Source organism: Amaranthus tricolor, chromosome 12, assembly GCF_026212465.1.
Source record: "Amaranthus tricolor cultivar Red isolate AtriRed21 chromosome 12, ASM2621246v1, whole genome shotgun sequence".
Taxonomy (NCBI): Eukaryota; Viridiplantae; Streptophyta; class Magnoliopsida; order Caryophyllales; family Amaranthaceae; genus Amaranthus; species Amaranthus tricolor.
Window position 1 is genome coordinate 5,757,631 of NC_080058.1, and position 105,509 is coordinate 5,863,139.

At 33.2% G+C, this 105,509-nt stretch overlaps 10 protein-coding genes and 1 long non-coding RNA gene across 22 annotated transcripts; 4 read left to right on the forward strand and 7 right to left on the reverse strand.

The window, feature by feature from the left end:
* Nucleotides 1-1,736: 1,736 nt before the first annotated feature.
* Nucleotides 1,737-27,785, reverse strand: LOC130828317 (uncharacterized aarF domain-containing protein kinase At1g71810, chloroplastic). Of its 3 annotated transcripts, none has more exons than XM_057694235.1 (21): nucleotides 27,325-27,785; nucleotides 26,329-26,373; nucleotides 21,480-21,518; nucleotides 18,621-18,791; nucleotides 15,615-15,767; nucleotides 14,206-14,241; nucleotides 13,520-13,563; nucleotides 12,877-12,967; nucleotides 11,692-11,733; nucleotides 11,486-11,594; nucleotides 7,474-7,588; nucleotides 7,335-7,384; nucleotides 7,154-7,232; nucleotides 6,883-6,933; nucleotides 5,581-5,722; nucleotides 5,411-5,455; nucleotides 4,657-4,755; nucleotides 3,937-3,978; nucleotides 3,708-3,851; nucleotides 3,357-3,476; nucleotides 1,737-2,146 (listed from the first exon to the last, which is right to left on the reverse strand). In XM_057694235.1, the coding sequence occupies exons 1-21, from the start codon at nucleotides 27,523-27,525 to the stop codon at nucleotides 2,042-2,044; spliced, it is 1,923 nt and encodes a 640-aa protein (XP_057550218.1). In that variant the 5' UTR covers nucleotides 27,526-27,785; the 3' UTR covers nucleotides 1,737-2,041. The 3 variants fall into 3 exon arrangements, with proteins under 3 accessions (XP_057550218.1, XP_057550217.1, XP_057550219.1); XM_057694234.1 differs by having other exon boundaries at nucleotides 27,263-27,779; XM_057694236.1 differs by lacking the exon at nucleotides 5,581-5,722 and having other exon boundaries at nucleotides 5,411-5,441; nucleotides 27,263-27,766.
* A 4,152-nt stretch (nucleotides 27,786-31,937) lies between these two features.
* LOC130828318 (eukaryotic translation initiation factor 3 subunit B-like) lies at nucleotides 31,938-38,026 on the forward strand. Of its 3 annotated transcripts, none has more exons than XM_057694239.1 (12): nucleotides 31,938-32,179; nucleotides 32,354-32,489; nucleotides 32,583-32,820; nucleotides 32,922-33,068; nucleotides 33,771-33,899; nucleotides 34,079-34,207; nucleotides 34,292-34,375; nucleotides 34,487-34,611; nucleotides 34,699-34,891; nucleotides 35,020-35,552; nucleotides 35,693-35,801; nucleotides 37,579-38,026. In XM_057694239.1, exons 2-12 carry the CDS (start codon nucleotides 32,383-32,385, stop codon nucleotides 37,912-37,914), a joined length of 2,130 nt encoding a protein of 709 aa, XP_057550222.1. In that variant the 5' UTR covers nucleotides 31,938-32,179; nucleotides 32,354-32,382; the 3' UTR covers nucleotides 37,915-38,026. The 3 variants fall into 3 exon arrangements, with proteins under 3 accessions (XP_057550222.1, XP_057550220.1, XP_057550221.1); XM_057694237.1 differs by having other exon boundaries at nucleotides 31,938-32,124; XM_057694238.1 differs by having other exon boundaries at nucleotides 31,956-32,124; nucleotides 32,348-32,489.
* Nucleotides 38,027-38,604: 578 nt separating this feature from the next.
* LOC130828319 (uncharacterized) lies at nucleotides 38,605-43,888 on the reverse strand. Its single transcript, XM_057694240.1, has 8 exons — nucleotides 43,801-43,888; nucleotides 43,111-43,519; nucleotides 42,428-42,513; nucleotides 41,609-41,687; nucleotides 41,459-41,518; nucleotides 39,969-40,090; nucleotides 39,820-39,891; nucleotides 38,605-39,127 (listed from the first exon to the last, which is right to left on the reverse strand). Exons 2-8 carry the CDS (start codon nucleotides 43,498-43,500, stop codon nucleotides 39,025-39,027), a joined length of 912 nt encoding a protein of 303 aa, XP_057550223.1. The 5' UTR covers nucleotides 43,501-43,519; nucleotides 43,801-43,888; the 3' UTR covers nucleotides 38,605-39,024.
* Nucleotides 43,889-45,449: 1,561 nt separating this feature from the next.
* Nucleotides 45,450-51,473, reverse strand: LOC130828320 (ycf3-interacting protein 1, chloroplastic). Its single transcript, XM_057694242.1, has 6 exons — nucleotides 51,113-51,473; nucleotides 50,981-51,025; nucleotides 49,623-49,736; nucleotides 47,083-47,163; nucleotides 45,796-45,963; nucleotides 45,450-45,663 (listed from the first exon to the last, which is right to left on the reverse strand). Exons 1-6 carry the CDS (start codon nucleotides 51,425-51,427, stop codon nucleotides 45,574-45,576), a joined length of 813 nt encoding a protein of 270 aa, XP_057550225.1. The 5' UTR covers nucleotides 51,428-51,473; the 3' UTR covers nucleotides 45,450-45,573.
* A 5,274-nt stretch (nucleotides 51,474-56,747) lies between these two features.
* On the reverse strand, nucleotides 56,748-61,933 carry LOC130828321 (galactan beta-1,4-galactosyltransferase GALS3-like). Its single transcript, XM_057694243.1, has 2 exons — nucleotides 60,690-61,933; nucleotides 56,748-57,618 (listed from the first exon to the last, which is right to left on the reverse strand). Exons 1-2 carry the CDS (start codon nucleotides 61,820-61,822, stop codon nucleotides 57,276-57,278), a joined length of 1,476 nt encoding a protein of 491 aa, XP_057550226.1. The 5' UTR covers nucleotides 61,823-61,933; the 3' UTR covers nucleotides 56,748-57,275.
* A 660-nt stretch (nucleotides 61,934-62,593) lies between these two features.
* Nucleotides 62,594-69,028, reverse strand: LOC130828322 (expansin-A13). Its single transcript, XM_057694244.1, has 2 exons — nucleotides 68,389-69,028; nucleotides 62,594-63,082 (listed from the first exon to the last, which is right to left on the reverse strand). Exons 1-2 carry the CDS (start codon nucleotides 68,898-68,900, stop codon nucleotides 62,776-62,778), a joined length of 819 nt encoding a protein of 272 aa, XP_057550227.1. The 5' UTR covers nucleotides 68,901-69,028; the 3' UTR covers nucleotides 62,594-62,775.
* Nucleotides 69,029-75,327: 6,299 nt separating this feature from the next.
* On the forward strand, nucleotides 75,328-78,980 carry LOC130828323 (protein REVEILLE 2-like). Its single transcript, XM_057694245.1, has 6 exons — nucleotides 75,328-75,657; nucleotides 76,865-76,957; nucleotides 77,051-77,162; nucleotides 77,243-77,304; nucleotides 77,433-77,819; nucleotides 77,905-78,980. Exons 1-6 carry the CDS (start codon nucleotides 75,631-75,633, stop codon nucleotides 78,553-78,555), a joined length of 1,332 nt encoding a protein of 443 aa, XP_057550228.1. The 5' UTR covers nucleotides 75,328-75,630; the 3' UTR covers nucleotides 78,556-78,980.
* Nucleotides 78,981-82,473: 3,493 nt separating this feature from the next.
* Nucleotides 82,474-87,932, forward strand: LOC130828325 (protein ROOT PRIMORDIUM DEFECTIVE 1). Of its 6 annotated transcripts, none has more exons than XM_057694250.1 (4): nucleotides 82,474-83,982; nucleotides 84,506-84,583; nucleotides 86,679-86,759; nucleotides 87,794-87,920. In XM_057694250.1, exon 1 carries the CDS (start codon nucleotides 82,679-82,681, stop codon nucleotides 83,933-83,935), a length of 1,257 nt encoding a protein of 418 aa, XP_057550233.1. In that variant the 5' UTR covers nucleotides 82,474-82,678; the 3' UTR covers nucleotides 83,936-83,982; nucleotides 84,506-84,583; nucleotides 86,679-86,759; nucleotides 87,794-87,920. The 6 variants fall into 6 exon arrangements, with proteins under 6 accessions (XP_057550233.1, XP_057550232.1, XP_057550236.1 ...); XM_057694253.1 differs by having other exon boundaries at nucleotides 82,502-83,982; nucleotides 84,510-84,583; XM_057694249.1 differs by lacking the exon at nucleotides 86,679-86,759 and having other exon boundaries at nucleotides 87,794-87,932.
* LOC130828324 (sucrose synthase 6-like) lies at nucleotides 85,945-90,323 on the reverse strand. Of its 3 annotated transcripts, none has more exons than XM_057694246.1 (15): nucleotides 90,090-90,323; nucleotides 89,826-89,980; nucleotides 89,537-89,729; nucleotides 89,339-89,457; nucleotides 89,042-89,258; nucleotides 88,852-88,947; nucleotides 88,593-88,766; nucleotides 88,378-88,494; nucleotides 88,133-88,299; nucleotides 87,762-87,986; nucleotides 87,103-87,669; nucleotides 86,844-86,982; nucleotides 86,688-86,744; nucleotides 86,217-86,246; nucleotides 85,945-86,129 (listed from the first exon to the last, which is right to left on the reverse strand). In XM_057694246.1, the coding sequence occupies exons 1-15, from the start codon at nucleotides 90,321-90,323 to the stop codon at nucleotides 85,947-85,949; spliced, it is 2,673 nt and encodes an 890-aa protein (XP_057550229.1). In that variant the 3' UTR covers nucleotides 85,945-85,946. The 3 variants fall into 3 exon arrangements, with proteins under 3 accessions (XP_057550229.1, XP_057550231.1, XP_057550230.1); XM_057694248.1 differs by having other exon boundaries at nucleotides 86,217-86,240; nucleotides 86,665-86,744; XM_057694247.1 differs by having other exon boundaries at nucleotides 86,665-86,744.
* LOC130828327 (uncharacterized) lies at nucleotides 88,083-90,001 on the forward strand. The gene is made up of 4 exons (XR_009047365.1): nucleotides 88,083-88,221; nucleotides 88,360-88,546; nucleotides 89,017-89,219; nucleotides 89,861-90,001. It is a non-coding gene; the product is annotated as an uncharacterized LOC130828327 (long non-coding RNA).
* A 1,066-nt stretch (nucleotides 90,324-91,389) lies between the features above and the next one.
* LOC130828328 (protein SET DOMAIN GROUP 40) lies at nucleotides 91,390-97,616 on the reverse strand. Its single transcript, XM_057694256.1, has 6 exons — nucleotides 97,371-97,616; nucleotides 97,148-97,298; nucleotides 94,348-94,479; nucleotides 94,028-94,168; nucleotides 93,351-93,608; nucleotides 91,390-92,395 (listed from the first exon to the last, which is right to left on the reverse strand). The coding sequence occupies exons 1-6, from the start codon at nucleotides 97,520-97,522 to the stop codon at nucleotides 91,724-91,726; spliced, it is 1,506 nt and encodes a 501-aa protein (XP_057550239.1). The 5' UTR covers nucleotides 97,523-97,616; the 3' UTR covers nucleotides 91,390-91,723.
* Nucleotides 97,617-105,509: the final 7,893 nt, after the last annotated feature.

Genomic DNA, 105,509 nt, shown 5'->3' on the forward strand with positions numbered 1-105,509 from the left:
TGTTAGCTCGGTCGAGCAAGGTGTCCAGAACAAGTCAATAGCTTTACTGGAAGCTCGCTCGACTGAGCGAGATAGTGGCTCGGTCGAGCGGAAGTCCAGCAGACTACATTGAATCCTGTTTTTGGTCAGAATTTGTAGTGACTATGCAATAATATGGTGCATTACTTTATTGTTTATTGTAATATTTATTGTCATGGTTAATTAGAGTGTTAATTGGGATGTTACATGTGAGTTTATGGTGATTTATGAGGGAATACTAAGAGTGATGAAAATCTTGCTTATAAATAGGATTCATCACTCATAGTAACATTCACCACAAAACACACATATTGTTGAGAGGGCTATTGCATTGTTAGAAATTTGAGAGTGTTCTTACTTTGCTTTAGTATTTATGGTCTTGAGAGATTGTTCTCAAGATAAGGAAGGTTTATTATACTTGTAATTGTTGAATTCATTATAATAAACTATATTTGAGGGGGAGGTATTCAAGATACCTCATAAACACTTGTGTTCATCTTTTGTATTATATTTTTTCATTTGTTTTTCATTGTTGAACCTCTTTGAGACTTTCGTTTTCAAAAATAATTTTGACATCTTTGCATTTTGTGCAGTAAAATTAATTTGTTGTCTTTATTCTAACAATGAGCATCGACAATTATTTTTTTCCTATAATAGACATTTGTTGGCCATAACCATTTTTCTTGTAGAGAGGGAGAATAGAACGAAATAGAAAGGAGAGAGGGAGAAGGAGGGAAGGTGAGGAGAGAAAGAACGGAGAGGGAGCGAGATAAAGAGGAGAAAGGGCAAGAGAGAGGGAGACGAAGAGAACATAGATAGGAAGAGAGGGAGAAAGAGGGAGCAAAGAGTGAGAGAGAAAGAGTGGGGAAGGAGAGAGAAAGAGTGATAATTAGGCATGATTATAGATCGAATTTGAACATACCTTGATTCAGGTGTAAATTCGGATTCAGAACCATTTAATTCTGGTGGAATCATATTTGAATCTAAACTCCAATACGTTAAAATATCAATTTTAATAAGTTAAAATACTAACTTTAATATGTTAAAACGGATTAAAAAACGCGTGTTTGTTTTTTAAAAAAAAATTCTAATAAAATATTGGGTCAGCTCAAAGGAACGCTTCTCTCAAAGAAATCGTCTCTTTGAAGAATTTGTGTTATCAATATAGTTATATTTTTCCAACACTCATGGAGTCGAGCAAAGCTAGCTCGTGCCGAAACAAGTTCAGATGAAGCAAGCATTGTAAAACTCATTTGCGTTATATCAGGTGAAAACTTGAAGTATGAAGAAATTATACCACACGACACAGTAGCCATGTCATGTGTCAGGCATCGCATGCTGTGTTGGTAGGCTCACCAACAAAATTTATGAATTTTTAGAATTCTTCCTTCAAGGAAATTGTCTATCGTGTTGAGTCGCCCATCAGGCTAAAGTCATGCTTGTGTCCAGTTGAGTATGGCGGTCGAGTTCAACTCGAGCCATGGACTTGAGTGACCCTTACTTTTGGCTATACACATAGATATACCACTCTTTTACACAAGTATTTTGATGCACTTATATCCGAGGAAGTATTTTCTTTTGAGATTTGAGACATGGGTCTTTTCAACTGCATTCAATTCATCAACATTTTAAACGTACAAGGATCATCAGGGCTAGGGCATATCAAGGTCAAAACATGAATTCAAGATACTTTTTACAAGTATCTTTCATAGTAATCATCAGCTAAGATGTTTCAAGTTACCTGCCTCGGCCGAAGTTTTTCATATTCGTTTAAGTGGAGGAATCTTCCACGACTAAGAATCTCATCCAAGTCTACAATCACCCTCACAAGTAGCTTCACAACGTGGTGAAAGAAAAGAATGGACCTTCATATGTGAACTCCGTTTAATAATCTCTATTCAAATTAATAGCAAATAATTGCAATTTACAAATACGAGTTTTCATACAAGTATTCAACACTATCGTATGGTGTTAGAATCTCATTGCAAAGTAATTGCACTGAGAAGTAGACCTTTACCAAAACTCAAAGGAAATATCTACGGACCGTTCTTGCAGCAACACGTGACAAGAGTCTTGCAAGAACCTCAACTGGCAATCTGTATAACTGCTGCTGTTGTTCTGACGGAAGCTGTTACAAAAATTTAGCATGCATTATTCATATGAAAACCATAAAGATGAAAATGAAAGGCTGTTGAAAGCCTTTATTAGTTCTGACAGTGTTCTTGGGAGAAAAAAAGGTCACACATTCGCAAATGAAAATGAAAATCTATGTATTTGTAAGGATGCACACCAAGGAGTACATAATTCAAACTATGATATTTACTGCTTCACTATTGTTTCGGGGAATGAAGGTGTTAAGGGATGAGATCCATAGTGCAACAAGAAGGCAGCAATGTATCATATGGATCGAGTTGTAAAGTGTCAAAGGAAAAAACTCAACCAAAAACTTAAGTTGATTGTTAAAGCACAATATATGTTCTATACTCTTAACTCGCCTCCTCACCCGAGAGCCCTTTGGGCTAAAATTCAAGAAGTTTGGATGCAACACAACTTCTCTTCATACCCAGCGCAAAACATTTCACTTAAAGTGAGGAGTGGATGAGATTCAAACCCGTGACCTCATTGTCACATTAACTTCTGACATCATGCCAAAGCACCAACTCAACCAAAAGCCCCAACTGATGCTTAAAACCTCGAGATATGATATATACTCTAACATAAAGGTGTTCCAAATCATCAAACCAATATTACATGCATCACAAATGTAGCAAAAGAGCATTTTAGGCTAAGTTAGAAGGAAATCTGATGGTCTCAATTCTCAATCAATATTTAGTGGTAGCCACATCCCCCAACTACCACTTCAACATGGCTGCTCACCGCATTTGCAGCTGAAACCGCAATTTTACACTCATAGGATCAACAGTGGTGAGATTTTATGAAGTAGAAGTGGGCAACTGTAGCTTGGTTCACGTATTAAATGCTCCCACAATAGCCATAGACTATGTTAGGTGTATTGCTTTTATGTTCTTACTATGGATTTGGTTCACACGTGGAAAATCCTTCCATGTCATACGAGTTATGTAAGACAAACTAAAGGACACTACTCTTTCACCTTAAAAAGGACAACTCATCAAAATTCAGAATTTTCAATGCTCCTATTCTAGTTTTCATGTTTTGGGAAGCAGGATGAATGTTGTCTTTGCATATTCACCAAGTTCTTGGTTCCTGTACTAGATGTAATTCTATAACCTATTAGTGAAGTCAAAGAAGTGATCCAGGCATCTTCCACTCCCAATGTTCATCAATCTTACAAAGACAGGTAGCCAATGGTTACTGACCTCATTAACATAAGCAAAAATGGGCTGGATTTCCTGAGTATCTAAAAGCCAATTAAGAAGCTGATTCACGTCCATCGCTGGTGATGTCCGATTCCTGACGTCGTTGATACTTTCAGTTTTCTACAAGATTAACAGCATGAGCATACATTATTTACTGCTTGATATCATAGAATACACGGTTTAGACTTACAGGTGCGTTCCAAACATCAACAGAGATGACATATGCTAGATTTCATAAATAATCATTTCAATTGTTAATTACAGACGATGATTTGGAATCAAAACGCATTTTCTCTAAGTATAAGTAACTGCATTATCATTCACACTAATATAAGCAACAGAACTACTTACAGCATCAGAACCCTGTATTCCGGAAACCAATAGCACAAGACGATGGAAGTTTCTCAAGTTGACAACATCCTCGTCAGACATGGGGATTGACAGAAATGGAATAGAAATTGAGTTGATAGTAGCCAGCCCCAATGCATCTAAACCCTGTACTTCAGGAAGCAAGAAATCAGACAAAATACCTTCCACAGCACGCTCCCCTCAGCAGTTCTTCACACTTATGATTACTTACCTTGGCCGTTTCTTCAAGAAAAATATTCCGTATAAAAGAACCCTGAAAAATAAATTGAGATAAAATAGAAGAAATGCCCCTTTTGTTTCGATAATAGATTTATATATCAAAACCAGATATCCATGTCCCATGCCCTTGCCAGAGAATGACGAAGTATGGGTCATTCTAAAACCTGGAAAACTGGTCTCTTGAATCCAAATCTTCAATACAAAAGATGTTGTCTAAACTATAAGGCTGCAAATGAACCGATACAATCCATTTTCCACATATCCACAAAGAATAAAAAGCAAAGTGAATTCAGAAAAGATGATTTGTTCCTTTTCTCCTACTTGGCAAAATAATTCACATACTCCCTTTGTTCTTTTCACATCAATGACCCAGATTTAGGCATTAACTTACTGAGAAAAGTGCATTGATAGTCATTTTTCACCATTTCTTGTTTCTCCATATCATGTTTATGATCTCAAGCACATACAAGGATAAAAAAAGGTGAAAAAAATAATCGTTGGTGTACTTTACGATTATACGTGGAAAATTGGGGCCAAAAAGCCAATTCAATTGACCAAAACTGCCTCAAGATTATGTCTTACAGAAATAAAACGCAGGCTTTCACAACTTTTGACTGAAAAAGGTGGTTACTCACAAAAAATCTAAACCTAGTCATCTTTAATCTATCAAGTGCACATATACTGACATACAGTTTACTAAAGACCACAATACCTGATCTGCTAGCGTAAAAGACAATATATCCTTGGCAGCATCTTTTTTGTCAAATTCATCTTTCTTTGCCAAGGCCCTATCCAGTCTAGCACGACGCATCTGTCATATTTGAAATCAAGAATATTATTAAGATGGATATGGGCACAAAGATATGATAAAAGATGTATATTATTCACTGCTTGTTACTTAAAGCCTTGAATAGCATAAGATGCCTTATATTTGAATCAATACATTAGTCATCAAAAAATTGAACCACTATTTACATGAAGCTTATGGTAGCATCAAATTCATACAAATTCTTGAGAAGAACTACAAAATTCAACCCAATTGCACGCCGTATTACTTGTTAGCCTTTATTGTGGTACCAATAAGACACACGATGGATTTATAATGATCAGATTGAATTTTTGCCCTTATTTGTTCCATATTCTTTTCAGAGATAGTGGTATTAAAAATGACTTGATGGACTACCTACCTTAATGTGAAGATTTGACCGACTTTTATGAAAACTAGGCAATTTCCTAGAGCACTTACGGGACTCAAGGTGTGCACATGGCCTTAACAGTGTTTGGCATGCATTGTGGAGATGCACACTGTTAAAGATAGGTATGTCATGTGGGGGTATCAAAGAATTCTAGTGAGTTCAAGGGTAATTCATTAACTGGTAGTTATCGTCTTATTTCACATGTCAATTCAAATTGAAAGATATTGAAAGAGATAAGCAAAGCCAGAGTTGTGCAGAGCAGGTTCTCACCTCATTAAGTAGCGACTCCAAACGGTCAATCCTGAACACACCATCCTAAGAAGTAAGAAGACAGTATAACTATAAGAATCATTTAACATACACAGAATGAACTAAGCAGTCATAGATGCAACCACATCCAAAATAAACATATAAAGGGAAATAAAAGGAACTTATAGCACCTTGTAAAGAAGTGACAGCAAAGATGACTTTAACTTTGGTGAATTCCCCATTAGGACCTTTTTAGCAATCCACGGATATGTACTACCCAAAACCTTGTAATCAGGATTAAAGCTAATAGCAATACCCTCGAGAACAGCCAGGCTGATACGTGAACAACCACACAAAATTAGGATTGATTCATTTTGAAAGATTAAATGTTTACAGGTAGTCTATACATCAAACATCGTTGTAGCATCCCTATATCAGTATTCAAAGATGTTTTATTTTCTTGGAGGGAGGGATAGCAAAAGTTGAGAAGATCCAGCTAATGAAGTCAAAACTGTTGTTAGACGTTTGATTTTCCATGGCTCAAAGTTCCTACTAAAAGCCAGAATCAAGTTCTAGCAATGACATTTGGATGATTGCATGTGATATTATTGATAATTCAGTTCACAGATAAAAACAAAGATGGGTGATCTATCCAAGCAATGTCTCGAGAAAACTCAGCTAAAAGTTTATCATCTTTGTGTACAGAAATTTCGATCTAATCTAGAAACCACCAAAATCTAATCTTAGTGTGACAAAGCATAGTAAATGTCCTTTTTTCATTCATCTGCTCATATTGACATTCCAAAAGTTCGGTATTTACAATAGAGCACCCACAATGTGATATCTTTTTCGTCAGAGCAAGAAGTATGTCATACCTATTTTCTCTTAAAATGGTGACTTTTATAAGGGGCAAGACATGCCCTTTGGTGACAAGAAGGCACTACAGTGCCTAGGTACTAAACTTGGGGCATGGTTGAGCATTCAATGCGATGTTGACACATGTATGAAGAGAAAGAAATTAGTGTTGAGTACAAGATAAAATAGGAGACAATATATGACGACCTGGGGTCACTATTGTAGAAAAAAACAAGTCTACACTTAATTAAAAACTTAACTGATCGGATTCCAGTCACGTGGTAGTGTCTAAATAAAAGTGATCATGAATCAAGTTGGATAAAAGTTAGTTTTTTGAAAAATGTTCTAATAGAATGTAGTATCTTGCTAAATTTGCTTTACATTATTACCTTCCACTGTTGTAGGCTTTCCAATACACAATTTGAAAGATAAATTGACATAATTTCCTATCCTAATGGCAGGCATATCTGAATTACCACCAATAAGGCTATTCTTAAAACTTTTACCAGACCAATAAACACAGCAAAGGTAAGTTCAGTACAGCTTAGAGGAACTTGATCAAACTTTATATAAAAACTAATAGCTTTTCATATTAGCACAAGAAAAGATGCACAGAAAATTTCTATTTGTTTAAATACCTCCGTATGACAAGTGAAAAGTATGATGGTATCCGAAATTTGAATTTATACCTGCAAATAAACCATAAATGTATATCTTAGAACACTGTCTAGCAGAAACAACTGAAGTAGGCAGAGCAGACTCGTGATGTTAAATCTCATCCTTGCATTAACATCCAAAAAATCTATAGGGAACTTATCCATACAATTCTATTCATATAAGTGTTCTCACACTGAACAGAGGCTTATCTTTGATATAGCATAAGCCAGCAAAAGATGAAAAGAGCATTACATGGTTATTCCCAAATCACCCAAGAGATCTCCAAAACTTATATTACGAATTCCTTTCGCAACAGCATTTTGAAAGACTCCTGGAGTACGAATAAGATCGCAGTTAGCCATAAGCAGGAAAAAATGATGAGTGATAATTTATTTTTACTTAAGTACTATCACTACATCCAGGGACACAGAACCTGTCAACGCCTTCGTAACAGCATCTCTGTCAGCAGTTGGAGGAAGAAGCCTGCCAAGGCCAGCTACATATCATCAATGAAATTTCCTTTGAAAGTATATTCCACAAAACATGCACAAAAAAATAAATTTATATCATACCCAAGAGTGACAAAATCTTTAGCCAGTGCATCATAGTCACGGTTAACAAGATGAAGGCAAGCTTCAATGAATCCATCACGCAGTTCTTCCTTGAATTCGCCCATCATGCCAAAGTCTGAAAGTGACAAGATATCAGGATATATTCGACAATTTACTGCTTGTACTCCCTCGGTTCATCTCATAAGGAATAGAGCCTCATTTCTATAAATATTAGGAAACACAATCACTTAGAACTGCATCAAAGTAGCTTAGTAGCACACAAGACCATAGTAAAATCGTGCTGATAGCATTGAGACTGTTAATCATACAGAAGATTGTCCAGAATTCCAAAACCATGCCTTATTCAACCTTTCTGAATTCTCCACAAATATGTCAAGGAGAATATTGACGTTGGAAAAGCCACGTCATAAAGATCACTCCATAGATACAGTCATTTATTTTTTCATGTATACCATACAAACAAACTATACCAAAACAAACTACTTCCACATGCCAAGACGGATCCATTTCACTCAGAGTTTGACAATTTTCAGGATTTTGAGGACATAAGGATTTAGCTACCTTAGCTCTAAGGCAATGTTTATGCTTTATAATAACTTCCTAAAGGAAAAATTAAAACTAAAAAGTCCACCTTTGGGTGATGAGATATTAAAAGTCACATCTTTGCATTCTTATTCATAAAATTCAACCTTTTTAGTCACTTATTCTGTACCTAGATGAGAGGCTACCTACTGAAGTAAGTTACTTCCATGTGTCATGCTCCTTTTAGTCCATTTCTTATTATATAAATTTTTTTTAAGAAATTCAGAACATAAAAATATTTCTTCACTACTCTCTTTTTCCTTCTCTTTCCATTGCTTCTCTGTCTCTTTCCAGTCCTCCTTTTCTCTCGTTTACTTCTTTCTCTGCAAATTATTATTTTTTCAAGGTTTGGCTCTCAATATACCCCAGTGTGTATATTTCCAACCAGCTTGGTTCTTAGTAAGCCGTATATAATATACATGAACTGACTGTAAGTCTTTCTGTACTTCCTCCATCATTTATATTTTGTGGAGATACTAAAGTCCTTTTCTTGCTTGGTATACATTGCTGGTTGAACTGACTGTGGAAGAACTGATACAAAGTAGTTTCAGTTTCCAGATCACATATGCCCAAGTTCGTTAAAATTGAGATTTTACAACGGATTAAAAATAGCTCTCATAATCGGACGTAAAATCAAATCGTAGAATCGATCAATTCTATAAATTTTGCAGCTTTAAGACGTAATATATGTATAATTATTGTTGAGAAATTTTCAAGGGCGCTAAAAAGAACTTAGATTTAATTACTATCAAATATTTTTGCAATAATTCACAAAACACCTATTTCTTACTCATAATCCAATGTCATTTGGCAAGAAACACCCATTCACTTAAGAGTCTACACAAACCTAGACAAATAGAGTGCACACATTAATTTTCATCACCAAGAAACATTTTTTCGTTTTACATTTGCACTTTAAGTGCATTACAACAACAATGAGGCCTCAATAACAATATCAAGCAAACAACTTTATGGAGAAGATTAGCTCAAAAGCTTGAGTAGAAATGGAAAAGAAGAAAATGGCAGAAAAGAATTGCAAAAGTGATGAAGAAAGGTGAAATAGAAGCTGAGAAAAGGCATTTTTTCCAATTTGAAAATATCAATTATGTCAAGAATTGTCACGGGACTATAGTGTTTAAAAAAAGTCGAGTTACCTGGCCCAGTTCCTACAATTCCTCGTCTGAAAAGCTCATTTAGTAGAATCGTTAAAATTGTAAGATTCTAAGATTATACCGATTTTATACGATTCTAGCGATTTTGCTAACGATTTTACCCGGAAACGATTTTCACTCCGATTCAACTCGGTGGGTGTACTTGGGATCGTAGAATAGTACGATTCTACAATCCGGATCGCATTTTTAACAATCTTGCATATGCCACACCTGTTGGTATTGCAGCCATATATCTGCCTCAAATTTTCCCCTTGTTTTAAGCTTGTCATGCATCATTATCGAAGCAATAAAAAGCATGCTCACAAGTCACTATATTTCCTCGGTTCCAATCTTTGCACACAAGGTAATTTTGGCAGTACTTGCTGGTGAATTACTTGAAATGCTTTTAGCCACCCTTCACATAACACAATTGCTTCCATCCCCAACTTGCATTCTTTGACGGACCATAATCCCACAAGTTTGTTATTCACCAAATAAACAATTTTTAATTACTAAACTTGGGACCGTATATAAAGTTTTTTCATGGAGAAAAAAGAGCCCTCTGCGGTCTTGGCATAATAACCTCAGTGCCAAAATTTCACATTGACTGCCCTATTTTTCTCTTTTGGTTGTGCAAATGAACTGTCAGTCTTCTCAGAATTGTTACTATCAGATCAATAAGTTTGAATATATGAAGCATTTTTAAGCGAAAATGAATTCAGGTGAAGAACATACAACAGTACGAAACCCACCATATCCTAGCAAGCAGCACTCACGAACATTGCCCGTGGTTTGTGCAAGCTCACTATAGCTGAAGAGCAGGAATAAAACATTTCAAGGATAAATCTATTCTCTCATTTAATCATGTTGCTCAAATTTATCTTGATTTTTTCGTGTTTAAAGTCAAGATCTGTTGAGCCTGCCAAATTGTTTTTAGTTCTATGATTTCCCTAGTGAAATTTGAACCATGAATAAGTTCAATAGATTTTCAAGAAGGACAAAGCATAAACAACACCAGCAATTCAAGCTTCATATTGCCTTCTTCCAATCTATGATGGTGGTGAAGAACAAACAACACCAGAAAATCATGATGTATTATATCATGCCAAATTGCCATTATACAACAGATAGAGAGAAAGAAAGGATGATGTATAATAGCAATTTCAGTTTTTCTGAGTATTTCCGTGTAAAACATCAGAGTGACAGACAGAGACAAACATACCAAATTAATTTTATGGATTATGACTTCTGTAATGCTGATATACATCTGAGACAATATTGTATACTTCAGTGAAGTTTTACACGAAGAACCAAAATCCCACTGCTTTCTTTATCTCCAAATTCATTTGGTATGAAGAATGCTTTTAATAAAGAAAGGGTTTCGGGGTGAAGAATGCTTTGCATACCCTTACGTTTATACTTAAGATCAAGACTCTTGTCCTAAAATATTCCAGTCAAACTCAGACTACATTCCACAATGTTCCCTGTTTCTATTTTCCTTGTAGTAGGTGAAGGTCCCAATGAAGGATAAGATTTTGATGTTAGTTGCATTGTTCAGTTAAAGCTTCATCCCTTGCAAAGATCTAGAGTAAAGTCCACGCTCTCCCTTCACTTTGAAGTGACTCGTGCTTGGGCATTTGCTTATTAGGTCACAAACCAGACTCTACATGTTCTCTGTTTCTTAGTGGGTCAAATGCAGGTGACATTGATGGCTACGGATCATCGGCTTAAGATACTCCAATGCAGTGGTTTTATGGCATTGGTTTAGTACTATGGTTGGTGGTAATGAAAGAATTACCTTTAGTAAAAAAATTCTAAAAAATAGTATTTGAGTTTCATTACACCATTAAGGTGGATGACGTGATATTTGAGCTACGTATTTGCTTTCGCATGGTTAGCATATTTTTGCAGTTGTTAAGTTCACTTTGTTCTATGGTTGTACCTTTTTGTTTTAGTACATTGACTACGTTCTCATTGAAGTTGGGCCCAATACTGAAAACTTTTGACAATTAACAAGCCAGATCAGAATTGTACATCAATTGGATTCTATGATTTGCAAATTGCATCAAGCAAAGTAGCAAACACCAAAAAGCCGCAACCCTTCTTTTACAATCGACTCCAAGATTAGAAACACATGGTAATTTAGATAAAAGATGAAATATAAAACCGAAAACCTTGTTACTGCAGGAAAAGGAAGGCAACCACTGAATATTAGAACAGAAGACTTAGACCTCCACTTAATGAATAAGAAATAATATAGTAAAAGAAAAAAAAACTACCCAAATAAGCTAGTTTCCCATCATATGTACGAAGAAGATTTCCTGGATGTGGATCAGCGTGATAAAATCCAAACTCCAGCAGTTGATTAAATGAGCAATAAACCCCTACCTGATCATAAATCAATCTTTAAAGCTATTAAATCTGGTAACAGAATAAAAATAAAGAACTTTTCATGATCGCATAGATCATAGAAATTAAATTTTACCTCAACCAAGTAAAGATCTTTAACTTCAGCCAACTTTTGCCCCTACAAACCCATCAACATCCAGAATAATGAGACAAATCCAAACAGGATAAATGAGATACTATAGTAGTTAAGTCGGCCCAATAAGATTAGAAGAGCAAAATAAGACTGATGTATTGTTGAGATGTACAGAGGCTGGCGGGGTCCTGGACATATTCTGAACTTCCAAACAAATTGAAAGCAAAGGTAAACCACCCAAATGAAGGCATTTTGTCTGTTTTTATTGTAAGATAAAATAAATTATAAAAAAAAAAAGAAAAAAAAAAGTTATCTAAGAAGTACTCAACGATCTTATGGGTAGACAAGAAACTCCAGAAACATAGCATCACAGCCCAATTTAAGGCCACTAAGTTATTAAAATGGGCTGATGAAAATGGCTAGAAAAACAATAAGAACATAAGGACAACTGTGAACTAAATTCTGGTAGCTCAGAAATTCAAGTCTAGATAACTTGATTTTTTAATCATGTGCACTTATATATGTGAAGTTGTAGATCATATTTGATATCAAGGTCAATCGAAAATTATCACAAGAACAAAGTTTTGTACATCCAATAACTTGAAACCCCGCGTCGGCGAGAGTCACTTACACTATGTTGGGATAACATTTTTGGAAGGAAAGGAAAGCAAGGGAAAGGAAGGGGAGGGGGGGAAGGGAAAGGGAGATGGGTGTGTCTTCCTTCCAAATCTTTCCAATGTTGAAAGGATTTGTTTTACTTAAAATGTGAAGGAGTATTTCCCATTAATTCCTGTCCCTTCATTCCCTCCCTTCTCCTATTGGTATTTAACTAAAGAAAATGCAATCCCTTCATTTCCCTCCCCTTCCTTCCCATCAAGTTCCTCTTATCCAAACATAGTGTTAGTGGCTTTGGAGTAATTAATGTTGTTGTGTGATATCTTACATAGATGGCAGTTATTATGCTCCTCACAATTCCCTCTAGATTAATATTCATTTTTTTATCATATTTACTAAGTGATCAAAGTTTCTTCATCAAAACCTGAAAGGTCATGTCCCCACATTGCTCATCTACTACGCCCATTCCAAAACCAAGCACAAATGGTTAAAGTGAAGCAAGGAGTACAGGAACTAAATCAATCAACAAGGAAAACATGTAAAAGGAACCTGAGGCAACATAAAGAGATTTACCTCCACCCAATCCATAATTAATACTTTTTGTGTTGTTTTGTCAATGTACATCTGAGGAACCACAACATCTGGAAGACCACCATACAAATTTCTGCATTTATTGAATGAGATGAGAATACCTACTAGAATCAAATAGATTTTACTTACTAGGTATGCATAAAACAAAAAGGAAAGACAAAAGGTATCTATGTACTGAAAATATTATTAGTTGGGTGAGGTCTGATTTTGTTAAGAAGGTTAATCTGTAGATAAACTTTGGCTCTCTTCTTTGTAATTAGTTGCTTTCAATTTGTAGGTTTTTGGTCTCTTTGGCTTAATTTTAGCCACTTTTGGGTCCTCTTGGTTGGGTATTGGCTGTGCTCTTCCACTTCCTTGCTTTTTGGTTGAGTTGTAAATGTTGGTATTTTGAGCTCTTGGTAGTAAATTATTCACCAAAAATAATAGAGGTCCATACTAGTAGATCCTCGAAATGCAACCATGAAAACAAGACAATGAAACAGAAAAGTTCATTTTGCTGAATTGAGAAGCATTACCCAAAAAATTAGTTAGTGTTTATCAGTATCATATCAGCTATCAAGAATATTGCTTGATAGTCAACTTTCAAAGTTTGCGACAAGACATTTGAACACGGAAAGTAACTTACCTAAATTTCAATCCATTTTTAGCTTCTTTCCTGTAATCCATCTCCTGCATTAAATTTGATTTACCTGTATTCATTATAAAGCTCTAAGGCTACTATTATCAAAATCAAAAATAAGAAATTAAAAGTTAACAATATTTCTGACACAATAGCAACGGCCAGTCAAACCATATCATCAAATGAACCTCCCTCAACTCCTTCAAACTTCCACCTCCTCCCTCCATTCACTCTCACCCCTTTCTCTGTAACCAAATTAATGGTGTGATTGATGTATCTTTTCTTTTTCCTTGTTGGATTTGGACTTTGTTTTCTTCTCATCATAATTTTAGTCATGCTGGTGAAGTTTGTAAGTTATGAGGTTTGTGAAAGTAACAAGAGTCCACGAATTCAGAAGAATATTGGGAGGCACGAAGGGAAAGGGGAATAATTAATGTGGTGTATCTTAAGAAACAGTATTGATATTCGTCGGAATAAAGACAGGATATTGAAAAACAACATTCATAGTAGTCACAGCATAATGTTGGAGAAATGCAGCATTAGTAGTGGAAATGAAAGCTTTTCTGATGTAGGAGTTTTCTCTTTTCCAAATGTTCTTAACCAAAAAAATAAAAGGATCACTTCATTAAAAAATTTAGACATGGATGATCAAAAGCATTAAAAAGTCATAATAATCAAAGGAGACAGCCTACCCGAAAAAGACTGGATGCCCATTCATCAACAACTCCCTGCAAATAATTACCCCACTTCTTTACAATACAATTCTCATGAGATAACTTCAAAAAAAATTTCATGGGATATCAAATGAAATAGACAGAAATAAATTAAACTAGGTTCCAAACCACAAACAAAATTTGCGAGCTCTTTATCCAAATAAACTTTTTTAAAAAATTCAAAAAATAAAAGAACGAGTGACGAATTGTTAACAAAGAATTTTCTTATGCACATGTTTACATAAGAAATGGAAAAGAGATGCAATAATGAGCCCCCATACTCAAATTTGAGAGCATTGGCTGAAAGCCTGCAAGTGCATCACCCAGAAATAGTATCAAGAACCATTGGTCTATTGTACTTTTTTTATTACGGGATAGGCTGAGGAAATGGGGAGGGCTAGGTGTAAATCGAACCCGACCTTTTCAAGAAAGTGGTACTTACTCTTCAACTAAGACAAGACCCGATTCTCGGTCTACTGTACTTAAATAAACTCACTCAACTTCAATGACAATCATTCATTTTATTACTTAACAGCAAGATCTATATGTACATAGAAACTGTCCTCAACATAACAAAAAAGTGACGATTTTTGATAAGCGAACCTGTTTTCTATATATTTTTTTTCTTCTATTGTACGGTATCATTGCACATAGGGTATATCCTTCACTAGGATTGACTAGGATACCACAGAATGTTTGCGTGGAAAGTTGATAAGGAAAAAAAAATAGAAAGTAGACTAACAAGATCGTCCGATGATGCTTTGTTAACTTCTGGTACATATAATAAACATTTTTAGGGTTTAAGAGATGAAAAATTTTATGTCCATCACTCCATTGTCTTACCTATGTTATCAAGGAACCTGGGTGATTGAGGAGCTAAAATTTTGAAAGAAGAGTTAATGAAAAGTACAGAAGCAAGGTCTTGACTTGAAAGTGCATTTACATTCTAAAAGACCTTTAAGCCTATAAAAGGAGAGGAGGATAGCAGATTCCACCCAATTATGAACAGGACTACAGCTCATAGGTAAACTAAAGTGCTATGAAGACTAAAATTATGTCAAAATTAATTAGAAAGGGGGAGGGAAACAACAGGGTAAAGGCTTGCTTGACCTCTCAAAATTCAAAATAAGAACAAGGAACATTCATCACTGATAAGGTGGTAAAGTCCACATGTCCAAGAGAGCAGAGAGAATCAGATTATTTTTCAATGTGAATTACATTTGCAGTAGTAATGGTCACACAGTGAAATAATACATTTTGAGTATTAGAGAAAAGGATACTGCTTGATGTGGTTCATAGAGAACCACACAGACTCTAATAAATCCCTCTATCAATCATTGTGCATGTGTAAGTCTATGACTGTAGAAAACAGCAATCAGCAGCATTACCTGAAGATCCGTATTAAACTTTCCTGCTCTCCGAATTATGCCTGCAACAAAGCGCAAGATGAAAATGTCCAACGCAATAGCAGCTTTAACGCCTGGTCTCTGGACTTTGACAGCAACCACTTGTCTAGTTTCCCAAAGTCTAGCTTGATAAACCTAATAGAATGATTTTTCATTTAGGTACGAAAAAAAAATAAATAAATCAGGAAAAATTGAACTTTATCAGTTTCTGTGACTTTATCTAGGAACTTGATTCCTGAGTATCTTAATTAAAAAACCAAGAATGAAAGCCCATGATGAACTTTATCGGTCTCTATCAAGAAACTTGGCATCATCTCTCAAACAATACCCAAGAAAATGGCCAAAAACTTGATATTTTGCTCCTTGTTTCACCTAATCCAAAACCTGAATTATCTAGTCTCGAACTCAACCAAAATAGTATATCAGCAGTCCACTGTAACACCCATCAAAACGAATTATTCAATATCACAGAACAAAAGAAGTATCCATATCAACCCAATTAGCTACTTCTGAAGCACAACACAAAAATATTCAAACTTGCTATGTATGGTAAATATCCACTGCGATTTTACAAATTAAATTGTTCTCGGACCTAGGAGTCTAGGACTGAGCCCAACCCATCCACTTTGGTGAATTAAGATTGTACACGAAATCAGGGATAATACTGGTTCATGACTGGAAAATTAGTAGCAGAAGTATTCTAGAAGTAATTTGTTATAGAGCTGAGCTTAGAGAGTAACCAATGCGGAACGCAGGTACTCATAATACATGGCATGAGAGAGTTCATAAATTACTTTTTGTAAGACTTGCAACTTGCAAGTATGTTTTCCTTTGTAATTGGGGGAATTTTCGCTGCTAGGCCACTAAATCATTCCTAAGTTTGCAAAAAACAATTTGAGAAGTTATGAAATATTCTTTGATGGTGCTAATTTTTAAGCTTCCATCCTTCATCAATATTAAGAAAATTTGAGGAGAAACCAAAGGGATAACAAACAAATAACTAAGAATGATCTTTCTCGTTCCTAAAGATTCTTCTCAAATTAAACCCACCCACCACTTACTGCAGTGAAATTGAAGTAGTGATTTGGAATGTTCATTCTCTTTCCTAAATTACAATGACAAAATTTGGAGGGGGTGAAGTAGGATGCCCTGCATCATACAAAAGAGCTGGAATTTCCCTTTGAACACTCGGGCTCAAAACTTTTGTTGAACACTCTAAAGTCTAAAGAGAAACAGAGCTTTCAAGAAAAGGTCAAAACCATTTCTTCACTTTTGCTGTTAACCTAATTATTGTTATTTAAAGATTAGTAATTGATAGGACAGAATAAAGCATAATCTTGGTCACCATCAATGTCTCACGTTATATAGTTGTGCCTCATAAAGATAGTTCCATATGTTAGGATTAAAGCTTTGGCATTGTTTTTATAATGTTTTACTTAATGAATGCTATACTCCAAAAACCCCTTCTTCATTCTAGAAGATGAGAGTCTTCATCTTTTTCTCTAACTAACAAAAACAGAACCATATAAGAATTTCCCCCACTTCCAGACCACTCAAAGACATTTTTTGCCTCCCATACTCCATAAACAAATCTAGAGAAAACAAATCCGCATTTATTGTATTGGTCAACTCAAAAAGGTTTGCAAATCCACTAAACACCCATACAATAACCATATCACCCTGATAATGCATCAAGGTGACCCTTATTTCAATTGCAACAAAAACCACATTATTGCACTGGTTACAGTGCTGCGTAGAGGATCCTTAACCTCGCCAAGCCCTTAAAATAGCAAAAAGTATCAAGTATAACTCCATATTGATCCTGATGTCATGTCGTTCTGCAGACTGCAGAGGGCCTTCGACCCTGTATGAAGTTTTTTCAACACTTTTCTCCTTCATGAAATAAGTGAGTCCTTAAACTTTGAATGTTCACTCTGTCCAAACTATAGAATTTAGCTTTGATGAGAGGGAGAAAACTTGGGAAGATAAAGGGAGCAAGTATCACGCTCAATCCCTCAAGACATATACAGATTTTTTGATATGAAAATATTGAAGGAAAATTCTACATGATCACCTTTAACTTTGTAAAATTCCACGTATGGGAAAAAGAAATTCAATGTCCACTGGATGTCCCTTACATCATCTCAATTTTACTATCACGTGCATTTCTCGTTAATATGAAGTTGCAAATGATGTTTACAATCTAGGGTGATCGGAAACAACCTCTTTACTACAAGGGTAAGGTTGTGTACCTGGACTACGGCCTTACGCACAAACAGTTTAGTGGCCATTGGGTGATGGAACATTGGAACATTGTTTGACTTTTATTTTATTTTTAAACCCCATCCCAACCCCCAACATATGACAACAGCAACAAGCCAAAAACAAACCAAAACCCTTGAAAACCACTCCCAACTCCAACAACCACCACTCATCTTCAAAAAGTACCACACAACTCTTTAAACTATTACCACCAGCAGAGTGTATCATTGCAGAATCTGCATTTATAGATAACTATATCAATTCAAAGCATTTCATATGGCTCTTGTTTCAAGAATTAAGGTTTTTTTACTCGTGAGTTGTCATTTAGAATTTACTAATACAAATATTGAGGTAGCAAAGCACGGGAAATGTGGTACAGAAACTAGAGATGTCAGTGTAGATAAACAGAGAGAAGTAATTATGTAAAACAATGATCAATCAACCCAATGAGCATTACCACCTGGGCGTCCAAAAAACTATTTCCTACTTCGATCAACTGCTTCAAAAAGACGATGAAGCCGTTTTCAAGACTAAAGTCCTACTGCAGTTCAAGACAAGACTTCATGTAGTGTCACTAGGACATGTGTTCAGAAGATGGCCCAAGGTACACTGTAAACCCCTATATAAACTATATGAATATCAAATTATCAACTATCTTGATCCTTAAGGAGCACAAAATATAAGGATTCACACAAAATGCAAATAAGGAACTAATGATGCAAATACCTGACCAAGTGAAGCAGCAGCAACTGGCTCAGGTGAAATTTCCGAAAACATATCATTAATTGCCATCCCAAGTTCCTGCTCTATTGTATTGAAAGCCATGTCATTTGAGAATGGAGTTATTCGGTCTTGCAACAGGGAGAGTTCTTCCAAATACAATGGTGGAATCAGGTCCTAAGAGCAGATTTAATCCACAAAACAGTCAAAATGATAGTCGTGACTCATGACCCAGTTAAACAATGTCAAGGGATCCTTTTATATTCCAGTTTTTAAACTATAACAGAATTGAAAAGAATTACAAGACAGACTATAACTCATAATCCAGACGTAAAATCAGCCACTAAGAATAAATAGAAGAAAGTATAAACTTAAGCAATTGCTTCTACTTACCTTTGTCAAGAGCACAGTAAGTAGAACTTATGTCTTGTATTCTAAGCATGTTTGTCCCAGAAAAACTATACTAAATTAATCTAAGAGATTCCTCACAAAGTTCAAAATCTTAGATGTGGTCGTTGTTGCAGTAACGGTCGCAAAACGCTTTTGCGATAAGAATGGTTTTGCAGTAATCACCACTGTAACCTCAAAAACCTTTACAGTATGGCTGATATTTTTGCATTTATCTCCTCATAGGCAGACATCCACATGTAAGAGTGCGCAAAGTTTTTTGACAACAAACCGCAATGAAACAAACGGCAATTTAGCAGCTTGGTCTAGTAAACTATTGTTTGGTCCGATTTGCTATCAAAATAGTGCAGTCTGGTTTTTCAAAATTTTGCATTTTGGTTAGTGATTTGATCTGACTTTTGAAACTTTTAGGTTGCACCAAACTGTAAACAGTGATTTTATAATAATTTGGTTTTGATCCGCATTATAAATGTTTGTAGCCTCATCCTCCCAATCATAATTATATTATAACTTATGCCAAAGTATCTAAGACAAGCTTTTAATCCAAGACCTTTTTTATTGTAATTTTGAATTAAGGTATTATCTCTTTTAATGTTTACATATATCTAAAGTCTAAAATCATTAATAGAAATTGCAAACCGGAATAAATGAAACTGTATATAAAGTGCTTGGTCTGATCAGTTTGAGGTGTTAAACGTTTTAATTCGATTTGGGAAAAAATTTAAATTTGATTCGGGTATAAAACTTAACCAAACTCGCACTGTGTTCACCCTTATTAACAGGCCTAAGAAACTAATAATTAATACTACTGTTAGTGTGGTTGATAGGAAATAATATGCATGGTTTGGTGATCTCATCAATTTTTATACAAGCACAATAAAAGTGTTCCTGTAATGTTGGTTTCAACTAGAACAGTGTTGATGGCAAAAGGAGCATATAATTCACATTAATGTCTATAAGATCAGCATGGGAACCACCACACATAGTGAAAAAAATAAGGTCACATCATATCATATTGGCTGAATCGAAAAGATTTTCAAATATAACGAACCGATGCTACCCGCATCATTAAGATGTAAAAAAATACCAAGCTTTAGGACAGTGACACTTCATGGTCTTTTGCTGATATTTTGGTGATGACAACTGCATCACTCTGTCATATCATCATTGTGACCACAACCATAATCTTGACTGAAGTCACATGTTTACACTATGCCACTACGGTTTCATGATTCTAATCATAGTTAAGATGATAAAATAGTAATGGTCATTATTGACCCGGCAACACCTCTAAAAGGAATCAATTTCATAAAGAGAAAAGGGGGAGGATTTCACTCATCCTTACACAATTGATGACGGAGAAATTCATCAAAAATGCAATGAACATAAAATAAACATAAATCAATTTCGATGATTAATGATCCATTGAAATTAAGGCATCCAATTAACATAATGATAGTGTCCAAGTGTTAATTCTAAGAGGATGAGAGCCACTACATCAACACATAAAACATCTCCATGGATCCCTCACATGGATTGTCCCTTCAACTCAGGTGTGTGACCTATCCAATCTATTATGATTATTGAAACTAAAGTATTTCATGTTCCTTTTTATAACTTCCAACAAAGTTAACATTGGTTTCCCTTGATTTCTTATAATAATTTGTTACGCGTCTAATATATTCAACTCTGACAATCTTAACTACAACCCTACCACATATCTTGTCATTATTGATTCTATCTCCTGTCAACTATCCACATCCATCTCAATATACACAACTCTCACCTAACATATTCATCTTCCCAACACATAACTTGACAATTTTACTTCTTTGCCATTTTACACTCCAAATATTCTATTAAACTCAGTCCCAGTTAATTTAGAACTCTAGTAATAAATTTTATTACTTTTCTTATCTCCTACCCTAAACTCATCAATTAAATTAACTAATCAATAAACAACATACACTATGGCACCTCATAAAATGTAAGCCTTGACAGCTTGTGACTTAATCCTTAACAATGCAAAGAGGATATGACTTAATGCAAATCCTTAATGTAACCCTACCATAATAGAGAAATATGTTGACAACCCTATACATGTTCCAGTAGTTGTTCTCACATTACACCCTTTTTGTTAATAATGTCCAACAAAGTAAAATCCAACTACCATGTCTCAAAACTCATTGACACCAATATAAATCATGATCAAATTCTTTTTTCTTACACGCTAAAGCTCCATTCCTAAGTTGGCACAACATAATTTTTTATGTAGGATTCTTCCATTGGGCCTCTAGCTGCAAAGGAAGGCAAGAAAAAGGAAAGGCTGAAGAATGAAACATAACATGTAATAAAGAATGCAATGCAAAATTCTATTACTTTACACGTACTCAAAGTCACAAACTCATTTCCTGGACAAAGACTTAAAAGAAACACAATTTTGAAGGAATAACTTACAGATCTAGAAGATATAGCTTGTGCGATTTTGACATACGCCTACAAAACGACAAAATGCTCAAATTAAAATGAGTTATTCAGCAAAAAGAAATAAATTAAATAAGAGGTAATGAGCCAGCATAAAAAGATATAAGCGGTAGGTATTGGAAGTTCCTTTCAATTCCTTTACATCTATTTAATGTCTTAACCCATAAGAAACTATACTAGCTTGTAAATGTTATATTCATGTCCAAATAATCCCAAACAGCAGAGCAATTTTAGCGTAAAACATAATCAAAATATTTTCATGTATCATACACAATACATCATGATTACGAAATTGAAGGAACAAAAAGAATACTCTTTAAGTGTTAACAACGGGGTGTTTAGTTTCTTTTCTCTAATAACTCCAACTTAAGAATCTAAGGCTTATTTAATTGAAGTGAAACCTCCTAACCCTCAAATTAGGTGTTGTAAATCCAAAAGAATAACTCTGATTCCTTACAACTGAAATTTGTGTGTTTAACTATCAAACACTCAAAAGAGAACCAAACAATGTTGCTTTAAATAATTCTTCTACATTATTAATCAGTCGTGACTTTTATACAGCCCCCAACCTATATTTATAACAACCTAAAATAATATTCTAGAGTAATAACAAACCTCTAACATTCAAAATTCTAACCTAACTAAAAGGTATGAACTATCCAGCTCATATGTCTTTAATAAGATGGATCCAAGGGTTGGGTATCATCACCCAGAGTCACGAATCTGTGTTTACAAAATCCATTTAACTCATAATGGTCATTATGAATTCTTGGCTATGCCATTCGGGCTAATTAGCGCTCATACTTCCTTCTTAAAGCATAGATGAATCATATCATCAAGACACTTCGAGGAAATTTGGGTTTTCTTTTCTAACATGTTGGTTTATGGCTTAAACTCAACAAATAATATTTTAAAGAAGCCTTTCAAGTCATGCAACAATACGCAATATTGGCAGAGAATAGTAATATAAATTTGCCATTAATAAAGTAGAGTACAAATGGCATTTTATTTTGGAAAGGAAGTTATAAAACATCATCAAACGGTAATTGCAATTTTCAATTGACCCATATTTGAAATATTCTACTGAACCAAAACTTGGAATGAGAAAGAACTAGGGAGTTATCTCGAGATGGAAGATCATTAAATGAAGTTTGTAAGGTTGTCTTGTATGACATCGTCAACAAACCATTAACCCAACTCCTTATAAAGGGAGATTTTAGATAGTCGGAAGATGCTACAAGAGTTTTTGAAGAATTAAAGTAAGCTCTTACTACTCGAGGGCGCGAGATTTTTCTAAAAATATTGTTAAAGAAATGAATATGAAATTACCAACAACAAAGAATATACAAGGAGTATACATTATTAGGGCCCTTATCTTTTATATTAATATACCACTAAGATCATTAATTCAAATGATTTTCAACATATATTCTCCTACTCCACTCATTTCAATATATTGTTATTTGTTCCTAGGAATCTCAACTATTCATTTCAAGCCTCACTCTAGCTACCAACGTCATCTTCGGCATACTTCTGCTTCCAAGCTCATCAAAGTCCAGCCTTTAACTCTTCAAAAAGGTGCATTTTTTCAACTTCTTTGGATGTGACCAAAACAACGTAATTGATTTTCTCTCATATATCTAGACTTTTTTGTGATTTCATTTGGAATTTTATCCTTTAGAATGTCTACTCATCCATTTTATCATATGCACCCCATTTATTTCCAGCTGGCTACAATGGTCTCTTCCAAAAACCCAACATGCTAAAATCTAACTCATATAGTAGATCGGTTGAGCAATAGAAGTTCTCTTTAATCTTAGTGGCACACTGTGTTCGCGTGATATTTGGTCGCAGCTTTTCATTTGAGACATGGTACTTAAAACACTCATTCGGAATGAGCTCCTTCAAATTTAACTGCATCACACTTTTGTTACGATCCTTCATGCCAAAACGACATCATATTTACATTGTCTTGGTTGTGTTGATTTGTACCCTTTGATTCTAATATTTTCCACCAAATATCTAACTTGACATTCACCTAATCTCTAGTTTATCCATAAATACGATGCCATAGTAAACAACATGCACGATGGACCTTCTTCGTAAATAGATCTTGTTACCTCATCCAAGACCGTTTTAAAAAGAACAAAACATTAATGTGAACTAATCATGATTTGATCATCTTTTGTCGCTTCTAAATATATCCAAACATTGATTTGTGCTTCCTCATACATATCTTGAAGTATATTGACATACTTGTGTGGCATACATTTCTTTGTTTAAACCCACCAAACTCCAAAGTACTTATGTTGCTACTTATTAATAAATCTTTTCCAAATCAATCCAAATCAAGTATAAATCACTTTTCATTGCAACATTTGTTACCACATTAGATGATAGCTTCAATGGTGGATTGGCTTGGCATAAAACCAGATTGGTTTTCAATAATATTTTATATCTTTTTAGTTGTCTGATCACCCACTCCCATAACTTCATAGTATGGCACATAAGCCTAATTGTCCAATGCATATCCCCTTATTTTTGTAGATAGATTCCATTAGTGCTTATCATTCGATCTTTTAGCATCTTGTTTGTTTCCCTTATTTGCTAAAGAGGCTAGTTAACCTATTCTGGTTCTAAACATTCCAAGAACTCACTACTTTCTTTGCTTCATTTTCTTCAAAGTTTTTTCAAGCTTTACTTTGTTTTTGTTTTCAAAATTCACTATTCTCTTCTACTAGTTCCATTAAAATATCTCCTATAACTTTCTTTGGAAAATTAAACATAATGACTCATATCACTTCTCATGAGGTTGTTTTCAACGGTTTATTTCCCATATTTAAATGATGAATCATTTATGTCGAAGTAGTCAAGTAGATGGTAGGATGCAGAAAAAAGAATAGAATACACTAAAATTTCACTTGAGGAATAAGGAATGATCAACAAAGAATGAAAGTTCAAGATGCTTTAAACAAAAGTGATAGAACTTTTAGTGTGCAAGACTGGGTTTGGTTAAAATTATGGGGCAATAGTCTCTACTCCCTAGATTGTTTGGAGTTCGGACTTGAACTAGTACCTTGAGCCTTGTTCAAAGATGGTTCAAAAAACGTCAATAGACAATTAATTCGAAAAAAAAAAAAAAAAAAAAAAAACACCCAAAAAGTGGAAAGTTGGAAGCCATAGCATTTGAAACTGAAATATTCACCAATAAAAATTATGCATGTTCATCATCTATAACAATACCAACAAGTAACCACTTGTCCTCATCAGTTCTCAAGACAATTCCTTTATATCACAAATCTATGGACTCCAAAGTAGATAAATACTATACACTATGCAGGCTTAACCAATCATTGGAAAAACGGTTCATGACATGACATAAGCAGCTCTAGAAGATAGTTGAGCATGGTAATTAGATGATAGAATCAATTTTGACCACAAAAAACATAGTTTCAAATCATTGTGTGTTTAAGTCCAATCCTCTAGGCTCTAAGGACATAGAACGTTACTTTACTAAACTTCAAAAATCTATCATCTGACATTTAGCTAGTTTCAGTCTGAATCATAGTTTCAAATCATTGTGTTTTAGTCTAAGGACGTAGCATGTTACTACTCTACAAAACTTCAAAAATCTATCATTCAAAATTCAATGGGTTTGAACCATAGTTTCAAACATTTGTGTTTTAGTCTAAGGACATAGCACATTACTCTACAAAACTTCAAAATTCTAACATCGGAAATTCATCTAGTCTAAACTGGAATCAACAGCCAAGAAATCTTTTAGAACCAATTGAGTTACATTGATTAAAAAGTACTTTATCATTCTTCTGTTAAATCTTTATGGAAAAAGATTTGGCTTAATAATAAAATAAGTTTTGAACTGTTGAGCATAATGTATAATCTGAAAACAATATGAAGAATTGTCATTCATTAAAGAATTCATTTCAGAAAAAAAACTAATAATTAACAAAACAGTAGCAGATTAAGCATCCATTTATTCATTTCTTGTGTTGTGCGGCAGCAGAAGCAAAGATCGAAAACAATAATGGAAAGCAATAAAGATTCAAACAAACAATAAAGAAATCACACCGAGAAATTAACATGGTTCACTATCAATGTGATAGCTACATCCACCGGCACCGAGAATAAACTTTTCACTATAAACTGGGAGATTACAAGATGAACGAGAAACCACAACAATGGCTCTCCAAGCTTTTTCTCTCTTAGTTTTCCTCACTTTGTATTTCATGCATCATACCCTAATTCTAATTACAAGAGGGGTTTATATAGTATGCCACTTAATAAAAAGAAATTAGGTTAAAAATTACAAAGAAACCGGCCCAAAAACTAAGTAACCGTCAAAAGAACGTACGAAAACTGAAAACCCGCAAAAAACTGCACAAGTCGCGGCTCGCGTACTAGATCGCGACCCGCGACCTACCTGTTTTCCAAAACAATAACTTTTCCTTCAGAAACTCGCGACACACGACCAAACGTACGGCCCGCGACCTGGGCGTCTTCCAATCCAATAGCTACTCCGCACCCCGCGTAGTACTCTGCACCCCGCGCACTTCGACCGATCTCTTGATTCATCTTAAAACCCGATTTTAGACTCGGTTCGAGTCACAAAATCCCAACATCTTGTTAGATTACCTTTGACTTTTCCAGCAACCATTAACACTTAGCAGACAGTGGAGTTGCCAAATACAAATTTAATGCAGACAGAAAATGCAGTTGGACATGATAATCAAAAGCACAACATAATGAGTGAACAAAAGCAATACTGCACCAAGTAATTTTATATAGTATGTCTAGCCATTACCGGACCAAGTTCCACCAGTATACTCCGAAGTTCAGCTGCTCGAATCTGCAAACAACATGAAGAAACATTTCTTAAGCTTTGTTACTAATAAATACCATATATCATATTTTATAAATTATATCTTGTTTATCCAAAGTTTGCTAAGAGTGTTAACACATTCTAACCGTTACTATAAGGGCAAGTAGCACAATGGAGCAATGCAATGTGAGTGTAACATCTTAGCAATGGACATTAGTAGAGAAAAACAAATTTATCACAAAACTGATTCCAATTAAGCAGCATGTCGTTTGCAATTAAGAGCAACATTGTCTATTCTTCATGGAGGCCAAAAAATTATGATTATTTATATTTGACTATATTAAGGGTATATTAAGGGCATGTTTTGTTTGCCAATAACTGAGATTGGGAACAGAATCAGAAAGGAAATCCATTACATATTGTTTGTTTTCAAACATCAATAAACAATTCCATTACAAAAAGGAAACCAGTACATTTCCTTTGTTACCTCCCCTCCACCACCACTGGTAACAATAGATCTTTCTTTTCCCTATGTTATTCAGTGTGTAACCCTCCCCTTACTCTATGCATTCAAGTGTTACCATTTACAATCCTTAACTGCTTCCAAACAAATCATACCAACTCCTTATCATTACTGTTTCAATTTCTCAAGTTTTTCATTCAATTCTGTTTCCCTATTTATACCAAACAACCCCTAACAAGAATAACTAAATCATGTGCCCTTTATATACATGTCAAAGGTCAATTGGAGGGATGTTACAGACATCCGACCCCAAATCTTTCTAAATAGAAGCCACTTAATGTGGTGCAATATACTCTAATGTTGTAGTATACTAGTATGTATAGTTTCACAAATACATAACACACTAAAAGACCCAAAAAGAAAAACAGTAATAGTATTATTATATGGCAAGACCTTGAACATGGCATCAGCTCTATCCATGAGTCCATCAATATAGCGAAGTAAAAACCATTTACCAAGTGTAGTACCCATCTGAAACAACCGACGACCCAAAATAATGGGTTTCCTCCTATAAATTGAACCGATTCTGGCAACATCGTACTCAGAGAGTGACTCAGCTTCCGACTCACTAAGTTGAAAGAGGTATCCTGACTTCTCAGTGAATGTGTCGACACCGGTGGCGGCAACATAAGACGTCGTCTTACGCTGTCGGACATTGCAGTGCTTCGTAGAGAGGTTGAAGTTGGGATTTTTGTGAGAGAGAGGAGGACGAAGTGGAAGCCATTGCCGGAGTAGTAGGCTCATTTTTCTGTGCCAGTGTTCTATCAGAAAATGGTGATTAAGCCATGGGAGTAATTTTTGTGTTATCCTGAAATTCCACAGAGATTGGACAAGTGGGTGACTGTGGACGTTTGTGAGGAGCAGCGATTTGCCACACGAAAGACAGTTCTCAATAATAACAGAGATTTGTGACAAAACATTTTTATTGGTAGGATTTGATAAAGGGGAGATTTAGGACTTTAATTTAATTTTTGTATTTTGTTTATATTTTTTTTTTTTGTTTTTTTATAATTTATAAATTACAGTGATCGATTAGTAATTTTTCGAAAGACTAATCAAAGTGTGGCCCACAAAATTTGAGTTTGCCTGGACCGCACCAGAGGTCTTAATTCGAGTTATCGGGTCGACTTTAGATCAACTGTTTTAGATCGATTCAAAGTATAATTTTTTGTTTATATTAATTTTTACATAATTTTAAATTTGTTTAAAAATTATATCAAAATCAGATTAGATTAAAAGATGGGGTAATTATCAGATTGACAAGTCCATTTTGAACACTTTATGTACAAAAGACATGGTCGTCTCCACATGAGGAACAGAATGCCCAAACTATGTAGAGCAAATAATGTAACATAATTTTTTTAACATATAAAATTTATTAAACTTACCGACTTGAATTAGATATAATAATTTTTTTTTAAAGGAAGATTTAATTAATGAATTAAATTCTTTTATTATTTTTTTCTTTAATTAATTAAAAAATAACTTTTTCTTAAAAAACATAATATTACATACACTTCTCTTTAAAACAAAAGATGGTTAATAGGAGTAAAAGGTAAAAGAGATAAATTATATATGAACTTGATAGATACAGAAATACATATACACTAGTATAAAAACCCATTGAATGCATAAATTTCTCACTAAGAAATATATATATATATATATATATATATATATATATATATATATATATATATATATATATATATATATATATGTATTTATATATATATGTAATTTTTAAAATAGTGTAATAATAATCACTCTATATACTAAATATGAAATAATAATAATCAATATATATATATATATATATATGACATTGTTTATATCATTTTATGCAGCAAAAATTTTTAGCTAATTAGTTTTATAAAAATATTCAAATTATTTTGTTTATAGAGATGGTAAATTTATGGTGTAATAAATTTCAATCAATATTTATTTTATATAACTCATTCTAAGCAAGAATCATTCAATTCAATTTGTTTTGAAAAATGATAAGTTGCTCAAATTAATTAATTTTTATAATGACTATAAATGACATGTTGGTTAATTTTATTAGCCATATAAGCCAAAATCAACTAATAAAATCATTTCATCTAATGGGCTCTACGAGAATGTCACGTAGAATTTTATAGCATTATTATTAAATTGTATGATATGAGTATGTCCATAACCTTACGTATGTCATTCATCCATACGTCCATATCTTTACATATGTTATTCAACCCCACGTCCACAACTTTACATATGCCATTCAAACCAGAAACCATTGAATTGGATGAAATGCTTACCTTTAAAGAGAAACCAACAAAAATCTTTGATATCAAACGAAACGTACGCAAAACCAGAAAATTAAGCTAGTTAAGATACTATGGACAACTTGACAAACTGAAGAAACAAGATAAATTTTGCTATATTTTGTAAAGTTCTCATCTACTTTTAAAAAAAAAAATTTTAGAGGTTTTTATGAAATTAATCTAAAATATTAAATTATTTTTTATATTAATATATATAAATTACTGTATGCGATAGTTTAACTGTAAGATGCATCTCATACACTCATAAATGGGTTGTGACTTGAGGAGCCCAACTAATACAAATTATTTGCATATAGACTTCTTATTTTAAGGTTGTTTTAATGAAAGATGATCTCTTACAAGAAAATTTTATTAATGTGAGCTATAAATATAAGATCTTTACTTAATCTTGCAGAAAAAATTAATTTTTATTTTAATCTCAAAACTTAATTTAAATATTTAAGAGACAAAGTAGAAAAAAAAAACAATTTCATATGAATCAACACAAATGATGAGCGTTTTTATTGAGAATAAAAATAGCAAAGTTTAGAGAAGGAAATAATATTGTAGAAAAAAATATAGAATTAAGAGACAAATTATGAAATAAAAGCTAAAAAATAATTTAAATATTTAGTCAATCCATATGCTAAATAAATATAACTAAAAATAAAGAAAAAATCAATCAATGTTTTTTAATTTTTTAAAAAAATTTGTTATCTTTTCTATTTTTAAAACTAATCTAAATTTAATCATATTATAATTCAAAAGTATATAACTAGTTATATTTTATAAAATTTACTATTTTTATTTTCTTTTGTTATTTTTTGGTTATTTATCAAGATTTTAGAATACATAGAATCTAAACATTTTATTTATTCTTTATTTTAATATTAACCATTAATTATCTATTGTTTGAATAACAAAAATGAAAGACATAGATTTGAAGGGGGTTTTAGAAGGAAAACATGAATAAATTTTTAGAAGAATACAATCTAAAGTATAAAGATTTGAAGGAAAACAAAGTGCACTGTTTAATACGACATCTTTGTTTTGTCTCATAATTTGCTATACAAACACAATATTAAGATCTATAATCAATTTTTCAGAAAGAATTAATTTTTGTAAATATGAATCAAAAACGATTCCATACGATTCAATACAAAAAATTAGCCTTATTTTCAATGAATAACTATAGAAAAATCAAACAAATAATTAATACTGGAGAAAAATTAAGAATTAGCAGACAAAATATGACAAATTAATTTGAATATCAACCAATGCCATATATAGCTGAATAAATCTAATTAAAGTTAAAAAAATTCAATCTTTTATTGTTCACTTTTGTTTTGGATATTTTTTTTTTTTTTTTTGGTTTTGATACTAATCTAACACTAAATTTAAAGTACAAAAACAGTTAATTTGTTTTTTGTTTTTGTTTATTTTCTAAGGTTTTTAAAAAAATTAATCAAAAGATTTTATTATTTTTTGTTTTAATGTTAACCATTATTTTAAGATCTTTAATTAATTTTTTAGAAATCATTTTGTTTGTTTGAATCTCAGCCATTAATTTAAGATTTAATTTAAAATCTAATTATTAAAAGTATTGGAAGATAACAAATGTCATTTTTAAAGAGTTATGACGAGAGATGTTCATGGTCAATAACCAATTGTACCTGCTCCGAACTGCCTCTTTTTTAAGAGTATGGATCTTTTTTTTAGATCTATCGAATTAAGAACGGATTTGAATCTCAAAAATGATAATTGGGTCTGGGTATGAGTCCAAACCCTTGGACCCTAACCCAACCTCTAGAGCCAGACCGTACATTCACCCCGTAAACCCGGACATCTTTCAAATAGTCAATTTTTTTTGAAATATTATTCAGAATAATCCAATTTTTACTGATTTTTCTACAGTAATTCGAATTCTAACTTTTGATTAACATGAATACTTCAAATTATAAGGGGTGCTTGTTAACAATACGTCAATACACCAATGTAAGTTTTTACCTATACAATAAGTCATTTTGTATAAAAAAAATTAAAACATAAATACAAAATTAAATTAAAAAAATAAAAAAATAAAAAAGACAAATCAACGATGTTTATTTTTTAATATTAACTTTAAATTTTTTAATTTTTAATTTTTTGATTTTTTTTATTTTAGCAATTAACCTGCAAAAATCGGTAATTATTTGAGCAACAATGTTCTTGGGTAGGTGATTCTAAAATTAAAATAATTCATGGTTAATCATAAGTTGAGATTAGTATAGAATAATCAATAAAAAGTTGGATTATTCTAGGTAATTTTTCATACTTTTTCTGTTTCATATTACTTGATATATTTCCCATATTCGATAATTCCATATTACTTGCTATATTTATATTTTAGCAATAAAACAACTATATAAATATCTACATTATCCCTACCTACTTTATACCTCATTTTAACTCCCACCATATTTATATATATGTTTTCCAACTAATTTTACTCTCCAAACTAACTAAAATGAATCTACATCGTCGTTTAATAACTCTAAAATCCCACTCTATTTTTATAACCTCATCCATTTACCCACCCTTATTCATCATATTCTGAATACTTACCCACCCTCACCCTCACCCTCACCCTCTTTTGAAATCCACCGTTTATAATATTTACTTTTTATAATATTTTATTATGTATAATAAGAAATATTAAATATTAAATAATTGTATTAAATAGCGTGAAAAAAAAGGACATTGGAGTGGAGGTAGAAAGTATATACTTAAAAATATGCTAACCCTAAAACTAAACTTCATTTCTTCATTTCTTCCCTAATTTCGCATTCACGCCTCCACTCACTCACTTCTCTTCATCTTCTTCAGCTCTTCCTTAATCCTCAGTCACTCAGCCGTCAATCCTCCCCTGTTCTTCTTCCTCGGTCACTCAGTCACTCAGCCCTCAATCAACTGGTTAGCCCTCACGAGACGCCACAGATCTGCGTTTGTTTTCTTTTTTTAGATTAGGGTTTGTTCTTCTTGTTCCATGTGTTAGACCCATTAAGTGCCCGTTAAATTCCCATTATTTACTTTAATTTTTGTTTGTTGACACATATTTTTTACTTTCTCTCATCAAATCTTAACCATATAATTTTAATCAATCCACTTATTTTCTGAATACATTTGCAATTGTAAGTTGCAGCTATAAAAATTAGGGCATCTTTGTACGCCATGACGGGTGACATTGAAGCAAGGGCGGCGCGAATTGGGGTCAATCTGTCGGAGGTTGATTTGGATTCCATACATCTTCCTCCTGGCGAAGATTTGGGCATCCTTAGGTTCAATTTAAACTCCAATAGTTCTTTTTTTTTTTTTCAATCTATCAGTTCGGAATTGGAATTGACAATTTTATACTCTTCATTTTAATGCAGTGATGATGATGATCTTAGGGTAGATGAAAATTTGGAATTTGACCAAGGTTTTGCGAATATAATTGTGGTGGATCGTCTTCCACAAGTTCCAAAAGAGAAATTTGAGAAACTTGAAAGTGTTATTCGCAAGATTTATAGTCAAATTGGTGTCATCAAGGAGGATGGTTTTTGGATGCCCGTTGATTCTTCTACCGGAAAAACTCTTGGTTATTGCTTCATCGAGTATAATACTCCTCAGGTTATCTATCGATTTTTTGCTAATGATTTTCATGTTATTATTATTGTTGGTTCATTCGTTGTTAATTGGACTTACTTTTTTTTCTTGGATTTGTGTTGTAGGAAGCTGAGCTCGCTAAGGATAAAACTCACGGGTATAAGTTGGATAAGTCACATATATTTGCTGTGAATTTATTTGATGATATTGAGAAGTTTATGAAAGTTCCTGATGAATGGGCTCCACCGGAAACAAAGCCGTATGCTCCTGGGGTAATTTTTATTTTTCGTGAGCTCTTATTAGGTTTTCAATCATTTAGATGACTGGAGCTTATATGTTGATTATTCGGCAATTGAATTCCCTGTTATTTAAGTTTTTTGTATAGTAAGATTCAAATTTTATGTTGAAATGATTGTTTTGCTTATGAATTTTGTATTTGCCTGTAGCATCTTGTGTATTACTGCTTTCAATTTGGACGGGACATTATATTAAAATTTATAGGGAAATTGGGATTTATAAGTTTGCATTCCCTTGTGTTTTTTGATAATAGTTTCAGGGTTTACTCTTATTTTTAAAAGGGGCAAGGTGCACCTTGGCGCCAAAAGTCTTGGAGTTAAGGCCCCATTGAGATGCTTGGTGCGTGTTTTCCTACTGTTTGACATGATGAGTTGGAACATCATAATAGTGTACTCATACACGGGGACTGTGGTTGTATTAAACTTAGGATTGAGAGAAACTAGTTGGCAACCCTCAGTTGTTTGTTGAATGGTGTTTGTTTTGGGAAAGAGTTATCATTTTTACTGAAGTGGAAAAAAGGTTGGTGAAATGGATTTGTTATTTGCAGTTGAAGTGTAATTTTCTCTTCATCCCCATTCAGTTCTTTGATGTTTGAACAAACAAGTGTGCCTATGAATGTGGGTGTCAGCATCTCTTTTTTTGCTTGCCAATAAAAATAATATTCTTTGATTTTGTAGGAAAATCTACAACAGTGGCTAACTGATGCAAAAGCTCGAGATCAGTTTGTCATTCGTGCTGGCCATGATACTGAGGTTCTCTGGAATGATGCTAGACAGATGAAGCCTGATCCTGTTTACAAACGTTCTGTTAGTGCTCTAATCTGTTTCCTATTGTTTCCATTTATACATGCTGCAGATGTCTATAAAAACTGTGTCTTTGAGTTGTTTTCTTACATGTGCTAGAAGTTGTTTCGATCTTGTTGTACTCTATATTGTCCTTTTTGTTATTTGGTATATTTATTAATTATTTTTCTTAATATTTGCAGTCCTGGACAGAAAGCTTTGTCCAATGGTCACCTTTGGGCACTTACCTAGCTACAGTCCATCGCCAAGGTGCTGCTGTCTGGGGTGGGGCCTCTGCTTTTAATCGCTTACAGCGTTATGCTCATCCTATGGTTTGTTTTCACCTTTTGTCGTGTTCTTACCATCGATTTGATCTATGTTCTTATTTCTTACTTATTTTTGATGGTGTCAATTAGGTCAAGTTCATTGACTTTTCTCCTGGAGAGAACTATCTTGTTACTTACAGCAGCCATGAACCAAGCAATCCTCGTGACACTCATGTAGGACTTTTGCTTTTTCACAATCGCATGCATGATTTCTTAAATGTAATCACATGCTTTGCTTTATAAAATTTATGAATTTCGCTGACAATATGTTTGTGTTTATTATAGAGGGTTGTTATAAACATCTTTGATGTAAGGACTGGAAAAGTTAGGAGAGATTTTAAAGGGAGTGCTGATGAATTTGCAGTTGGCGGAACTGGTGGTCTGACCGGGGTCAATTGGCCAATCTTCAAGTAAATGATTTTCTAGGTCAATGTGGAACTAGTGTCCCATGTTTAGTAAGCTTCCTAATGGATATCTTGTTTCGTGTTTGTGTGCAGATGGGCTGGTGGAAAGGATGACCAATATTTTGCAAGAATTGGAAAGAACACTGTGTATGTGTATGAGACTGAGACTTTTAGTCTTATAGACAAAAAGTCGATTAAAGTGGAAAATGTAATGGACTTTAGTTGGTCTCCTACTGATTCTATATTAGCACTTTTTGTTCCAGAACTTGGTAACCAACCAGCCAAGGTTAGTCCAGTTTTTTTCCACCTCTCATAGCCTTCCGCCTTTGGTTTATCTATACGAGCATTTAGATGCTTCCAAGTAGAATATCCTGTTGCTGAATCAACATTTAGTTATGATTTTGTTTGCTTCAGGTGAGTCTCTATCAGATCCCTAGCAAAGTTGAGATCAGGCAGAAGAATCTGTTCAGTGTCAGTGATTGCAAAATGTATTGGCAAAGCAATGGAGAGTACCTTGCTGTTAAAGTTGACAGGTATACAAAAACCAAGAAAAGCACATATACAGGCTTTGAACTTTTCCGAATCAAGGAGCGTGACATACCCATTGAGGTCTTGGAGCTTGAAAATAAGAATGATAAAATCATTGCGTTTGCATGGGAGCCTAAGGGCCATAGATTTGCTGTTATCCATGGTGACAACCCAAGGCCTGATGTAAGTTTTTATTCGATGAAAACTGCTCACCACACAAGCCGAGTTTCTAAGCTTACAACTCTAAAAAGCAAGCAAGCAAATGCTCTATACTGGTCTCCTGGTGGTCGGTTTATTTTATTAGCTGGATTGAAGGGGTTTAATGGGCAGCTTGAATTTTTTAATGTTGATGATCTTGAAACAATGGCAACAACTGAGCATTTTATGTGTACTGACGTTGAGTGGGATCCTACCGGGAGGTAATGGTCTTCTACTTTGATATTTTGTAATTGTATTTTTAACTAATCATGTTTCTTGTCGTTGGCTGCTCGTTATTTTTTACAGTAACTTTCATTGATTGAAAAATCTTGAGTCTTTTTCTTTGCTGTCTTCACTTCAGGTATGTTGCAACTGTTGTCACATCAGTCCATGAGATGGAGAATGGGTTCAACATCTGGTCTTTCAATGGGAAGTTACTATACAGAATACTAAAGGACCATTTCTTCCAGGTAAGGATTATTGGTTTCTGTAAATCTGACTGTAGCACTTGATGTTACTTTGTTTTACTAGAGGCAATTTTGTTGAACTTGTTAAGTACAGGAGAATAAGTGTAGTAATAGTTAAAGCACAAAAAGTTTAGTAATGTTGCATTGTTGAAATACTTACGGATAAATAGTTAGGGATAATATTTACAAGATGATTGATAAGAGGATAAATTTTACTTTCTAAATGATTTGGTAAATGCTGGCATTGTAAATTAAAGACAAATAATCTTTCTAATTGCTATCTCTTACCTTTTTCTCTTCTAGACTCTAGTACAACCATAGGGTTAAGGCCTAAGGGTGAAAGTTATTCGGATAAAAATGCTAACCGTATAAAAAATATAGGTTGGATCGAAAATTAATTGGTTTGGATTAGGTTTATGCCCTTAGGTTGTAAAAGAGTAAAAAAACTCGAGTTTTTTGGCAGTGTCATTGTAGCTCATGCTTTTGACAAATATTTAAGCGTTACTTATTATAACCACATCACTCCCATTACCCATTACCCATTACCATGATTGTGATTGTTGTTGCATTTTTGCACTATTTTTTAAACTATGAGTTGAGTAAAAACACCTTGCACCTCATGTGCAAATGTGAATACTTTAGTGGGCTATGCGAAAACCTTATTCAAGGACTAAAGTTCCTATCATCACGTTCACTTTTGCTACTATGAATTTTTTTTTAGGTACTATTTTTGTTTCCTAATTTGATTTGCAGTTTATATTTGTTTTTTAGTTCAAATTTTGGTTTGGATTGGTCTGAAAAGTTTAAACATTGGTTTGGTTTGAATTGGATTGGATTGGATTATTCAAATTGAGGTTTGGACTTTGTTGTAAAAAGCACGTCTGAGATGCCCCTAGGCGCGAGGCGCACCAAGGAAAGATCTAAAACACCTCCTTGACTGAAGGCGCAAACAAAATGAGGAAGACTGAACAATTAATGGAGAGGGAGATATTTACTTTGGGGTACCATGGAGTAAATATTTACCCCTGTTTTTTAGGGAATTAATTTCTTTGCGAATTTTTTCTGCCTAATCCAGGCATTCCATGATTTCATCTTCCTGTACTGTTTATTCTAATAATTAGTACTCCCTTTTTACGCCATTTTTAGGTTCGCCCTTGGGGTTGTTTCTTATGGACTATCGCAATGCTTTTCTAACCCATTTGATGCTTTTCTCCTTGTTTTCATCTCTGTTTGATGCTTTGTTTGTTCTGTATTCCTTTTGATGCTTTTCTGTTTGTTCCTTGTTTTTGTAAGGCTTGTGCTTTTATCTCTCCCTGAAAAGCTCTTTTAATTGAAATGGGTATATACTTGAGTCTATCAGTGTTGTAATTCGCATAATGCTATGTGGTCCTTGACAACCTTGTTAGTTAAGAAAGAAGACTGACAACCAGACAAGTATCGGATTAGCATCTTAGTTTATAGTAATGGCTCTGTGGAATCGATGGTGATGTCTGATTATTCTTGTATGTGTAGGCAGTAGGCCTTGTGTTTGTGTAGAAAAGATGACAGCCAGCAAGAACACATTTTAATTTGTGAACTTAATTAATAGAAATCAGTTTTGACTTTTAACCATGAAAAATCAGGTTAAAATAATGAAAATCAGTTTGTTTAGTAAGGTATCAAATTAGGCATAGACAACAAGTGCTTTGTTGCAAGTATGCAGTTCGTGATAAACTATTGGGTTTGCAATTCGGTATCTGGATTGATTTCTAAGCATCTTGATGCTTTTTTTCCTTGCCAGTTTTTGTGGCGCCCCAGACCTCCATCGTTGCTGAGCCCAGAGAAGGAAGAGGAAATTGCAAAGAATTTGAAGAAATACAGCAAGAAGTATGAAGCTGAAGACCAGGATGTGTCGTTATTATTAAGCGAACAGGATCGGGAGAAGAGGAGGTTGCTGAAGGAAGAATGGGAATCTTGGGTTAACAAATGGAAGAAGTACCACCAAGATGAAAAAATGGACCGTGAAAAGCTTAGAGATGGTGAGGTTAGTGATGAAGAGGAAGAATATGAGGCCAAGGAAGTCGAATATGAAGAGGTTGTTAATGTTGAAGAAGAAATTGTTGATTATGAGCAGTAATTACTAATTACATTGAATAAATGTTAAATTATGTATTGTACACCTTTCTCAGTTTTGGCCTTTTAGTCTATTGATGAGGTTTGGTTTAAGAGCAAAAAAAGGTTGATACAAATTCATCTATGTGAGATGCGTTTTCTATATTAGTTAAATAGTGCAATTAGCACACATTAACTTTTTGTTTTGAGGTCGTCTCACCTGAGATGGGTTTTCACAAGAGTAGCTCTATAGTTTTAAGTTACCCTTTAAACCAAGAATTTCCAGGTCGGGAGTAGAATGGGTTGCTCTTCCCCCAGAGGTTGTTCAAATCAATTTTGATGCTTTCTTTTTCCAAGGCCGTGAAAAAGTTGATTGGGTGTTGTTGCTAGGAATGAATTTGGTCATGTTCGTCTTGTGACATTTTAAACAGCTTGGAAGTTTGAGAACACAAAAATGGAAGGCTTGTGACATTTAGGTAATCTTCCAATGATTGTTGCTCAAGGGTTGTCCAGTGAGTAGCAGTTAGCGAGTGCAATAAGGTGTGATATAATGATTTGAAATTGAACCTGTGAACTAAGTGCAGAGGCTAATAGCAATAAAGAGCTTCTATTACTAGGTTTTTCATTTTCGACTTTTGTGTTTCAAGGCTTGTTGAAGTATAGCAAGAATGAGAAGTATTATCACTTTCGACTTTTGTGTGTTAAAAGACTTCAAACATAGCAAGAACGAACCAAGTTCCGAGCTACGATTATAGAAAATTTGTACATGCAATATTCGTTATACATCTCTTGGATTGAAAAAAAAGACTCCAAATTTATTTTGGTTTGATTTAACTTAATGTCAAAATTATACTAAAACTGAACTTGCACGCATAATATAGTTCATGTACATCAAGTCATCAACGCTGAACTAAGCGATCAAGAAGAATACCAATAGCTTCTTTTTTGTTATCCGGCTTTATGTCAAAACAAGCTCGCAGCATGTCATGCAGTCTTCGAATTAACCAATCCAATTCTAGAACTCCCTACTCAAATGGCGAAGTTCCAACTGCAATGGGCTTATACTTCCCTCACTTATAAGATAAGCTGTTATCAAACTCCTTCGAGTCTCTTTGAAATACGATAAATATGTGTTTTAAATCTTGTGTACACTGCAGCCAGGATCTTCTACCGTCAAGCTTTCCTTCCAATGCTCGAGTTCAGATCCTCCAAACACAACCTGTTTTATGCCCACAAAACTGCCCACATGCGCACCAACCATAAAATGTTATGCTACATACTTGATTACACCCTAGAACGACGGGGCTAAGGAGGTACAACCCTACTGAAAGTGACTCACTGATGGTCATGGGTCTAGGACCCTATTGGATTCGTCCCTTTTTAAGGGTCTGGATCTAATTTTTTGAGATTGTCAGATCTGGATTGGAACTGAATTTAAAAAATAATTGATGGGTCTGAGTCCGAGTCCAAACCCTCTCACAAAAACATATCTAAATAAAAACTTTAAGCTTCGCTCTGAATCAAATTATCAACATCATACCCAGTATATCCCTTTCATATAAGCTATTATCAGGGTCTGGGGAGAGTTGGATGACACCAGACTATACCCTAATCATCAACAGAAGTAAGGAAATTGTAGTCAGTGAGACCCTCGGCTGAGAATGACCTGCATATATTAATTTTTTCCATTTATCCACTTCTATTTATTGAATTCTCATTTGCTGTACTTTTACACACAAATATTATCCCTCACAGACTTCCAAGATACACATTTAAATGTTCAAATGGATCACAATCATCAAATTATATCGGGAAACCATAGAGAATATCCACTCAGTACTCCAAGTCTCCAACTAAACACAAAATTAAACCCTCAAAAAAAGAAGCTTCGAAAAGAAGGTATAGAAAGCATAAGAAATTGAAAACTTACTCGGAGCTTATCTGTGTCAAAGCATTCAGTAAGACATCCAGAAGCAGTAATTCACTAGTCCCAATATCAACCCTAGAAAAAAAGAGGAATTAGAAAGTTTTGCATTCTGATGCACTAATCAAGCATAATCACATTCCAAAAGTCCTTACCATATCCGTGCCAAATTGTCTTGAATTTCCAGGTCTCCTATGTTATAAAATGTGGTTGGTTCAACATTTGCTCCTTGAATAGCATCATAACTTGGTCTTTTTTCTGATGAAGATTGTGATAACTACAAACGAAAGAAAAGCTTTAGCTTTGAATGATGTGCAAAAGGGATGTCGTGAAAGGGTTAAACTTAAAGTGTTCATTAGTTCTCGTTAAACCTCGGAAAGGATGCTTTATACAACAGAAGCATCTAACGGCTTAATCTTCATGTTGAACTGAATTGAACATGCAGATTAAACACACATACTAGGGTGAGACTGTCTCACTTGTGAGATGCATCTTATTGGGCCGGTCCAATTGTATATTTCACAAATTAAAATGTCAATTTCAAGAGTAAAAAGACCAGTTTAAAAACTTAAAAAGACCAATTTCAAGGATTTGAAATTGACATTTTAATTCATGGAATTTGACAGTTTTAAGACTTAAAAGGTCAATTTCAATACTTAAAAAACCAATATTTAGGCTTAAAAGATCAATTGCAGGACATTAAATTCTCATTTCAACTTTAAAATAGGAAGACTTAAACATTAAAGTTAATATTAAAAACTTTGAAATTGACCTTTTAAGTCTTAAAATTGTTTAAGTGTTGAAATTGTCCTTTTAAGTATTAAAATTAGTATGACAGAATATTTTTAAAAAATTATTGGGCTTGGCCAGTTGCACGCAGGCCGTCTCATAGGAGAGTAACTGCAGATTGCAGATTAAATTAAGAACTAATTTTTGGGTTCATATAGCTGACCAAATATTTTGGGATTAAGACTTTTCATTGTTGTTGAATTTCGTAAAGTTAAGTTCTGTTCCAAAAATAGCTCGCTCAAATCGATATAAAAACATGTGAAAGTAAATATGCAAAGTGAACACCTTCAAGCCCGTTTCTCCCAAAAGATGAACAATACATCTAGCATGGAAACAACAAAAGTTCATGTATATGTGAAAAAGAATTTCTTAAGAGCTTGATTTCTGAATCAATATTTTGTAATTGGGATTTTCATAAGCCAATCATTCATAGAATCAGGCTGAGCAAGAACAACAGAAGTTTAGGAAGCTAAATAATTTACAGTATTGGCATGTGTATCCATGCATCTCAGAACAGTAGACCTCCGAGGTTGCATAATCACATATAGAAGCTATATTACTCGTTTGCTTCACATAAGCCTGTCCGATCCTTGACGCTCGGACATTGGTATGGCACTTAGGCACTTCATTTTAGGGGTAATATTGAATATTTAGACGTATCCAACACTTGGACATGTACTAGTATCCGACATCAGTACACGAGTCCAAGTAACATAGTATAGAAGTATAATCAGGTTATTGATGAAACGAGGAATACAATGAACTATAAAATCAAATCATCAACTACAATTGCAAAGGTATTATATTATCTCAAACATCACTTTTGGATCACAGTTAAGAAGAAATGTATTTCTACCTGCATATTTAGTGAGTTGCAGCCACCAAGCCGTCCAATGATGTGCCATGACCGAATCACCTGTCAGAAACCAAGAGCAACACCCATGATATTTTGATTCATTCAAGTACAAAAAACAGCATATACTGATTTCTCAAGAAGGTCACTTACATCACAAAGCAAAGTAACATCTTTCTGCAGGGGAGGATTATAAAATTCAAACCATATATAAGAATTTGAGAATTCAAATCTGCCAACCACCAAAAAAGCAATAATGAATAAATTTTAAAACTAATCACTTATAAGAAATAATTCAGGTAGGAACAGAAGCTTAATAGCTAATCCCGGACTCAAAAGCAGAGAATTGGAAAGCAAGATTAGCAATACTAATCCAGCACTAAGAGTTGTCTATACGACTAGATTGCATAATCTTGCAAACCATCAAAAGACTTGCATAATCTTGCAAACCATCAAAAGACTAACCAAGTATAGCATATGGAAGTCCTTAACTCTCCTACTACTCCTCCTGATCCGAGTGAAGTGAAAGCCAAAAGCAACTCAACTCCTATTTCAGAAGTCAGAACCATATCTCTAATCACTGCCTCACTGGCAAACATTTGTAATTTGCTACAGAGGGCTCACTGCATTGGGAGTAGAGGTGTGCATACGGGACATCGGACTAATTTCGGGTGAGGTATATCAGGTCGGTTTGAAATTGGGTCTTGTTTTCATATTGTTTTTTACATAATTGTAAATCATTTTTGAAGTCGGGTCAAATCGGATTCGGTTATAAGGTCGGGTAAATTTCAGATCATTGGATCTATTTTGAACACCTCTAATTGGGAGACAGAGGCCGGACAAGCGCTTTAAATCTCACTCGTAACGGATTACATAATGATTATTTTACAGTCCATGCATTGGAATAAAATCAATGACAAAAGACCGTTGTAAAGCAGGTGTTTCCAAGCAATGATAGTTGCTTGAACTTACTTGTTGAATGTAACTTTCATGGGTAAGCCAGAACCCGTTTTTGGTTGCAGTACCTTGTTCCTCTTCTTCCTCAACCTTTCCTCCATCTGAAATTACACTTAATCACTTAGAACATTGCATCACATAACAAACCTAAAACTATGGGGGTGTTTGGCAAACAGCTGATAGCTGGTAGCCGATTACATTGACTGATTTGACCAACTGTATTGACGAGCAACTTGTTCAAAAACAGTTTATTCATAACAATAAGCTGTTTCAACAAGCTAATTTACCAAACACTAGTATTGGATGGTTTGATCACCAAACCCTCCATTTGTATCAAAATAAGCTAGATTGGCAATAAGTTATTTTGCCAAACGGCTTATGTCTTCTTATCAATAGATACAACATTTCTCACAACTAGAGAAACACAAAATCACTTTCTTATAAAATGATTAGTAACTAAGTTTATCAAACTTTTCATTCCACCTTACGTATACGCGAGACATGATCAACTCTCTGACATGAGTAATTGAGTATGTACTTTTATGCTTTTCATTTTGGAAACTTTTCACACATTAGCCTAGTTAAACATTTCACAACATACATATACCCCATCCAAAACAAGTACATGAGTCCAAGTAACATAGACTAATCGAACAATAAACCGTGCACGTAAAAGGAAACTAGGAAATACATCTTACTTTGGAGCGAGCTTTATCCGGGTCATCTAAACAACTTCCAAGAATTTCAGCAAATTCTGGGTCTCTATCATAATCTTTATCTTCTCCTTTTTCCCTAAACCTCCTCTGAGGTCCATCAAGCTCCTCCTCATCTTGTAACTCACTATCCAAGGCCTCAAATGCACTTTCAGAAATTTGTGCCCTCTGGCTTAGTTGCTGTATACCATGTTTATAACTTTTCTTGAAAAAGACATTAAAACCCCAATTTTTTCTGGGTTTTGAGAGATTCAAATTAGTATATACAAGGGTTGGGAAAAGGGTGAAATTAGTGTGATGAGTAAAGGTTAAACTCTCAGCAAGCTTGGCTTGTTCAAATAGGCCACAACCAGTGTACAAAGTCAGCATCTTCATATAAAGTTTTAGGTCAAATCTGCCATTACAAACATTAATAAATGTTCTTTATCAAACAAAATCAAAAACAGAAAAAACCCAATTCTAAATTTTAATCTTAAAATTAGGTGCAATTGGGAAAATTCTAAGCTTTATAATATCACTCTAATTAAACTAAAACTGTGCAGATGGAAAATAAAACATGGAAATATACAGAAATTGGACTACCCAAATTGAAAGAGTGATAAATTATGCAGTAAGGATAAGAAACCAGAATTACAGTAACCAAATTCAGAGGTAAAGAAGTGAACAAGGACGTACCTTTGGGTTTTGCGGATGCAGGAAAATGGGAGTGAGCGACTAACGAAAGAAAGTACGTAGGATGCCAAAAATATTAACCACCCGTTTGGTTAATTGGCAGTAATATAATGATTTATAGTGTAAATAGTGATGATATATATCAGTCATTCACATAATAATGAAAGTTTAATAAAAATTTTGTTCACAATTTTTCATAACCACCTAATAACACATATTCAAGGCTCGATATCTTTATTTGAGTTTAGTTCCTTGATTTGACTTGGGTTATTTATTTTGAAATTAGGTCAAAATCAAATTGATTACAATGTTAGATAAATGTCATGTCATCGAATTTCTTGTTGTTTTTAGTGAGAGTCTATTGTTTTCTATCGGTTTTAAATTTTAACTCCATATTCAACTAAAACTTAAAAAACTTTTGATCCCCGTTCACATACAAACTAACTTTTAAATTCATTATAATTTTTGCATATTTTATATTAGTAAGAAAAATATATATTGACTTATTTGTGAAGCCCAAGGACTTAAAACTAATCATTAGTCGTTTTGAGAAAATTTGAAATCTTTAAGTCAAAAAATCAAAAAAATAAATCAAATAATCCAACTTTTAAACTTGTTCTAAAAGTAAGCGTGAAATTTCTAAATCTGAGGTTTGGGGCTGTTCGCAGTTAGTAACTGCGAACAGGTCAAAAAAGACAAAAATAGCTATTTGACTTGTTTTGACCTGTTCGCAGTTACAGCATGCTCCACAAAAACAGGTCAAATAGCTGTTCGCAGTTAGTAACTGCGAACAACTATTTTTGTCTTTTTTGACCTGTTCGCAGTTACTAACTGCGAACAGCCCGAAACTTCAGGTTTGACAATTTCACGCTTACTTTTGAAATAAATTTGAAAGTTGAATTATTTGGTTTATTTTTTTGATTTTTTAACTTAAAGATTTCAAATTTTCTCGTTTTGATAGTGTCTCCCTCAAGCTTTACTTTAGTGTAACCCAATCTCATTGCCAATTCCACACCCAACAGGGCTGCCGCACATTCGCTAACAAAATAATTCAAACCAAATAAGCATTTATTTAATTTAATAGTTTAAATACTAAATAAAATCATTAAAATAATAGTATGATTTTAAGCATTAATATTATTAATTAATTTTGATAATCTTAGTTTAAACAGTAACCAAGAAGCTTAAAAATTGCGCATCAAATTATATTTGTTGTATTTAGCCTAGTTAATTGGTAATATGAGCACTTTTACACATTAAGGTGCAAGATAATTTTTTTAATTATAGTTCATTACATTATTTCCTTGTTCATGTTTTAGCCTAAATATTTATTTTACTTGGTCTTATATCTTTTTTGCTTGCCTAACTTTACTTTTCTTTATGGCGATCAACGGACTCTTTGACCGCATACTCCTTTATGGTATAGTTTGTCGTTTTCTATCCCTCCTTACATTCTGATCATAGTTTTTATGAACAAAATACCCTATTTATGATGATGAGTTCATTACAATCATGTTGTTGATGAAGTATAATAAGTAATGATGTTTGAATTCCACTTTTTAGGCACTAATTAGTTATTGATCAAAATATATTGTGCATTAGATTGATTATGAATTTATGATCAATTGATCATTGATGTGAAAGGACAATAATGGACAGAGAAATTAGGTTAGTCTCAAGAACAAAAATCTAATAGTGTTACAATATAAACATTATTAGGTACAAGTAAATCCTAATAACACATTCTGGATAGAAGCATGAATGTACAAAAATCCTCTATTGTAGGGAGTTGTAGAATAATATCAACACAACTGATATCCCAATAATGACCGGAAACGCTGTGACGAGGTACAATGCTCCGTATCCCTGAATTTCAAAAAAAAAAAACCCGAAACTGTCAGTGTTTACGGAAGTACCCTACCCTACGAAACGAGGCATTTTACTTCAAGAATAGGATGCCGCTAGAGCATTTTCGTAAAACATGTAAAAGCAGCATACCACTGCAGGAGGCACATCAGTCTCATCACTGGTTTCTTCTGCCTCAATATCAGCAGCTGAATCCCAGTCAACACTCAGCCTCTTTGCAGCTACTTTAGGATCAATGCCAGTATCGGTTGCTTTTGCATAGAGGGATTTGGTTTTTGTTGTTTTCTTCGGAGCTTCAGCCTGTAACCAAGAAAATCCAAGAGTGCACCTCAATGAAAAGCTGATGCCTTTAAAAGGGCATTTGGTTTAGGGAAACAACATCAAAAAATAGATAACAATATCATTATGCTGGCCTGTTTTTAAGTGAGTGTTAAATACACAAATAATGAGCCGAGCCTTGTGCAGAACGTGGACTGGAAGAGTATCCTATCGGCAAATGGCATGCATAAAAGTTGAATTTCCTAAAGAAAGGCTTAGTCCATGGACTATTAATTCTTTAGTGGTTCATACTGTAAGCAATATGCACCAAGCTCATGCAGTGGGTTGAATCTTCCATGTTTCTGATTGCACCCGAAGATACAAGAGCGGACAACGGTAGAAGGGACAAACAGGCTTTTCACAGAAGTAAGCATAGTCAGAGTAGTTCTAGTAAATTCATTTTGTCCTTTTTAAATAGCGAGAGCCGAGTACATGTTTTTAATCAAACTTCCAGCATTTGTAACTAGAGGAAGTTGCATTTTTTTAACCAAAAGAAATCTCCTATATGGTAATTTCTATCCTGCAACTTTGCACACTATATGCAACAACATTCCATTACTTCAATGTTATTGAGTGACTCCCACCAAAGAAGTTGGATGTCCTATGTACGCAACCTTACTGTCATCTATAACTTGCGAGTACTAATTTCACTTCATAGTGTAAGCTATTTGCAGCAAGCTCATGCAGTGGATTGAATCTTCCATGTTTCTGATTGATGTGGAAAATACACGAGCGGACAACATAAGGGACAAACAGGCATTTCACAGGTGCAAGCATAGTCGTATTTCTCGTAAATGCATATTAAATAGCGAGAGCATATTTTATAATCAAACTTCCAACATTTTGTAAACTATCAGAAGATTCAATTTTTATACTGAAAGAAATCTCCTGCATGGTACTCCTACCCAGCAAGTTTGCATACAATGTAATGCAACAACATTCTATTACTTCAATTCTATTAAGTGGCTCCCACCTAGGAAGAAGTTGAAATTTTCAATACATGCAACCTTACAGTTGTGTATAACTTGCAAGTTGTGATTTCACTTCACCAGATCTACAAACTTGGACAAAATTTTAAAGAACTTGAAATGACAATGTTACCTCCAAATTTGGCCAGTTAATCATCTCCTCTGCAAGCATGCGTAGGGCAATACGATTTTGTGGAACTTTTCCCTCGTTCACCTGTAATGACATCATACATTCCATCAAAGACTGTCATACAAACGATAAGTTGACTCCTGACTTCAAAGAAGCTAAAAACCGACAAGTATTAGCCATTCCTTAAAAATGTGGCAACATCACATCCATAGAGCACAAAATCTTCTATAAAAAAGCATTTGTTCAACCATGGACATGGTTGAACTTGAATATTCTCCTATGAAAAATCTTGAGCATCCACATTTCACCGAAACAATAAGTACAAAGATTGATAGTTATAAAAGAATATCCGGTGAATGGTAATATTTTCAAATTAGAAAAATGGTACCGCTGTTTACAGGATGATTCAGGCACTGGTTCTTCATTACTTTAGACTGATTAGATTTTCATATCAAGCATCTTCTCCTTTGTATCAACAAGAGGATCAAAACAAATCATAGCAAACTAATACTTGGTTTGTAGTTTCTGTATCGTACTTCTATATCATGTATAGATATAATCACAGTAGGTATAGTTCATTTCTTGAGTGATGACTTGTGTTACAAGTCCTACTAGTGTCATACCACAGCAATAACAAAAGGTTCTTGTTTTTTCGAAGAAAATAGGTCTAAGGAAACAAGACATGTATCCAACAATTTTTTCAATCATTTGCATAGAACAACTTTTTCAGATCTAGTGTGAGAACATAAAATATACAATTCATCTTGGTGATACTCTAATTGAGAGTTGAGGCATCTGAAAGCGCTGTCTCACTGGAGCGTTTGGCTTAGGAGTAGAGTAATGCAGTTGCATGTTACACCTTCTATTAAGGACACTAGGTAAGCATAGTATCAAATTTCTAAAACTCAAGTTCAGGAACTGATGCTCACTTTTCAAGCACTAATATTTAGGCTGGAAAGGTATTGGACTCTGCGGAGCATCAGAACAATTCCTTATGCTGCTTCTGACAGCATTGAAAGTTCATTAAAGTAGGCATATGGTTCCTACAATATGCTTCTAATAAGTTTAAGCAAAGTGTTTTCCAGAGTAATGATTACTCCCTAACTAACATAACATACCTTACAGTTAACTACTGTAACTAATACATAGGTTCATGTAGCTGACTCCAAACTTTTTGGATTAAGGCTCTAGCATTGTTATATGAACTTATAGGATAACAATGCTGAAGATGCTCCACAGAACTGGTTGGGGAGGGGGAATTAGGTTTCTTTAGCTCCTTAAGAATCTGGTACTGATAAGCAAGATTACCATTGATCACTACCTACCTGTAGTCTGCATATTAGACTATTTCTCAGCTCGATGGTGCAACTATCCATTCCATGGAAGCAGATGCTTGCGTACACAATCTTTTATAAGAATAAGAATTACTGTCTCAGGTTTCTCCCAGGAAGAAATTTTCAAAAGAAAACTGAAATATAATTAACCAAATAATAATATAAAAGGACAACTTCTTGTAGAGGCCATTGGGTTTCATGGTTCATTTTCCTTTTTGATTTGAAAACTACTAATCCGTTACAGTAGTTTCTTTCACTGGTCCAAAGCAATCCATTTTAATCAAGTACATTCAAACCCACTCTCATCGAGGAACCCATTCAGCACTTCTATGACGTTTTTACCTCAAGTATTGGGTCCTTCACACTTAGGCACAAGTAGGAAATTGGTGATTATAGACTTCATTTTGGTTCACAATCTAGAGATTTGTTCACTAAATAGCCGAACACTGGACACGGATCCATTCTCAACATGGATATACGAGCCTAACTAACATAGCACCTTACAACATCAATTAGAGCTCAATTGCACACCAAATCCGTGAAGCCATGAAGTCATAACTCCATTGACATTGAAAATGAATCCAATAATGGCCTTTAACATGCTTATTGAATAATAATTTCCAGCTCTTTCGAAACATCCTTAGGAATCAACCTTGGGACTATTGCTAAATTAGAAACTAAACATATTTTAATATCCCAATGCCGCTATAAACTAGAATTAAAGGTGACAAATTTCAGTAGCTCAAGAGATTATTCCAGGCCAATGAACATGATTTCATAACTTAATTATGTCAGCATGTGTGCTTGCATGGAAGACCCTCCTAACCCATATCCTTTCTAATCCCATTGATGGACCTTCCTCAATCCCAATTTTTAGCAAGTCCGCATGAAGGCATAAGTAGGAATTCATACAACGTTAAATTCAGGAAAATTTGTTTTACCATCAAAAACAAGGTAAGAGGAGAAAAAACATGTTTGATGTAAGCCACAACAAAGTATAATGCAGTAAAAATTTTAATTGCTTTAACAGTTAAATATAATTCAAAAAAAGCATTTTTAAAAAGAAAAAATGCATCCCAAATCGCATAACCAGTTAGCAAAAGCATATGAAATTCTAAAATGAATTGAGATAGGGATGAAGCTGCCCTGTATAACCCGAAAAAGAAAAGATATCAAGATAGGAGAAGAAAATAAAAGGAGCACACTTACTTCTTCTAAAGCAGCAGCCAAATCCTCTCTTGTTGGTGCATCAGAATCATCAATTCCAAGTAACCTTCTTCGCTCAACTTCTCTAGCATCCTCGATTGAAATAGTCAACTTCACCTACAAAAATTAGCCAAAACATTGATCAAGAAATAAGGAGTGCAACACATAACCCAACAGAAAGTCAGAAACACAAACAATTCTTCCTTTTCAATGCAAAAAAGGAAAAATTACTGCATTAAATTTCATATCAAACAGACAAATTAGAACAAAAGTCCAAAATGGAAAGACAGGAAACACATCAGTACACCAAGTTGCTGAAACTACTCTTCGACATGAAAAATATAGATAATGTCTCAGCGTTCAAATTAGAACATGTATATACATAGATACAAAACATATCAAAGATGAAAACAGAATAACAAACAAGTATAATTAGGTTTACAATGTTTAAAATCAACAAAATAATTACCATATCCCATTTTGTAGTATTTTACATCATTTCATTATTTTCAAAAGAAATCCCACATATTTTTACCAAACAGACATGGCAAAGTGTTTTTCAATGTTCAACTGTCCATCAAAGTTCTTTCTAAACCAAATCTCTCCCCTTGCTATCCCTCAAGGCCACTATACTGGAAATGAACCATATTCAAACATGATTCAAGTATCTAGTTCAAGACTTCAAGTTCGAACAGCAGTTCAAGGGACAGTTATTTCCCATAATGGAATACGCTCTTGGGATGGAAATAGGGGATCATGGAGAGGCTACTTAAGGTGACAACGGAATGATGGGTGCGATTAGCTTCTTGGAGTTTCGCAAATAAAACACGGACTTAAATTTCATATAGAATTCTGAAGTCCTTGAAGTTCTATAGTTTTATAGTGTTTTACCGCTAATTGCAAGCAAGCTGATGCCAGAAAACACGTATGTAATCAATGTCCAACACCATTTACTAATATATCTCTACTAAGGCACAAGGGAAGGATGAGGTTTATCTATGACTGCCTATACAAGGGAAAAAATATGTCATTATCTCAATACAATTAAGTAGCTCTCACCTGAACTCCCATCAAGATGGAGTTTTAAGGATTGAATGCACACAATACCATTATGTAGCTCTCACCACACATTTCTTTCATCCATTTCTTTGTCATACTTTTCCACAATCTAATACCAAAATTATAAACCCACCAAACTTACAATATAAGAAAATTAAGGTATAGAGTAGTATAAATAACAACCATCTGAAGAGTAGCGAATTTCTTATTCATGTAAATTATGTGATTAAAGATTAATCAAAACCAAAAATATTTATTAAACTAAGTAAGAATCAAGAAATAAAGCAAAATTACGTAAGTACCTCTCCAAATAACATGTCCCTGTTCTTCTTCAGTAACTCCAATACCTAAACCAAAAAACAATTAGACATACAATAATATGAAATATAACTTTAAACATCGAAAATAAAAAATTAAAAGGGAAATAGGATTACTCTTTTGATTTGGCTAACGTATTCAAGATCTTCAGCAGTGGGTTCCACTTCATCTTCTTCAAAAGCTGTAGCAGTTGTCGCGTCTGAGCCATCTGCACCAACTCCGGTGAGCTGAATTGAACGACGGCGACGAGAGAGAAGATGATTGAAGGAAAGAGAGAAATTATTGTTTGGATATTTAGGGTTGCGATTGAAAGGAAGAGAGTTGCAGATATGGAATTTGGAATGGAAAGGATTCCATTGCCATAGAAGTGAAGGTGGAGTAGAAGATGATGATACGATGCGCACGGGCAGTTGTAACGGTTGCCAACCCATTTCCTTTTTCCTCACTAATTCTATCTTCCATCCTTTTTCTATCTTCCATCCTTTTTGTTGTGATTTATTTAGTGGTTCAAGGTTTAATTATTGATTGTTAGTAATAATGGTAAATTTTGCGTTAAGATATTATGGATGGTATCGTTAAACAAGGTTAAGACTTTAAGATTTTACAACAGTAGATAAAAATGACCCTTATAATTATAGCAAGTTTATTTTTTAAAAAAATAAATTAAAATAAAATATCAAAAAAAAATTTAAAAATTTTCTGATTTTTTAGTTATTCAGAATTTTTTATGTAAATTTTCAAAAATTTTCCCTTATTTTACATTAATTTTTAATTTACTTTTTTTTGGTGAATTACCCAAGCTTACTCTAGACAACCCCATAAAGTTGGGATTATTCATGGTTAATCAATAGGTGAGATAAATATAGTAATATGAAAATGTTGGATTATTCTAGTTAATCTTTTCTTTTATTTATTCAGAGGTTCAAGGTTTAATAATGGTAAATTATATAATTAAAAAAAATGGTAAATTATAATCGTCTTTTTATTTTGGGCATATAGATTAAGAAATTCGGTATAGTGGATTAAGATATTGAGGTATTTTAAAATAATATTATAATATAAAGAATAAAAATAATAAAATATGATGCAAATTGAGCGACAAATATGCCTTTTGTCCATTGCAATTTTCAGGTTTGATTGCATTTTGCTATGTTTATCATTTATATTTAAATTCATCACTTTGTTTTTTAAAAATGGTTTTACGTATTTCTACATAGATATGAAATTTATATCGTGTTAAGATGTTATGAACTGTGTTGTTAAACTAAATAAGGTTAAGATGTTACTTTACTAGATCAAAATGACCCTTTTAATCAAAATATAACAATATTAGAAAATTTGAAAAAAATAAGACTTTTTAATAACTTTATTCAAAAAACAAGCTTCGTTCAAACTTTTATCCCAAATTAAGCGTTTTTGGCTCCAAATCTAAGCTTGGTGTATACTCGCTGTTACTAACAGTGAATTAAAAGAAATGGTCAAAAAATTTAGTCAAGTTTAAAGTCGCTGTTACTAACAGCGAACAGTAGCAAACCTGGTCAAACCAGGTTAAACATTTGTTCGCTGTTAGTAACAGCTAACAGAGACTTGACCTAGTTTGACCAGGTTTGCTGCTTTTCGAAGTTGGTAACAGCGAACAAATGTTTGACTTTTATTGATTTTTTTGTATGATTTAAACTAACCGTTGTAAAATTGAAAAATAGTCGTTATGAAGTTGAAAATAGTCATTCTTATTATGTTCTATAAATAACTCCATCATTTCTCTACTTCATTGTATCCAAACTCCATCATTTTTGTTCTAGTTAATCGATTTTGAAGGTAACATAAAGTATTATGTTAGTATTATTCTCAATTTATAAATGTTAATATTATTTTTGAATGTTTACTTATGTTACTATATCATATGTGTTTCGTAGATGTCACAGGAACATTCTATTGAAGAGCTTTGTGATTGTGGTTATGAAGTTGAGATTAATACAGATTGGAGCGACATCGATCCTGGCCGTGATTTTGTTGCTTGTCCTTTCTACTTGGTTGAAGGATTAGGTTGCACATACTTTGGATGGATTGCTCCGGAGGGTACCAAATGGTAGAGAGACTTAATAATACGGCTTGAAAAAGAAAAACAAGAGCTTAAAGATGAGGTATTTAATCTCAAGAGACAAATAGATGATATGGCACATAGGAAAGAAGAGACAGAAAGGATTATGAGAAAGTTTGAGAAGCAATCTTAGTTAGCGACGGTGGTTTAACTTAACGAATGAACTATGTAATTTGATATGGATTCGTTGAACATGAATGAAGTTGTGTTGAATTTTCGAGAGCATTTTTCCTATTTGAATATGATTGTCTGTTTCATTTTGATTAAATTCATACTTAATTCTTGGCGGAATGATTCATCACCGAAAACTCCGAGTAATTAACATCATTTCATTCATAATAAACATGTGATAATACGATAAACATATACACATCTACATATATATTACAAAATATACACAACAGTCCACATGTTACAAATATTCAATATATACAAAACGTTACTAATGTTTAATACATAAAAACAGTATACTAATGCTAATCCTCCTCCTGTATCCTCTCTAATTGTGACGATCTATGACACCTCCTACGATAGTAAGAGGCGGTCGCATGACGCTCGGGTAGGGGAGGTGATTGATACTGGGATGATCCAGCACCCTGTGATCCGACACCATAGTTGGGGCACGTTAAGTGTACCTCCTCAAGATGAACGTTGGCACGATGAGGAGATGGCCCCTGAGCGTCCATAGTGGTGTCAGGCACAGCGACTTCTGGAATGAAGTGCTAAAACTGGAGTATGCCTTGGGCAATCTCTCGTACAGGCTCCTCCTGGCTGAAGCTGATGATAGCTGCAATGCCCTGTGCCTGCATTCAATTTAGAGTTAATGAAATCTATAATATGTAAGTTCTATGGATAATAATCAACATGGAAGAATACTTACAAACTGTGTCATCGTCGGTGCTGCGGAAGCATATTGGGCGGCTGCGATGATATCTCGTGGTGTCATCCATCGACGAGTGATGGAGAGGAACCACGACATGTAATCCGCCGAAGTAGGTGCGCCTACAGCATCGATTGGTGCACATTGGGCCAACAGCTCTAGCCTGTGATCCCAACGAGCGATATGTCGCCAGTTGATCTCCAGCCAGTTTTTGGGTTTTCGACCCTTGCGTGAGTTGTGATGGAGCTCACCGCCTCTGTGTCACAAGGCGGCGAGATGCCCTGTACCATCCCAAATTGGCACAATACACGCTCAGGGAGATACACAACCCCCATGGTTCCCTTTATATGCAACAATTTTCCATGTAGATGAATAGAAGCTCTTCCCAGCCCTTAGCCTCCAAACACACCCCCTCTTACAGTTCAAGGTAAGCACAGTTTGATTTGAAGTCTCAGTTCGATACTCAACGTTCCTACGAATATGATACAATCTAACAGCGTCCAACAAGGCATCCTTGTTATCAAACATCATACCCTTTTGAAGTCTCCTTCATCGGTGTAGGTTGTATCACATGCCCAAGACCTTCAAGAGTTGTCCTCAACGTGTTCATCTAGAGGGGGAACTAGTGAATAAGGTGTAGGAGCAATGATTGTTGGAATGCTGCCTAAGGTCATGTCATTAGCTAGAGCCTCCTCATCAACACCCACATCGTTCTCAGAAGGAGCTTCTATGATTTCATTACTCTCACTATTAACATCATCCCAAGGCTCATTTGTATCTTCTAAGTTAATCATATCATCATTTGAAAGTTGAAGTTAGTTGATTGGGTTCATTTGAAGGAGAAGAAGAAAATGAAAAAATGGGATTTTGGGTTTCATGGGTAGAGAAAGGCGTAGGAGAAGGAGCAGAAGAAGTTACATTCAAGACTGCATTTGTTGCTACAACATTGACATTTTGATTCTCTGAGGGTACCTCTTCTACGTATAACTCCAACGAAGGAATAGAGGAAGACCTTAAATACTCCCACATTACATCCATAACCTCCTCATCCTCAACCGGAAGAGCTAACAATTCTTCACTCATATTGTATTTAAAACTTACATTAACAGTACTTCTTATAGTGTCAATTCCAATCTTAGAGCATATAAGATGTTTAAATTCATTCAAATCCATGTTTGACTTGCATGCAAACAGTTTACGTCTTCCCCCAACATACTTAACATTGCTACTACTTGATCGAATTGAACCATTCCAAAAACATACAACATTCACACTAAATGAAGCCGTTTCTACAACAATACGTACAAAATCAACATCACCATCAAATTCATAAGAAAGCAAGTACATTGTTCAACAACCCTCACAACTAGAGTTCACAACATTTAAAAATAAGGAACATTGATTATTAACTGCATAAATATATATATAATTTACAAAATTAGGGTTTGCATTCAAACATCCTCTACATTAAATTCAAACATTTTCTACATTAAATTCATGAACAAACAACCTCATTATGAAAATCATGGCAAATAACAAGTACATTTGACATATTTATAGAGTTTAAGTATAAATGACCATTATAAATGACATACTTTTTAAAAACAAAAAGAACTAAAAAATTTATAATAAAAAGGTACCTTAATAAGCTGTAGATCACCAAGAAGTAGTAATTTGCAAGTTTATGAACCTGCATTTATGTGAAAGTTGATGAAGAAATATAAAACCTAAATTTTCGAAAAAAGAAAAAAAACAAAAAAATTATTACCTGAAGTGAATGTAGGAAGATGACAGAACTAATTAGTAGTAGGAACTTGGAATTTGATGAGATTAATTGAAAGATTGAAGTTGATTTCAATGGCGGAAAGAAGAGGGAGATTTTCGTGGATTAGGGCTCTGAAACGAAGTTGGGTGAAATGAGAAAGACGGAGAACTGTTGATATTTAGGGACGCTTAATGTCGTTGTTACTAACAGCGACTTTACCATTGACCAGTCAACACCATCTATCGCTGTTAGTAACAACGACTTTAAACTTGACTAAATTTTTTGACCATTTCTTTTAATTCGCTGTTAGTAACAGCGAGTATACACCAAGTCTAGCTTTGAAGTCAAAGATGCTTATTTTGGAATAAAAATTTGAACGAAACTTATTTTTTGAATTAAGTTATTAAAAAGTCTTATTTTTTTCGAATTTTCACAATATTATAACTTTAACATTTGGGAATTATTAGCCCAAAGTGAATTTGTTGAGTTAGATCTATGATCCATGTTTTCAGTTTGACACATTGGGGGTTGGGGCTACTAATCTAAGAATTATACAATAATTCAACAAGTAACAGTAACAAATCAACAACAATAATAATAATAATAATAATAATATTATTATTATTATTATTATGAAGTTTCTAAATATTACTAATTATTATATCATACAAGTTCTTAAACTAACAAAATATTTAAATTAGGTTATATACCTTTTAATCATTTTAGATGAAAAGAAATTTAAACTAAAGTGAATCATAATGACATGCTTAAATCAAATGAAATAAGAAAATGAATTTAAAGCAATTTCAAGATAACAAATTTAGCCTTGCTTGTTATTATCAAATTTCAAAATCCAAGGTATGCTTTAGTTTTCATATTCCCCTATCCCTTAAATTTTCTTTACAAGTAATTGTTTGAACAATTCAAGAAAAATAGATAAAACTGTAAGAAGCAGTGTATTATGGAGAAGTGAAAGATATAAATGTGTAGATGAAATAAAAAATATAACTTGAATATGTCAAATGAGAATTAAAGAAAGAGCGTAAATCAAGGCAAAACTTAGAAATAAAACAAATTAGGTGGAATGAACTAAAAAGAAAAGTGTGGCAAATTTCGTAAGACAGTGAGAGTAGTTTTTACTTTCCACTAGTTTCTAGGTTGATAATGTGCGAGTAGAGTTAACCTAGTGTTAAAAGTTTTACCTTTCACCCGTATGATAAGGATTCGACTCTCAACAGCAGATAAATTCCCCATTTCTCTTGTATGTACGAGATTCTCTAGCCTTCCTCGCTTAAAAAAAATGCATATGGGAGAGGATCACAATAGGAAAGAGCTAAGAGCATCACATAAATTATCAAAAGAACATATTCACCCAAAAGTTACAACAAAATGCTACTATGCATCTCCCCTCCAAAGAAAGATATGAAAGAATAGGGGGAAATCTATGGACCTATCATATCTATGTATAAACAACAAAGAACAAGTGTTATTAAGAATTACAATAGATTAAAAGAATGGAATCAAGAGCTAGGGTTATAGCCTTGTTGATTGAAGCCTCGAACCAATGGTGTCGAGCTCAAACTGCTTGACAAGAGGTGCCAAAGATCGTAAGCTAGTATCGAGAGCATAAGGGGTTTTTTCCATGGTGATTGAAGGGTCCTTTAGCTTCCGTCGGCATGGTTCATGGCGCTCTGCAACGGTGCCATGGAAATGGAAATACTTCATCGTCTTGTCGGGCAACTGGGTAGACTTACCCACATAGTTCTCCGACATATGGACTCCTGTTGCATACACATTCCGTGGCTGGATAGCGTATTTGTGGTCTCTCCTCATTTTTTTCGCATTCCTATACACCAGCTTTTCGAACCCCCATTGTCTGAAAGTAGTCCACAAAGAACAGATATTTGATTATGGAAACACCAAATTTAAAACATTTTATGACAGTTGATTTTATCATAGGTTATCATATTATTGATATCATTTAACCTAATTAATTGAAGTTTATCGATCTAGTTAAGTAGTGTCATTGCTATTTTGATTAGAGAATCCTGATTGCAACGGCTAGATTACAAATACTCACCATCACCTTAGCTGAGAAAAAACTTCAGCATTAAATTTTTGTTCTATATGATAGTAGATTTTGTCTGTTATTTTAAATAATAATGAATTATATTAAAATGATTCATTGAATCATTTGCACTTTTTATTTATGTGAAATTGCAGATGATGTTTGCTACCAATGGTCAATCAGAAACAACCTTTTTAGTATCACTAAGGGGTAAGGTTGCGTACATCTGACACCCTCAAACCCCACTTTAGATGGGATTCACTTGACAGCATTAGATTAATAGAACGTTGTTGTACATGATAGTAGGTTCTTTTAGGCCGTGACAATTCGTCACATGATCCTCCCGTGGGCTCAGGCCCACAAACCCACGGGTAATGAGCTTTGACTTGCGTGCATACTAAATGGGGTTCAATCTTTCCCAAAACCATATGGTTGTGGGAAAGAGTGAACCTCATTGTGTATATGCAAGTCAACACTCATGACCCGTGGGTTTGTGGGGTCCAAGCCTATGGGTTTCCCGTGGGTGTGTCCACACGAGTGGTCACACGGGGTGATTATGTGACGAATTGTCACGGCCTAACAGATTCCCCATCAAGGATTTTATAATCAAGTTGCTGCAGGATATGTGCAGATTTGGAATTAGTTATCAACCCACTTCAGGACAATATTAGTAAAGAAAAGATCAATTTGTCCATAACCGATGGAAAAAGAATAAAAAATAACAGATTAAAATGTGCAAGCATGTGAAGAACTTCATCTGTTATCCCTTCTCGTACTACCAATCTACCTTCACTTCTTGTAACCATGTGTTCATGTCAGCTAGGAGTTCAATTTTTTATTAGGTGTCGAGTCCACTACAACTTCATTTTCAGTTACCCTTTTCTTTCTTTAGAAAAATAAGAAAAAAAAACTGTTTCTTGGCAAATTATTATCACCTCTATGGGAAGTCTACCGTACCACTTGTCTACAATCAACACTCAACAGTCTTTATCGTTGTCATTCCTTATCCCATGTATAATTAATCACATTACAACATTAAATTTACGTCGAAAAAACGTTTGTTGTTTGTTATTTTATATTGTTGGTGCAATTGATGGAAGTAAAGTTGTGAATCAAAACTTGTGTTAGCTAGAGAGCAATGTCGGTAGCTATGCGATGGAAAGGGACGAGTAAAAGCTAAATTAGAGTATGGACATAGTGAAGGCTAAGTTATATGATTGTGGCTTACTCATTGCTTTGGAAAATGGAAACTATAAAATAAGTCGAGGCTTCTTATCGAGTTTGCCAACAAATAAAAGGATTAGGTTTCGTAATTTCACTATAGTCAAAATTTTGGCAAGTTGCAAAATGCTAGTCCCCAAACAATGACATTCATCTTCATAAGAGGCTTAATTCCTATAAGTCTACGACTAACAACTTTTAGACAGGGATTCAGAAAGAAACTATTAAGTTGAACTGTGACTTTTTTATTACATGGTTGTGTTCTTGATTTGTTGATGCAGAATAGCTTTTTATAAGGGAATGTAAGTGAGAATAGGTGAAGAAGTCATGATGAGTATAGTTAGAGTTAGGGTATGAGTGTGATTGACCAATTGGTAAAGAATGACAATAGGATGAGAGGTCAATGAAGTTCTTAGTAAATCAATTATGACGACATGAGGCGTTATTGGGGGTAAAAAAGGAATAAGGAAAAGAGGCTCAATATTATGTCATTAGTAATCACAACAATGCCAAAGCCTTTATCCCCAAATATGTTCTAAGATGATAATTATTTTTGATCTGGGGTATTTGGCAGTTAATAGTGCCATGGTTAGCATCTTAAAATTGGTGGTTGCATTTGTGGCCACTTCATCATCATCATGATATTCATCATCATAATACCCGGTGTGTCCCGCTCATGGACATTATGATCAGGGTCTAGGAAGGGAAGGAAGACGAACCATACCCATAAATGAGGATGCAGCCAAAGAGTCCCTCGACTCAAAAAAGACAAGATAACACTGTGGCCACTCAATACAATCAATTGAAGCAAATATAGTGAAACAAAATAGGCACAATGGGAAAGGTATATTAGGGTATGAGTGTGATGGAATATCCTAGGTCTCCAAAATCAGACGATTAAGGTTGTTGGAGACATGATCAATAGAAGTCATTTCCGCAATGTTAAAAGACTTTAAGCACTCACTATATCGGCTACGCGATTTATGTTTCCTGATATATTGGTCTATTCCGTATTACAGGATGACAGTAGTAAAAAATCCTTTAAAATTATTTACAATAGCTACGGTTTAGGACTTTAGGTAACATGTTAACAAATTCAAATCATCCCAAAAGCACCTTTGCAAGTAGAAGTACATTGTTTTCCCCAAGGTTAATAGATGATCCATTGTTGATTTATCCTTTCAAGGAGATTGATATGCACGGCCGGATATGATCTTACATGCAATCAAAAGAGTTCCATAATCTCAAATAATATCAAGTAAATTCTAATTGTAGAATGGAAAGGTTAAATAAAGAGGTGGCAAGTTCAATTGTACTAAAACAATCAAATGATAACACCATTGTGTAAAAATACGGTAACGGGCGTGGTCAAGGTAACGGAAGGCTGATGTGGTAAGAGGAGTAATGCAGTTATCACAGCGCCTACATATCAGTCGAAACCTCAAGATATCCTTTGATACAGCCAAAAAAACAGTTTTTTTACACCTTTACAACGCTTTTTGTTTAATTTGAAAACATTTATGTTTTAACTCTATGGATAACACACTCAACACTAAACCAACAGCAAAGCATTTCAATTCAACGACTTCAACCGAAAACAAACAACAAATTCAAAACAACCAAAAAAGTTGAAATGACAAGAGACAAAACAAACATACTGGAAAAATTGGCCGGAATCATCAGCAAGGCAGAGTTGATTTGACATAGAAACCTGCTCAATAATGAACATTGTATAATCCTTGAGTGAATCCATGACAGAATGAAAATCCATGTTAGTAGGCAAATAAATATACTCATCCACATCAAAGAAAAACATCCACTTAGTATCGGATCGATGTCGATGCAAACAATCATTAAGAACAAGCATTTGATTATGATAAAATGCATCAAACCTTCCTTCCTCCCTAATATCCTCCACAGTAACATACCCAAGCTCCATCCATGGCTTCAAAACTTCCATAACTTCAGGGTGGACCCCACCTGCATCATGAATCACAAAGTGGGACTTCTTCCCAAACAATCTCACATGATAAGCTATCCACTCCCTAACCCTTTGAGGACTAAGGTCCCCAAACAAAGACCCTCCACAATAAAGGTAATCATATCTAGGAGGAGACAAAAAATGGGAAATCTCCCAAGAATTAGGGGGTTCATTTAAGGCAATAATTGTATCAGTTGAATTAACAGCTTGATCATATCCACCATTAGTAGAAGCATGAAGAACAAGACGTCCCCCAATTGAAGGGTCCATAACCTCATCTGGGAAAGTACAGTTAATCACAATAACAAGGTAAACACGAGCATACCCAAAATCCTGAAATTCAAGCTTATTCCCTTGAACAATCAAACTAGTACGATTTGGGTCATGAAATTGGTATTCACAAGTATAAGTCGGATGCCCAAAATTGTGAAGGGGTTTAGAAGAAAGACCCATGATAGCAAAAGAGCTTAAACCACCACGGTAAGCTGACATTAAAACGAAATTGTAAGCAGCAACTCCAACTGGGTAAAAAGATCTTCGAATAACACCATCTTCAAGGATCTGATCAGATGGTTGTCGGGGTGGAGATGGGTAAATTGATGCAATAGTGGGTGTTGAGCATGAAGTGAGATTTGAGGAGAATGGAAAGAATTGAAGAGGAAAGAATTGGAAGAAGGTAACAAGTGAACAGAAGATGAAGAGGATGATGAAGATGAACTTGAGCTCAGTAGCACAATTCCATCTTCTCAATGTTAATCCCGACATTTTTGCAGCTTGTTTTTTTGAAATTTGTCTGAAGTTCTTCCCCATTTCATGGTGTGTAGAAAAAGAATCGTTGACTGTTACAACGTGCGTTAGTATGGAGTGGATTTGAGTATTTTATTTAGTAGCTGGAGTTTTGTTTTTTTTTTTTGAGTTGGAAAGATTTTTTTTAAGGAGGACTAGTTAAAAATTAAATTTTAAAATTCTTTTTGAAAAAATGATAATTAATTTTTATTGAGGTAAAATCTGATCTTCTTAGCTATAAAGATTACAATTTTGCCTTTTTATGAGTTTTTTTATATGTTTTATCTTAGTTTGTCCCATTAAATTTGTTATATTTCTGTTTTAGGTTGTAACCCATTCTCCACTCTTTTATTTATTCATCGATTTTATTTACTTTTTCATCTTATTCATGTATATATATCTCACATATCTTTTTCTTTGGTATTATCACATTTACTTATCCTAGGGTTAATACGATGTGAAGATGAAATTGAAGTGTGTTCATATTTTACGTGAGTGGATAAGAACATGAGTGATTGGCAGAAAAATGTCATCCTACAAGCTGCAGTCGATGGATGACAAAGAGAAGTCGAAGATCGAGCTAGCGAATGTAAGATGGAAATAGACCTGTCACACCGAGCGTGGACGAAAATGAAAGGTTGGCAAGTGTGAGGAGAATTGGTTATCGATGGATGAAGCGGAGTTAGAAGTGCATTTATGCTTGTACCCCATTAAGTGTCCATGCAAGTCAAAGCTCATTACCGGTGGGTTTGTGAGCCCGAGCACACAGGTGCCCCATGCAGTTCCTGAAAAATGAGCAAAGAAAATAGGAATGGCCTTGTAGCCAAGATTCCATTATCTCAAAACTGGAGTATAGTGTACATACAAATTACAATGATACAGATCTAGGGTTTTAGTCTACTAAGATTGGGCAATTCATAATTTAACCTAACTAATGAAGAAAGAAAAGATCAATTATATATCATAATTGGGTTCTTCTAATCAAATTGTTTTCCCTCAAAAGTTTGGCCAACTTGCCAAGTCTTTGGAGCAACATTGTATGAAGTCAGAATTGCCCCATCACTAGTAGTAACCTCAAATGAAAGTGGCTGCTTTTTAAGATCTGCATTCAGTATCCAATTCTGCCCCCAATTCCTCGACATCAGAAGCCATCCAGTTTTTGATCCCTTGATTTTCACACCAATAACATCACCTGCACCTGCGACGTTGCTGATGAGCACCGACATAAATACTCCAGACCCGTCAATGGCAAATCGAACGCCTCCTTCCTTTCTGCATTTAATCCTGCGCATTGCTCAACAACGAAAATATTGGCATACACATTTATTTCTGAGCAAATTATCTTCATATTGTATCGACATGTCATGAAAGATTAGTCTATTCTGTGCAAGTTTCTTTTTTTGGGTACATGGTAGGCTGAGGGGAGGGAAGCAACAAGAATTAAACCCGAGAAAAGACCCGATACTCAGAGCAAATATTATATAAGGTGGTTGATTATAATTGAAAATCAAGGGAATGGGACCCTTGTACAGCTGAAGCAAAATCACGAGAATTGTTTTGTTGTTTTTGATTTGTGCAGAGCAGTGTAACATAAATCGCTAATTAATTTGCATTTTGAATTCACAATTCGCTCAAAATGACCCTAAAATAGCCCAAAACCGACTATTTTTCTCTTATTCTGATTCGCAATTCGTGATTCGTGACAGTGGTGTATAATGAAGGAATGTAGAGCCATTACTGTTTCAAACATTCAATGAAGCAAATTGAGGTAAAAACAGGCACATAGATTAACAACAAGAGAACGCCATCGGCAACCTTTGCAAATGAGGGACAAGAACCATTCAGCTATGTGAACAGCTAAACATGATTTCATATAAACCAAAATAAGAATACAAGTATACAGCTACATATTTCCAATACAAACAATTTTAAGGGTAATTAATACATTCCATGGATGATGTTGAAATCTTCAAGCAACTTAAGAATCCCCCTCCCTTCCCCGGAAAAGGCCATAATAAGGCTCTCCTAGATCGCAATAAGATGGAGTTATTCCTCAAATCAGAAGCAAATGGATGGTCGTGAATTCATTCATGACATTTGACAAATGACTTCATTAAATGGGTAAATTTTATATTCTCCTTCGCTAGGACATGATAATGGCAAATTTGAACTTATTGGGTAGGTTGATCCCAATATGTCTGTGATCGAAGCCCAACTACCCCGTTCCCCTTCAATTTTGTTATTCCTAAATGTTGAACATCCGAAGGTGCATCATGCATGCACTTGATTTACAAAATTGTGGAAGTTGTGATGCCCTCAATTATAGGTGGAATATCCTATTTTCCAGTTCAATTTATCCCTCAAAAAGTACTTGAGTAATGCATTCACAAGAGTTGGACATTTTGCTACTCATCAAACAATCCTAAGTTATTGCTCAAATAGACAAAAAATCGTCTCCGCTGGGGTTGAAATTTCACACTGCCTCATGAATCCTTAGTTTTGCACAACAGAATTGGGAAAAATGCACAAACACTTTATGACCACAAAATTTAAACGCCAGGAATTCTATTAAACTTCTTGGGTAGTCCCTTCCTGCACACAAGAAAGTTTCTCATAATCATTTGTGGGGAGGAATTCAAAGATCATTTCACGGATAAAGCTTACCAAGACTTACGGAAAACTAGACACTTCTTACAATGTATGCATCGCTAACACCACCCTTCTCAGATAACAGGTATAGGTTGCCTATCTTTACTTAATAATGATGATTGGATTGTTGATAGTGGTGCTTCAAACGTGTTATAATCTTGATAAATTTTCTTCTTATAATAGAATTAGTGAAAAGGGTCATCTAACCAGATGGAAGAAAAATTGTAGTTAGGTGCATAGCCACAATTTGACTGCCAAATGAAGTAATCCTTCTCAATGTATTATATGTTCCACAATTTAACCTAATTTCAGACAATAAGCTTCTTAAAGACTTGAAGTACAAACTTACCTTTGATCATAATGGTTGTCATGCTCTACAAGATTTGATGAAAAAGCAGTGGCTTCTTGGTAAACCCAAGTCTGGTTTATACATCTTTGAAAGAGCCACAAATAATTTGACATACATTAGAAGACACTCCTACTTTTAGTACTACTAATACCTCTGTATCTAGCGCTTTGTCAAATAAAGATGGGCACCTAAGGTTGGGCCATATGCCTTTTCATAAATTGCAAATTTCCTGACATAAAGTGGCTTCTTGGTAAATCCAAGTCTAATTTCCTTTGTACTCATGCCCCTTAGGAAGACAAACTAAAGAAATTTACCCTAAGTCATCTTGTAATCTATTGAGATGTTTGGGGACATTTTAGGTACCTCATTAGACTTAATTGTTTGATGTTTGTCACTATTGTTGAAAACAACCTAGAGCAATTTACCCTAAGTTTAATTTTGCAAATGTTTTCAAATAGTTTGTTGCTCTCATCAAAAGACAACTACGAACACGTGTTAAGTGTGTTAGAACTGATAATGCTAAGGAACTCATCCAATGAGAAGCCAAGAAATTTTATGCACAACATGACATTAAGCATGAATCCACCTATAGAGACACAACCCTAGAAAATGAGATGGTTGAAAGAAAGCAAAAACATATCTTAAAAGCAATTAGAACTCTTTTTTTTTTTTTCTATCTAGTCTAGACTACCAAAAAGGTTTTAGGGATTGTATACAATGTGTAGTCCATTTGATAAATGGAATTCCCCTAACAATATGAAAAGGAAAAACTCCTTTTAAAATGATGTTTGGCAAAAAGCCCGACTACACTCACCTAAAGGTGTTTGGTTGTTTATGTTTTATAGCACACTTAAAAAGATAGGGATAAATTCATACCTAGAGCTCAAAAAAATGTGTTTATTGGTTGTACTCTTAGCCAAAAAGGCTATAAAATCTATAACATTGAAACCAAAAAGGTTTTGGTATCTAAGGATGTTGAGTTTTTTTAACACAACTTCTCATATCATCAAGAAGATGCTACCAATAAAGTAAAATAATTCTTTCTTCTTGTTACCTTTGAAAAAATAGATGATTTTGATGTAGTCCTTTAATCAAAAAGATTCAGACACTATTGAAGGCACAAAAAATTGATATTATCAATCCTCTCGAGGTTATAGGAGAAGAGACAATCTTAAGAGAACCAGTTCAAGAACCCTAATCCTACTGTAGCCCTATAGATAAAAGTTGGGCACACAAAACTCCTGCATGCCTGATGAACAAACACAGATATTACCGCACACTCTGAGCCTAAAAGCTACATATTGACCTTATTGAATCCTCTTTGGAAAGTTTCCATAGATCAAGAAATATTATCCTTAGAAAGAAAAAAAAATAAAAATAAAAAATAAAAAATAAAAAAACTAGCAAGTTGTTCTCTACTTCCTCGAAAAAAAAGCCATAGGATCAAAATGGGTATACAAAATCAAATGTAAGGTTGATGGAACTCTTAAAAGATACAAGACTAGTTAGTTGCAAAGGGCTACAATCAAAAATATGAAAAAATATGAAATTGACTATGAAGAAACCTTTTCTGGTCATTAAAATGTCCACCATAAGATGTCTTATAGTTGTTGCAACCAACAAGAATTGGATCATAAACAAATTAGATGTAAATAATGTCTTTTACATGGTGATTTAAAAGAAAAGGTTTACATGGAACTCCCTCCGAGATATCCTAGTTCACAAAACCATGTTTGCAAGTTATTGAAATCCTTGTATGGTCTAAAGCAAACCTCAAGGCAATAGTTTGCCAAACCTGCCCAAGAACTACATAATCAAGATTATGTTCAATCTAGCAATGATTATTTACTATTTGTGAAGAAAAAAGATTTAAAGATGACTTTCATTTTTGTCTATGTAGATGATATTATCCTAATAGGTAATGACCATCAAGAAGCCTTGAAAATAAAACATCACTTATATATTGTTTTAAGCATCAAGGATCTAGGAAAGTTCAATTACTTCTAGGCATAGAAGTCAGCAATACAAAAAATGGTTTGGTCCTTCATCAAAATAAGTTTCCTATTGCTACTTGAAAGTGGTTTTAAAGGTAGTTACTTCATTGCCTACTCACCTCAAGTTATCGGCTTATACTCATGAAAGTACCTTGTTACAAGACCCTACTCCCTAAAGAAGCCTTGTACATAAACTTGACTTATTTTCTAACACTAGACATGACCTTTCATATATTGTACAAACCTTAAGTCAATACATGCAAAAACCTAGGAAATCTCATTGGAAAGCCCTTAAACACACATTAAGTTATGTTTATTCCACTTGTGGGCAAGGCATTACCCTTTCTAGTTCTACCCAAATTACCCTTCGGCCTCCAAGCATTCTCTATTAGTGATTGCGCCTCTTGTCGTTATTCAAGATGATCCCTAACTGGTTATATCTTGGTACTAGGAAAATCACCAATTTGAAAGAAGTCTAAAAAACAAAGCATTGTACCTAAAAATCCAACTCAGAGGCCGAATAAATGGCAATGCAGCAACCGCGGTTACATTGATGGTCATGCTTTTGGATGAATTAGGGGTAAAAAATCTCACACATATAACCTTAAACTGTTATAACCAATCAGCAACCCACAAAGCAAAAAACCTTGTGTTTCATGATAGGTTAAAACACATTGAAGTGGATTTTAACTTACAAGAGACAAAGACACAAAGTATTAAAAGGCCTTTTGCAACTCTCTACTTACTAAGCATCATCTAGCTGATTTTCTAACTAAAATCTTGCCTTCTGGACGGTTTTCAGTATTATTGTACAAACTTGGAATGACTTTTTCCCATTTCAATTTGAGGGGGTTGTTGGGAATGCACGGCTAAGCATAGCCAAAAGCACATAAGGACAGAAGCATACAAGGTCCAGGATTACAACAAGGTTGTTCCCAGTCTAATGTGGCCTCATGTCAGCTAGAACAGTCCTAGTCATCTTTTGTTTAGTTAGTTATTATCTCTTCTTACATAGTTAGCTAGAGATGTTTATTAAGTTGTTAAATTGTTATAAACTAACTTTGTAACCACTACTATATATATGTATATATCCTCTTTAATTGTATGTTGAGCACAAATAAAAAGGGTTTGTTTCTTCGTCCCATCTTTCTTTTCTGTCCTGTTTTTGTTAGTGTTTCAATTAGCAAGGCAAAATTCAACACCACACAAATGAGCACTGCACACATACACCTTAAAAGTTACACCAATACAAGTACAGCAACCAATTGGAGTAGAGCAAAAACAATCACCATAGTAGCTGGGAAAGTTTACATCAATTGAACCTAATATTTTCATCAAACTATTTGTTTCACACACTCCCTCTTCTATAATGTTGCTACAATCAGAAACAAGATGTCTCAAATATTTGGGCATCAAAGCCAGAAATGCATTTACGCAATATCACTTGATCAATTAGAAATTCACACATGCAATTGATGGGGGAAATCAATTTTTTTACAAGTTACTTTTCCCCACTAATTTGAGTTTTCTGGGTAAAACGTGACGTAATCAAAAAAACTAAAAACAACCTAGGTAGCCAGAAAGAGAAAGAAAAATACCTTCTATATTTAATCGCCATATTAGCAGCCTTCCAAAGAGCAATTTTCTCAAAAGCCTCAATAGGAAGAACGAAATGTTTATTAGGAGGATTACAATGTCCACCACCATCAGCAGTAAACCCAAAATTGGGAGCACAAAAGTTAGTAGCAGTAACAAGAATAGAAGTACCCGGAATACAATTTCGAAGATCCTCAACACAACGAATTTCAAAACAAGCACCACAGATCTGACCCTTAGCAAATAATGCAGTACTTAACCCAACAGTGGCTTTACCATACCCGGCTTTGTGAAGATCCCCATACCCGCATGCTCCACCGACAACGTCTCGTGGATCGGACGCAGCGTAGTAGGTGGCTCGAGCGGATTCCCATTCGGAGATGAGGGGGGAGGATGAAGAAGGTGGGTTGTAGTGGGCAGAAATAGGGAAAGGGAAGGATAGAAGGAAGAAAAGGAAGGGTGCAAAGAGTAGAAGGAGAGAGTGAGAGTGTGAATGGAGATGGTTTAATGGCATTTTTTGGAGAGGAAAGATTTGGAAGCGAGTGGGGAAGGAAGGGAATACTCCTTGTAGTGTTACTAAAATGAATAGAATGATTTGAATGTAGGGTGTTCGTCTTTTTGTAGGAGGATGATTATTTGGGTTTATTTGTTTTAGGTGGATTTAAAATTGAATTTGCATTTAATTTGGTTTTTATATAATGTTAAAGTTTATTAAAGTTGGGTTAAATCGTATTTGGTCATATAGTTAAATAATATTAAATTGGCTACTCTGTTTTAAATAATTCTATTTGAGCTTATATTCCATTTGGACTAACGAAATATCCATAACTTGAAATGAGGTGAAAATTTTAAAAAGTGGATTAATATAGAAAAATATGAGTATATGTTATGAAAAAGTGATAGAATTGTATGAATATGATGAAAAGGTAAGCTAAATATTTGGATGACAATTTCAAAAAAAATACATTATCTCTGGTTTTAATAGTTTCTACTGTCTTTATAGCAACTACTATTCATTAACTGATTTATTTGACATATACTTCTCTATGTATAAAATAAAATATAGACAAGTGGTATATTGTTTGATTCGTCTTATTAACTTTTTAGACTTTTTTATTAATGAAATTAAAAACATAAATGTAGCAATTATTAAAAACCAAAAAAGTATCATTTAAGTAAATTTAATATATATATTCAAAAGGAAAATGAAGTTAATTCTTTTGAGACACATTGAGTCGGATGTTTCGTGTATTAGAGATGTCAACACTCAGGCCTCAGGGTATCATTTGTGAAAGCCTTTGGTTTAACTAGTAGGAGACTCTGAAATTTAATTATGAGGGTCCTTAAAATTAATCATAAATAATTAGACGAAAAATAAAAATAACTAAAGGGATCATGAACTCATGATATTGTTTTATTTAATATATTCAATAACTTTTATAACTTTTCTTAAAAAATTTAATACATAAATATAAATTTTTTAATAGAATCTGAATAATTTGATACATAATGGAGTCTCTCCTAAACTTATAGCCACACTTCCACTGAAATTCACATCTCACAATCAAAGGTGACTTGTAGTTGAAAGAAATTCTTTATTAGAAATTCTTAAATGAGACAGTATAAGTACGGTAAAATTATCTATATTAGGTTAGCTTAATATACATTTATAATTTTAATGTGAGTATTTATATTCTTAAAGTAACTAAGCATTACCTTGATAAAATGATCAATTACATTTTTAAAGTGATTAATATATGTAGTTAATTTAGATTTTCGTGTCAAGCACGGTTAAAGCCTATTTAAATAAAAATTTACTAATAGTATATATGTAATTAAGTTATTATATGAATCTTTAATCATATTGAAACTGTAAATTAATTTATTTTAAAAACTGTAAAAATATTAATAAAATTTGAATTACCCATAATATGACAATTTTATACAAGACGAGTTGAATTGTTTATTCATTAATATATTGTATAGATTTTAAAGTAACCACTTACACTATTCTTCGTTACTTGCCAAACTAGCCCAATTTGTGAAGGAGCTAACTAGGATGAACGAACCAGGCCTGTGGTTCTTTCAAGAAAAAAAAGGTCCGCCCATTACAAAGTTCATAGCCCAACAAATAAATTTAGGAAAAATTGAATAAATTGAGATAAAAAAAAAATTCCCAAGATAAGTTTTGTGAAATTTTAATTTTTATAAAGGTGTCTTTGTGCCCGAGCCTATAGTCAGGGCTACAAGAGAAAAAAATTACCTTTTGTTTGTTGTTACTAACAGTAAACAAAGGAAAATAATGTCATAACATTCGAAATCGCAAAAAAATATCACATGGTATTGGTAATGATAAACTAACATTTGATATTTATTTTGTCTTTTCAAACGTTATGACATTATATTTCTTTTGTTTATTATTGATAACATCGAACAAATATTTGATCTCAGCTTTGACATGAATACACTTAATTTAAAAATAACAATTTTCTTAAGTTAATTTTGGGTCTTTCTTTTGAAAATAAGTTTTTTTTTTCCTTCAAATTTTCTAAATTGCGGAGGGAAGAACAATTGGAGGCATTTAATTGACCTTTCAATTCTTTATTGTAAATTTGAAAATCAAAAAGTTTTTTTTTTTTATTATACTTACTACATTTTTATTTATTTCGTTATCAAATGCATTATTTTAAATTTTAATCATTTATATCTTGGATTATATATAATTATAAATTATAACAATTTGATATTATGAAACTACACAATTACACGATTCAGACAAGATCTCACAACAAAAACCGTAATATATAAAACAAACTTAATTAATAAACAATACAAAAATATTTACTCCATATAACAAGTACTTCCTCTGTTCTTATTTACTTGCACCTAAACACTTTTGTGCATTCCAATATGTTAGTTAAATTATTTATATCTAGAGTTATAAATAATTTTAATTTATGAAAATTTAATATTATGAAAATATGCGACAAAATAAATAAAACAAGATTCCACATGACTGTTTTTTATCTTATAATAATCTTAATTTGCAAAATATTTCAAATAATAAATAATACAAAAGTTAATTTTAGTGAGTAAAAATAAACATAATAAGTATATCAAAACAGAGTTAATGCATATTAATAATTTTTTTTTACCAAACCTAACCAAAGAAGTAACGTGAAAACAGAGAAAAGCCAACAAACTAAGTGGCCACAAATATTTTCTGTAATTTCCCTTTATTATCCATAAACCCATTTAAAATTAAGTGGACTAGAAGCATCGAAATATAGCGTCACAATCAAGAAAGCATAAGATATTTTGTGAAAACCCTAAAGTATCCCTATAAAGTAAGTAGTTAATTAATACGTGCCAGCGCAGATTATAAAGGGCGGCAAGTTGGAAATGAGGTGGCAAAAAAGTGCAAGGGATGTCCACTTGGATTTGCTTTTTCTATCATCATCCTAAATCAATTCTCATTTTTCAACTATCAATTCGCATTAGATTTTAAAATTCCTAGAGGTAATAACAAAAAGAATTAATCTAGGATATAACTGAAAAGTTAAATTTATGTAAAACTGTCTTTTAGTAAAATGACTTTAAGAAAAAAAGTATATATGTTAAAAAATTGCATTAGTTGAGCTATTCAATTTATGTACGAGAAACATCTCACTCACACAAAACTTTGTGAAAAGAGAATACTCACGAGCCAAAACCTAGGCTAATCCATGATTCATCTCGAAATATGTAATTTTTTTATATATTTTATTAAATTTTTTTATGTACTTATATAATATCTAGAATTATATTATTCGACTAAAAATTATAAAAATTTAATATTATGAATGAATTCAATGAGACGAATAACACAAGATCCCATATAATTAAAATTTTTTTCATTTAATAGTCGTAATATACAAAATACTTTCGAATGATAAATAGTGTAAAAAATAGTTTGGATGCAACTAAAAAAACAGATAAAGTATTTTTTTGTCTTTTGCCCATTTAGTTCAATGGAATATATTTAATCTATCCACTTTGTTATTTTTAGAGGATATAGATATTTATCTAGGATTATTATTATTTGTTTGGTGATAAATATCGTGGGGAATTATATTTTGTTGGGCCATCAATTTTGTAGTTTGGCGATACATCTTATTCTAATAATTTATTATAGATCCCCTCAAAAAAAAAAGAATTTATTATGGATTAAAAAATAATTAATTTAAAAGTCACACGCAGCGGTGGAAGTATTTGATTCTCACTCGTTAGATGAATGGTTACACGTGTGAGATAAGACAGCCACAAATGGAAAGATCACAGCTAACACTACCACAATTGCCTATTTATGCTTGCCTTACGCGCTCCGCTAAAGCCGCATTTCTCCTACGCAACATTACTATCTTCAAAGTTGTAATCCTTTAACTACGAGCTACTCTCTTGAGAGATTGTTTTCTATTGTAATATTCTCAAAATTAAATTTTATAGGAAAATTCTACGTGATAATCTTGAGATTTTGGATTTTCTACGTGGTAATCAAAACTTTTAAAAAATTCACGCGGTAACCCTAAGGTTTACCAAATTGTTCCACCGTGACCTTTTTGCATATAAAACGTTAGCAAACGTTAATTTCGAAGCTTTAAAGCTACTATACGTCTATGTATGCAACTCACCTTTTAAAATACCATCAGTTTCAACCTTTTCCCCCAATATATAAATCCTAACTCTACCATCTTTGGATTTGGGGGAAAAATATGATTTGGATGAAAGTTAGTAGGGTTGGGGTTTATATTTTTGAGAAAAAGATTGAAACTGATGGTATTTGTAATGGTGATTCGTATAAATAAGCGTACAATAGCCTTAAAGCTTCAAAATTACATTTGCTTACGTTTTTATGTGCAAAAAGGTCACGGTGGAACAATTACATAAAACTCAGGGTTACCGCACGGATTTTTTAAAAGCTTTGGTTACCACGTGGAAAATCCAAAACTTTGAGGTTACCACGTGGAAATTTCCGATTTTATATATTACTAATTTGTATAATTAGGCTATTTAACTCATATATACGACGTATTTCACGGTGAGACTATCTCATACAAGATTCCATATATTAAGTACATATGCTCAAAATAGATTTGATTCGACTTTTATTTGACAATTAGACCCTATATGACTGATTTTGGATTTAAAAAAGTTACAAAACAGCTCATCTTGTATGAGACTATCTCACCATGAGACGGACGCATATAATTAGTTCGTTGTTCTAATTGATTATTTTGAAATTGTAAGTGTTTACTTTAAAAATAATAAATATGCATGAATCAACTCAATAAAAATAGTCCCATCATAATACCGTTAGATTTAAGAATTTGGGGCAAAATTAATAACAAGAAACATAACTAACGTTATCCTAAATGTATGAAAGGCGAGAAATATTCATAGCATTTTAGTTGACATATCATTTGTCATGCAAAAATACAAGGGCCACAAGTTATAAATGACCATTTTTTGTCTAACAAGGAGGGGGAATTTTAGGTCATAAAAGTGTAGCCACGTGATTCTACCATATCTAACGGCATTTATTTAAGATAAAGCAAAAACATCACATTATTTAATCAATAATCTTAAACAAATTAAAAGCAAATAAATGGAGCCACAACCAATGACAAGTGGCATCCATTTTGTGGTAAGTATCTTAATCTACGTCTAAAAAATTGTCATGGTTGTATGGGGTATTATACAAAAATTAAGAAAAAATAAGACCATTTTAATTTTATAGATAATAGGAGTATTAAAGAATGGTTGAAATGTAGATTAGAATTTAAAAAAATGCTAAAAAGAATTTCATAAAAGAAAATCATAGTAAAATAAGACAAACAAAAAAAAGCTAAAACTATGGTATATGTGGTCATAAACAATATATATATATATATATATATATATATATATATATATATATATATATATATATATATATATATAATTGAGTACTATCTTCCTTAGCTTGGAGCAAATTAATAGCTAAATATCATTTCTTTCATGTTATATTATGAGTTTGATTCTTATTTAGCATTTTTTTAAGTTTACCCTTTGATAAAAAAAATTAAGTCTCTATATTTAAACAAAAAATAATATTAAATTATATTTTAATTAATAATAATGATAATAAAATTATCGATATATCGCCATTCATATACATGAGATCACCTAATAGACTTGATATTTTTTTTTAAAAACAAAAGGGACAAACAACCAATGGATGTTGGATAGTCTTACTCCTCTCATTTGAATCAAATGTTGAATTTGACTTTACACTATTTACCAATCTAATCCTAAGTATATAAATAATTATACTTAAATAAAATTATAAAAAATTAATACAAACAAAATTATATTAAGACAATTCAAACATGATTAAACTTGACTATATTCAACTCATAGATTCAAGATAAAATATAAACTAACAGTTCGTTTGGTAATTGACACTAAATGGTGAAAATAATAATAAAAAGTTAGTATAATTTTGGTACGAATGTCTCTTGAAGAGTTCAATAGCATAGTTATATTCCTTTAATAATCTTATTTTCTTCACAAAATTATTTCAATACATTACCATTTCAACATATGGTATTAAGTAGTAATGAAAAACTATGAAGGATAAAACTTTTTTATGATCAGATTTTCATTATTATATGAATAACTTGATAAATATTATGAAAATTTATATTACAAATCATTTTTATTCCCATCAATTAATACTAATTATCAAATAGACCGTAAAAGTAATTGATAAATAGTGGCTAGTGTAAAAACAAATAAGACATTTAATCGGAATGATAGCGATATTTCTTTAACACAAAATATTTTTTTAAAAAATATCATTATCCAAATAAAATAATGAAGGGAGTAGAAAAAAACGAAAAAGCGAAGCCACGTGTGAGAGTGGAACTTTGAACGTGAGCCACAAGAATCCATAATGTTACCAAAATATAAACCCTAAAAATCCTTTGAAAAATCCACCAACATAAATATTAAATCCCCTTCTTAGTTTATTCATCTTCGTTTTCATCATCATCATCATCATCTTCACACAACAATTTCTTTCTCTTTCTGTTTTTTATCATTATTGAGCTTAAATTTGTTGAATAGGCCGCAATTCCTGATTTTGTTGGTTTTTTGATTGTAATTTTGCGGGTGCTACAAAGATCAAAGTTCTGGAGTTCTGTAGTTGTATCAGTTGAAGATCGATGATTACTTCTACAATAGTTTCTCAAGTAAGTTTTAATCGTTATTTATTATTTAAAATTTAATTATAAATATTTTGTATCTTCTAATTTATGTAGATTGTTACTCTGTTTCGTGTTGTTTTAGGATGTTTTGTTGAATTTTGATTGTCGATTATTAGGATAAATTACCATAATTCGTGGAGTAATACGAGCTAAGAGAAGAATTAATTTTATTACTTTTAAAATTGATTGCAGATTACCAATAAGGTTTCTTTATTAATTGAATTGAGCATAATTTTCAGTTCTGGCTTTGTTAAATGAGTGTAAAAGTTGATCGTAATTCTCTTTTAGCTTAGATCACACAATATTGAATAATCCAGGGAGAAAATAAGGCATGATTTCGAAATTGGAATTTATAGACAATTTAAGGCTGTTGATATTAGTTGATTACTGATCAGTTATCACCTACTAGGTCTCCGACAAGCCAGATTATGATACCTCTTCCGTTTCTTTTTTTTTTTTTTATAAAAAATATTCTATATTAGATTTTAACTTTGAGTATATGCTCTCCTTGATCTAATAATATATTCATGATTTGTAATGTACTCCATATTGTATATTTTCATAATATCCACCTTTCAAATTTTCACACACACATCATAGAGTTGAAGATGTATGAGTTTGAAGTTTGTATTGCGATTGAAAAATAAATAAATGGAAATAACAAAATGAAACGATTGGGTATTACTTTGAAGTCCTTCCATCACTACGAGTTCGTTATTGACAATGACATTTCCCTTTGCAATATGGGTTGTAAATAGCAGATTTAAATGAATGGAAGAGTATAAAATAGCATCACTAACATTAGGATACTTGGGATTTGATTTGTGTATCTAGTATTATTACAGGCAGCGTAAAATACACAATAATTTTAAGGCTCCGATTATTTTACATGTTTTTGCCACTTTGGTGTCGGACACTTGTACATGTCTAAAACCACCCTAAGTCTTGTATAAGATCGTTTGTGGATTAAGATAGAACAATTATGTTTCTACCTTTTTCAATAAGTATGTATGTTGCAGAATTACTTGTTTTGGGGTGTACTTTATGCTGTCTTTTTAAAGCGTAATTGTTGGATTTGATTTCTCAATTTGATAATATCTTTATATAATTGGGAAGTGTTGGCATGGTATTTTATATATCAGTGTTGTCCTGTTAGGTGCTGATGTTATTTTACTTTGTTGTACTATATCAGGAGGAGAATTATGTTCCTCAATCCAATTTGTGTAGTAAGATTTTGTTGATGACCAGAGTGCAATCCGAAGCAGGAGATAACCATGTTCCAAAGGTTACGATCATTCTCTGCAACTATGTGGAACACTGATTTGCATGGTTCAGTGTGTCTTACTCTTCTTCTGTCCTATATACTTGTCTAAAACAGATTAGAAAGGCTTATACCATAACAAAGCAAAGGGAAAGATGGACGGAGGATGAGCATAAGCGGTTCCTTGAAGCTTTAAAATTGTATGGCCGAGCATGGAGAAAAATTGAAGGTATTTTGTGAGTACTAGTCTAATAAAAAATTGAGGAATTTTTCAAGAATTATGCTTGCTAAACCACTACTTTCTTTCAGAGCACGTTGGGTCTAAGACGGCTGTTCAAATCCGCAGTCATGCTCAGAAATTTTTTTCAAAGGTCCTTTGTCCATTCTTTAATCTTGTTTAATGTAAGTCTGACCTCGAAGGCGTGTTGAACGTTTTTTGAAAGGTCAATAGGAATTAATTACTAGAAAATGTCTTCTGAACCGAGTCTGTTCTTATCAGGTGGTTAGGGAAACAAGTACCAGCAACTCCATCTCCGCTGAGCCAATTGAAATACCCCCACCTCGCCCTAAGAGAAAACCATCACACCCATACCCTCGTAAACTTGTTCTTCCATCAAGAAAAGAATTGCCTATGGAACACCAAGCAAGATCTACATCTCCAAATTCTTCATTCTCTGAGCAAGACAATCACTCCCCTGCGTCTGTGTTGTCTTTTGTCGCCTCGGATACTTTAGCATCTGCGGATTCAGCTACACCCAAAAGCACCCTGTCCCAAATATGTTCAGGCAACTTTGCTGACCAAGTTGCTGTGATGCCATGTGAAAATAATGCATCTCTAGGCGGACTGCTTTTGCATAATTCATTACCAATTGCTCCATCCTCAGTGGTACTGATATATTTTATTTATTGCAGATACTGTTATGTACAACTATTGTAAGATGTTTTTATTCTAACTTGTATTAGATTTGCAGAAACTGAAGCTTTTTTCGCACAAGGAGTCATCCGAGAAGGAAGATATAGCTTCTACAAAGGTTTTTAAATTATTCGGAAAAGATTTAGTAGTCCCAGGAAATCCATCTGATTCATCGACTTGCTCAGGCAAGTCGACCTCTTTAGACATGGGAGAAGGAGTGCTCCAAGCTTATCTAAATGCTTCTAAAAATGGTGATATTGCTGTGACAACTGCGGACTATAAGACATTTTTGTATGCGGACAGGAGTACCAATCAAGTAGAAAAACCAGTGCCTCTTCCATGGTGGGTTTTCTTCAAAGGAATCAACATTTCTCCATTTGGGAATCCCCAAGGGAAAGAAATTCTGAGAGAGGAATCATCTGCTGATTCAAATAGTGATTCGGTTAATAGAGAAGAGACACCGGTGAAGAACTGGGAAGTAGAGGCGGAGTCCGGTCTATGCAGTCCATCATCTGAAAAAGATGGCAAAATTCTAGAGGATTCAAGTGCTAAGACGACGGAACCCACTTCGCTCGAGAAGAGAACTAGTGTTGACGATGGTAGGAAGGGCTTTGTTCCATATAAACGATGCTTATCGAAGAGAGACATGCAATTCTCAACAATAACGAACGAAGATAGAGAAAGTCGAAGAATTCGACTTTGCTTGTAGTATAGCATTGTGGATTTTTCCGACTTGCATATAGCATTACATATTTTACTTTCCAGACTCGAGACATAGTTTAGTATTGATGACAAATCGGTACAGTCCTATGTGTATGTATGTAGCATGTTGGTTCATGGTTGCGACACCAACCCGAAAATGAGGTATGATCATAAAACCGCCACAAAAATGGCGGTTAGCGTGGCTAATCAAAGGCTCCTGGATCACTTACTGGATATTTTACCCTTGTTTTCAGGTTTCTAGGACTATTTAGGTGTTGTATTTTATGGGACTTGTTCAAATTTTTGTTCCTCCCCCTTCCTGTTAGGGGTCATGAACTGTAAATTATGATAAATATTCAGATTTTTGTAACAATGCTCTACGATTACTGGTCAATAACATAAATAAATGCCTTATTTAGCAGTGTTTTTGTGGATATGAAATATAGATAGAAAATGAGGCATATACTCCTCATAATCATGAATGTTCTGATGGGGTCGTTGATTTATTTTTCCTTGGTTTCTCATTATAATAGACAAAAGAAAGCATAACAATGACTCATCAGATTATACGCAATTCTTATTTATGAGAAGTTGAACATGACGTTTGCCACAAAAATCAATCGGAGATAGCATTTTTATAAGTTTTAATCATAGTGTAAAAACAAGGCCACATCATCCTATTACAATTGTGTTATAAAGATTTTTGATTTTACACGATTAAGATATAGATTACATTCCGTATTGACCGTGTAATCTGTTTCACATTCATAACTGCAACCGTGATCGAAATTGTATTTTTACACTATAATTTTAATAGTATAAAATTAGGTAAAATCAATCCTCTCAAATTCATCCTAATTAAGTGGGACGTTTGGTAATGGAAATAAAATGGTGACATAAAGAGAATGATCTGTCTAGTTGTGACCCTCCAAAAGTAAGACATGGAATTTGACGTTGGATTCTATTTGTGGCTGTAATTTGTGAGAGAGCGCACACCATGTGCTGTGCGTCAAAGTTTAGAAGGTGGGGTTCCTATTTTGTAGCAGATCAATTGTATTTGTGGGCCAATTTATTCTCACTTGGAAAAGCCAAATTTGGTTATTTCCCATGTTCATTTGGCATTACCAAACAAAGAATATAAGACAACATTTGTCCCAATGGAGTATTTTTATGTGGGTGGTTGTTTGTAAGCTAGATTTTATGTTCTACTTTTGGGTATTATACAATTTTCTTACAATTTCCTAGGTGAAGGCATTTTTTGGTAACTAAAAGATTTTGTAGAAATTCTATGTAAAAATTGACTTAAAATAATACTCTAAAACTTAGACATAAAATAATATAAATCCAATCACAGTGATATAAATTTATCCATGTAAATTCACAATTATAAGCTTTGTTCGAGATTCGATTGTCAAGCTAATCTGCAGTGAACAAGTGACTTTCACTGTATACAATTGAACAATACTAGTGTGTTCATTATATATATGACACACTCGAATGAATCGCAAATGATCAATGTCTTATGATAGTGAAATCACAATGAGACAGTTAAATATTTTTGTTTTAAAATCAGATTACACAACTCAAAGTCGATTAGCTTCTCATTAAAGTTTCATCACATTAGTACATTAATATGCAAAAAGGAAACCTAATTGTATATATATATATATATATGTATATATATATATATATATGTATGTATATATATATATGTGTATATATATATATATATATATATATATATATATATATATATATATATATATATATATATGTATGTATATATATGTAAATATATATATATATATATGTATATATATATATGTATATATATGTATATGTATATATATATATGTATATGTATATATATATATATATGTATATATATATATATGTATATATATATATATATATATATATATAATTTTATATAATTTTATATTTCGATATATTTTCGACACAATACTATGAATAATCTGTTTTGTCGCAACAAATTTTTTCTAAAAATCCTTATTCAAAAAATATAAAATAGATCAATTAATCGCATTAAAACATGGTTAAAACGTATGTTATCCATAATGCAAACATATTTTGGCCGCATTATGACTTTGGATCAATTGCACCTAGATCGAGTTTGTTCTGCAGTTTAACAATGTGCCTCAAACACATTTGATCCACGATAATAATCGAAATCTAGGTGATTTTTTCACATAATAAACATTAAAATTTGTATGCCTTATTTGCTATAGCTCAAATTGTTATTTATAAGAGAAAATTGTAAGAAATTACAAAAACTACCTTATATGATATATTTCTTTGCAAAACACTACCTTATAACGATTTTTACCGTTTGACCGTTTAAGTTAACCGTTGACTGTCACATAACAGTCACGTGATCTTATATACCTATTCTTGTTCTTCATTTCAGCCTCTTTCAGTTTGCTCCTCATTCTTCATTCGAAAAAACCCTAAATGCATCATTACCATCAAATGCAGAAGCAGGAATATCAGCTTTGTGTGGAGGAATTTCTCCACTAAGTCTATTCATTGACACATCCAAAACTTCCAGATTTTCCAAATTCAAAGCACTTCTTGGAATACTCCCACTCAATCTATTCTTCGACAACAATATAGTGGTTAATTGTTTAGCATCCCCAATTTCTTCAGGAATTTTTTCTGATAATCCATTACCCTCCATTTCTAGGACCTGCAACCGGGTCAAGTTCCCAATCGATTCGGGTATGGATCCTCCCAATGGGTTATTCGAATGAAGATCCAGATTCTGATCGATGTAAGATTCTTGAATTCGTCAGGAATGGCGGAATCAAATCCATTGTTGGATATATTGAAGAAGTGAGGAGCAAATGACTGAAAGAGGCCCGAAATGAAGAAGAATAGGTTTATAAGATCACGTGACTGTCACGTGATAGTCAACGCTTAACTTAAACGGTCAAACGGTAAAAGTCGTTATAAGGTGGTGTTTTGCAAAGAAATGTACTCCCTCCACACCAATATAAATGTCCCATTTGCTTGGGCACGGATATTAAGAGCGGTGTGGGGTCCACTAAAAAGTTGGTAGTTGGGTAGGTAGTGAAGGATAAGTAGTAAAGGATAGTTGGGTAAGTAAGGTATATGAGGGTATATTCGTACTTACTTGTGTGAACTAAGGATATTTAGGTAAAAATAAGATTGACAAAAATAGAAATGTGACAATTGATATGGTTTTGCCAAATAAGGAAATGTGACAATTATATTGGTGTGGAGGAAGTATTATATAAGGTAGTTTTTTGCAAAAAAATTTACATAAGGTAGTTTTTTACAAAAAGGGGTATATATTAGATAGTTTCTTATAATTTTTTCCATTTATAATCACGTAGATGAGTTAAAGGAGGAAAAGAGCAACAAAGTGAATAAATAAAGGTAAAAAATTAGAGAAGAATTTGTTTAAATTTTGACTTCATTGTCATTGGGATTGTTTGACAATTGAGAATTATGAAATTTTTTATATAAATCGAGAAAAAAGAAGAATTATATGATAATAAAGGTGAGAATATCACTTAAAAGAGCAATACTTTCACTCCACAGGCACATCCGATTCGGTTTTAGTTGTTACTAATTGCCGTAATGATTTTTTTGGGAAAATTGTTAAAAAATAAACTAGCTTTTATTCAATATTGTTGAAAATAAATTTAATTATTATTTATTTATAAATAAACTCACATATTCGATATAATTGTTAAAAATAAACTCAATAATTGTTTATTCCTTATTCTTGCTTATAGAGAAACTTTGAAGATGATTATAAACAATAGCTGAGTTTATTTTTAACAAATATACCTAATAAGTGGGTTTATTTAAAAATAAATAATAGATGAATTTATTTTCAGCCGATAAAGCAAAATTTGATTTATTATTCACCATTGGCATTTACCTTTTGTTTTTTTAGAAAATAATAGCCCCTCCCAAATTCCCCGGACTTTTATTTATTTTTAAATTTCCATTCCCCGCCACCCTCACCAAACTCTCTCCGGCCAAATAACCCCTTAGTATTCTCCAGAGACAGGCCCCTGGCTGCCATTGAAGACAACCTTAACTTCTTTGACATTGTTCTCATATCCCTTTGTTACACCATGAAAGTCAAACTCCATTTGACCAACTATTTTCATTTTCATTCATCTCCAACTTCACCCATCAAATTTGGTCCTTTCAATCACTTCGTCCAAAAAAGATGGAAAAAACCCGCTGATACAGCCCAAACCCGCTTAGAGAACCGAACCCGGGACCTAAAACTTGACTTGTTAACATCCCAAACTAGGAAACTCAACATTGCCCTCCAACTGTTAGATATAATGTCTCAAAGAAGACGACCTTATGTTTCAGTACAAATTATGTCTCGTTGGACTAATCTTGTTGGTCTTAATGTTGGTATGGGTGATTTCCTACGAGAATACCCGCATGTTTTTGAAATTTTTATTCACCCTGTTAGGAAGAATGTGTGTTGTAGTGTTACTGAAAAAATGATGGGTTTGATTGAGGAAGAAAAATCTGTATTGAAGGAATCTGAGTTGGAAAACGTTAGACGAATTAAGAAGCTTTTGATGATGTCAAAAGAGGGTATGCTTCATTTACATGCCTTGAGATTAGTTAGACGAGAACTGGGTTTGCCACTTGATTTCCGAGAGTCGATATTAAGGAAGTATAGTGATGATTTTAAGTTGGTTGATCTTGAGGTAGTGGCTTTAGTGAAAAGAGATGAATGTTTAGCAGTTTCTGATGTAGAAAAGTGGAGGGAAAAGGAGTATAGGGAGAAATGGTTGAGTGAATTTGAGACCAAGTATGCCTTCCCCATATATTTTCCTACAGGTTTTAAGAAAGAGAAAGGGTTTAATGAAAAGTTAAAGAATTGGCAAAGAGTGTCTTATGTGAAGCCTTATGAAAAAGAGGGAAAGAGAAGTAGAACCAAAGGTGGGATCGAGCGTTTGGAGAAGAGGGTGGTGGCTATTTTACACGAGTTTTTGAGCTTGACTATTGAGAAAATGATGGATGTTGAAAGATTTGTGCACTTTCGGAAGGATTTGGGTATGGATGTTAATTTGCGTGAACTTTTGTTAAATCATCCTGGGATATTCTATATCTCCACTAAAGGAGGCACTCAAACGGTTTTTCTTAGGGAGGCTTATTGCAAAGGTGGTTTAATTGACCCCAACCCTCTGTATAATGTTCAAAGAAAAATGATGGACCTTATATTGCTTCATAGACGTAATACGAATGAGTTGAAGGTTGAGAAAGTTAGCAATGAGAAGAGAAATGCATCATCAAGTAAGATTGTGGAAGGTACAAGTGATGGAGATTGGGTAATTCCTCTTTTAGAGAGATCTGATGATTGATATTGCTTTGAGTGTTGCCATGTTGGTGACAAACTGACAATCTTAGGGTATGTAATGCAATAATCATGTTATGCTACTTTTGAATTTTGATTGATTTTTTCTAGTGATCATTTTGTCATGGTTCTGAGCTAAGATATGAAAACATGGAAAACTTTGTGATTGAATATTTCTTTTGTCAATTACAAGCTGGAAGAACTTTGTCAAGTCATTTTTCTTACTGATGTACACAATATATTATCAATTATCGTACCTTTTGTAAGCCTGATAGTGCTGGCTAAAAGATATACATATTATTATTAGGCCTTTCTCATGGAAGTATGGCTCTTAATACCTTTTGTAATCCTTAGTTATCCTGTTTTTTTGTGTTAGGGAAGCCTTTGGTTCTGTATAGGCCGTAGTCAAGGTGGGTTTCTACTTATCCTTGACTTATCTTGCATCTGGGTGTAAGAGAAAACAAACTAGTGCTTTGTGATTGTTATATTCCGAATGCTTCCTTGATGATTTGTATGTTGTTGTCATGTATTCATGTTCATTGATTTTTCTCTAATTTTCGTTCTATTTTATTGAAAGGAAGATGCGATGGCATACACACAGATATTGAAAGCTGATTTTGGTACATCCCGGAAGTCTTAACGCAGCTGTCTTATGGTAATTATACTAGATAGTGAACTTTCATTGTCGAATGTGATGTATTAGAAGTTTTCTGGTGCTGTTTTCATCAATAATTGATGGTATATGTACCTTGGCTGGTCAAGTACCAATTTTTATTGGCATGTATCTGATGCAACCATACTACATATTTTCTCAAATGATTAAAATTTCCTATTCTACATAATCGTGAGTATTAGTCTAATACAAACTAATGCATATTATAAATATGTTTTAAGAAAAATCACATCATGAATCCCAATTGTGGCCATTATTCATAATAATCTTAGTAAGTATGAGTTATTCCATAATAATCCTTACTATGGGTAGTATCTCTTAAATGATCAACTGATCTAAAATTGCCAATTCAGTAAGTCGAATGATAATGTGTAAAGCTTTAATTAGCTGAGTATGGGAAGGGTAAAGAAAAAAAGAGAAAACAACAGAAAAGGTGATACATAAAGCAATCGTTTGGACATGCTTTTAGTCATTTGAGCTCAACTGAGAAAATAACATCTGTACTTAAGAATAAATTGTATATGTTGTTGGGATTAAAGTGGAATGACAATTTATATTTGGGATTATTTCATATTATTTTTTGCAATCATTTATTATGGAGTGTGGAGTCAAAACTTGGGTGCTAAATGATGAATATGAAATTTAAAATTCAATCATTGCATGAATAATCTTACGAGAGTAAAGTGTAAACATGAATGACAGTGCTACTAAGTGGAAGATCATGATTACAGAAGGAATCTATTTATTTCGCAAGAAATGATGATGATGAATGATGATAATGGCCCAAGAGTTTGTGGTAGCTTGCAAGTGAAGTCCCACACCAATGTTCACGATAAGACAACTCTGCCATTTCCTAAATTCATATAGTTATGAAGTGTTAAACTTAATTCATATAGTAATTAGCTTATTAAATTCCCGATTCGTTCAAAATGGTCCAAATATAGCTCAAAACGGGCTATAATTCGCTTTTCTCGATTCCCGATTCGCGAGGATATCAAGGAATCATGTGACGCTGTGTGGAAGTATAGGACCATACTGCTAACAGTTGCTTGTCGTGTCTTTGATAAATTCAATTTAGTTTTATGATGGATTCCCTTAGGCCCTTTGTTTTTTTCTTTAAAAGGAGAGAGGATCTTGAAAGAGAAAGGTAAAGAAAATAAAAGGATATACAATATACCATAGTAGGAAAATTAAGATGTAAGAGTGCCAAATCTATCACAAGTAGTGATTGAAGTATAAACTTTTGATTATAATATATTAACATTAAGTATGCTTAATTCCAAAGTTGGGAAACATTCGATTGTTGAAGATTTGTTCCAACATAATAATTAGAGTTGTGGTAGATTTATTCACTGGGCAATGCCTTTTGACTATAGTAAGTTGAGGTATAGATACAATGCACTAAAAAGTATAGAAACAGGAGGAGAAGTATCAAAAGCAGTTTGCGGATGACATTGCTTGGAGCTTCAGACTTGATGGATGAAGAACTCTCAGGTTTTGTTGTGCTTGGAGTTATGCACCGAACCACCTGAAATCATAAATGAAATTGCATTATGTCAAGAAAAGAAGTGAAGCACAGTATGACTCAACTCTTGGGTGGTGTGCTGGTTTTTACCTCTGAATTCGACTCGGTTGACGTCTGGTGCTGGAAAAAAGAGATCGAGTTAGGAAATTGTATTTTTATTGGAAAATATGAGGACTAGCAGAATTAGGACTCTGATTCCTATTAGTCTATCGCCCTATGTTTATATGCATGATTTATGTTTGATACAACTCAAGTCTGATTCTCTTTTCCATCTCTTATTAGATGTCAACAACAATTTTACTATGAGTACTCGCTGATTTTCATGTCCACATGACTCAGTTTTGAAATTATTTGATGTAGAAAGTTCTATTGATGGCTAATAGAAGATTTTATTTAGAAGTAAAAAAGGAAGTGAGAAATAGAAGAATATGTGGTATGTGAAGGTTGATTTTTACGTAAACTTATTAGATTATTATGATTTAGGAATAGTCATGTATTAGCATGAAGAAACATCTAAACATGGAGAGTAACAGCATGCCTTTTTGGGTGCAGCGGCCTTACTGTTGGCTTTGGTACTGGCTTTGGAACTTCTTGAGTAGGGATAGGCACACTGTTCACCTGCAGCAAATTCATGTTAGAGCTCTTAATCTTGTATGATATATAATGTATCTTTTTGTGGAGCTGATTTGGACCAATTTGTCGTGTATAGAAACATACCAGGTTTCTATATTCAAGGTTGTAGAACATTTGAACGTATCTTTGCTTCGCCTGCTTCTCCTCTTTGTTCATCCTTTTCCAGAACGTGTACATGCAGCCCATATTCAACATTTTGTTCGCATAAATCTTCCATGTGTAGCTGTACAAGAGTATATAAACCTTATTAAAGACAATGGCAATTAATAATGTATATTAGGTTTCAGTGACAATGTTATTGCCCAGATTAATTTAGGCTTAGACTATTATATTCCTATTTTACCATTCATAGATTCGTTGTAAACTGGCTGCTGAGACCATATTCCAGTGTTCTTCATCCTCTTTGCATTTCTGAAAAAAGTCGGCAATTTTGTTGCTCGACTCATTTCCATTATGGGGGTCAATATGAAAGCCAGAGACTCCATCAACAATAATCTCTGCAGGCCCCCCTTGATTGGTAGCAAAAGTGGGCAATCCACAGTTCATTGCTTCAATGACTGTAAGACCAAATGCTTCGTATAAAGCAGGTTGCACAAAAGCACCTCGGGTATCAGCAATGCACCGATACAACTCTCCGTTTCTGTACTTATCAGTCTGGGCAGCAATCCATCTAAATTGGCCTTTCAATTTGTATTTCTCTATCAATGAGTGCATCTTTTTTATTTCAGCCATTTCTTCTCTATCTTTGGATTTCGAGGGATCAAAGAATCCTGCCACGACAGCAAGGTTGACAAGACTCCTGAGCCTATCATTCTTTCCATACCACTCAACTAATCCAGTGATATTTTTCACTGTATCCAGCCGTGCCATGGAGAAAATAATTGGTTTCTTCTTGTCTTGTAGGAATCCACTGTTTGAAACAAGTAACATTTTTAGATTCTGATAATTGAACATGAATTACTATTTAGTAATCTGATGCATAGTCTAAATTTCTATACTTACATGTGTTCGTCATTATCTTTGTCATTAAACAGTAACTCTTGAATGGCTGGATGGAAGTGTGTGAACCGTTTCTGTGCTTCTGTGAACGGAAAGTAGACAGATTGGTCGGCCCCAGGTGCAGCTATATTGAATTTGGGATCAAAAACATTGATGCCTGAAACCACCCTGTATAGTCCTGGAAGAGTGTATGCCACATGACTTTCATACTGGCCAGGTCTATCTTTGCTGCAAAAAGCCGGAACTGTTGGTTAATAAGTGAAACCTTGGTTTGTATTCTAGTATTTGCTCTTTAAAGATCTGAATAATTGATAGGTGTTTCTGGAAAAACTTCAAAGTTTTATGTTCCCAGAATTTTAAACGAGAAATCTGACCTTCCTGCAATTTCTTGATATGTGCTGGTGATGATGAAATCTGCTGAGTTCATTGCAATTATATCTGCTGTAAACTGACATGAAAAATGGTACTTATGATCCTTTGCTTTCCAGCTGACATCTGAATCTTCATACTTGGTCTTTTCTAAGGCATGTGCTATAGTGCCCTGTTAAGAAAAGTGGTAAACTATAGAATCGAAATATAATACATTTACCATGAATTGCAGTTTTTGAAGTTACAATACCAGTGTAACTCCCAGCTTGTTTGCCATGAGTGATGCAACCAGATTTCCATCTGTGTAATTTCCAATTATGATGTCAGGCTTTCCTTCCATAAGCTCAAGAACTTTGGTCGTGGCATCCTGGCATCAGATCAAACGAAATTAGGCGCTGAATCAGACCAATTATTATGAGGTATGAGCTCAAAACCATGTAAACTGAGTTCTCAAATGCTACATGCCTGGGTAAACCTCTCAAGGTATGGATATATGTCAAAACGGGATACCCATTGACGGAGGATCCCATTTTCTGTTCTAAACGGAATGCGAAGTATGTTAGAGTATTTTGTGCCTTCAATTGATTCCAGTTCCTGATTGCACTTCGTTCCTTGAGCTTCTGGTATTAACCTGGTGACCTATATCACACCACATCGATCAGCTTTACTTTAGGATCTTACAATTTACATTTGAAATGATAATTTTGTTCAGTTTAGTGCTTACCACTAGAATTTGAGGCTTTACATTGAGCCCTTGATTCTTGATTCTGATGAGTAATTCCTCTTCTAGTGCTCTGACTTGATCCAGAATATAAACCACCTGTTGCAGCATAATAATTAATCTCACACTCTCACTAAAGTTCTTTGCTGTTTCTTTAATCATTTGCAGGCTTTTCTATGTACTAGACACATACCTGGCCCCCAGTATCAGGCAAGCCAAGAACATTGGCTTGGCCGAAGTAACCGTGTACTGAGAATATCACAATATTGAAGATCGTCGGAAGCCTGCCTAAGAATCTCTCAACATTCATTGGGTCCGGAGCCTGGAGTACCTCAGAGAGCGAACGCATCATTTCTCTGACTCTTGCAGCGGTATCTCCCCATCCTTTCTCAAAACCCCACTCCTTGAATCTGCTCAAATATTGATGTTAGAATAGTTTTCTCCTCGAATTGTTTCTGGTGTTTTAGATGAAATAATCAAAGTGATATACCTCAACTCGAAATTTTGATATGGTGTATCGGGAGATAGCGATGATAGAAACACATCAGCCACAACCAATGCAGCCTGGAGCTTTGCTGGCGTGTTCAGGGTCTCATTGATCATGAGTTTCTGCCAAAGTAAAATTCGACTGTTAAGGATTAATGTTGAAAACCCGAATAATGCTACATGGTAAAGTCCGTTGTCTTACGTCATCGTGGTGATTTAATGACAGTAGGTGCTCAACTAGAGGGGTTGCAGCCTCCTTCTCTACCCATAGTTTTGTACTCAAGAACTTAGATATGAAATTCATCCCATTTCCTATAGAAGACGACAAGTTAAGGCGCGGAGTAGAGTACTGAAGGGCCCCAAAGTCCACTTCTAGAGCATTTTCATCTTTGGCCCTGTAATGTTCACACAACATATTTTCTGCTTAAGACAAACAGTCTATAAATAGAAATCAGATTACTCTCTTAGATTCCGAACAAAAAATATAGTACCAGCTCTCATCATATATGCTCTCTTTGAATTTCAGGTACTCTGTAGCATTAATGCCTTCAACAGTGAGATCATGGGCATTCACTTTAACGTATTCCCAATAGCCTGGACTCGGTCTTACCGCAAAGGCAACATACGGAGGAATAACAGCCGCTTCCTGTGGATTTTCGGACAAAACATAAAAGTTTTAAGCATTAATACCGATCCTTATGACCTTTGTCGTATATAGTTTTGTTCTAACTAAAGAATGTGCGCATATATCTCACCTGGGTAGAGCACAGAATGTAGCCAAGTGTGCCTTCCAAGACCTGAGTTCTTTCAGCTTGGTCATCAATAGACTTCTCGATCTCATCCATAAGATGATGAAGCTTCATCAACCGTTTCCCCTGCTGTAAGTACCTCGCAAAACACCTTTTCATAAGGTACCTTCGTTCCCTCAATGCTTCAGGCATGTTATCTGCTATCGAGTCAGACTTCATTAATGCCGGTGAAGCAGCCATTATGTATTAACTATCTATGTACACTAGAACTCGAGGGAGTTGTTGGGGAGGTGGGAGAAGAAGATTTCGTTTGTCTGGTAATGAATATAGCAAAGTATGATTTTCGAGACCCAACACCTGTGGTATATATAGGTTCTAGGATGGAGTAATAAATTAACAAGTTTAATGTCCTTATGACTTATGGGTACGTCAAAGGATATTGATAGGGAAAGAACATTCCTTATTTTGAGTTTTCAGAAAAGAATGTATTGGAAAAGGGAGATACCTTGTTTAAGCTATTATTACCACAGTTTTACTATCTTGTATCTTGTTTATGTCTTATACCTTACCTGCCCAGCTATACAAGATTTTTTTTAAAAAAATTAATTATATTTTAACAATTTTATATCATTCAATCAAAGTTATATGCGCGTTTGGTACTTTTTAGTAGAATTTTGGTTTTTAATTTGTTGGTTGTTTAAAAAGACTAATTATAACAATGTGTTTGGTAAATGACTTATTATTCAATCAAAGTTAATTATATTTTAACAATTTTATCTCGTTTAATTGAATATGTTCTAACAATTTATATCGTATCATTCAATAAAAGCTAATATAGTTTTTTTTTTCTTTTTTGCTTGATCATTTTTTCTATATCAAACAACCAACAATTGAAATTTAATTTTATCAAACATCATTTAAACACCATGCTTTTCCAGCCAATAAAGATTTGCCAAACACTTTAGAACTCTATTATCCTAATTTCACAGTTTGATGAGTAAAATATACGTGACTATATTGTTATATGAGAACTGAGAAGTTTAAAAGGCATATTTGATAAAATGATTTTTTTTTAAATTTTGATTTTTTAGTTAGTTTAAAAAATATTTAGGTAATAATTTTTAAGGCAATTGAAAAAGTAGTTTTAAAGTCAAAACCAAAAAGTTAATTTTTAGCTTTTTGACCTATTTTTCTATAATAAACAACATCCAACAACAATTAATTTTACTAAAACAGCCCCATAATAATTGATTTATCAATCAATACATCCAACTAGTAAAACTAATTAACATCTAATCAACAACTATTTGTTAAACTGGCAAAGTCCTAATAATTCACAACTTCCATTTATGTGAGCAATACAACTTGCAACTTACAAGTGAAAATAAACGAAACCAAATTAAGTGTAGCAGTCTACAGTCATATCTAATAAATAAAGCAGGAGTGAAATGAGGCATTATGAAATGGATGGCTGTAATTATGATTTACAGTCTACAACACAAAATGGACGGCTAAAACAACCAATTGCTGGGATTGTGTTCCAAGTTGAATAGGGGAGTGCAGGAAGACATGTCGACATCATGAACCGATCCCTCAAACAAAACTATTAATACAGCTCAAGAGTAAGACTGTCCTAGTCTTCAGGGGAGAATTTGATCCTGTATAGTCCTACAGTTTGTGCCATTTTCAGGGGAGAGTGAAGCAATCGTATGAGAGCAATAAGAAATACAATCAAGAAGCGTCTGCTTGTAGCGGAGCCTCCATTGAACGGCCAATTTCCATCTCTCTATAGACCTCTTGACCTTTAAAGATGGGGCCAACACGACTTCACTTGCTCCATAGCACGTCTCCATACACTCCAAAAATTTGCAGAATTCCATGGCCGCTGCACTTGGAAGAGTTTTTGGCTTCTCAAAAGACTGAATCTGTTGAGCCTTGTCAATTGCACCAAGTAGTGATTGGTCATCTTCAATTGTTGAGGGGAGATTTCTAAGAATAGCCTGACCATTTGATACCAACCATTTCATCACAATTGTCTCATTTTCCGTTGATAGCTGTAAGCCAGAAAGTGCAAGGTATCCAACTAATTTTCGCTGATTTTGCGGAGTTTTCCACAATCTTAATGCAGATAACAGGGCAAAAGAAGGTTTCCCATCATGCTGAATGTACAGAGAATCTGCAGGCCATGAATGGCAAGCGAATATATCATTTTCTAAAGGTATAATAACCTTGTCATTTGGATTTCTATTCAAAAGAAACCCATAATGTTCAAGTAGTTCCAAGTTTGTGTATGTCCCATAGCTTAATAAAACCTGCATAAACAGACAGTCCATTTAGAACACCACAATATTGTAGGTTACGAAAATATGAGTACATGATAAGGATCAGAAATGAGCAGGTGGTATATGCAAATTGCAACCTGTCGTATACGATTAATCATTCTTTTTATGAAGTATAAGCAGGACGTATTGACAATGAGCTTCACAAAATCTCTAGTTTTTTCCGCTTCAGAGCACTAGAATTAACAAAATTTATGAAGGGATACAATAGAGAGTATTGCCGAAGAAACCAAAGGGCTCAAAAAGCCCGAAATTCTATGTAAAAACAAAATGTCACTCGGCAATCAGCATTAGTTGGGGTAGTGTTCAAACTTCAAATTATCACTGATTTTCTACAGTCCATTAAATACTATGAGCAAATCAAAATCTATTTTACTGTCCTATCACTTGTTACTCTTTCTTCATCAAGTCCTTTAAATACCAAGCGCAAAAACACTTTCTTAAATGGCATACCACCAATCACCTATCCATATCTTATCACTGTTAACCCCCTTTTTTTTATCAAGTAACCATGAGCATAATAAGATCCCTCCTCATCTACTTAGGAGGTATTTCTTCTGAGATCAAAAATGCTATTCTTCAGGAGTTGGGTATCAATTGAGGCTCCTTCCACTCTATCAAAAAACCTTACGTTTTCTCAATGTTGGCCCGCGGTTAAATAAGTTGTTGTCTTATGTTGGTCGTGTGAAACTTATTAGGGTTGTGATTAGGGTTTAGGGGTGTGCACAGTTTTTGGTGTCAAGAGTTCCTCCTCCCTAAAAAGCTTCTTAAGCTTGTTGAGAGCAAATGCAGGATCTTTCTTTGACTAGGCATGATTTTCCATTAAAACGCAGACATTATGTAACGTAACGACCTCATTTTTATTTTGTAAAAGTGGTCTCAACTTATCAAATATTCCAAGAGGATCAAGACAGATATATTTACTTACCTGCTCACCCAGTCTGTAGTTTTTCTTAGCATAAAAACAATATGCAGCCAGATCTTCCTCATAACCACCATCAATTAACCTGCTGGAGCAATCAGAATTTTCGGTATCTACGAATGGATCCTCCGCGTCATCAAGCACGTTTGAAGAAATTCCGGTAGCAGCTAACTCGTCTCCAGGTGCAGCGTAATTGAAAAAGTCTCCCACAGGACACAAGCACCCGGCACTATCCCATGGTACATGCAATGTGCGTGTCGATATCTACCATAAAAGAAAGTACTTTGGCTAAAGTACCATATATGAAATACATTCCAGGAAAGTTCAAAGGGCACATTCTTCCATCATTATGCAGCACCCGCAAGCAAGAAAAGTGGCAGCAAACAAATAAGAAAAACGTTGCCTTGATACTTATTGAGACTTGAGACAATGTCAATGTGTTTGAAAATTTTCGGTATCTATAAATAAGTTAAATGCAATCATGTCAAAACTGTCTTCAAAGAAAAGACTCTTTCAACTACAAATGCCTTACTATTTCAAAAAATGACGTCTAAATAACATTCATGTGCAGCAAAAAGATGTAAGTTCGAAACATTAATTCATTCAAGCATAACAATTATATACAAATAATTGTTGACAAACATACTAGAGAAACTAAGAAAGGACTCTTTATTTGACCTTACCATTGCAGAAGCCCAGAGCCAAGCCTTAAATGTCACAAGCTGCGGCTTCAATTCCAGATGTTTTAGCAGTATAATAGCTTCCCTCCAATCTGAATCAGCCTTTGATATAACCTTCTCTGTTACCCAAATAGCATCTTCTACCTACCAACAGATTTTTGTGGTCAGCCTACAATTTAAAAAAGCATCTAGCTAGACACAAATTAAAACTAAGATTCATTTCCAGATATTTTGCAAAAAAGTACAATGATAGTAATGTTAAAAGTTAAAACTAAAAATGGAGACTAAATGAATAGTGTAAATTACTAATGTCAGAACCAAACTTGCAATGCTTTTGTCTCAAACGGACCAAAACTTGCTAGGATGTCACAACTTCTAGGAAGCTGCATCAAATAAGGATACCATGCAGATCTCCTTCCTTTGTTCATTTCGGCTAAAAGACAAACAGTAAGCACCTACAAAGAGAACAGTGGAGACTTTAGTGATAATAAACAAAGGATTTATTGACAAACAGCTACGCATCAAAAGAATCCCATAGAACTGATGACACATGTTACAAGTGCGATTCGGGTGGTCAGTTTTGGATTTTTTTTAACCGTAAACAATGCTTTAGCTTCACACTAGTCAAGTCCAAAGATCCTACTCTCTTTACTAGCTAATCTTGCAAAGCAAAAATTCCCTAGAAAGCTTACCTTTTTTTCATACCAATCTTCCACCAAAAAGAAAGTGAAGGAAACCGAAGGTAAAAAGAGAACAAGAACTTTGCATGTCATATATATGCCAGATCATCCTTTAAAACACAAGATGAAAATGAGGGAAACCTTTTAAAGCAAATGAAGGGCCATGTTATTTCATTTAGATAGAGGTGCAAGTAAGTATATTCTCCCACAAGAAATTGATAACAATGCCAGCACATCAGGCCAATGGATGTCCTAGAGCCCAAGCAAGAAGCATGACTCATCAAAGTGAGGAGTAATCATTAGGGATGGCAATTCAATAATCCGATCCAAGAAAAATATTTCAGTTAGACAAGGAAAACAGTCCAAAGCGACAATTCGACTTGACTCCGTATTTGTCCAAATATTTAATTTTCTAGTTTGTTTTAGTCAAATTTATTTTTTGAGATTGATATAGGCATACAAATATGTTTATTTCAATTGATGTTTTTGCTTTCATCATTAGTGGTAGAGTTATTCGACTTAATCATGTAAACTTTTCTTGGGACTCTTAACATCGTTTGAACTTCGATGTGCCTATTCAAAGAACATTTATTTTGTGAGATTGTTTGTTGTTATTAGGTAGCAGATAGCCAAATCGTAGTCTATTCGAGTTATTAAGTTGGATTGGCCCGGCTGTTTTTCTTTGTTAAGTAGAAATTGGAATAAATATAGGTCATATGGAGACATTACTCATTATAGTGGTGAACTTTAGTTTTTTTAAACGAATATGATTCTTGAAAAACATATCACAATCTGACGGAAAGAAAGTTATAGTACATTAAATTCGACTTGAGATGAAAAAATGTTCGGATTTTATTCGGAGCAAAATCGAAGTGTGCAAAATTCGACCCAAGGCCAACTTGTTGTCATCCCTAATAATCATATGGTTTTTAAATTTACCAGGCTGGCATTACTCGCATTGTAAAGATGTTAAAAAATCGCATTGTAGACTACTTCAAGGAATACATCGTGGTTTTAACTGATATTTGGCAATACGACAATTGCATCACCCTTGTTACCACATCACCATGCCCGTTACTGCAATTACTACCTTTAGCATATTATTGCACTATGGATATAATTAAGCTTTTGAACAAGCAGCAGACACAGACAAACCCACAAACAAAAATGCCGTCAGTGCGCCTAGGGTGTTAGGACACTTCAGTGTGCTATTTTGCGTCTTGCTGAAAAAGACTCACATAGGTCATTTAAAGTGCAGGGGCAGCTGCACCTAGGCGCACCTCAAAGAAATTTTAACACGATGACACCATTATGTAGAATATCCAGACAAAAGCTTGTCAATATGAGAAGGAGAAGCAAAGATCATGAGCAAGAAGAACTAAGTAGCTTTTCAAGTTTAACTTTTCTTGTATGAGCAAATCAAAATCAATGAGATGCACATTATCACAGGTACTCTATTCTTGGTTTTATGATCTTGCAATAGGAACCACATCTTCCAATTTCTTTATAAATAACAACATAAGAAGAAAGGATATGTTATTTAGCAAAACGTAAAACAAGAAATTCAATAAACAAGATAAGCTATAATAGAAGTATGGGTGCAATAATTTTGAGCACTAGTAATAGACAAAAAAGCCCATCGTGTACTTGTCATCTTGAGTGTCAAAGAAAAAAAAAATGTGCCCTTATATAGTTATATGAGTTATATCCTTTCATCATTGTTGGAATAAGCATTTGATAATGAGATATCGTAGAAGGTAATGAGATATCCACAATGAAGCAAGAAAAAAAGGAAGTTCATGGAAACATAAAATTTGAAAAGAAGAATTATGAAAACAATAAAGAAATTATAGAGAGAGATGTATCTCAGAATATCTCTTTATATGTTCAAAGGGAACATCACTACATACAGTCAGAATAAGTTTATAACAATGTTCCTAGATTTTCAAAATCGTTTACCTTAAAATCAACCAAAAGCAAAACAATGAGAAATTTATTTATTCCCCATTATTAAACTCCAATTATTAATTTAAGTTCTTTAGCTGCAACCTCCTTTGAAAGGGTGTAATCTGCCGTCTTCCTAGCCTTCCCGGACCATGATCATGATAATGATGGCATTAATTAAGTTCTATAAGCAGTATCACTCTAAAGCTTTCAATTCTATTAAGAAACATCAGAACATCACAAAGTAAGAACAATGTTCATGTATATGCAACTTTACCCTTCAATCAGATAAAGGGCCATCTCATCTCAATTCTTAGTTGTAATTGTATTTACAATAAACACAATTCCTATCCAATTTATCAATATTTGAAAAAACCATCTCAAATTGACCTAGTATCCATACATTTATTTCATATGTCTCATACTAAATTCTATTAAGTATGAAGAATTAATACAAAGACCCAAAAAAATTAAGTAAACAAGAAAAAGAAACGCGAACCTGGGTAGAGGAGAGTTTACGATGAAGATTGAAAGCATGAGCAATTTCATGATCTTTGTCAAGTACACTATCACTAGTCATTAATGCTGATTTAGGAACTCTGAGAATCAATTCCCCTTTTTTAAGTTCACGTACAGCTGCCAATCCCCTCCTGCACTTAGCAGTTCACGCAATATCCACCAACAAAACTGAATGAAAAAGTGCTAAGATGAAGAAAAAGTACCCGCCAGCTTCAGGAAAATTAGAGATACAGAGAGAATGACCCAGACACGAAGACGATACATAAGAAGAAGGAGAATCTGAGACTCCATGCTCGGCTGCCCATTTCAGAAAGATTGTCAAAATTGCTTGTTGCTGAAACTCCATTTCCGTCATTCTCCGTCGGCGAAGATGAAAAGCGTCGCATAGATATCTAACAAGTAGGGCTGCCCAATTCAGATAGATAGTCAAAGTTGCTTGGTTTAGGGTCTGTTTTATTCAACTTGTTTTTTTTAACTTTTTAGTTATTACTTATTTTTATTGAAATAAGACCAGATTTCTAATCAGCTTACAATGTTTCTGATCAGTTAGATCAAATTATTATTATTATTCTTATTATTATTATTATATAGGTATTATAATAATAATTATAATAATTAATTAATTAACAAAATTATTTAATTAAATATTAATTGATTGGAGTAATAAAATTAATTAGTTAACTAATATTTATATTAATTAATTACCTAATAAATAAAAAAGTAATATATAAATAAATAATTATTCTAATAATATTATTATTATTAATTAAATACTATTAATATTAATTAATTAATAACTAATTAATTAAATAATAATAAAAATTGAACAAATAAATTTTAATTCTAATAATAATAATAATAATAATAATAATAATAATAATAATATACTAATTAAATAATTAATCAATTAATTAATAATATTAATTTTTATTAATTAATTTAAAAATAACAATATATAATTAATTAGTTTATTAATTAAACAACAACAACAACAATAACAACTACAACAATAATAATAATAATAATAATAATAATAATAATAATAATAATAATACATAATTAATTTAGATTAAAATAGATCAGATCAGATAAAACTGAATCAGACCATATCAAACCAAACCAGATCAGATTGATCAAACCTTAGTAAATTCAAATCAGATTCAATCAGATTAGACGAAGAGAACACGCCATTAAATGATCGGCCTCTCTCTTGAGAGACCGTCTTTTCTAAAGACGGTTCTCAAAAGCCCAGCTCAATATGTTAATTCAAAAAAAAATAAACTGACGCGCGCGTGAAACTGTAATGTGAAAAGTCACATAATATATATTTGGAGTTATAACAACATTTATTTGGAGTTATAACATAATATATTTACTGTTATACCAGCATATATTTGAGAATTATAACATAATTTATTTGGGGTTATAACATAATATATTTAAAGCTATAACAATATATATATTTGAGGTTATAACATAATATATATGAGGTTATAACAACATATATTTGTGGTTATAACATATTATATTTGGGGTTAATATATATAGTTGGGTATATAATGGTCTGTGTTTGAGGGTATAGTATTTTTATAACACCAAATATATTATGTTACAACGCCAAATGTATGTTGTTATAATTCCATATATATTATATTATTACTTCAAATATACATTGTTACAACTCTAAATATATTATGTTATAACCCCATATATATTATGTTATAACCTTAAATAAATATATATATATATATATATATATATATATATATATATATATATATATATATATATATTGTTACAACTTCAAATATATTATGTTATAATCCAAAATAAATTATGTTATAAACCCCAAATATATGTTGGTATAACACAAAATATATTAACCTCAAATAAATGTTGTTATAACCCCAAGTATATTATGTGACTTTTCACATCATACTTACACGCGCGCGTCAGTTTTTTTTTTAAATTAACATAATGGGCTGGGCTTTTGAGAACTGTCTTTACAAAAGACATTCTCAAGTAAGAATAGTTGTTAAATGAATATTTTTCTTTTGGAAATTATAGGGAAGGTAAAGGAAAAAAAATGAGTGAGATTTGATTTTAAGATTTTGTACTGATAAAACTACACTTCACTTGCCCTAATTGAGAAAAGAGAAGTCTAGATAAATCACGGTTATTTACTTATTTGGAAAATGGATATACAAGAGCCTTATATATAGGCTTTGGAACCAGGATAAGAGATAAATGAATGCCCACGAGCTGATTTGAAAACTGTCATTTAACATAGAATACCTCGAACTTTCGCTCGACCGGGTCGAGTGAATTAGTGAGGTTAAGCGAGCAATCAGAATGTAAACATAAGCATCTGATCTCTTGCTCGACCAGGTCGAGCAACCAAGTAAGGTCGACCCCGGGTTGAGCGGCATCAGGTACTAAAATAGAACAGTCTCCATCATAGAATTTTTGAAAAAGCTGAGCGAAAAAAAAAATGAATTGAATAACCAAAAAATCAAACTATTTCAAAAACTGAGCGTGAAACTCCCAGACCTAAGGTTTGGGTCTGTTCGCAGTTAGTAACTGCGAATAGGTCAAAAAAGACAAAATAGCTATTCGCAGTTACTAACTGCGAACAGCAAAAAAATATATATATATATATATATATATATATATATATATATATATATATATATATATATATATATATATATATATATATATATATATATATATATATATATATATTTAGGTCAAATAGCTATTCGCAGTTAGTAACTGCGAACAACTATTTTGTCTTTTTTGACCTGTTCGCAGTTACTAACTGCGAACAGCCCCAAACCTTAGGTCTGGGAATTTCACGCTCAGTTTTTGAAATAGTTTGATTTTTCGGTTATTCAATTCATTTTTTTTTCGCTCAGCTTTTTCAAAAATTCTCCATCATACACCATTCATCAACAACCCATATAACACCTCAAAAAAGTAACACATATATCACATCCTATGCACATATTAGACTTTAATCGGTCACCATATCTAACAGTATATATAATACACAAATTCTTAAATAAGACATTTATAGTGAAACTATTTCAATTGGGCTGACCCATGTACATTAAGTTTATTAAAATGCTTACTTATAATTTTAAAGTGATAAATTAGAGAAATAAACTAATTATATGTATTCGTCTTACGGTGAAACAAGTTGATAATAATATGTTTTGAGTTTGGTTTATTAACTAATATAATGAGATTGGGCCGCCCTTTGACAAAATCAATTCCAAAGTCTTTAACAAAAAATTAAAAAATGAGATTGGACTTTTGTTAAGTTTGGAATTAAGTTTACCCAATTTGTTCATGTCCACCACCCCTACATCTAAGGACCAAGGATAATCTATCAATGTGTAAACACATATTATATTTGTATTACTTTAGATTCATTTTAGTTATATTTTAGAGTAATTTTACATACTTTGCTTAAAGTTGTGCTATACTCCTCCTGCTTTTTTTTCTTTTTGTGATTTTTGGGTAATTTTAGCATGTTTTAGAATAAGTTTTAACTACTTACTGATAATATGTTTGAGGGAAAATTCATTGACATGTGCAACAAATTTGGACCCTTTAGGGCCAAAGGGTTTTAGAATGTTCGACCTAAATCAAAGTGATTTTAAGACTGATAGTTTCTCTCAAAGACAAATATATTATTTTAAACAAAGATTTTCATATGTTGGATACAAAAATGCCCAAAACATTTACTTCCTCACTATTTAGTTAAAACCCTATTCTCAAATTCCACTTTTCATTTCCATTGTTCAAGAGCTAATTAGTTACTTCTTCCATTGATTGTGCTAATTGTTATGTTACATCTTACTTAAATTGGTAAAAATCAATACTTTCAAGTGAAAATGGATGAAAATATGACAATTTTATATCAAAAATATCAATACTATCTTCATCTAGTTATTAGACCAATCAAATAATGATGTGTTATGTTTGAAAATGATAATTTTATTTGAAAATTTATAATTCACTGTTTGACAAATTAAAAAAATTCAAACTTGAATTTAAGCTAATTTCACTACTATGCTAAAAATAGTTAAAGTTGTGAATTTTAAGAATGCCTTTCCAAATTTTGTTATTCGTAAATTCTTTATTTATAATTTTATAATTGAAATTTATAACTTGAAATGAATTATTTGTTTCCAAACACAACCTTGAGTAATTTGAGTAAATATATCAAAAATATTTAAAACTGCTTTACTTATTTTAAACCCTATTTTACGATATATTCGTTCATTAATTTACATCAATCTCATTCTTACAAATTCATTCTTATTCTATGTTAGTTTAATTCAACTAAGGTCAAATTAGCTCAACTCAAACCATTCTTATAAAATAAGATATTTGTTATAGTTTTTTAATCCATCTCATTAAATTTGTTATATTTCTATTTTTATTTATTTATATTTTTATTTAGGAAAGATTACTTAGAATAATCAAATCTTTTCATGATTTTCTTATAATATTTCCAACAATTGATTACCATAAATAGTCCCAACTATTGAGGGTTTTCCAAGAGTAAACTTGAATAACTCGATGACCTGCTATAGTAGGTAATTCACCAAAAAAAGTAAACTAAAAACTAATATAAAATTAGAGGAAAATTTTGAAAATATACATAAAAATTCCGAATAATAAAAACAAATTAAAAATTTTTTCAACATTTTTCAACATTCTATTTTAATTTATCTTTTATTTTTTAAAAATAAAACTTGCTATAGCAAGTCAGCATGTAACTGAGTTTACTTAAAGAAATACCCTTCAAAGTTGTGTTTATTCATGTTTAATCAATAAGTAAAATTATTGTAGTAAAATCATGAAAAAAAGTAATTTTTCCTTTTAACTATAATTTTTACTCTTTTTTAATCTTATTAACATATTTAACTTATATTTTCATTACATATTTTTTCACTGTTCCATAAAATATTATTTTAACTATTTTTCTAAACTTTCGACCAATTGTCATTTTGACAATTTTAGTGGTGGATACTTGAGAGGAACTATGTTCAAGTTGATGTCACTATAAACCACAAGTTATATAAAAAGAACGAAAATGGCTACAACCATAACTTATGTGGGTCACACAAATGTTACTTTTTGATACTTTCTAGAGGGCATTATTAAATAATTGATCGTCATTTTTTTAATCGCCATCTCTTAATAAAATTATAATTTTGTCCTTGAATTTAAAATTTGTTTAATAAATGTAAATCTTACTTAATAATACTATTATCACTTTAAAAACTTTAATTTAAAGTTTAAACGTAATTTCGAACATTTTTATCGCGACCCTATATATATTAAATTTTCAGTAGCGCCCTTGCATGATATACGAATTCAAACACGGTACTATCTCTCTAAAAATGTTCTTTGATTTTAAACAAGCTAATTGCTGGAATCGATTTATTATGGCTAACGAAAGCGACTATGAATCGGATCGGGTACGTACTTAAATTGATCTGAATGAGTGTTTTTTTTTTAAAGAAAAAGGAGGAGTCGCACAAAACGTGCGATTGAGCCGCGGGCGACTCACTTTTTTTTTCATTTTTTTTAAAAAATAATACGATTCGAATAAAAATTTCCTCGATTATTTGTTTGCGGATTGAATTCCTTAGTTTTTGCCACAAAAATTTTATGTTGTAATTTTGTTTTTTAAGTGTGATAAATGTGTTATTTAGTGAGGTTAAAATATATGTAAGAAATTTTAAATTCAAAGGCAAAATCGTAATTTTATTAAAAGATGGCGATAAAATAAAAAGGGTAATAATATTTAAGGATTATATTTTTAAAAGGCCCCAAACACAACAGCAAGCTTAGTCAAATATATTCCTACTTTTTCTATAAAAGTTATTTTCTGTTCACTAAAAACTGGCCACGTGTATAATAGAACACAAGCACCAAATTCCACTGATAGAAATAGTTTTGAGACCCATAACCACCATTTACTCCTCCTATCTAATCTTCCTCCACTATATAAAAATAAAAAAAACAAAAATAAAGAAAATCGGTGATAATGTTATCTTGCTATGAATGAATTATGATTGGGTAATCCTTCCACGTGTCATTCTTTAGCTTTTGATTTCAGATTCCACGCACTTGTACTTCTTATTTACCCAACCAAAATACACTACTATAGTCTATACGGTTACCCACTTGGCCACTTCTATCACTTCTTCCACATACCCTTAATTTAACTATATTTGTCCATATCAAAAGAAAAGTATTCTTCTTTTTCCATCATTTTGTCTTACTTATTTTTGACATAACATTTAAAAAGTTTAGGAAAATATTTATCAGTTTTGAAATACTTATTACATTATGATTATTAGTATTATTAATCGTTCAAACATATTTTATATAGGAAAAATTACCGGGAATAATACAATTTTTTACTTATTTTCCTACAATAATACGAACTTTTGATTAAAATTACAGGAAATATATTCAAGTGGGATCTTGTTTGAATCTTTTAATCGCATACTTTTATAATATTAACTTTTTATGATATTTAGATGTGCATAGTTCAATATATAAATGATCAATATAATACATTGGATTGTGTAAAAAGTCAAATATAACAAGTATAATGGAACAGAGGGAGTAAGTTAAGTAGTGGGATATTAAAAGATAAGAGAAAATATAGAGAATAAAAATAATAAAGTCATATTTAAACATTAAAGTGAAAAAAAATTATTAAAACTGATTAAAATGAAAAATATGGTAAATCAAATGACACAAAGAAAAAGGAGTAGCATGTTTTTGGGAGGGTAAGCCTAAAGAATCCCTATATCCTAGGGAGGATGAGAGAATTCTAATCTAACATAAGATTGTAAAAATCAAACCCCTATCACAACTTCACTAGAGTGAGAGAAAAAACACTCAATTATGATTAATTTTGATTCTCAAATTTTTCAATGACCCTATTCCTAGGCGGTCAAATATGGCTATGAAAATTTTACCTATTATGGATAATGGATATGTGTTGCATATGAAAATTTTAGGTGAGTATGACACAGAGGCTTAGAGCCGTTTCTGACAGTAGGCAATGTAGACATTTGCCTAGGGTTTAGAGCTTAGTGTAGAGCCAATACTCCAATTCATTAATGTTGTTGTGTGGTAGGACGTAATATGCCGCTTGTAAAATTGTAACTATATGTTTGCCAAACATCCATTAAAGACCAAAATTGACTTTCTATAGAAAAAATTCATTTCTCTCATTTTACCTAAAGCCCTTAAAAGAACACTATCGAGGGGTCGATTTTGCCACCCTAAGGTTGTGTATTCATAGTAATAACTAATAACTAACAACAAATGAAACCTGCCGACTCTCCGTTAAGATCTTTTGATATGTTTAATTAGCAAATTTAGTGCCTTTTTACTTTATAGTGAAAAAATCTAATGTTTGCGATGCACTAATCAAATGCTTTGTTAGAGATATAGCTAATGCCTAATAATAACCTAATCTGTTAGGATAACCTAATTATTAGTGGATCATGTCGTGTCCATTCATTTTTATTCATTAATGATTTGTCTTTGTTTGCCACTAAATAATTACTACTACTTCTCCATGAATTTTCTAGTAACCCTTATGTTTGAAAATCGAATTATATCTCAATTGTAGTTAATACTGTTTTTTCGATAAAGTTTTAGGTTCGATTCTCATCTAATCAGATTTTTCATTTCAGTTTTAAAATCCCTTAACAAGTAGTTGGTTTGCAAATAATTACCATAGGTTTCATTTGTTTTAACCTCCTTTTAAAGGGCATTGTATGTTGTAAATATCTTATTCTAAATTTTGATCATAGGTTTTATAAGCGAATACACTATAATGATGATGAAATTGATATTTAGAACTTTCATACGTTTAATAAAATAATTAAAAATTGTACAAATTTAGAATTCTCAAAATATGTATCTTACTATATTCTACTATTCTAGGGCAATTTACTTACTATATGTCCTCTAGCTTAAATTCCTGATTCGCACCTCATTATTAGATGTACAACCATTGAAATTCTCGCTTAAATCAATTTTAAATTAGTCTATTTTAACCTAATGAGTCAAAAATTACACATTCAAACTCTCCAAAATAGGCGAAGCTAAGAGGTGTTGGGCTCAATCACGCCTCCTTCTCAAATTTCAAAATTGTTTTTTTTATAATAGCTATAAAATACTCTTATATATGAATTTTCTCGTCGAACAACTATAGTTTAATCTTTATTCCTTCCTCATCTTATATTCCGGCTTTGCCGTTGCTCTTCAACATTAGCGGTGACTAACACATG

Bases quoted from the DNA above. Each gene is read 5' to 3' on its own strand.
- LOC130828320 (XM_057694242.1), bottom strand. From the start codon at position 51,427: ATGGGTTGGCAACCGTTACAACTGCCCGTGCGCATCGTATCATCATCT. The intron at 49,737-50,980 runs GTACTTACGTAA...TAATTTTTGTAG, and splicing joins GGGACATGTTATTTGGAGAG to GTGAAGTTGACTATTTCAAT. The intron at 45,964-47,082 runs GTAACATTGTCA...TCTTGGTTACAG, and splicing joins TTAACTGGCCAAATTTGGAG to GCTGAAGCTCCGAAGAAAAC.
- LOC130828323 (XM_057694245.1), top strand. From the start codon at position 75,631: ATGATTACTTCTACAATAGTTTCTCAA. The intron at 75,658-76,864 runs GTAAGTTTTAAT...GTACTATATCAG, and splicing joins CTTCTACAATAGTTTCTCAA to GAGGAGAATTATGTTCCTCA. The intron at 76,958-77,050 runs GTTACGATCATT...TGTCTAAAACAG, and splicing joins GAGATAACCATGTTCCAAAG to ATTAGAAAGGCTTATACCAT.
- LOC130828328 (XM_057694256.1), bottom strand. From the start codon at position 97,522: ATGACGGAAATGGAGTTTCAGCAACAAGCAATTTTGACAATCTTTCTG. The intron at 94,169-94,347 runs GTTTGGTTCTGA...ATCTGTTGGTAG, and splicing joins TTGAGACAAAAGCATTGCAA to GTAGAAGATGCTATTTGGGT. The intron at 93,609-94,027 runs GTAAGGTCAAAT...CTTTTATGGTAG, and splicing joins GGCTCTGGGCTTCTGCAATG to ATATCGACACGCACATTGCA.
- LOC130828325 (XM_057694249.1), top strand. From the start codon at position 82,679: ATGAAAGTCAAACTCCATTTGACCAACTATTTTCATTTTCATTCATCT.
- LOC130828317 (XM_057694234.1), bottom strand. From the start codon at position 27,613: ATGAGCCTACTACTCCGGCAATGGCTTCCACTTCGTCCTCCTCTCTCT. The intron at 26,374-27,262 runs GTCTTGCCATAT...TGTTGTTTGCAG, and splicing joins GAGCTGATGCCATGTTCAAG to ATTCGAGCAGCTGAACTTCG. The intron at 5,723-6,882 runs GTATTTAAACAA...TTCACGTATCAG, and splicing joins TTTTCACTTGTCATACGGAG to CCTGGCTGTTCTCGAGGGTA.
- LOC130828321 (XM_057694243.1), bottom strand. From the start codon at position 61,822: ATGGGGAAGAACTTCAGACAAATTTCAAAAAAACAAGCTGCAAAAATG. The intron at 57,619-60,689 runs GTATGTTTGTTT...GACTACTTTCAG, and splicing joins GATTCCGGCCAATTTTTCCA to ACAATGGGGGTTCGAAAAGC.
- LOC130828322 (XM_057694244.1), bottom strand. From the start codon at position 68,900: ATGCCATTAAACCATCTCCATTCACACTCTCACTCTCTCCTTCTACTC. The intron at 63,083-68,388 runs GTATTTTTCTTT...AGCAATGCGCAG, and splicing joins ATGGCGATTAAATATAGAAG to GATTAAATGCAGAAAGGAAG.
- LOC130828318 (XM_057694239.1), top strand. From the start codon at position 32,383: ATGACGGGTGACATTGAAGCAAGGGCGGCGCGAATTGGGGTCAATCTG. The intron at 33,900-34,078 runs GTTAGTGCTCTA...TAATATTTGCAG, and splicing joins ATCCTGTTTACAAACGTTCT to TCCTGGACAGAAAGCTTTGT. The intron at 35,802-37,578 runs GTAAGGATTATT...TTTCCTTGCCAG, and splicing joins TAAAGGACCATTTCTTCCAG to TTTTTGTGGCGCCCCAGACC.
- LOC130828319 (XM_057694240.1), bottom strand. From the start codon at position 43,500: ATGAAGATGCTGACTTTGTACACTGGTTGTGGCCTATTTGAACAAGCC. The intron at 40,091-41,458 runs GTAGAAATACAT...TTTCGTTTGTAG, and splicing joins GCAACTCACTAAATATGCAG to TTATCACAATCTTCATCAGA. The intron at 39,892-39,968 runs GTAAGGACTTTT...CTTTTTTTCTAG, and splicing joins GACAATTTGGCACGGATATG to GGTTGATATTGGGACTAGTG.
- LOC130828324 (XM_057694246.1), bottom strand. From the start codon at position 90,323: ATGGCTGCTTCACCGGCATTAATGAAGTCTGACTCGATAGCAGATAAC. The intron at 89,730-89,825 runs GTACTATATTTT...TGAACATTACAG, and splicing joins AGCATATATGATGAGAGCTG to GGCCAAAGATGAAAATGCTC. The intron at 88,948-89,041 runs GTATGTGTCTAG...ATGCTGCAACAG, and splicing joins TGCCTGATACTGGGGGCCAG to GTGGTTTATATTCTGGATCA.